The 144,179-nt window shown below is 44.1% G+C and overlaps 2 protein-coding genes across 12 annotated transcripts in view; both read right to left on the bottom strand.

The window, feature by feature from the left end:
- Nucleotides 1-2,874: 2,874 nt before the first annotated feature.
- On the bottom strand, nt 2,875-88,874 carry LOC110486590 (glutamate receptor ionotropic, NMDA 2C-like). Of its 2 annotated transcripts, none has more exons than XM_021558310.3 (13): nt 87,501-88,874; nt 58,745-59,189; nt 40,672-41,270; nt 37,527-37,641; nt 30,292-30,503; nt 14,464-14,632; nt 10,564-10,717; nt 9,988-10,113; nt 9,550-9,779; nt 7,323-7,483; nt 6,922-7,109; nt 6,265-6,497; nt 2,875-5,242 (listed from the first exon to the last, which is right to left on the bottom strand). In XM_021558310.3, exons 2-13 carry the CDS (start codon nt 59,171-59,173, stop codon nt 3,620-3,622), a joined length of 4,239 nt encoding a protein of 1,412 aa, XP_021413985.1. In that variant the 5' UTR covers nt 59,174-59,189; nt 87,501-88,874; the 3' UTR covers nt 2,875-3,619. The 2 variants fall into 2 exon arrangements, with proteins under 2 accessions (XP_021413985.1, XP_090052950.1); XM_090196824.1 differs by having other exon boundaries at nt 9,913-10,113.
- A 21,851-nt stretch (nt 88,875-110,725) lies between these two features.
- LOC110485195 (RNA binding protein fox-1 homolog 3) overlaps nt 110,726-144,179 on the bottom strand; it is a 396,106-nt gene continuing 362,652 nt past the window's right edge. For 3 of the 10 annotated variants that reach the window (XM_036941309.2, XM_090196828.1, XM_090196825.1), the window contains 9 exons: nt 141,428-141,481; nt 139,237-139,329; nt 138,370-138,430; nt 138,198-138,251; nt 132,159-132,291; nt 130,293-130,332; nt 124,568-124,626; nt 122,531-122,609; nt 110,726-110,974 (listed from right to left, as the gene is read on the bottom strand). In XM_036941309.2, coding sequence (XP_036797204.1) covers nt 110,972-110,974; nt 122,531-122,609; nt 124,568-124,626; nt 130,293-130,332; nt 132,159-132,291; nt 138,198-138,251; nt 138,370-138,430; nt 139,237-139,329; nt 141,428-141,481 — 576 coding nt within the window. In that variant the 3' untranslated portion in view covers nt 110,726-110,971. Of the gene's footprint in view, nt 110,975-119,062; nt 120,076-122,530; nt 122,610-124,567; nt 124,627-130,292; nt 130,333-132,158; nt 132,292-138,197; nt 138,252-138,369; nt 138,431-139,236; nt 139,330-141,427; nt 141,482-144,179 lie in introns of those variants that run through there. The other 7 variants (XM_036941305.2, XM_036941311.2, XM_036941308.2 and 4 more) reach the window with 3 other exon arrangements.

Below are 144,179 nucleotides of genomic sequence, written 5' to 3' on the forward strand. Positions count from 1 at the left end.
GTTCGGCGAATGTGGTTGCCGACGCTCTATCACGGGTTTAGTAACTGGGGATGTGTTGGTTTTTGTTATTGCAAACTGTATGTTTGCATTTTTTTGTGGTGGGCGTGTTATGTTCCCCAGTTTCAGTGTTGTAGTTTGTGCATTTGTGAGTGTGTGTTTCAGAAAATGGCTTCCTGAAATTCTCCCCAAGCAGCTGATTGGTTGGCCCCCATTGACGATTGGAGAGCTGACCCCGCCCCCTCAGTACACAGCTGTCTCCAATTACCAATTCCTTCTGAAGCTATATAAGTCAGTGTTCTGTTGTTCAGAAGATAGTTTGATTGTGATATAGAGAGATTGATTGTGATGTCCAGAGATGATTGCTGCAAGAGGAGGCTGATGGTTGTGGGTTATATACTATTTTGGTGGTTCTCAGAGGTATAATTTGTTGCCAGTATTTTGTAGCCGGTCCTATACTAAGGTATGTCTATGACAAAAGGACTGTGTTTTTGATTGTGAAATTGTTTGTAATATTCTGTTTAATTTGTTCTTAGGGGGGAAGGGGAAGGCACCTAGGGAGTGCTTAGGCAAGAGGCCCGCGGGCATTCATATACCCGTAGTATATTCACTGTCTAGGCACACTAGGTAAGACCTGGGTGGACCACCCCCTGTATTTTGGTTAGGGCACCAAGTGGTGCTAAATTAGGTAAGTAGGTAGGCAGGTAAGGCAGGAGAGGGGGATTTGAGATTTGAGATTTACTTTCTTTGCTTTGGTTCCGTCCAGCCCCTTTTCCCCATATTACCGTTTGACTGAATAAATTCCTAGTAAACGAAATATTCCCTGCCTTTTGTCATCCTTACTCGCACCTACAGTCCCATCCCTCTTTCACACCACAGGGAGTTGAGTTGTAGCAGGGTGTTGTGTTTCCTCTTCTTAGAAGCGTGCGTAACAAGGAGCCTGCAGGAGCCTGCAGGAAGGGTACCACATGAGGGAGGAGGATGTCTTCGCTGTGACACACAGCTTTGAGATTGCTTGCAACAACAACAAGCTCAGTCCGATGATGCTGTGACACCGCCCCAGACCATGACAGACCCTCCACCTCCAAATCCTCTGTGTAACGCTCATTCCTTCGATGATAAACGTGAATCCGACCATCACCCCTAGTGAGACAAAACCACAACTCGTCAGTGAAGAGCACTTTTTGCCAGTCCTGTCTGGTCCAGCGACAGTGGGTTTGTGCCCATAGGCGACGTTGTTGCCGGTGACGTCTGGTGAGGACCTGCCTTACAACAGGCCTACAAGCCCTCAGTCCAGCCTCTCTCAGCCTATTGCGGACAGTCTGAGCACTGATGGCGGGATTATGTGTTCCTGGTGTAACTCAGGCAGTAGTTGTTGCCATCCTGTACCTGTCCCGCAGCTGTGATGTTCAATCAGCTGTCCGTCCTGTCTCCCTGTCTCCCTGTAGCGCTGTCTTAGGCGTCTCACAGTACAGACATTGCAATTTATTGCCCTGGCCACATCTGCAGTCCTCATGCCTCCTTGCAGCATGCCTAAGGCACATTCACACAGATGAGCAGGGACCCTGGGCATCATTCTTTTGGTGTTTTTCAGAGTCAGTAGAAAGGTGTTTTTCCAAGTCAGTAGAAAGGCCTCTTTAGTGTCCTGTTTCATAACTGTGACCTTAACTTATTTTTTTTTACCTTTATTTGACTAGGCAAGTCAGTTAAGAACAAATTCTTATTTTCAATGATGGCCTAGAAACATTGGGTTAATTGCCTTGTTCAGGGGTCCCTGTCAACTCAGGGATTCGATCTTGCAACCTTTCGGCTACAAGTCCAACGCTCTAACCGCTAGGCTACCTGCCACTCCCAATTGCCTACCGTCTGTAAGCTGTTAGACCATTCCACAGGTGCATGTCCATTAATTGTTTATGGTTCATTGGACAAGCATGGGAAACAGTGTTTAAACCCTTTACAATGAAGATCTGTGAAGTTATTTGGATTTTTACAAATTATCTTTGAAAGACAGGGTCCTGAAAAAGGGACATTTCTTTTTTTGTTTATATGGGTGGAGACTCAGTTGTGGTCTCAACTTAATGTTGAGGGTTAGAATAGTAGAATACACAAGCAACATTTTTTATATATACTGAATGTACAAAACATTAATAACACCTGCTCTTCCGATGGTGTAGACTGACCAGGTGAAATGATCCCTTATTGGTGTGCTAATGTGTGCTAAAGCTCCCCTTAGTCATTGGTGAGTAACTAAAGTGAGGTGTTTATGAACACCACCCTTTGAAGCCAGTGTGTGTGTGTGTGTGAGTGTGAGTGTGTGTGTGTGTGTGTGTGTGTGTGTGTGTGTGTGCGCGTGACTTGGCAGAATCACTGATGGGCTAATGTCATTGGAATCTCATGATGAGCCCTGAGGGAAGATTTACAGTCACAGGCATCACTGCTCAGACAATAGCAAGACCATCCTGGACATATAGACAATTCAAAGCCTCTGTTTGGATTTGTTACCTAACTGAACATGTTTCTATTTCATATTTTTTAAATGTATTTATGATGTTCAGCAGAATACTCATGCAGTGATTTGATAGATTGATGACATATCACAATTTCTGAACAGATTATGTGGGGTGTTAGTTAAATACAAATGTGTTCTTGTCTTTTAAGGAGCTGTAGCTGACTTGTCTGCCCTATTGTTGGCATGTGAACTGAACACAGCGCTGTCTAGTGGATCTGATATCCAGTGACCTTTCTGGATGAGTCAACAGAGGTGGCCCACTTAATGAACTGAAGCAGACAAACATCTAGAGTCCTGGGACCTGACCTGCTATTCCATTCTGCTGGCATTACAGACCATATGTGGAGTTTTACTCAAAATATAGACAATTCCAAAAGGGCCTTGAAGTGGCCTTGTCATTTATTAAAGAGTAGAGTAACAATGGAAATACAGATGATAATTAAAACATTTTCACTTTTAAAATCCAAGTCAAATTACATCAGTGACCACCGGAGCCAAAAAGCCTTAGACAGCTTTCCCTAGAGCTCCTGGACTTACAAAAGTCGTGGAAGACATTTCTGTGGTTTGATAACAAAAGTATTCTCTTTTTATGTGTCTAAATTTAAATGGAAGGATACCGAAATGATTGAAGAGAAAAGTAAAATGTGTCTAAACTGAATGAGCGGCTACAGTGTATTGTCATCCAGGTCTCTCTCTCTCTCTCTCTCTCTCTCTCTCTCTCTCTCTCTCTCCCCCCCTCTCTCTCCCCCCCCCTCTCTCTCTCTCTCTCTCTCTCTCTCTCTCTCTCACAGCAAGACAGCATTTAAAAATGTTTTAAATAACAATCAACAGGTTAAATTTGAAGGTATTAAATACTATTCAACATTCTTTTCTTTTCTTATCGCTTAATGTTTACTTGACAATGTCCCAGCAGTAACAGCCTTTCATTGTCCTCTACTTCCTTCCGTCCGCCAAGGATATTATTGCACTGAGTAAACACTCAAGTCATCCATATTGGTAGCTAATTCATTCATTTTTGCCTAAACCAAAGGCTGAGGGGGAAGCCCCAGGTAGGCTTTCCCCTCCCCAGAGGGAGGGATAGTCCATCAGCCTGAAGATATGGAGGGGGAGGGCTCAGACCTCAGACTCCAGACTGGATACCCTGCCCCAGGTCTTTGGCACATAGGGACTGTTGACTCTTCTGGCCACCAGGACCTCCCTCCGATCCCTGCTCCCAGACCCGGGCAGGGGGGGCTCCTCTCGCGACCGCCCCACCGCGCCCTCGTAGCCCCCAAACATATTGTTCTGGTAGACTACCTGTCGGTCCCCCATACGGGGCACAAGGGCATTGTTGTTAGGGCAGTGGCTTGCACAGGGGAACAAGTGGCACATGTCCTTGTTGTAGAATGGCCCGGGCCCCTGGGGCAGTGGCCCCACGTATACAGGCAGGTCTGTGTAGGAGTTCAGGTAGGTGGAGTAGTGTCTGTGCACCACAGTGGAGGAGGAGCGCCGCAAGGCGGCTGCGTTCTGCAGGATAGCCTCCCTGTAGGATGGTAGCCGGGTGGACTGGGAGCACTTGAGCTTCTGCTGCTTGTAGGGGTAGGAACGCATATGTGCCGGGTCTAGGTAGGCAGGCTCAGCGGCCAGGGGGTAGCACAGGTTGTTCCCCTGGCTGCCATACAGCTTGTGGGGCTTGGGGTTGGCCACCACTACGCGGGGGAACAGGTCAGGCATGGTGGAGGTGGAGGGCTTCTCACCCAGCTGGCGGATCCTGTCACTGCTCCAGGTGGCCTTGAGAAAAGAGGCCCGGCGGTTGACCTTGTCCTTCCCCAGCAAGGGCACATCCTCCATTTCAGGCTCCAGGTAGGGCTTCATGCAGGAGTTGCAGCTGGCGCTGCCACTGGGGTAGTGGCCCCCCATGCAGGCCATGGTTGATGCAGAAGGGGCATGGTTGTTCAGGAGGTGGTTGGCCCTCAGCTCAGCCAGACAGGAGGTTGGCTCATCATAGTCGTTCCTCCCCCTGGTGTCTTGGGCCTCAGAAAACACGTAGCTGTGGGACCTCTTCTTCCTGCCCATGTGGTCAGGGGGGTAGCTGAACTTCCGTCCCAGGGGCCCCTTGTGGTGTTCCACATAGATGTCAGGCACCTGGAACTCTCTGTAGGGGACAAATGGGGAGGTGGGGTGCCGGGGCTGGCTCTCCACATACAACCTGCTGCTGGGGTGTGGGTTGTGACTGGAGGTGCTGGGGGGAGCAGGGTCCCTCATGGCGATGTGGGGGCTGCTGAGGCTGGAGATGGGTAGGGTTCTCTCGTAGAAGTGGTGGCTGCCACGGGCCGGAAGGGTGTAGCGTAGTGGGGTAGGCCGCGTCACCACCCTGGATTTGTCCAGCAGGGGCTGGGTGGCGCTGTCCGAGTAGTGGATGGGGAAGGTGGAAGCGAGCGCCCTCTGGGGGTAGGGCGAGTGGTTGTCCGTGATGCTGGAGATATAGGGCAGGCGGCTGTGGCCCATGTCTATAGTGGTTGCCACCCGAGGCGGCAGGCCAACCCGCACATTGTCGGCTCCTCGCCGGCTCCAGTTCTCTATGGTCTTGGTGGCATTGTCCAGGGAGTTCTCCACTCTGGTCGAGGTCACGATGTCCTTGGCTGTCTGCAGCATCTTCAGCATGTTGGCCTGGGTGTAGTTGGTGGTGACGTCAGGGTTCTGCAGGTTTCCGTTGCGGTCAGAGTCCTCCACACCGTTGAAGCAGCTGTAGATTCCCTGCAGAGATAGCGAAGGAGGAGGAGATTAGCATCCATCAAAAAGCCTTGTCAGGTTTTGGAACAGATCCACATTTCTCACCCTACACAAAGTTTGACAAGATTAAATCCCACAGGTGTTAATTATCTTTGGCCATTGTTTCTAATCATGACTTTAGAAAACATTATCGCTTGTGTTGATAACATTCACTTTGAGCAAATACAATTTCTATTAACCTGTCTGACCAATGAAGTGAAGACAATTACACAGAGAAGTGTGAAAGCCAAATTAGATTCAGGATTGTCCAAAATAGTTTATAGACAATTTGTTTTGTTTTGAAAGCTTGTATGCATTCAGGTCGGTGTTAAACACACAAACTATGCAAGACAGTAAATGAAAAAGCAGCAGCTGACCATGCACTTGCTAAATTAGTTTTCCAATTTTTATTTGGACGGCCTTATTTTACTTTGAAATTGGGTCTCAGTCTAGAATGCTTAATCTCACCTCACCACTGAGATGGATTGTTAATGGGCCTATTTAAATTCAATGTCAGACGGATCAGGACCGTAACAGTATTGCACGGTCTCCATAAAGTCATTTTATGGATTTTTACTCATTTTATTTTTGCATCATTTTTATTTTAGTGCCCTTGAAATATCCTGATCATGTACAGCTTTGACTTAGTGCATTACCAATATTTCCCAAGCGTTACTGTGAGGCAAAAATCTAAGAAAGACTGAGAACTTTATGGTCAGGAAGTAGAACATTTTCTGCTGTGTTTGTGAAAAGAGAAACAACCCATTTTATGGTTTCTTAGACTTTGCAAATGATGTCGTTATTGCTGCTTTCATTGAATTGTTGCTTACACTGTATGTAATTTCTTTATGGAACTCATTACTATAAAAAACGGTTTTGTGCCTTAGATTAAAAGATCAACTTTCCCATGGTGATTGGACCACATTCTCTGCAGAACCCAAGGCCTTCGCAATCTAAGACATGCCTCAGTGTGTACATCTCTATAGATTAGGGTCAGCTACACCTACCCTGCTGATGGCGAGCAGGAAGTCGAGGCGTTCAGACTTGCGTACTGAGTGTCTCAGCTTCCAGTAGAGCAGATGTTCCCAGCTGAACACCAGGAGACTGAGCCCCATGGCCACCAGCAGCATGTAGAAGACGCCCGCCATGTTATCTATGTCCAGCTTACTGCTCATCACCTCCTTCTTCTCGTTACGACAGATCCCTGTGAGCCACACCGTCTGCAGCTTCTGCGTGTCACCTGCAGCGAGCGGGAAGAACAGAACACAGAGAGGCTTGAAGGTGTTCATTAAAACACTCTTGCGCCGGTTGTTGTCATTGTGTGTCAATGCCAATCTCACACCCTCATCACTCCCCTCGACATACCCTGACTCAGCATTTTACACTTGTTGTTCCCTGGATCACAGTCAAAACTCTGTTACAGTACCTCTGAGTGGTCCATGGTGCAATGTATGCCAGTATTTTCATTAAAGTTGAGTTTTTTCTAATCTCGAGGCTCTTCGGGTCTATACTAGCTTACTTTTGTGAGTTACGAATTTTTATCATTAATGGGCAGTTTACCAGTTTAGCATATTTGGGAGTATTTGGGACCTAAAAGGATAAGTACGGCTAAGATTTACAATTAGCCACCCATCCCACTCCACACGGGGTTAATTGTAATTTACCATCCGCTAGGAACTGGAGCAGGGCCAGGTCTATAGGACGTTTCCATCGGGACTCCTTCTGCAAGGCGATGCCGTAGCCAGTGGTGGCAAAGACCTTCCCACTGCCGATGGTCACCAGCTTACAGCCCTCGTCTTTACCTGCCATGTAGTTCAGCACAGCAGCGTCATAGATGAAGGCATCCAGTTTCCTATAGATAATAACAATAGGGATTTATCTTGTGTGGAAATTCAATGATAGACAAATTTATTTTTAATTACTATTTAATTACCATGTGATAACTTATCTGATGAATTATAATTTCATCAAACATAAAATATTTGCTTAGACATTTTAGAATGTGTTACGCTGATGTCTGTTTTCTGTCACTGACTGTGTATAATGATTATTTACAGAGTGTTACCCTGATTTGAGGCTGTTGAGGGCGTCCTCCACACCCTTCTGGTTGTATTTGACCATGTGGGCATGCATCTCAGGGTAGTTGCTCCGGATGTTCCTCTCTGTGCTTCCATTTGGGACCGTACCAAAGCGAAACGGTGGATACTGCTCCTGTGGCTTCTGGAACTGTTTGGGAAATGTAGAAGTTTGAATTATAAATGCATGAACAAGAAACATTTTGAACAGGATACCCAACATGTCTAGGAAGAATACATGCACTATTCATTAAATCCATATTTTTTTTAATATCAAATACATTGACATACTTGCATATTAAGTAATAACATTTTTTTCCCACCCTCTCCTAAGATCTGATGTCTCAACCCTTTTAGGTTCTAGATGGCACTTTATTTCTAAGAGTGTATGATATGCCAAGCAAACCCAGAGGCGTGAATATAAACCTCAAAGAAACTAACACAATGACACTGATCACCTTGTCCTTGACTACACTAGACCACTGTCTCTTTGATATCTGCCTGTACCCTCAAGTGCTATTCACTCAATTAAGTGGTCAGCTAAGGTTACCCTCTATAATTCCTCTCTCAATTCGACAATTAGAGGGCACAATGAACAGAAATAAGTCCAGGCCATACTTTCCAGAGAATTAGAAAATGACTTCTTCCCCCTTGACTGTAATAAAAACTCCTAATTTCTCTTTATTTTGCCATGCCCCTTTGACACAGAGTGGACCATGGTCATTTAAATACCCTGACTGTGCAATATACTGGAAATAAATTGTACTTGTTCATTAACGAAAATACTCCAGTGAGCGATAATTGCTAGTAACCTTGGCTTGTCAGAATGAGAGAAATGTCCTCTGAGCCATTTCACATGAATTAATGAGACCTTTGGTGCCAGTCTTATGCATCCCACGTCTCACTGCTGTCTGGTGGAGGAGCTGGAGAGATGACAGAGTGTTGTCCTCGTTCCCATTTGTCCTGTATCCTGTACACTGGCTGCATTAGGATACTCAGCCTGTGTTCCTCATCTCACCCAACAGACCAAGGTTACTCCGCTGCTATGTGAATGAGGGAATGCTGTAGCAGTGTGATAGTGCCCCCAGACACAGGATGTCATACAATGCTCTGTGTGGTAAATGCCTGTTGGGAAGCAATGAAAACCCTGACTAAAAGCATGGATGATGGTTGACCCATAGAGCTTGAGTCTAGCTGTCCAAAGTTAAGTGTATAGGAGGATTCTTACAAAAATCTGTTAACATCTGACAGCTTGTACAGAAAGGAGAGACTAGCACAGACAGGGTCTAAAGAGGGAGGTGCCTGTCTGTACATGATGTCACTCTGAGGAAATGGCAATGTCTTGTCCATGCATGACTTCATGCCTCTGAAGTGAACAGTCCACGGAGGAGAAACAATCATCTGTCACTACATAAACACCAGTTACTGTCCTTTAACCAGTTTGTATTCCTCACAAGCCTCTTGTTTGAAAAAAACATCCATTTTTAGAGATCATACAGCTCAATTGAAATGTTCCACCTGCAGTGTCCAGTCTGTCTATTCTCTCTGAGCTTCTGTGGATTCTGCCCTGGTTGATCTGTAGACTCACTGTCAAAAGACACTTTATGGGTTATCGTCTTTTTTTCACAAAGTAGAGCTAATGGAATATGTGGGAAGAATATTAAATGAGTTCCCGGAATTCTAATGAGCAGTGGACAGCTTGGTCGTTTCCCTCAAATGCCTCTCTAATCCCTCAGTGCCTTAAAGAAGAGAGTCCACAAATCATTTCTAGCACTGAAGTTTTAACATGGATTTCCTTGTCAATACTGGTGTAGAGCACCTCCACAGGCCACACAAATATGCATAAGTTAATACTGGAATATATAATCACTGGCAGCTTGGCAAATCCACTGGTGTAATACAATCCAGGGGATTTTCACAGACATCATACCTAAAGACTTCAAGGATCTAATTTAATTTCACCACAGACGCTGGGAATCCTATTATGTTTTTAGTATGAGTGGAAAAAGTCACAGTCATGACATTGAGGCTCTGCCGTGGTTATTTGTATTCACTCAAACCGTTCGCAGCCAGGCACTGTTTGCTCATCAAAAATAGGCCACTCTATATTTTGCCTAAGCCTAACATCAAACACTACAGCATGTCCATCATCCCCCCCCCCCCCCTTTCATAGACTGAACACAGACAGAATTACCAATGACTGAAGAATCCTCCTACCTTTTTGTCACTCAGTCCAGAGACTGTGTCAGTGTATTGCTCCTGGATCATGAAGGCTGCCAGGTTGGCAGTGTAGGAGGCCAGGAAGATGACAGCGAAGAAGGCCCATACCAGGACCATGACCTTGCTGGTGGTGCCCTTGGGGTTCTCAATTGGAACAGAGTTGTTGAAGACGATGCCCCACAGCAGCCACACAGACTTCCCAATAGTGAAGGTGGGGCCTCCGGGATCTGGAGAAGGCAGGATGATGGTTGTGGTAAAGACAGAAGGGATTCAGAGAGGGCGTATATAACATACGTTTGCATTCCATTTCAATGTAATTTAATATTTTCTGTGATATAATATAGAGTTCTTTCAACCTACTTTTCCGTGACTTTCTACCTTTGCTGATACGGGAGGGTAGAGGTAGAGGGAAAGGTGGTCGGAGCTGACACTCACCCTTGGCGCTCACCAGACTCCGGTTGTACCCCACAGGGCTGCAGTACTCAAAGATAAACACTGTGACAGCTACCACCGTTAAGCACATCACAAACATCATCACCCACACCGCCGGACTGTAGGGCTCTATAGAGGAGGAGGGAGAGAGGAATCAGAACACCTATAGAAGAATCAGAACATATTTCTGGCAATCGTTGGAACCATGTGCTCTGACAGCTGCTTGCTAGATAATGGCAAGGACAACGTGGTATTGTATTACCAAAGTAGCACACTGTCAGCAGCTTCTGAAAGGGATGCTCTTTATGAAGTATTAAAGTAAGTAGCGTAGCCTTGAACGAGCCTTGTCTTTTGCGAGTCGAACCACTCATAGGAGATGAAGCCTTTCTCCTGTTTCTGTAGAGTGAGGCACCTTGTTGTACGATATATTCAGTTGTGAGTTCTAAACTCTGTCCAGAGAAAGTACTATTTGCCATCTCTGTTTTCAGATGGTAAAACAAGCTTTTTTAAGCCAAGTCATTTGTTATCTCTGTAGAGAAACGTTTTGTTTGTTTACATGAGCAGGTTAAACATGCTCACCAAGAAAGGCAGAGGGTGAGACGGTCCCATTGCTCCTGGCGACCATCACACTGATCCCCGTCTCCACAAACGGCACGGAGAAGTCGATAATTTCTGAGCGCTCTTCGTTTATGGTCAGCGAGCCAATGGCCATGTCCGCCCGCTTGTATACCACCTATGGAGAACGGAAGAGGACATTTTTATGACATAGAAAGTCTACAGTCTATATGTATAATATATATGTATAATAAATCAAACACTGTAGTAGGTCGGATTAGTGATGCCCCCTGTTGACCTGTTTGATTCATTTTATCTATCAACATTGATATGCAAGACTTAAATCCCTGTAGGTGATACACAGTGTGTACAGTATTATCCCTGATATACTACACAACCCATCCAGACAGATGCAGATAACAGCCCGTGGCATCTACCCACCCATTCATGCAATGTCATCCATCATACAATATCAATCCTAATTCCTAATCCATTAGATATTGTTGCATATAGCATAGACCTAATACCTGTTACATAAGTCCCTGGCTCCGGGTGACAAAGTACTACCAGCAGCAATTGTGCATTGTAAACACTGGCATACCAGACACCCCCCGCAAAGCAGGGGGCCCACGAGCCATGGGGGCCCCACGAGCTCTGGGGGTCCATGCGCCTGTCATTGATGTCATCATTTTGACAGTAACCCTCCAAAACGTAATTCATAAACCTTTTACATCTTTCAGGAATGTGACTGAAAAAGTGAAAACAATGTAATGAACTGATTAAAGGTATAAGGGGATTTCAGTGAACAAATGTTGTAAGGATCTGGGTGTAGCTGGTGCAGAGGAGTCAGGCGCAGGACAGCAGAGATGAGTAACAAAAGGAACTTTAGTCAAAATGTCAAAATACATGAAGTAACACCAAGCCCACAAACATCGGACCGAACTTACAATAAACAAACACGCAAAAAAAACATGGGGAAAACAGAGGGTTAAATAATGAACATGTAATTGGGGAATTGAAACCAGGTGTGTAAAACAAAAGGAAAATGAAAAGTGGATCGGCGATGGCTAGAAAGCCAGTGACGTCGACTGCCGAACGCCGCCCGAACAAGGAGAGGGACCGACTTTGGTGGAAGTCGTGACAAATGTGGTGGTCAAGGCTACGACAGCGCCATTGCAACGAGTGGCACTTACTCAGCACATATCAGACCGAGAGCCTAATGCTTATTAGGTTGTTTTTTTTTAGTTCATAAAACAATCTATCTGCAGAAGTGACAGTTACAGGGATGGTAAAAACTGCTTGATTGCCATAGCAACATCAAGAAAACTGGGCAGAAGGGAGTTGTGCCAGTTTGTAACATCTTTAATTGAGCTTCTCTTTCTCCTTAATTGCCGGCTTCTACATGGTACGGAAAGAGATGATCTGTATGGGAACCTCTGGGGACAGGTTGTCTAGATACAGGACGGTTAATAAATTGGCAGATGCAAACAGATGATCGTCTTTAGCAGACAACAGTTCTTGAGGGCTTGAACAAAAAAAATTGTTTGCAACTTTGTTCATACTGGTGAATTGGCGTTTGACTTGTGTGGCTACAATATCAAGAGTCCCTAATCTCGGGAATATCTTGGCCTGCATCGTTCAAGACTAAGTTTAAATTGTGTGCATAAATAAATAACAGCTAAAGACGGTATATAGCTATAGATAGTACACTGCATAATGAAACAATCCCTAGTAAGCTTAGTAAGTGTTTTCAGGGAGGACAGACTGTATTGTTTGGCATTATAAGTCTGGTTTCATGCACAACTTTCTATCCAATCTGGGAGAGAGCGCGAGGACGTCTCATGTCATGCAGGTTAAGGTAGCCTATACAAGATAGTTGTATATTTCAAAACAATCTATTGGTATCTGATTAGTATGCTGTTGCATCTAATATTTATTTTACAATCTGCAATGGTTGAATTTCCAACTGTAATTTCTGTAAATACATTATTGCCACGAGCCAACAGTATAAATATTACAGCATTGCGACTCCGTGTGTAGCTTTGTGAAATGTTAAGCTTAACATGAGAAAATAATGACCAAATAGGCCTACCAATAAACATTTATCCATTAGCTAATGCAAAGCTAAACCCTGGCACCACAGAAAGCCTATCATTGAATAGATAGGCATGCAGCTGCATAGACCTTGCGGAGATCCAGAGAAACTGCGTCATGCCAGTGGTTGTGAAGCTGATAACCCTATATAAAGGTTGTTGCTAGTCTAGTCAGTCCTGTTGTTTTACCCCTGGCAGATCCCCCCTCCCTTCCCTGCAGTATGATATCTCCTCTTAATAACCTCTACTGACATTTTCCCCTACACAACTGTAATGTTTAACATGCTGATGGACTCGCCAGTGGGTTTACAGTCCAGGCATTCTGCCTGGCATTGTGTCAGCTGTTACCGGTGCTACTGTGGCCAATGCCCCAGTGAGAACAATAGCTTCCCTGAAACTAATGTTGTAACCTCAAACTCTTCCAGAACACAGTCAGCAAGAAGAATGAACTTTCAACAACTTCCTTCTGGAAAACGTCCCTGGTATTCCAGAAATTATGGTAGGAGGATTCCAGATTTCCTGCTTATGCCCTCCTGAATCTGAAAATACACCAATTGGATTTCGGGAAAACCAGGGAATTTATTGAAATGTTGCAACCCTACACTATAGTCTAGTTTCCCTTTATTTGGATTTGGACCATAATAACTATTTGTTTTTATTAAGGTCAATGAATTCATTGTTATTCATTACTTTTTTTTTTTCATGTTGATCTGTTTATCTGCACCAACATTGTCACACCCTGATCTGTTTCACCTGTCTTTGTGCTTGTCTCCACCCCCTCCCATTTTCCCCATTATATGTATTTATACCTGTGTTCTGTGTTTGTATGTTGCCAGTTTGTCTCGTCAAGTCTACCACCGGTTTCCTGTACTCCTGTTTTCTCTCTAGTCCCTGTTCTCTTTTTCTCCCGGTTTTGACCATTCTGCTTGCCCTGACCCTGAGCCTGCCTGCCCTGACCCTGAGTCTGCCTGCCCTGACCCTGAGCCTGCCTGCCCTGACCCTGAGCCTGCCTGCCCTGACCATGAGCCTGCCTGCCCTGATCCTGAGCCTGCCTGCCCTGACCCCTTAGCCAGCCTGCCCTGACCCTGAGCCTGCCTGCCCTGACCCTGAGCCTGCCTGCCCTGACCCTGAGCCCGCCTGCCGTTCTGTACCTTTCGGACTCTGCTCTAGATTACTGACCTCTGCCTGCCCTTGACCTATCGTTTGCCTGCCCCCTGTTTTTGTAATAAATGTTTGTTACTTCGAACTGTCTGCATCTGGGTCATATCATGAGGTCTGATAAACATAAACCTAAATCACCAATGTCAATAATTGAAACACGACCACTTTTGAATGGTGTCTCTGAGCTCAGAGGAGGTAGAAAATGCTCTGTCATCAGTTATATGAAATGGAGCTAATTGATCATATTTATTTTACAGTTATAGGAAATGTGAAATCTTATAGTAAGTAATTTATGATTTCCTTGTTACTATATTTAGAAAGCATTTCAGTCATTTCAAGCCCTATTCTCCCACTTTTGATGAATAGGAAAAAAAAAAGATTTGTACTATATACTTGAGCTTGTCCTTAAAATCGGGTACACCTCAGCAATTTATAACACCTTTTTACCAGAAAGGTGAGTGCCAGACATTTCTAGAACTATGCAGCAGTACTAGTTATTGTTTATGGCCATCTCATGAAAAATAATTACTTTTGGGTATGTCTATATAATGGAAATAAAAGTGTTTTATTATTCTTCAATTAGATTGGCTAAATCTAATGTATTTAATATGCTAACTTTTTAGCAGGTGGCTAATTATAATGCTTGTAAGAATAACCATCATCTCCTTACCTCTCCGATCATGCCGTTCCAACTGCCTCTGACCAGCTTGCCGTGCTTCCCGTTGGTGACCAGGTAGAGGTCGTATGAGAATTTGGTGGTGCGGGACAGCTTCTTCAGGATGTCTATGCAGAAACCCTTACAGCACAGTTTGGTGTAGGGCTCAGTATGACCTACAATACTGGGGAGGACAAAAAAAGACACTAGAATGTTTGTATAAAACATTTGCCCAATGTTGCAAGAACATTCCTAGAACGCATTTAATCTCTTCTTTAAAGGTTGTCAGAATTTTTTTTAGGTTGTGGGAACAATCTGGTGAGATCATTGTGGGGCCATAAGAAAAGATCTGTTCCCAAAACACAAAAAGTGTCCAGTTGTGCAGACAATTCTACAATGTTTCTTTTAGGGTGCAAGAAACATTCACCTGAAGTTGCAAGAACGTTGCTAGAACCTATTTCGTCTGTTCTTTAAAGGTTCCCAGAATGTTTCCCTTGGTTGTGGGAACAGTCTGGTGGGAACATTGTGGGGACATATGAAAATATGTGTTCCCAAAAAACAAAATCTGTCCAGTTGTGCAGATAATTCTGTTTCTTTTAGGATCAAACAAATACAAAGTATGCTCAGTTGTGATAACATGCATACGATGTTTAAGTTAGGTTGCACAGCACATTCCTATAATGTTGTAAGAATGTTGACAGAACACCTGGAACACCTAAGTTCTTTAAAGGTTCCCAGAACATTTAATTAAGTTATGGGAGTTGTCTGGGATGTTGCAAGAATATTTTTGTGATATTCACACAGGATGCAAAAAACAACAACACAATGTTGCACAATTTCCAAATAAGTCAGTTTTTATGACGTTCGTAGCATATTTATTTTAGGTTTAACATAATATTCCATTGAGGTTCACACAGTATACATTTTACCTAGTCTTGAAGGTCCTCAGAAATTATCAAAAATGTTATATTTAAGTTTTACCTAATATTACCACAACATTCTCAGCACGAGAATTTGTAGCTCCTTATAGCATGATAAAGCAGATTGGAATACATCCCCATTATGTTTCTCTTCTGATTTAATGGCAATTTGCATTTGAAGGTGATCTAGAGACACATAGCATTTTAATTTCTTTCAAAGGACATTTGAACATTTACACATGATTTAATTAAGTCGCACACGACTCCAACACCATCATTAGGTTTGCAGATGACATGGCTGTGGTAGGGCTGATCACCGATGATGATGAGACAGCCACAGGGAGGAAGTCAGAGACCTGGCAGTGTGGTGCTAGTGTAGCCGATGTGAAATGGCTAGCTAGTTAGCGGTGGTGCGCTCTAGTGACGTTTCAATCGGTGACGTCACTTGCTCTGAGACCTTGAAGTAGTGGTTCCCCTTGCTCTGCAAGGGCCGCGGCTTTTGTGTAGCGATGGGTAACGATGCTTCGTGGGTGACTGTTGTTGATGTGTGCAGAGGGTCCCTGGTTCGCGCCCAGGTCAGGGCAAGGGGACGGACGTAAAGTCTATACTGTTACACTAGGACAACAACTTCTCCGACAACGTCAGCAAGACAAAAGAGCTGATTGTGGACGACAGGAAACGAAGAGCCGAGCACACCCCCATTCACATCGATGGGGCTGTAGTGGACTGGGTCGAGAGCTTCAAGTTCCTCGGTGTCCACATCACTAAGAACCTATCATGGTCCAAACACACCAACACAGTTGTGAAGAGGGCACGACAACACCTCTTCCCCCTCAGGAGGCTGAAAAAATGTGTCATGGGCCCTCAGATCCTCAAAAAGTTATACAGCTGCACCATTGAGAGAATTTGACTGCCTGATCACCGCTTGGTATGGCAACTGCTTGGCATCCGACCGCAAGGCGCTACAGAGGATAGTGCGTATGGCCCAGTACATCACTGGGGCCGAGCTCCCTGCCATCCAGGACCTCTATACCAGGCGGTGTCAGAGGAAGTTGTCAAAGACTCCAGCCACCCAAGTCATAGTAAGTAAGCATTTCACAGTAAAGTTGTATTCAGTGCTTGTGACAAGTACCATTTTAATTTGATCATAGGACATTTCGTATGTTGACAATCTGCATATGTGGGTTCTGAACCTGCAATGTTCAGTTCTCAAGCCAGGTCTACACGGCACAAACAAGCACAAAATAAAAATACGGGTTGAACATAACCCAGCGCAACCAGCCTAACGTGCGCATACATGAAAACAGATAAACAATACCACACAAAGACATGGGGGAAACAGAGGGTTAAATACACAACACATAATGAGGGAAATGAGTGTGTGGGAAAATGAGACAAATCAAATGGAATATTAAAAATGTATCGGCGATGGCTAGAAGACCGGCGACGTCGACCGCCGAACACCCCCCGAACAAAGGAGAGGAATCGACTTCGGCAGAAGTCGTGACAATATCTTTTAGTAGATTATATCTGAGCCTCAATTTCAACATTTTTTTAAAGGAAACGTGTTTAAAGAAAATGTGGGATTGAACCTGCAAACTTGTAGCCAAATAATTAACCATGTGCCACCAGGAGATATCTGTGGTATTGTGGGGGGTTTCAGTCTAATATAGTCAATCAGGACACAGAACACAATTTCGGAGTTGTTAAAAATGTTCCCATCCTCTTCATAGTACTTGTAAAATATGGTTGTATTTGTATGATTAAATGTTGTTCAAATGAAATAATGTGCATTTTGTCATCAAATGAAGTGTAAAAAATATGGTTGTCTTTGTATGATAAACACTCTTCAAATGCCCTATGAATTCAATTAAAATGCCATGTATTACCTTGTAGTGAGCCTACAATACTGTCACGCCCTCATCTGTTTCATCTGTCCTTGTGATTGTCTCCACCCCCTCCAGGTGTCGCTTATTGTCGCCAGTGTATTTATCCCTGTGTTTCCAGTCTCTCTGTGCCAGTTCGTCTTGTATGTTTCCAATTCAACCAGTGGTGTTCCTGTTCTCCTGCTTTTTGCATTCTCCTTTTTATAGTCCTCCCAGTTTTGACCCTTGCCTGTTTTTGGACTTTGTACCCGCCTGCCTGACCATCCTGCCTGCCTGCCTTACACCACGAGCCTGTCTGCCACTCTGCACTTCCTGGATTCTGATCTGGTTTGGACCTTTTTGCCTGGCATTCTCTTGCCTACCCCTTTGAATTAATAAAAATTGTAAGATTCCAACCATCTGGCTCCTGTGTCTGCATTTGGGTCTCGCCTTGTGCCTTGATAAATACAATCTCAAATTTGGACTCATCAGACCAAAGGACAGATTTCAACGGGTCTAATGTCCATTGCTCGTGTTTCTTGGCCCAAGCAAGTCTCTTCTTCTTATTGGTGGCCTTTAGGAGTGGTATCTTTGCAGCAATTCGACCATAAAGACCTGATTCACACAGTCTCCTCTGAACAGTTGATGTAGAAAAGTATCTGTTACTTGAACTCTGTGAACTCTGTAACTCTGGGTCTTCCTTTCCTGTGGCGGTCCTCATGAGAGCCAGTTTCATCATAGCGCTTGATGTTTTTTGCAACTGCACTTGGAGAAACTTTCAAAGTTCTTGAAATGTTCCGGATTGATTGACCTTCATGTCTTAAAGTAATGATGGATGGTCGTTTCTCTTTGCTTATTTGAGCTGTTCTTGCCATAATATGGACTTGGTCTTTTACCAAAAAGGGCTATCTTTTGAATACCACCTCTACCTTGTCACAACACAACTGATTGGCTCAAAAGGAAAGAAATTCCACAAATTAACTTTAACAAGGAAGTCCTGTTAATTGAAATGCATTCCAGGTGACTGACTACCTCATGAAGTTGGTTGAGAGAATGCCAAGAGTGTGCAAAGCTGTCATCAAGGCAAAGGTTGGCTACTTTGAAGAATCTCAAATATATTTGGATTTTTTAACACTTTTTTGTTTACTACATGATTCCATATGTGTTATTTCATAGTTTTGATGTCTTCACTATTATTCTACAATGTAGAAATAAAGATAAACCCTTGAATGATTTCGCGTGTCCAAACTTTTGACTGGTACTGTATATATATTGCATGAACATCATAAAAACTGACTTATTTGAAAATTATGCAACATTGTGGAAATGTTCTGCGCAACCTTCGTGAATATATGTCACGACTTCTGCCGAAGTCGATGCCTCTCCTTGTTCGAGCGGTCTTCTAGCCATTATTGATCTATGTTTCATTTTCGATTGGTTTTGTCTGGTCTTCTTACACACCTGGTTCCAATCCCATTCATTTAGTGTTGTGTATTTAACCCTCTGTTTCCCCTCATGTCCTTGTCAGAGATTGTTTGTTGTTATGTTCATGTCTCATGGATTGTTGAGCGACAGGTTCTTGTATCCACATTTATTTTATTATGGACTTTGGTTTTGGAGTTTATGTTTTAAGTTATTAAAATACTCCGATTGTACCAAGTTTAATTCACCTGCGCTTGACTTCCCTGCCACCTACATACACGACGTGACAATATATCACAAAAATGTTCTTGCAACATTCAGTGAATGTCCTGTGAAACCTAACTTAAGCATTGTATGAATGTCATCACAACTGAGCATATTTTGTGTTTTAGGAACCTGTTTCTTCCACACTGTTCCAACAGCCGAATGAAATGTTCCGGAAACTCAGAAAGGCTGTTCTGTCGACATTGTTGCAACATCAAAGGAATGTTTTGTGCACCCTGATACAAACATTATCTGAATGTCAGAACAACTGGACAGTTTTAGTGTTTTGGGAACCTCTCTCTTGTCTTTCCCCACAATCTTACCACCAGACTGTTCCCACAACCTAATGAAACATACTGGGAAGCTTTAAAGAAAATTCTTGCAACATCAGGTGAACATTTTATACAAACATTGTATAATCATCAGCACGACATTTACCGCAACCTAACAAATATTCTGGGAAATTTCATCGAACCAATTTTGGTTTCCTGGGAAAACATTACTGATACATTGTGTTATTACATTACCTGGAAACGTAATGAGAACTTTTGGAGAATGTTCTGTGGTGGTTGTTCCATATGCTGTTCACAACATTTTAGTGAATGTTAGGAGAACATTACAAGGATGTTTACTTTAAAACATAAAATTGTATAAATATATAAAAAACATTTATAAAACTATTTTTGATTGTAATCAACCCTAACTGGATCTTAAAGGGAATCTTCGCTAATGTTCTGGAAATGTTCCCAGTTTGCTTGGAAGTGAGTCATTTTGACTCAATATGAATTAAAAATGGAAATATCTCTGCCATTTTTGAAGTCATCCCCCACTCCGTACTTGACCTTTAAGAGTCACATGCAGGTAAAAAGTTTTAAGCGTTTGGAGACATGAGCTCTATTTAAAATGATCACTTTTTCCAAGGATAACCACTGTTCCAGGAGCTCCACACTTGAGCAAGAGGCAACAGATATCCTACAGTAACATAAACTAATGAAATGAATATACTTTGATCTTTGAAATAATACTTTTTTCATTTTCCAAGGCCTTCATTTACACAACCCAAATATTTGTTTCCCGATAGCATATATGAAATGTATGATCATATCTCCCTCAATGTGATCAAGACAAAGGAGATGATTGTGGACTACAGGAAAAGGAGGACAGAGCACGCCCCCATTCTCATCGACGGGGCTGTAGTGGAGCAGGTTGAGAGCTTCAAGGTCCTTGGTGTCCACATCACCAACAAACTGTCATGGTCCAAACACACCAAGACAGTCGTGAAGAGGGCACGACAAAGTCTATTCCCCCTCAGGAGACTGAAATTATTTGGCATGGGTCCTCAGATCCTCAAAAAGTTTAAAAATAGGTTCTACAGCTGCACCATCGAGAGCATCTGGTTGCATCAAAGCCTGGTATGGCAACTGCTCAGCCGCTGACCGCAAGAAACTACAGAGGCAAGCCGCCCTAGTCATAGACTGTTCGCTCTGCTACTGCACGGCAAGTGGTACCGGAGGTCACCAAGTCTAGGTCCAAAGGGCTTCTTAACATTTTCTACCCCCAAGCCATAAGACTCTTGAACTAATCAAATGGCTCCACAGACTATTTGCATTATCTATGCATAGCCACTTTAACTCTACCTTGATGTACATATTACCTCAATGACCTCGACTAACCTGTGCCACCGCACATTGACTCTGTGCCGGTACCCCCTGTATAAAGCCTCGCTACTGTTATTTTACTGCTGCTCTTTAGTGATTTGTTATTTACATTTTTTACTTATCTATTTTTTTTAATTAAAAACCTCTTAAGGATCCGTCCCTTTTTTAAAACATTTTTGCCTAAAATGACATAACGCAAATCTAACTGCCTGACCTCAGGCCCTGAAGCAAGGATATGCATATTCTTGGTACCATTTCAAAGGAAACACTTTGAAGTTTGTGGAATGTGAAAGGAATGTAGGAAAATGTAACACAATAGATCTGGTAAAATTGTAATAGTGTGTGTGTAGGTGGTAGGGAAGTCAGGCGCAGGAGAATCGAACTTGGTTTAAGTGGAGTCGTTTAGTAGACTTAACAAAACTCCAAAACCAAAATTACAAAATAAATAAAAGTGGGTACAAGAACCCGTCGCGCACCAATATATACACAAACATACAATCAAACAATCTCCAACAAGGACATGAGGGGAAACAGAGGGTTAAATAGGCAACATGTAATTGATGGGATTGAAACCAGGTGTGAAGAAAGACAAGACAAAACCAATGGAAAATGAAAAATGGATCAGTGATGGCTAGAAGATCGGTGATGTCGACTGCCGAACACCGCCCGAACAAGGAGAGAGACCGACTTCGGCGGAAGTCGTGACAAAAATATAATACAAGGAAAAAACAAACATTCTTTTGTATTTTTTTTTAACCATCAACTTTGAAATGCAAGAGAAAGGCCATAATGTATTATTTCAGCCCAAGTGCAATTTAGATTTTGGCCACTAGATGTGCAAAGTGTATGTGCAAAGTTTTAGACTGATCCATGGCATTTCTGTTCAAAATGATGTATCAAGACTGCCCAAATGTGCCTAATTTGTTTATTAATAAATTTTTATGTTCAAAATTTTGTACTCTCCTTAAACAATAGAATGGTATTCTTTCACTTTAATAGGTACTGTAAATTGGACAGTGCAGTTAGATTAACAAGAATTTAAGCTTTCTGCCTGGAAAATGTTCTTGTTACTTACAACTTCATGCTAATCGCATTAGCCAACGTTAGCTCAACCGTCCCGTGGACGGGACACCGATCCCAAAGAAGTTTTAACACTTTCTAAAATTGGATTTGATTTGATATTTATTGGACCGTTAGAATGTTGGAGTCAAAATGACTAGTTTTGGCTTGAAGGGGTTCCCTCCAGTCCAGGGTTTTCTAGTGTTAAGGCCAGTACAAAGGCAGTACAATTATTTCCTAGATCTGAAAGGAACAGCTATGATTGAATCAAGAATGCAGCCAATAAAAATATTGTTGTGAAATGTAATTCATCTCTTCACGGCTATCGGTTTTCTGTATATAAATATTGGTTTGTTTGTTACCATTGCAGCTTGTTATTGATTGAGATAGACAGGTGTGAGTTGATTAATATAAAGGTGGCCATTTGTCGCTCATCCAGGGTTATTAATCAGTGGAGAAATGCTATTGGCTGAGAGTTTTTGGGGATATTCACAAGTCTTCACCTGACTCATGTTCTTATTGGATGGATTGGATGTGAATGGAAGAGATGAGTGACCAATGGCATGTCGTAATGTTTCGATAATACATGGGGATGAATTAGGAACTCAGCTAATGTGGCCATTTTCAATCAAGATAGTCGATGCACCAATTCCACCCATCAGGTTACAAACAGTAATAACATTGTTGTAAACACATCTATTCTCGTTTCATAAAAGCCCATCGTTAACTTCATGCTCCTGGAGCAATAGAGCAAGAGGCTTCAGTTTATATGGCAAACATCTCATTAGCATGATTTCCTAAAGGAGATGTAGCAGGAAGAAACATACCAGAAGAAGGTGGAGGAGGGAGAGTGACAGAGAGAAACAGAATGGTATAAAAAAGACCTCCTTGATGTGTGCCCAGGAGCTGACGTCAGGAGTGGGGTTGCAGGGAGAACTGGAGGGACTGGGCGGCTCCATAGGCCTGCGCACTATGTCATGGCTGCGACAGATGGATGGACAGCTGGGGCTGACCAAAACAAATCTGACACAAATTAATCACAAACAAACAAAGGCAGGAGTGAAACACAATGCTGGATTATTTGCTGCCTGGCTAATGGCGGACTCGTCCACGGCAGATAACCAGCCTACATACTCAATCCTGTAGACCTTGCCCCATTACCAATGTCTTTGGGGCTTAAAGCAATACTTCCTCTTCAGGCATTGCTCTGTCTCTTTATCTCGACCCCCCCCCCCCTCCCCCCTTTCCCTACCCTGGGTGAAACGATTTGACCTAAACCTCAGTGCAACATACACATCCTTATGCTAAGCCATGGTAACGAAGTGTACACCAGCATGGGGCCCACTACATGTGGAGCGGCTGGAATGACCCTGACAAAGTGAGCTTTACCTGTATACACAACCACTGTACTGATCTACAGACAGACAGAGAGACAGAGAGAGACAGAGAGACAGACAGAGACAGACAGAGAGAGACAGACAGAGAGAGACAGAGAGACAGACAGAGACAGACAGAGAGAGACAGACAGAGACAGAGAGACAGACAGACAGACAGACAGACAGACAGACAGACAGACAGACAGACAGAGAGAGAGAGAGAGAGAGAGAGAGAGAGAGAGAGAGGGAATCCAAGGGAAGTAAATGGACAGCACTAGCGGTGCATATCAAGTGGAGGAAGCTGACGCTGGTATAATATTCATTCCTCTAAATTATCAACAGGATTACCAGGAACGTGATTAGGAAAATGTCCTCCAGTTTCACACTAACTGGATTATGGGAGCGTCGTTGGAATATGTGGGTGGAAAACATAGTGACGTCATTAACAGTGTGTTGGAGACTTGAACAGGGTTCAAATTAAACATTGACTCTTGGGGGTCCCCAGCGTCTCTTAGGGGCACACAATGTCTCTTGGAGGCGGACAACGTTGACATATTTGACTTTTTTCAAGGGACCACATTGATATTGCAGCAGTTCGAGGATGTTAGACACCTCCAGTATAGAGCGAAAGAGAAAACAGACAGTCAGAAATAGGAGGGGCTCATTCCATAGCTCACTGACAGTGGCACATAGGGAGTGGCGATGTGGGGGACCAAGTGAACCATGATGAGATGCAGAGAGCACTAATGACACATCACCCTTAACCTCCATCAGACCTTCAGACTAATGGAGTGTGCCCTCAGCCCTCAGACACAGGGAAGAGTAGGAGTGCGAGGGGCAATGAGACACACACAGCCGATTGAGGCGCAGAGCTGCAGCCGCAACAAAAGGAAACAAATGAAGTGTTTGGAGGAAACGAGCGGGTGGTGTGAGACATCACAGAGTAAACAGACAGGTCCCAACATCCCCTGCCTCACCAGCTGCCAGGGATCACCGCTGGGAGGTTAAGTGGGCTGCTGATTGCATCCAAACAGGTTTGGGAATATAAGAGAATATGTGTGTGTGTGTGTGTGTGTGTGTGGTGTGTGTGTTTGTGGTGTGTGTGTGTGCGCATGTGTGTTCACGTGTTTGTGTGTTTGCTACAAATGTTTGTGTGTTGTTGTCACCACAAAAACAATTATTTGTGTAAATGGGTATCTGCTTGTTGTCTGAAGGAAATCCAAAGGCACAGTTGTTTTGGGTCCCTATATCCAGCAGGAATCCCTTGAAACATTCACCTTTGAAACAAACTTAATTGGACCACGGTGCTGTGCATTGTTCCTGCCAATGTGTGGCTCGGGGGGGGCTCACCCACTGCTGAACCCAGTCTCAGTTTTAATCAAATCAACCTATTATCATCTCGCTCTCATTAGGCAAAATGGTTATATGATGACATCATCGTCTAACGTCAACACTACTGTTCACCTAGGGATCACCAGCAATGGCAAGAGGCTAATGCGCTGACGTGTGGTCACTGTAAGGGTCTGTAACAAGCTAGTGAAGTGAAAAACATTACAAAGAGCTTTACAGAAGAATAGGACTTGTCTCTCTGGACAACCTGACACATAAGGAGGAGTTATATCAGTCTGACCACAGTGGAGCAGAGTGAACATGTGACTGTTTGTTTTGTCTCTTCAAGGAGGAATAAGCGTGTCTCCATGCGAAGCAGCACAGATGGTCCGGTACGCAGGCTTCCTCGTTTCTCTCGTCTGCTGAGGGCTTGAGGGATTGGAACAGAGGGCCCAGAAATACTCCCGCCTGACGGATGGCTCGTGGCGTTGGCACCCAGCTCGGACGAGTCGTGTAGGTGTGAGTTATGGGCGATACGGGCCTCGGCGGGAGTCTTGGGGCATGGAAGCGGTTTCTGAGAGAGGCCGCTGATGGTCCTTAATAAATGAGAATGCCAGGTCCTCTAGCTCCCTGTCCTGCTGGCCAGGAATTATGACTGGCGGCCAGGATTAAAAAAAACACCACAGCCCTGGGGTCCATTATTAGCATCAGCCCCCAGGGCTGGTCTTTAGTGGCATGGATGTTGGTGTTTTACCATTATCAATCATTGGGCCTCTATCTCAACCCACTAACTGCATCATTTAGTTGCTTACTTGGTTTAGCCAATTTCTCCCATATGAACTCAAGGAAAATGTTTCCTTGTCCAACATGGCAAACTGAAATCTAAGTCAAGACAAAACACACTAGAACTATGCAGATTCTAATAATGGGGTGTTTTGGTCAGTGCAAGCTAAAAAAAGATCTGGTCTGCTTCCCAAGCAGATTTTCACTGAATTGAGCTCATCCCCTCTTCTCATTAACAACCATTGTCAGTAATGGATAATGTTTCCTTTCCCCATATCCATTCACAAATTTCAGGCTCTAACTGTCCAGGATTGATGAGGCGGCCTAATCGGCCCATCTAATTGATATCCCAGCAAGCAGCACATATATTTCGCTTATTGGGTCACACTGTGATTACTGTGATGTTGCACTCTGGCTGTCTGCTTTACCCATTGTATGATGGCTGGGCTAATGGTAGGGGAAGAGACTGTTCATCCTATTCACACCTAATGGCACTCTCCAAGTTACAATCCAAATGAATCAACCACAGCATGTTCTACATGTTGGAGCTGTCATTAATATGGTGTCTGTGGTAGTTCTTAGCTCAGTTTACGTTCAACAAGTAGTGGTAACCCGTCATTCAGGGAAGGTGGGGGAGAGCCCCACCTGTTCAGATAAATAATGTGTTGCCTGTTTTGCATGTTTTTCATGTTTGGGATTAATACAGTGCCTTGCGAAAGTATTCGGCCCCCTTGAACTTTGCGACCTTTTGCCACATTTCAGGCTTCAAACATAAAGATATAAAACTGTATTTTTTTTGTGAAGAATCAACAACAAGTGGGACACAATCATGAAGTGGAACGACATTTATTGGATATTTCAAACTTTTTGAACAAATCAATAACTGGAAAATTGGGCGTGCAAAATTATTCAGCCCACTTAAGTTAATACTTTGTAGCGCCACCTTTTGCTGCGATTACAGCTGTAAGTCGCTTGGGGTATGTCTCTATCAGTTTTGCACATCGAGAGACTGAAATTTTTTCCCATTCCTCCTTGCAAAACAGCTCGAGCTCAGTGAGGTTGGATGGAGAGCATTTGTGAACAGCAGTTTTCAGTTCTTTCCACAGATTCTCGATTGGATTCAGGTCTGGACTTTGACTTGGCCATTCTAACACCTGGATATGTTTATTTTTGAACCATTCCATTGTAGATTTTGCTTTATGTTTTGGATCATTGTCTTGTTGGAAGACAAATCTCCGTCCCAATCTCAGGTCTTTTGCAGACTCCATCAGGTTTTCTTCCAGAATGGTCCTGTATTTGGCTCCATCCATCTTCCCATCAACTTTAACCATCTTCCCTGTCCCTGCTGAAGAAAAGCAGGCCCAAACCATGATGCTGCCACCACCATGTTTGACAGTGGGGATGGTGTGTTCAGCTGTGTTGCTTTTACGCCAAACATAACGTTTTGCATTGTTGCCAAAAAGTTCAATTTTGGTTTCATCTGACCAGAGCACCTTCTTCCACATGTTTGGTGTGTCTCCCAGGTGGCTTGTGGCAAACTTTAAACGACACTTTTTATGGATATCTTTAAGAAATGGCTTTCTTCTTGCCACTCTTCCATAAAGGCCAGATTTGTGCAATATACGTCTGATTGTTGTCCTATGGACAGAGTCTCCCACCTCAGCTGTAGATCTCTGCAGTTCATCCAGAGTGATCATGGGCCTCTTGGCTGCATCTCTGATCAGTCTTCTCCTTGTATGAGCTGAAAGTTTAGAGGGACGGCCAGGTCTTGGTAGATTTGCAGTGGTCTGATACTCCTTCCATTTCAATATTATCGCTTGCACAGTGCACCTTGGGATGTTTAAAGCTTGGGAAATCTTTTTGTATCAAAATCCGGCTTTAAACTTCTTCACAACAGTATCTCGGACCTGCCTGGTGTGTTCCTTGTTCTTCATGATGCTCTCTGCGCTTTTAACGGACCTCTGAGACGATCACAGTGCAGGTGCATTTATACGGAGACTTGATTACACACAGGTGGATTGTATTTATCATCAGTAGTCATTTAGGTCAACATTGGATCATTCAGAGATCCTCACTGAACTTCTGGAGAGAGTTTGCTGCACTGAAAGTAAAGGGGCTGAATAATTTTGCACGCCCAATTTTCTAGTTTTTGATTTGTTAAAAAAGTTTGAAATATCCAATAAATGTCGTTCCACTTCATGATTGTGTCCCACTTGTTTTTGATTCTTCACAAAAAAATACAGTTTTATATCTTTATGTTTGAAGCCTGAAATGTGGCAAAAGGTCGCAAAGTTCAAGGGGGCCGAATACTTTCGCAGGGCACTGTATGTGTCAATATGTGTCTCTTTTCTTGATTTCTTGAGTAAGGCAGCTCCAAAATGCAGGTGTTTCAGCCTAGCTCAGTGATTTCTGTGGTGGTGGGGCAGCCAGCGGAAAATACGGAGAGTTGGTGATGTTCTTTAGTTGCGCCGTGATATGCTCAGTGTTCTGTCACTCATGGGGACACTACGTTACCGGAAAATCCACAGGGAGAGCTCGAAAATTCAAACCCCATTGGGTGCTGCAATAGAGTTACATTAGAAGTGCCCATCCAAGAAGGCTCAAAGTCATTGGCCACAGGTAAAATGATGTCAAATCACATTATATCTACCATAGCTTTGATTGGACTGATCATGTCAACATCATACTTTCAAAATCTTAGCTAGCAAGCTAGACAAGCAGCCATCATCATGAATTACATCAACAATCTACTGGCAAATTATTTTCAATCTGTCACGACTCCTACCGAAGGTGGCTCCCCTTCCTGTTCGGGTGGCGCTCGGGGGTCGTCGTTGCCGGCCTACTAGCTGTTACTGATTCTTTCCTCCCCCTCCTTGTCTGTTTATTGGTTACACCTGTTATGTATTGTGATGATTAGTTGGACTTTATTAGCCAGCCGGCCCGCCTGTTCTTTGCGCGGGATTGTTTGTGTGACATTTGTGCATGTTTGGGTTTTGGGTCCCCGTGTTTGGGGCATTTGTTTTTGTGAGCGCCCAGTGTTTCGTGGGGTGGCCTATGTTCGCCGTGTGTGCATTAAAGAGCACTACCTTGAACTCTCTGTTTCCTGCGCCTGATTTCGCACCCACTACACTCAGATCGTTACACAATCCTTGTAATATGAAGACAAATTATAGATAAAACGAATCGGGTCTCATCGGCCATTGGACATGAACATTACACAACAAGTTGGAAATCGCAAATTCAACAATGAGGGGTTTGGAAGAAATCAGTGGATAACTGCAAGCATTGCAAAGCAATCACTAGCATGCTATCCAGTGGAGTGGGTATGTGGTCCAAGTCTGGGTTTAAGGCTCTCTTTTCCAAGCTTAAAAGGATAAACACTCACATGTCATGAGCCAGAAACGGTTGAATACATTGGTCATGCTGGGAACTCTGAAACAACTGGGAACTGGGAGCGCCGACTGGGAAAATACGTTTTGAACGGTCAACCAACTCGGCCTCTTTCTAGAGCTCTGACCTGAAGATCACTGACTTCATGATTCAACCTTGTTTATTTCAGAGTTCCCAATTGTCTTGAAAGGACCATAAATCCAGAGAATGCCAGACTTTGATGACAAAGTTTGATTACAAAATTTGCCCACAAAGATTGCCGCTTCACCTTCCTGTTCAAGTGAGCACAGCACAAGACGTTGAGTCCAAAATTTATTGTATGCTGCTGCAAAATGATGTAATATGCCAGGGAGATATGTATACTGTAACTAAGAAAGTAATACTAAGTGTATGTTGTGGAGTAATCTGTTAGTAGCCCATGTGCCTCACCCTAATAATTTGGTAACTTTCCCCATCATAATTTAGCCTACTGTTCTGACTTGGTGATGCACATGTAGCCTATAGCCTGTTTTAGAGAAATGTAATAATTTAATATTGTAAGAGCTTTCATTGTCTGCTTATATGCCCCCTTTATTTATCCTATGGTTCTGACTTGGTATACAGTGAGAATACTGTAAGAACGACCCATGTTCTGAATTATGTCACTGTACATTTCAAAAGTGGTGAACAAATAGTTATATTGACTAAGTCCATCCTAGATCGCTCATTATTGTCTTAATCGAAATTACAGATTGCCTCTTATCCGTTGTCGTCCACTTATGCCATAGTTTGTACATCTCAATTGTCAGTAGAACCACATTTTTGTTTTAAGCAAGTCAGCCATATCAGTTATGTTTTTATTTAAAGGCAGTAAACGAGGCTGAATTAATTGTTTTGCTGCCAGACAAAGCTCTGCTGATAGCCAGGTGTAGCAGTGTTAAGGACTCACTCCATGGTGCTGAACAGATTTAAGTAGGCCCTAATACCACTCTAAATAATGTCACTTTAATAATGTCTACATATCTTACATTACTCATATCACATGTATATACTGTATTGAGACCCAATCACTGGACACTTTAATAAATGGATCACGAGTCACTTTAAATAATGCCACTAATAATGTTTACATGTCTTACCTTACTCATATCACATGTATATACTGTATTTTATACCATCTACTGCACCTCGCCTATGCCGCTCGGACATCGCTCATCCATATACTTATATGTACATATTCTCATTCCCCCCTTTAGATTTGTGTGTATTAGGTAGTTGTTGGGGAATTGTTAGATTACTTGTTAGATATTGCTGTTGGAACTAGAGGCACAAGCATTTTGCTACACTCGCATTAACATCTGCTAACCATGTGTATGTGACCAATAGAATTTGAATTGATTTGAACAGTTTGTGGGCACTGTTAGTCACCGTTATAGTGCAATTCATGTATTATTTAGTGTTGTTTTGTGTTGTGTAGTGGCTTTGCTGACATGCATCTAAAAATATTTTGGGGAGTTTGCCCCACCAAGATGTACATGCTTAAATCACCCCTGACAACAGGTAATGGTGAAACAGGATAATGGATGTACATGCTTAAATCACCCCTGACAACAGGTAATGGTGAAACAGGATAATGGATGTACATGCTTAAATCACCCCTGACAACAGGTAATGGTGAAACAGGATAATGGATGTACATCACCATAGTAATACGCTACACTTTTATGCTCTGTTCCATTCTTCTCATCAGAAAAAGTTTGTCGTCATTAATATCAGAGAGGAATACTGTTCCACTCACGTCTCTGTCTTGTTGGACTGGCGGCGGCAGGGCACGGTGTTGCTGACACAGGTCCCAGTCATGGGGTCGACAGCCTCCACTATGACAAAGGGACGTTCCTCCAGTGTGGCCACAGTCAAGTGTCTGTTATCTGATACGGGCTCCAGATAGGTGCCGTAGCGAGGCCAAACCGGGTATCTCATCTGCAGGATCCCCATCTCATAGTTCCCCACCTGGAAGAGGAGAGAGAGAAGGGAAAATAACAGGCATGAGTCATACTTTAGCTTATCGGTATTCATACCTGCAATACAATCACATCTCAAACTACTCTTCAGAGATTCGTGTCTGATTTCCATGCAGCCGTGTGGGAAATGCCAGGATAGATTAAGACGAGGAAATGTTATTTCCAGGTCTGCATTTTTTGTTATCAATTTTTCTGTGTATTTTACTACAGAAAAAAACTAAATACATTTTACTGTTGAATGCTAAGTGATGGATTCTCTCATTTCCACAAGGAAAACATACAGTCGATCAAATATATATCAGGATGCAGAAAGACAAGATCTTTGCCAATTTTAAATGGACCTCAACAATCCCGAGGCACACACTGTGTAGTTGCACCACCTGTGACGTCTCCTTGCACTAAGTTAGAAAGGTTTGTCTTGTCTCACTCTGAACATCTGTACTTAAGTTGTGAGGATCAGCCGGTCACAGAGGACCAAACTCTTTATCTGTTCTTTCCTCCATTACCAAACACAGTTGTCCATCTCAGTGGTGAGGAAGTAGTTCAGTATGCTGAACACCACTTCTCTGCGTCATTGCAGTGACTCAGAAAAAAAGTGATCACACAGTAATTAAACTGTGGCTTTCACAAGAGCCCAAAGCAGTAACACTTCTATTATTGTTCTCTATGGTTTTATGTGTTGAGAATGAGGTTGCAAACTTTTACATAGTGATGATGATTTAACCGTTCTTAATGGCACACATATTGTGCCTTTAATCAGTGAAGTTCCATAATTAAGAGTTGTTAAAGGTTAAACAAAGAGTTGAATAAGTATTCTCTCCAGAAATTGTTTGTGTTAATTGTTGTTTATGCCTCCTAATTATTACGGAGCGACATTAAAATGGATCGTGAACTGTGTTGATAATTGTATTCATTGTTACTGTGTTGATAATTGTATTCATTGTTACTGTGTTGATAATTGTATTCATTGTTACTGTGTTGATAATTGTATAAATTGTTACTGTGTTGATAATTGTATTAATTGTTATTGTGTTGATAATTGTATTCATTGTTATTGTGTTGATAATTGTATTCATTGTTATTGTGTTGATAATTGTATTAATTGTTACTGTGTTGATAATTGTATTCATTGTTACTGTGTTGATAATTGTATAAATTGTTACTGTGTTGATAATTGTATTAATTGTTATTGTGTTGATAATTGTATTCATTGTTATTGTGTTGATAATTGTATTCATTGTTATTGTGTTGATAATTGTATTAATTGTTATTGTGTTGATAATTGTATTCATTGTTATTGTGTTGATAATTGTATTCATTGTTATTGTGTTGATAATTGTATTCATTGTTACTGTGTTGATAATTGTATTCATTGTTACTGTGTTGATAATTGTATTAATTGTTATTGTGTTGATAATTGTATTCATTGTTATTGTGTTGATAATTGTATTCATTCTTATTGTGTTGATAATTGTATAAATTGTTACTGTGTTGATAATTGTATTAATTGTTATTGTGTTGATAATTGTATTCATTGTTATTGTGTTGATAATTGTATTCATTGTTATTGTGTTGATAATTGTATTCATTGTTATTGTGTTGATAATTGTATTCATTGTTATTGTGTTGATAATTGTATTCATTGTTATTGTGTTGATAATTGTATTCATTGTTATTGTGTTGATAATTGTATTCATTGTTATTGTGTTGATAATTGTATTCATTGTTATTGTGTTGATAATTGTATTCATTGTTACTGTGTTGATAATTGTATTCATTGTTACTGTGTTGATAATTGTATTAATTGTTATTGTGTTGATAATTGTATTCATTGTTATTGTGTTGATAATTGTATTCATTGTTATTGTGTTGATAATTGTATTCATTGTTATTGTGTTGATAATTGTATTCATTGTTATTGTGTTGACCATATTGAACAACTTTTATGTTTCTGTCAATATATTGGCAGATTGTCACATGTATCAGCAACAAAAGACTGCAGGGTAAAACCATTTCATTGTTCACATTAACAACATTTAACAACATGTTTGTGTTCAATCAACTACCTCTACAATGGCAGAATACTGGTCAATACCTTTTTAGAATGTATGGATTGCACTGCCATCTTTAATTCATGTCAGGGGTCACTAAAATAATGTTTGGCCAACTCTGAGGCATCTAAGATGAAATAAAGTGAGCATTGAAAGTTACAACCTTACAATAACAATAATAATATTTGACATATCCTGGCTGCCGAGTGGGGCAGCGGTCTAAGGCACTGCTCTCAGTGTTAGAGGAGTCACTACAGACACCCTGGTTCGAATCCAGGCTGTATCACAGCGATCTAAGGAACTGCATCTCAGTGTTAGAGGAGTCACTACAGACACCCTGGTTCAAATCCAGGCTGTATCACAGCGGCCTAAAGCACTGCATCTCAGTGCTAGAGGAGTCACTACAGACACCCTGGTTCGAATCCAGGCTGTATCACAGCGGCCTAAGGCACTGCATCTCAGTGCTAGAGGAGTCACTACAGACACCCTGGTTCGAATCCAGGCTGTATCACAGCGGCCTAAAGCACTGCATCTCAGTGCTAGAGGAGTCACTACAGACACCCTGGTTCGAATCCAGGCTGTATCACAGCGGCCTAAAGCACTGCATCTCAGTGCTAGAGGAGTCACTACAGACACCCTGGTTCGAATACAGGCTGTATCACAGCGGCCTAAGGCACTGCATCTCAGTGCTAGAGGAGTCACTACAGACACCCTGGTTCAAATCCAGGCTGTATCACAACCGGCTGTGCTTGGGAGTCCCATAGGGCGGCGCACAATTAGCCCAGCATTGTCCAGATTTGGCCGGTGTAGGACACCATTGAAAATAAGAAAATTTGTTCTTCACCGACTTGCCTAGTTAAATAAAGGTTACATTTAATTTTAAAAAATACATTATTTTATAGCAGTCAAAGACTGCATAATTCTGCTTACTTTGGAAAATGATTGGCTGTCCTAAACGTTTTAACAGGAGGCCAACCCGTACCACTGACCAATGCCTTTGCTTCATAATAATCTCTCCTACTAATACTGGAAGTTATCTGACTATTGCAGTCATTATTGTCAGATGTCACAAAGGACAACAAAATACAACTATTAGAATATCCTCTGTTTTACTGGTATGCTTAGTTATTCCTGTCTCTCCTGCCGGACTATTGATTAATCCTCTTGTTTTCCTTTCCCCTAGTTTATGGGCCTTGTCAATGGATCACAATGGTAAAAGAGTATAAGATTGTCCCCTCACTCTTTTTACCGGCTTTGCAGAGCCAAAACTCTTTGTGTCAAAGAACAGACTTGTTAGTTTGCCTTTGTAACATATTGGAGATGAGAGAGGAAGCCAAGATCTCAAATACCTATAGCCTGTCTGGATCCCCAGACTTCTTCTCCTTGTCTTCTTCTTCTCCTCCTCTTCTTCCCCTTCTTCTCTTCATCTTCTTCTCATTCTCTTCTTCATCTTCTTCTTCTTCTCCTCCTCTTCTTCTTCTCCTCCTCCTCTTCTTCTCCTCCTCCTCTTCTTCTCCTTCTCTTCTTCTTCTCCTCCTCTTCTTCTCCTTCTCATCTCCATCTTCTTCTCTTCTCCTCCTCCTCCTCCTCCTCCTCCTCTTCTTCTTCTTCTTCTCTTCATCTTCTTCTCTTCATCTCCTCCTCTTCTTCTTCTCCTTCTCTTCATCTCCTCCTCTTCTTCTTCTCCTTCTCTTTTTCTTCTTCTCCTCCCCTTCTCCTTCTTCTTATCTTCGTCTTCTTCTCTTCATCTCCTCCTCTTCTTCTCCTTCTCTTTTCTTCTTCTCTTCTCTTCGTCTTCTCCTTCTTCTTTTCTCCTCCTCTTCTTCTCATTCTCTTCTTCTTCTTCTCCTTCTTCTTTTCTCCTCCTCTTCTTCTCATTCTCTTCTTCTTCTTCTTCTTTTTCTCTTCTACTTTTCTTCTCATTCTCTTCTCCTTCTCTTCTTATTCTCTTCTTCTCTTCTTCTTTTCTCCTGTCTTCCCCTTCTCTTCTTCTCCTTTTCATCTTCTTCTTCTTCTCCTCCTCTTCTTCTCCTTCTCTTCTACTTCTCATGGACTCTAGAAGGTGTCGAAAGCATTCCATAGGGATTCTTGCCCATGTTGATTCCAATGCTTCTCACTGTTGTGTCAAGTTAGCTGGATGTCATTTGGGTGGTGGCTCATTCCTGATACACATGGGAAACTGTTGAGCGTGAAAAACCCATCAGCGTTGCAGTTCTTGACACACTCAAACCAGTGCGCCTGGCACCTACTACCATACCCTGTCAAAGGCACTTAATATTTTGTCTTGCCTATTCACCATCTGAATGGCACACAGACACAATCCATGTCTCAATTGTCTCAAGGGTAAAAAGTATTCTTTAACCTGTCTCCTCCCCCTCATCTACACTGATTGAAGTGGATTTAACAAGTGACATCAATAAGGGATCATAGCTTTCACCTGGATTCACCCGATTGGTCTATGTCATGCAAAGAGCAGGTGTTCCTAATGTTTTATACACTCAGTGTAAGTTTGCCTCATTGATCCTTGTTGATCTGCAATGAGCTGAGCTGTGGTGGGTTGTTTCCGAGATGGCTGAACACAATGCGATGAGCGGTTGGGACTTCTAGTAGAAATGACAAAAGCATTCAGAAGGAGAGATTGATTCTATGCTCTTGGTGAAAAGACACAAGTAGTTTATCAGCTTTAAGAGGAAAAGAGAGCGTAAGATTGTCCCCTCACTCTTTTTACTGGCTTTACAGAGCCAAACCTCTTTGTTTGTGTCAAAGAACAGACTTGTCAGTTTGCCTTTGTAACATATTGGAGATGAGAGAGGAGGCCAAGATCTGAAATACCTATAGCCTGTCTGGATAATACCTGGAGTGAGCAATGTTCCTAATGATTTGGTATTTTTGGTATTGTATTAGGATCCCCATTAGCTGTTGTCAAATCCAGAAACATACTTTAAGGCTCAGACTGGCTGAGAGAGAAAGAGAGAAATACTTTTTCTCCTTCTCTTCTTCTCTACAAGGTGTCGAAAGCGTTTCATAGGGATTCTGGCCCATGTTGACTCCAATGCTTCTCACTGTTGTGTCAAGTTAGCGGGATGTCATTTGGGTGGTGGATCATTCCTGATACACATGGGAAACTGTTGAGCGTGAAAAACCCAGCAGCGTTGCAGTTCTTGACACACTCAAACCAGTGCGCCTGGCACCTACTACCATACCCTGTTCAAAGGCACTTAAATATTTTGTCTTGCCTATTCACCATCTGAATGGCACACAGACACAATCCATGTCTCAATTGTCTCAAGGGTAAAAAAGTATTATTTTACCTGTCTCCTCCCCTTCATCTACACTGATTGAAGTGGATTTAACAAGTGACATCAATAAGGGATCATATCTTTCACCTGGATTCACCTGGTCAGTCTGACATGGAAAGAGAAGGTGTTTCTAATGTTTTGTACACTCAGTGTAAGTTTGCCTCATTGATCTGCAATGAATGAGCATGTTTTCTTGTTATTCTTTTGAAGTATCACTTCAGGTAATTTTTGGAGTAGCTCAGATATTTGCAGTAACAGAGTTTAAAGATGAGCCTTTTAGATCACGTCCAGCAGTAAGCTTGTTGACCTCTCAACCTGAAAGTGGACTCACTACACTGCAGCAGCTACAGCGCATTCATTTTCTGTTGAATTTTTAAATGCAACCTTTCCATTGGCACAAGCTGTCAATAGACTACTACTCTCTCTCTCTCTCTCTGACCAACCACACATCTGATAGCCTTCAGTACAGCGCGCTGTCAGACCCTCCAATTACAGAGGCATAGGCCTCAGTTTCAATAACATACCTGAAATGAATAGGAACCAACCTTGAGAGAACATCGATGGCACGTAGTAAGCTGGAGAAGGCCCGGAGCTGTTTACCCAGAGATGTGGTTTAAGTAATAAGCTGGAGAAGGCCCGGAGCTGTTTACCCAGAGATGTGGTTTAAGTAATAAGCTGGAGAAGGCCCGGAGCTGTTTACCCAGAGATGTGGTTTAAGTAATAAGCTGGAGAAGGCCCGGAGCTGTTTACCCAGAGATGTGGTTTAAGTAATAAGCTGGAGAAGGCCCGGAGCTGTTTACCCAGAGATGTGGTTTAAGTAATAAGCTGGAGAAGGCCCGGAGCTGTTTACCCAGAGATGTGGTTTAAGTAATAAGCTGGAGAAGGCCCGGAGCTGTTTACCCAGAGATGTGGTTTAAGTAATAAGCTGGAGAAGGCCCGGAGCTGTTTACCCAGAGATGTGGTTTAAGTAATAAGCTGGAGAAGGCCCGGAGCTGTTTACCCAGAGATGTGGTTGGGTCCAACATGCTCTGACACACATCAACCTCCATTCAACCACTGACTACACTTAAGAAGAAAACCGACCTCTACCTCCCGTCAGTGTCTACTCCCTACTGGGAACCTCCTGACAATATCAACCGTCAATAAGAAGGTTATTAAAGGTAGAGGGAAGTTGTGTTGTGAAGGTGGGATGAATATGTCAGACAAGGTCCCGTTCGCTAAGAGTCGGTGGCTCTGAGGTAGTGGAACGCTAGGCAGGCTCATTTGAATAGCTGGTGTTTATAGGGAGATCAGTCAGACGTGTAATCACACTAGGCCTGTGGTGTGGAGAGACACCGGGTGGCCGGTTAGGACACTGTGATTGGTAGGAGGCAGTTAGAGCAAAATGCTAGCCTATACGGTGGACAGTCTGTATTTTGTAACAGGTGATGCAAAGGAAATGTAACAGCCCACAATATGCCCAAGTCAAGGCCTGTCAGTGATAGTTCATGAAAATACACAGTGAATGAGGCAGTAATTCATGTGTTGTTAATAACACTTTTTGGAGTTTTTCCTTTTCGTAATGAGCAGGTTATATAGCCCTATTAACTTGTAGTCAGATAACACAAAGACTAACCCTAGTTTTACTGATTGGGAGGAATATAATGAAGTGTAATGTCTCACCTTATCCCACTGTCTCTCTCGATCTAAGGTGATGATGACCATAGCTGGGTTGATCAGATACCCTTCAGGGTTGAACGAGAAGTCGTTGTGTTCCCATGTTACGTTTAACATGTGCCTGAAAACAAGGGAAATCAATCAAAGAGTTAAATACTCATTACAACATAGTCGTTAATGTCCATTAATCCAATCTTCCGATGCTTTCATCCTATTTCTAAAGCACTACCTGCTGCTTGTTGTGCACATAGCTATCGACATGTTGGGAACTCCCTGTCATCACGCACTGCGAGGCTGCTCTCTCACCTCTCCTCCCTTTCTCTCTCAGTCCAGGAGAGGTGATGAAAGCATGCTGGGTAATGAACGGGCCCTCTGTCTAGTCCATGTGAAAGGCACGTTTAATCTGGTAATCTGTGATAATCTTATGAACAGGCGGAGTGATTTACAATCAAAAGCTCATTAAAAAGAAACCTAATTAAATGAGGTGTTGAATCTATTGACCGCAGAGGAGCGAGCGAGGCACTGCTCCCTTTGAATAGGGAGGTCTGAGAGAAAGAACAACATTGTGCCAGGGAGGGAAATAAAAGAGTGGAGAGCAGACATAGAGGGCTGTTTCCAACCCCTCATATTACCAATTTTGGTCATTGGTATTTCACTCATGATTATTTTGTCTTTAAAGTGGAAAATCGTAAGGGTTGGAAACAGCAGCATGACTCAAATCAAAGGCTGAAATATAGCTGCCCAGACGGTTCTCCTTTTTCATGCAGGATTTCGATTTACAAAAAGAGAAGTTCTCTTTCCCTCAGGCTAGCCACTTTCAGAAAATAGAAAATTACTTGTGAGGAGAAAGTGATGTTTTAATACCACTGAACTGTGTCAGATTTCATATTACGATCATGGTCCACAAAAATGCACAAAGAAATCCCCCTGTACCCTGCCTGGAAACTCTCCAATCCTCCCAGTCCAGTCTCAATGACCTTGGCTAGTGCCAAATGCTGACGCTAAATCTGTTTTCCCTACAGAAGCGAAGCCTCCCTTTGGCTGATTAAAAATGTTCTAGAACCAAATAGGATTTGCTCCATGTTCCCTGGCACGGATGGCACCAGATTGCTCTTTTGGGCTGGGCTGGGCTGGGCAGGTATGACAGGCCACATCATCTCTCTGTGATGCCAGTGTTTCCAACAGTGAGGTGATGGGACAGAGGTAGGATGGATGAGTTGGCAGGCAGGGGTTAAGGGAGTGACAGGGAGAGTGCCATGTTGCCCCCTACCACAACATTAAGCAGATGGAAAGCCACAGCTAAATGACTGTTGAGCAACTGTTGACTGATGTTGCCAACTCTCTCTCTCTGTTTCAAGTCAGTCCTTCTCAATCTGCAACAGTTACAGTTGAAGTCGGAAGTTTACATACACTTAGGTTGGAGTCATTCAAACTAGTTTTTCAACCACTACACATTTCTTGTTAACAAACTATAGTTTTGACAAGTCGGTTAGGACATCTACTTTGTGCATGACATAAGTCATTTTTCCAACAATTGTTTAAAAGACAGATTATTTCACTTATAATTCACTGTATCACAATTCCAGTGGGTCAGAAGTTTACATACACAAAGTTGACTGTGCCTTTAAACAGCTTGGAAAATTCCAGAAAATGATGTAATTGCTTTAGAAGCTTCTGGTAGGATAATTGACATCATTTGAGTCAAATTGGAGGTGTACCTGTGGATGTATATCAAGGCCTACTTTCAAACTCAGTGCCTCTTTGCTTGGCATCATGGGAAAATCAAAAGAAATCAGCCAAGACCTCAGAAAAAATTCTGGTTCATCCTAGGGAGCAATTTCCACATTCATCTTCCAAACCACATTCATCTGTACAAACAATTGCATGCAAGTATAAACACCATGGGACCATGCAGCCGTCATACGGCTCAGGAAGGAGACGCATTCTGTCTCCTAGAGATGAACATACTTTGGTGCGAAAAGTGAAAATCAACCCCAGAACAACAGCAAAGGACCTTGTGAAGATGCTGGAGGAAACAGGTAGAAAGGTATCTATATCCACAGTAAAACAAGTCCTATATTGACATATCCTGAAAGGCCGCTCAACAAGGAAAAAGCCACTGCTCCAAAACCACCATAAAAAATACAGACTACGGTTTGCAACTGCACATGGGGACAAAGGTCCCACTTTTTTGGAGAAATATCCTCTAGTCGAATGAAACAAAGAATAGAACTGATTGGCCATAATGACCATCGTCATGTTTGGAGGAAAAAGGGTGAGACTTGCAAGCCGAAGAACACCATCCCAACCGTGAAGCAGGGGGGTGGCAGCATCATGTTGTGGGGGTGCTTTTCTGCAGGAGGGACTGGTGCACTTCACAAAATAGATGGCATCATGAGGTAGGACAATTATGTGGATATATTGAAGCAACATCTCAAGACATCGGTCAGGAAGTTAAAGCTTGGTCGCAAATGGGTCTTCTAAATGGACAATGACCCAAAGCATACTTCCAAAGTTGTGGAAAAATGGCTTAAGTACAACAAAGTCAAGGTATTGGAGTGGCCATCACAAAGTCCTGACCTCAATCCTATAGAACATTTGCTGGGCAGAACTGAAAATACGTGTGTGAGCAAGGAGGCCTACAAACCTGACTCAGTTACACCAGCTCTGTCAGGAGGAATGGGCCAAAATGCACCCAACTTATTGTGGGAAGCTTGTGGAAGGCTACCCGAAACGTTTGACCCAAGTTAAACAATTTAAAGGTAATGCTACCAAATACTAATTGAGTGTATGTAAACTTCTGATCCACTGGGAATGTGATGAAAGAAAGAAATGCTGAAATAAAGGATTCTCTCTATTATTATCTTGACATTTCACATTCTTAAAATAAGAGGTGATCCTAACTGACCTAAAACAGGGGATTTTTACTCAGATTAAATGTCAGGAATTGTGAAAAACTGAGTTTAAATGTATTTGGCTAAATTGTATGTGATCTTCCGACTTCAACTGTATCACTTAATCTCTCCGTTTTGGTTGGCTTTACTTATTGCCTTCTCTTATCTTCTCATTTTTGTTGTCTTCTCTTATATGAACAATCTACAACCTACAGTATGTCAGTATGCCCCCCTTCCATCCCTCCACCTCCACTCACCTGAACAGTGTATCATTAGAAGATGCCCTAACAGGGCTGTGGCAGTCGTTGTGGCCCTCGGGGATGAAGCCCCTCTGTTTGCGGAAGCTCTGCACCCCTTTGACCACGATGGCCACCCCATCCCGCACCCTCTTCCTCAAGCTCATGCGCCAGCGGTCGGTGATGATGCTGATGAGGCCCACAGGGAAGCTGTTTGGTGGGGGCATGTCTGGGTTCCCCACGGCGAGGCTAGGGAGGATCCAGATGTAGCCAGGCCCCAGCAGGCCGGCCTCTCCGGCCATTCTGAACAGGTACTGGGCCTCCTCGTGGGAGCAGTATACCAGCAGTACCTGGGCGTCGATCTGCTGCAGCAGGCGCCGTGCCCGGATGTCGTTCATGCCGTCGGCGGACATGTCGAAGGTCAGCACGTCCTGCAGTTCCCACATGAAGTAGCTGGTGTCAGTGAAGGTCTTGACATAGTCCACGTAGACCTCGTAGCCCGGGTACAGGCTGGTGATGACCACGAAGCTGTCCCAGTTGTACTCCTCCATCACCTTGAACATGCCGTTTATCTGCTGCTCGATGGAGGAGCCCAGCTGGAGGAACGTGGAGCCGTCGCCCTGCAAAGAGACACAGACAGCAGAGTGAGCACAGATAACAGCCCTTAATGGATAGTTAATTTAAGCTCAATCAATTTGCTCAATTTATCTAACAAGCACAATTAAAACCTTCTAATGATCTAATGCAATGACTTTGTTAATAGCCTGCTTAGTGGCAATTATATGATTGTGTTTTATGTAATTCAGCCAGTCATATGTAAAAAATAAAACAATAATCAAGAAATGACAGTAGAATCCTGAGGGTAGCTTGACAGTGTGTCTGTGTGCTCCGTCCACACCATCCAGGTCCTGACCACCAGCCAGCCCACCCAGAAGCGGTGTGTAGTCTCTGGGCTGAGAGGCAGTACTCTGCAGTAAGTGATTCTGTTTGGTGTTGCTCTCCCTGTAGCCCAGGCACCATTCATCACTTTAACCCATGTGTCTCCCACTTGCCACAGCAACATTGGGCCTCATATATACTTGGCACTATCACTGAGCCCACTGTCACTGAGCCCAGCCCCTGTTTTCTCTTTTTATCTCTCACTTTTCTCAAGATGTCTTTCCTCTTTGACCTTGGAGAGAGGAGTATGAAAATGCTGTGTTGTGTTAACTAAAGTGATCCAGGAATTCTGAGGAAGATCAGAGCTGTTTCTAGTCTGTGTGTGTTTGTAAGAGCGTTTGTCTTGTTTAAGTATGTTCAGGGAACAGAATAATATATGTTTTTTTTCCATAAATCTTGTTGAAGTATTCATATCAGTAGTGGTCTTGGCGTAACATGTTTCTGCAACCTGAGAAGGCTATGGGCTGACACAGGGCAGGGTTTTATTTTTGTGTTTCTTACTAGAAAATAACATAATCATTGTTTTTAAAACTGCATATGACCCATACAGTACGTTTTCGGGTTGGATGCCATTGATATGTCTTGACTCTAAGAGAAGTTAATGATTGTTTAATGGTTTTGAATTAAGCACGCTGCTCATAGAAATCATTGCACCATAATTGCTTTGTAAAACAAATAGCATCGTAAATCATGTGCAACCCCAGTGAATTGTAATGATAAGTGTAATAAAAAGTTACATCAATTACAGAGATTTGACTGTTTCACTGGTTGCATATCTGGGTTGATCATTAAGACTTTCACCTTTTAAATTACGTTGTATAAACGGCAACTTTATAATAATAAAAAGCATATCATTTTCTTTATCACTCCAAATAAATCTATAAAGTAGATCTGATGATAATAATTTTTACTTTTTACTTTTTCACCTCCTAAATGAGAATGATTTTGGTGAGGCTCAGTTTCTTGATATTATGCCATTTACACATACAGTTCATTCAGAAAGTGTTCACACCGTTTGACTTTTTCCTCATTTTGTAGTGTTTGAGCCTGAATTTAAAATGGATTCAATTGAGTTTTTTTGGTCAGTGATCTATACACAATACCCCTGTAACGATCGTCGTTGGAATGAGACCAAAGCGCAGCGTGGAAATTGTTCATATTTAATGTTCACAAAAAAACACTGAAACAAAATGACAAAACGGAGAAAACTAAAGCGCACAGTTCTGTCAGGGAAAACAACCTAAACAGAAAACAATCACCCACAACTAAAATGGGGAAAACAGGCTACCTAAGTATGATTCTCAATCAGAGACAACGAACGACACCTGCCTCTGATTGAGAACCATACTAGGCCAAACACATAGAAAAAAAGAACATAGACTACCCACCCCAACTCACGCCCTGACCAACCTAAAACAAAGACATAACAAAGGAACTAAGGTCAGAACGTGACAACCCCATGATGTCAAAGTGGAATTATGTTGTTTTTTTTAATGTTTACAAATGAATAAATGAATGAATGTTGAAATGTCTTGAGAAAATTATTCAACCCATTTGTTATGGCAAGCCTAAATAAGTTCAGGAGTAAAAATGTTAGTAAGTAAGTTTAATGGATTCACTCTGTGTGCAATAATAGTGTTTAACATGATTTTTGAATGACTACCTCATCTCTGTACCCCACACATACAATTATCTTTAAGGTTCCTCAGTCAAGCAGTGAATTTCAAAAACAGATTCAACCACAAAGACCAGGGAGGTTTTCCAATGCCTCGCAAAGAAGGGCACCTATTGGTAAATGGGTAAAGGAGGGAGAGTAGGAAGATTATTTAAGATACTGTTCGAAGAGGTAGGGTTTCAGATGTTTTTGGAAGATGGGCAGGGACTTAGGGGGAAGCTGGTTCCTCCATTGGGGTGCCAGGACAGAGAAGAGCTTGGACTGGGCAGGGGTGGGAGGGCCAAGAGACCTGAGGTGGCAGAACGGAGTGCTCGGGTTGGGGTGTAGGGTTTGAGCAAAGCCTGAAGGTAGGGAGTTGCAGTTCCCCTTGCTGTTCTGTTTTTTAAGCACCATGGTCTTGTAGTGGATGAAAGCGTTAAACTGGAAGCCAGTGGAGTGTGCGGAGGAGCGGGGTGACATGAGAGTACTTGGGAAGGTTGAAAACCAGGCGAGCTGCAGCGTTCTGGATAAGTTGCAGGGGTTTGATGGCACAAGCAGGGAGCCAACAGCGAGTTGCCATGTGCCTGGATTAGGACCTGCAGCGCTTCCTGAGTGAGGTAGGGTCAGACTCTACTGATGTTGAAGACATGCAGGAGTGAGTCGCTGCTTTGATGTTTGCAGAGAACGACCAAGGTTTGTTGCGCTCTGGGAGGGCAACACTAGAGTTGTCCACCGTGATGGAGAGGTCTTTGAGCGGGCAGGCCTTCCCCGGAAGGAAGTGCAGCTCCGTCTTGTCGAGGTTGAGCTTGAGGTGGTGGGCTGACATCCATGTTCAGATATCTGCCAGGCACGCAGAGATGCGTGTCGCCACCTGGAAGGATGCAATCCAAGAATATGCAGAGCTTGAGATGCCCAGCCCTGAGAAGGTGGAGAGGAGGATCTGAGGGTTCACGGTGTCAAAGACAGCGTATAGATCTAGGAGGATGAGAACAGAGGGGACAGAGTCAGCTTTGGCAGTGTGGAGAGTCTCCGTGACACAGAGAAGAGCAGTCTCAGTTGAGGGACCCATCTTGAAGCTTGACTGGTTAGGGTCCAGAAGATAATTTTGATAGAGATAACGAGAAAGTTGATCAGAGACAGCACTCTTAAGTGTTTTGGAAAGAAACGAAGGAACAAAAGAAAAACTTTTACAGAGTTTAATGGCTGTGATAGGAGAAAACTTTCAGTATTAGTAATTTTAGTTACTCCACAATGCTAACCTAATTGACAGAGTAAAAAAAGTAAGCCTTTTTATAGGCTAAAAATATTCCAAAACATGCATCTTGTTTGCAACAAGGCACTAAAATAATACTTAAAGAAAATGTTGCAAAACAATTCACTTTTGTCCTGAATACAAAGTGTTATGTTTGGGGCAAATCCAATATAACACATTACTGAGTACCACTCTCCATATTTTCAAGCAGAGTGGTGGCTGCATCATGTTATGGGTATGCTTGAAATAGTTAAGGACTGGGGAGTTTTTCAGGATAAAAAAGAAGCTGAATGGAGCTAAGCACAGGCAAAATCCTAGAGGAAGACATGGTGCAGTCTGCTTTCCACCAGACACTGGGAGATTAATTCACCTTTCAGCAGGACAATAACCTTACACATAAGGCCAAAAATACACTGCAGTTGCTAACCAAGAAGGCAGTGAATGTTCCTGAGTGGCCAAGTTACAGTTTTAACTTAAATCTACTTGAACATTTATGACAAGACCTGAAAATGGTTGTCTAGCAATGATCAACCACCAACTTGACAGAGCTTGAAGAATTTTGAAAAGAATAATGGAAAATGTTGCACAATCCAGGTGTGGAACACTTTTAGAGACTTACCCAGAAAGACTCACAGCTGTAATCGCTGTCAAAGGGGATTCTAACTTACTTATCTAATCAAGATATATGTATATTTTAGTTTTGTTTTTTGTGTAGATTGTTGACGAAAAAAATTACAGTTAAATCCATTTCAATCCCTCTTTGTAACACAACAAAATATGGAAAAAAGTCAAGAGGTGTGAATACTTTCTGAAGGCACCGTGTGCCATTTTTCCTTGATGCTATCAGAGCAGTACCCAGAAGTCACTGCTTCACTCAAGCTGGACCTTACCTGTCCCTTTCCTTCTCTAGGGGGACTGTGCTCTGTCTCTGTCATGGTCATCAAGCTTGTTGAGGTTTGGAGTTACAGAAAGCCAGGTATCCAGAGACCAGGACTACTCTGTTCTCTTGTTCTGCTGTTTCATTCTGTCTCCTTGTTGTCCTTCAGAGAAGTCTAAAGTAGGTTAGAACCATCTGTGTGTCTCCTGATGTCAGACATCATACTGGTCTATTCCTCTGAGTGTCTCCACTGACCGTTCTCATTGCTCTGAATATCACATCCTCTCTGTTTCTATTTCAATTAGTAACATTGAACATTTAGCAATTTGTGTTCTACCCTTTTCCATATACAAAAAACCTCCTCCTATATTACCTTAGAAGTACTGTAGATGTGATACAGTAGAAGGGACAATAAAATATCTAGCAAAATTAGCTTAGCAAGAGCAATGGTGTTATGCAGGTTAGTAAAGGAGCAGGTTGCCAATATGACATAAAACTCCTCTCAGTGTCCCACAGCAAATCTGTTTAAGTTCCTGCCTTCTTTCTGTGCGTGCAGCCTTTTTCCACCACTTGTATGCCACGATTATTCATCTGGCAGAGTGTAAAATCAATTTGCTCCAGGCCATGTGTGTGTGTGTTTGTGTGTGTATGTGCCTGTGTGTAGTATGTGTACACGATCACACTGTGACTCTCAGCCAAAAACACCCTAAGGTTCTATCTAGAGAAGTGTGGTAGCAACCACTCAATTAGAACTGTACTGTAGTCCAAATGAGCCCTGAGCATGGACAGCGGACAGCCATAGGCTCAGCTACAGCCGTACCCGGCATGCTAAAGCTCTTTTTATTTATTTAACTAGGAAAGTCAGTTAAGAACAAATTCTTATTTACAATGACAGCCTACAAAATTTTGCCAATTGTGCACCGCCCTATGGGACTCCCAATCACAGCCAGTTGTGATACAGCCTGGAATCAAACCAGGGTCTGTAGTGACATATCTAGCACTGATATACAGTGCCTTAGACTGCTGCGCCACCCGGGAGCTCTTAACCATGATGCATCAGGACACAACCCATATCTGATGATACATTCTGTTGGACATGGACAATACTGTCTGAATCACATGGCTTGGGGGGATTTAAGAGAATCTGGTTGGAAACAGGTGTCCATTACTAATACTACGTTCTCCTATAGGTGTAGGGCCAGATGTTTGCCAGATCAAATAAAATAAAATGTTATTTGTCACATAAACATGGTTAGCAGATGTTAATGCGAGTGAAACGAAATGCTTGTGCTTCTAGTTCTGACAATGCAGTAATAACCAACGAGTAATCTAACCTAACAATTCCACAACAACTACCTTAAACATAAAAGTGTAAAGGGATGAAGAATATGTACAAAGAAATATAGGAATGAGTGATGGTACAGAACGGCATAGGCAAAATGCAGTAGATGGTATTGAGTACAGTATATACATATGAGATGAGTAATGTAGGGTATGTAAACATAAAAGTGGCATTGTTTAAAGTGGCTAGTGATACATTTTTACATCAATTTCTCCATTATTAAAGTGGCTGGATTTGAGTCAGTATGTTGGCAGCAGCCACTCAATGTTATTGATGGCTGATTAACAGTCTGATGGCCTTGAGATAGAAGCTGTTTTTCAGTCTCTCGGTCCCTGCTTTGATGCACCTGTACTGACCTCGCCTTCTGGATGATAGCGGGGTGAACAGGCAGTGGCTCGGGTGGTTGTTGTCCTTCATGATCTTTATGGCCTTCCTGTAACATCGGGTGGTGTAGGTGTCCTGGAGGGCAGGTAGTTTGCCCCCGGTGATGCGTTGTGCAGACCTCACTGCCCTCTGGAGAGCCTTATGGTTGTGGGCGGAGCAGTTGCTGTACCAGGCGGTGAAGTTTGTGAGTGCTGCGCCTTCTTCAACACGCTGTCTGTGTGGGTGGACCAATTCAGTTTGTCCGTGATGTGTACGCAGAGGAACTTTAAACTTACTACTCTCTCCACTACTGTCCCGTCGATATGGATAGGGGGTGCTCCCTCTACTGTTTCCTGAAGTCCACGAGCATCTCCTTTGTTTTGTTGACGTTGAGTGTGAGGTTATGTTCCTGACACCACACTCCGAGGGCCCTTACCTCCTCCCTGTAGGCCGTCTAGTCGTTGTTGGTAATCAAGCCTACCACTGTAGTGTCGTCTGCAAACTTGATGATTGAGTTGGAGGCGTGCATGGCCATGCAGTCATGGGTGAACAGGGAGTACACAGGAGAGGGTTCAGAACGCACCCTTGGGGGGCCCCAGTGTTGAGGATCAGCGGGGTGGAGATGTTGTTACCTACCCTCACCACCTGGGGGCGGCCCGTCAGGAAGTCCAGTACCCAGTTGCAGTCGATGAACAGCATTCTTACATAGGTATTCCTCTTGTCCAGATGGGTTAGGGCAGTGTGCGGTGTGATTACGATTGCATCTTCTTTGGACCTATTGGGGCGGTAAGCAAATTGGAGTGGGTCTAGGGTGTCAGGGAGGGTGGAGGTGATATGGTCCTTGACTAGTCTCTCAAAGCACTTCATGACTACTATGGGGCAGTAGTCATTTAGCTCAGTTACCTTAGCTTTCTTGGGAACAGGAAAAATGATGGCCCTCTTGAAGCATGTGGGAACAGCAGACTGGGATAAGGTTGGATTGAATATGTCTGTTAACACACCAGCCAGCTGGTCTGCGCATGCTCTGAGGACGCGGATCTGGATGCCGTCTTGGCCTGCTGCCTTGCAAGGGTTAACACGTTGAAATGTTTTACTCACGTTGGCTGCAGTGAAGGAGAGCCCGCAGGTTTTGGTTGCGGCCGTGTCAGTGGCACTGTATTGTCCTCAAAGCAAGCAAAGAAGTTGTTTAGTTTGTCTGGGAGCAAGACATCGTGGTCCGCGACGGGGCTGGTTTTTCTTTTGTAGTCCGTGATTGACTGTAGACCCTGCCACATACCTCTTGTGTCTGAGCCGTTGAATTGCGACTCCACTTTGTCTCTATAGTGATTCTTAGCTTGTTTGATTGCCTTGCGAAGGGAATAGCTACACTGTTTGTATTCGGTCATGTTTCCGGTCACCTTGCCATGATTAAAAGCAGTGGTTCGTGCTTTCAGTTTTGCGCGAATGCTGCCATCAATCCACGGTTTCTGGTTGGGGAATGTTTTAATAGACACTGTGGGTACAACATCACCGATGTACTTGCTAAATAACTCGCTCATCGAATCAGCGTATTCATCAATGTTGTTGTTCAACGCTATGCGGAACATATTCCAGTCCACGTGATCGAAGCAATCTTGAAGCGTGGAATCCGATTGGTCGGACCAGCGTTGAACAGACCTGAGCACGGGTGCTTTCTGTTTTAGTTTCTGTCTATAGGCTGGGAGCAACAAAATAGAGTCGTGGTCAGCTTTTCTGAAAGGAGGGTGGGGGAGGGCCTTATTTGCATTGCGAAAGTTAGAATAACAATGATCCAGGGTTTTGTCAGCCCGGGTCGCGCAATCGATATGCTGATAAAATTTAGGGAGCCTTGTTTTCAGATTAGCCTTATGTGGTTTCCAGTTTACATGTGCGATGCGCCCGTCTACGGAGCCTGACCAGAAGACCACTCCGGCGGCGCCGTTTTTTTGAGTCGCCATTTGGATCCGATCCATTGTCCTGGGTGGTGGGCCAAACAGAGGATCCGCTTCGGGAAAGTCGTATTCCTGGTCATAATGTTGGTGATTTGACGTTGCTCTTATATCCAATAGTTCCTACCGACTGTATGTAATAAAACCTAAGATTTCCCTGGGTAACAATGTAAGAAATAACACATAAAAATACTAAATACTGCGTAGTTTCCAAGGAACAAGCGAGGCAGCCATCTCTGTCAGCGCCGGATGAGAGATAAAGCCATATATATCACTGCACAGATGCTTTTATAGGACCACTGGTCAGTGGTCAAGAACCCCAATACAACAGATTTTCTTTTCAGAATACAATGCTCTCTACACACAAAGTTTAGCCTACTGATTTTGTTTTTATCTGGACCAATGGCGGGCATTTGAAGGACTCTCACAAAAACTAAGAGCTGTCGCTAATTATTGATGGAGATGGAATGGAGATGGAATGGTGTAAAAAACAAAGGAAAAGAAATGAGGCTTTTCAATAAAACACAAAGTTGCAACTGCAAGAACACCTGAAATTGTGGTCCTAGGGGCTTGAGAGATTGGAGCAGGGGGTCTGTACTGTGCTGTAAATGATTCAGAAGTTGCAAAATAAATCTGAGTGAGGGAGGCCGGCAGTGAGTAGTCGTTCCAGAAGGGCCGATGGAGAGAAAGAGGCCGACGTGCTCTCCCTTGTTTTCTCTCTTTTCTCTCTCTTTTCTCTCTTTCTCTATTCTTCCTCTCTTAGTGCAAGAGGAGCACATGGCAGCCTGCTCTCTCGCTCTCTCTCTCTCTCTTTCTCTCCCCTCCCCCTATCTCTCTCTCTCTCTTTCTCTGTCTCTCTCTCTCTCTCTCTCTCTCTCTCTCTCTGTCTCTGTCTCTCTCTCTCTCTCGCTCTCTCTCTTTCTCTGTCTCTCTCTCTCTCTCTCCCCTCCCCCTATCTCTCTCTCTCCCTCTCTCTCTCTCTCCGATGGTGAGTGACTTCTGGACATGGATCTTTGCTGCGGCATATGTCTGCCTGCAACTCCCAGCGTGATGTGCCCTGGCACTGTCGTCATGTGCTCGTCCTATGTGCTGACGTCACAGGGACCCTGCGCAGGGCCGAGGAACAGACGTACACTGCCGTAGTCATTTGTCCTTCCTCACAACGATAGAGGAGATCCAAATGCAGTAACACATAACACTGAATTACAATCATATTGTACGTTTGAGTGTTATTATATCAATGTTGAATGCATTTATACTACATTGTAACACTAAAGTGAGCACAAATTCATTAGTCTGTCTGAATTGTATTATACTCTGTAATTCTCATGCTAAATGATCTAGTATTATATGCCTTTGACTTGCAGAAAACCAGGACAAAACATATATTAGGTGATTTTCTTATGTATTCATGCATCCCTAGTGATATTGCAGATTCCCATACAGTTCCTCTGAATACCATCCCAGCCTATTTAGCCCTGTCTAGACAGTTCGTACTGTATCTGTGTCACTGGCCCCAGGATGCAGAGCAACGAGGTAGAGAGGGACACAAGTAGGTTAAGGATGTGAAGAAAGGAAGGGAGAAAAAGGTTGCTCTACTTTAGAGAAACGAGGTCTGCTGCTGCTGCTGCTCGCCCTGCTTCCCACACCTCTCTGGACCACTGAAACAAAGAGACTCTGGACCCAATCCTAACTTAAGATACATTTAAACATATGCATAAATTATGCGTTAATGTCAACGGGAGATCTAAGATGTAATAAAAAAATTTGGGTTACATCCATTAATCTCAAATTAGGATTCGGTCCCCAATGATAGAAGGTGAGTGAAGCAAGACGGCTGGACAGACACAGTCTGAAGGTTGTCTTGTCTACCTGGGACTACTCCTCATATCTCCGTCTATTGGGCTTTGCTGCAAGGGTGTTGTGGTTAAACATTTGATACATGACTGTACCATGCTATTCCCCTTGTGAATCATGTTAAAACATGGCTTAGTCAAAAATCACATGTAATATAGTACATATCAAATCACAATTTGGGTACCGTTGTTTGTATCACAGGAGGTTGTTGACACCTTCTTTGGGGAGGAAGGGCTTGTGGTAACGGCTGGAGCGTAATGGTTGGAATGGTATCAAATACATCAAACACATGGTTTCCTGTCATGCCTGCCCCCGCTTCCCCTCTGTCATGTCTTTGGCATCATTAAAACTGAAGACTATTTATCAAATAACTCTCTGTAATTATTATTACGCGATTAAACTGATTAATCATGTAACTGTAATTAACTAGGAAGTCGGGGCACCAAGGAAAATATTCAGATTATAAAGTTAGAATTTTCCTAATATAACTTTCAGATATATGAATATCTGATCACTTAGTCTTCAAATGAATTAATTATTATTTACCTCATGTTAGTCTCATTCCAAACGTCGTAAATTGTTGGTTATCTGCACGAACCCAGTCTTCACTATGAGTCATCCATTCATCAATTGTCTTAAATCGATTATTTACTAACTAAGGAATTCACAGAAATGCATAAACAAACAGTAGATAGTTACAAGGAAATGATAAAGGAGTTTCCCTAGTGGGATAAACCGGTATCGCGGCTTGGTGGACAAAAAGGGAAGTGGGGGTCTACTGAGAAGACAACACAAAGTTGATAATTATAACAATTGAAATGCGAATCCTTTGCACATGAACACTCATTCATTCGGGAATAATTGCAATCAATATATATATTTACGCTCAGTGTGTTGTCGGGATCTCTGTTGAAAAGTTTGTTTCTGTTGGAGAGTTTGTCCGCCCTCTCTCTGTCATGGTTAGAATGGATAGTTCAGAGAGACATTCATTCATGTCGTTATAGAATAAATGTTTCGGCGGTTGTCGGTCTTCGCGTTCAATGATACCGAATTCCTAGCTGCAGACAAGTAATTAATATCAAAGACTTGTTCTATTCTGTCGATATCGATAGTCTAAGAGTTTAACCACGTGGTATGGTTAAAAGATTCAGCCATCTACTCAAACCTTAAGCTTGGTCTCCTCTCAAACCTTGGCCCTCTCGTTTCTGTTGAGAAATTCTCAAGGTTTGGGTTTTATTTGGAAGAGCAGAAAGGGGCCTGTCCCAGGACGCCAGACCATAACTGTGCTCATGGGTGGTCCTCTGCTTTAGTTAAACTTAAAGGGGAATTGGCGTTTCCTTCATTAAACAGTCCAAAATCAAATTACACAATTTCACAAACAGTGTCATCCTCACTCATTCATCGTATACAACAATTTGATGTAAGCCTCATATCTGAGGCAATTGTATAAACAACGTTATGGTAATGTGGCCATATTGTCTCCCATGAGTTTCACAAAATTGTACTAAACGGACCAGTTCGTAGCTGGATTCTTTACTGATCTTTTATACCTTCTCCAGAACATAAATGTTGTCCGGACCTCAAGTTCTGTGAGGTGGAAGAAATTCCTTTGTTCTCTCTATGAAAACTCACTCTCTCTCTATACTGTGGCCATGAGGAGATCATCTCCTCCAGGAGTTTACGACCTGAGGTCGCAGCAGCCTGAGTGTAGGAGACAGAGAGAGGGGGATGGTGCTCGCTGTACCATGTCATTATGTTTTTCCCTGTCAAGACGCTGTCCTTGTTTGTTTCTTGTCTATTATCCATTACATTTTCACTCCCTGTACTTGCTTCTCGTCTCCCAGAGTCGGTCCTTACAGTTTCCATGTGTATGATGCCATTCAATTTGCTCCGTTCCAGACATTATTATGAGCCGTCCTCCCCTCAGCAACATCCACTGGTTTGCAAGTACATTTCCCCAGTATGTATGTGATTCTGTGTTTGTCCTACATATTTAGGATCTTAATTTGATCACCCTGTTGGTGCAGGAAATGTCCAGTATAGCAGGAAATGCAAACGTGTAGTGTATTCAATGTTTATAAACGCGTCTAAAGTTTGTAATTACCACTTAAAAATGTCAGACATGATTTGCCCTAACAAAAAATGTATCAACCTCTACAAAAATGTCCATTAATTATAATCCACACAATAATAATAATTTCCTGTTGCTGCAGGATTATTTTCCAGCTATGAGAAACTGGTCAAATGAAGATCCTACATATGTATTTAGTCCTGAGAAGGAAGTCTACTGTCATGTCGTACATAGCAGCCACCAGTCACCCCTAGTTGTAAATCCCCAGTGGGAATGAATGCACCAAAGCCCCCCTTGCGTTTTAACATTCCAGGCAGGCGTGTTAGCCATGATTGATTGGCAATGGTGAAGCAGATTTTATTTAAATTCCATCAGAAGGTGATATATGGCTGCATGCCTCACAGTTAGATTAGAATCCTCTGTTAAGGAAGCTCTCTCTCTGTTCGATGACTGCAGTCAGACAACAGACAGACAACAGACAAGCACATTCAGTTGGGTTTGTCTGAATTTGTCCTAAACTTCTTGATAAACCCTGTTTGTCCTCACCCACATACATTCCAGTGATTGGATTCTTTGTGTCTGCTAGGCTATTGATTATCCAATGATTGTTCTAACTTTTTCTAATTGCGAGAAAAAAAGGGAATAATAGGTTTCTAATGGGTTATTGTAATTTAGCTAATCAACATGCTAATTGAGCAAAATCTCCCCAGGATAGGAATCTGTTCTCGATTAATTTTCGCCTTCCTCTTCGAGCGAGATCAAACTCCAGGCTTTCTCAGAGACAACATTGTAAGTGATTGAGTTGGCTTGTCGACCAGCGTGGACGGCGTCCCACTAATCAATCAATGGTGAGCAATCGCTCAGCCTCATTGAAAAGCTCATTTAAAGGTATCTTAAAGGTGAATATAAATGGCTACATCTGAAGTGGTGACATTTAAGTGGCATCACATTTGAAATGAAGTGCATAAGCACACAAACACATTTTGTGAGCGTTTATTTCCATATTCTGTAAATTAACTCACTTTTCCACAGGATTGTTTCTTTGAACATTTAAATCACTCTGTTTGGTACTGGCACACATCGTGTAAGTAGCATATAGACCAGCCCAAGCCTGGATTTGAGTCCATGGTCCCACCAACAGTTAGTTAATTCTATGTAACACTAATTGTTCCAGTGCAGACAGTCAAGTTGACTTAAGCCATAGGAAGGATGACATCACTCCACAAGACTGCGTTAGCTGCAAACTACCTCTGTTTCCTGTGGAAAGGTACCATTCATGTTCAGGCTCAGGGACACGAAACAGATGTGCTGATGGACATCACATCCCGCCATACTTGTCTCCACCTGCTCTGGCAGGGGCTGTTGGTGGCCTTGGTTTTTATAAAGACAGAGCTCTTCTAATCAGTCTGAGCCTGTGAGTGCCACCATGCCGTGGGTAAGGCTCTATGCCAGCCTCTAATGAGGTCTGTGCCACTTCAGTTTCTCTCTCTGTCATCAACTCTGGATCCAACAACATTAAGTGTTCTCTGCTCTGCATTTACGCCTTGTGTTTTGTATCGTACTATTGTTATTGCATGATGTAACATTCCTATAACTGATTATAAGCCAAGTCACATGGTCCATGTGTCATTACGAACTAGCCTTCAAAGTCTTGTACATACAGTTAAGTCGCAAGTTTACCTACAACTTAGCCAAATACATTTAAACTCGGGTTTTCACAATTCCTGACATTAAATCCTAGCAAAAAATTCCTGTCTTGGGTCAGTTAGGATCACCACATTATTTTAAGAATGTGAAATGTCAGAAGAATAGCAGAGAGAATGATTTATTTCAGCTTTTACATTCTGACATCACATTCCCATTCTGACATCACATTCCCAGTGGGTTAGAAGATTAAATACACTCAATTAGTATTTGGTAGCATTTCCTTTAAATTGTTTAACTTGGGTCAAATGTTTTGGGTAGCCTTCCACAAGCTTCCCACAATGAGTTGGGTGAATTTTGGCCTATTCCTCCTGACAGAGCTGATGTTACTGAGTCAGGTTTGTAGGCCTCCTTGCTCACACATGCTTTTTCAGTTCTGCCAACAAATCTTCTACAGGATTGAGGTCAGTGCTTTTTGATGGCCACTCCAATACCTTGACTTTGTTGTACTTAAGCCATTTTGCCACAACTTTGGAAGTATGCTTTGGGTCATTGTCCATTTGGAAGGCCCATTTACGACCAAGCTTTAACTGATGTCTTGAGATGTTGCTTCAATATATCCACATCATTTTCCAATCCGTAGTCTGTCTTTTTTATGGCGGTTTTGGAGCAGTGGCTTCTTCCTTGCTGAGCGGCCTTTCAAGTTATGTTGATATAGGACTCGTTTTACTGTGGATATAGATACCTTTGTACCTGTTTCCTCCAGCATTTTCACAAGGTCCTTTGCTGTTGTTCTGGGATTGATTTGCACTTTTCGCACCAAAGTATGTTCATCGCTAGGAGACAACGTGTCTCCTTCCTGAGCGGTATGATGGCTGCATGGTCCTTGGTGTTTATACTTGCATACAATTGTTTGTACAGATGAACGTGGTACCTGCAGGCATTTGGAAATTGCTCCCAAGGATGAACCAGACTTGTGAAGGTCTTGGCTGATTTCTTTTGATTTTCCCATGATGTCAAGCAAAGAGGCACTGAGTTAGACCTTGAAATACATCCACAGGTACACCTCCAATTGACTCAAATGATGTAAATTAGCCTATCAGAAGCTTCTAAAGCCATGACATCATTTTCTGGAATTTTCCAAGCTGTTTAAAGGCACAGTCAACTTATTGTATGTCAACTTCTGACCCACTGGAATTGTGATACAGTGAATTATAAGTGAAATAATCTGTCTTGTAAACAATTGTTGGAAAAATGACTTGTGTCATGCACAAAGTAGATGTCCTAACCGACTTGACAAAACTATAGTTTGTTAACAAGAAATTTGTGGAGTGGATGAAAAACTAGTTTTAATGACTCCAACCTAAGTGTATGTAAACTTCCGACTTCAACTGTAGTACACATAGTAATTACCACATACTCTCAATTAAACTGCTGCCAACCTTTAGATAATTGCATTTTTACTATTTTATTTCTGTTGGATTTTATCATGAATGATTAGCTGTTGTGTTCCCCAACTTGGCGTAATTAAATGTGTAAATGACCTGCTGGAGGTATTAGCCAGCCAATGACACCTCTTTTATTGCCCATAAGAAGCAATGCCTATGCCCTGATTGCCTAACATGTTTCCTTGAATTCATGTGGCTATTTGACAAGGGAGCAGTCCAGTAATGTGTGGACTGGAATAAGGAAATTCCAATTACAACAACAGCTGTTGGGAGACAAGGTTGCTGGATGTAACCAAGCACAGTGTCTAATACCCCAGCCAGTCTGTTGGGCCCTATATTGATTACTGTTTTGTTGACGGACCCGGGTTACTTCTAACAAATACACTTTCCCTCTCAATCATCTCGGCCGCAAAAAAAGTAAAGATTGAATCAATGAATCAATTTTTGGTTTAGAAAAATGTATCTAAATTCAATTGAGTTGGAACGCATCCATTTTAACCAGCTCTCTATTGAACCGCAACCCCATGAGGATTTGTATGAATGGGAATGCATAATCAAGGTACTGTGAGTCCATGGCCCTGGCCGTCTCCTGTTGTGGAGGAACACGTTTCTCACGTTTATTAAGAAAATCTCACAAACACGAGGGAGAGAAAATCCTATTTGAGCTGTGGATTAACTGATGGAAATCGAGGGTGGCGGGCAGACCTCATATTTTCCGCTACTCAGTTCCCTGTGCGCTGCATACTCAAACAGCCAGCTACCGGAGCTGAAATTACTGGAATTGATTAGACATTACAATGCAGCAGTATTCTCTTCTTGCTCTGACCGGCCGAGGTCAGCCAGCCTGCTTTATCACCCTCCATTTTCCCCCGCTGAATAAACTTTGTTTATGGTCGGTGGATTGGCGAGCTATGTCCCACCAGTCCTCTGTATCCTCAGCCTACACCCATTTGCATAGAACCAATACAGATGTGATGCTCATAATGTGCATTCTCTGTCTCTGTGAGTTGTATTATGATGCTAATAATGTGCATTCTCTGTCTCTGTGAGTTGTATTATGATGCTAATAATGTGCATTCTCTGTCTCTGTGAGTTGTATTATGATGCTGAATACGTGCATTCTCTGTCTCTGTGAGTTGTATTATGATGCTGAATACGTGCATTCTCTGTCTCTGTGAGTTGTATTATGATGCTAATAATGTGCATTCTCTGTCTCTGTGAGTTGTATTATGATGCTGAATACGTGCATTCTCTGTCTCTGTGAGTTGTATTATGATGCTGAATACGTGCATTCTCTGTCTCTGTGAGTTGTATTATGATGCTGAATACGTGCATTCTCTGTCTCTGTGAGTTGTATTATGATGCTAATAATGTGCATTCTCTGTCTCTGTGAGTTGTATTATGATGCTGAATACGTGCATTCTCTGTCTCTTTGAGTTGTATTATGATGCTCATAACATGCATTCTCTATCTCTGTGAGTAGTATTGTGATGCTCATAACATGCATTCTCTATCTCTGTGAGTAGTATTGTGATGCCCATAACGTGCATTCTCTGTCTCTGTGAGTAGTATTGTGATGCTCATAACGTGCATTCTCTGTCTCTGTGAGTAGTATTGTGATGCTCATAACGTGCATTCGCTGTCTCCGTGAGTAGTATTGTGATTCTTTGCAAAACGCAGAGCTGTGTTTTGGGAAGATGGTGATTGATGGTGATATAGCTGGAGAATACAGCCATTTCAGTCTAATTAAAGTTTCTCTCTGTGGCTGAGCCCTTTGTGTAACACTCTGGGAGAGGGATCATTGCTCCTAAACCTATGAGGCTTTACTCTAAAAGCAATTTAACGGCAGTCTAATCTGTATCACAAACATCCCTCTGACAATTTACTGGTGTCAAACTCCAGTGCATGATGCCAGGTAATACAACATTTCAAATCATTGCATAACTCTATTGACATGAGGGGTCCAACTGTAAACTGTACATTTGTTACCAGCGAATACAAATAGATTTCTCTAATTTAACATCTTTGTGTCTGGTGGGACCAGAAGTTTAAAAATAGAACAAGGATGAAGTGGCAGAGGCTAACAGGTTTTGATTTTATGATTGATTAGATGCAGTATTTGGACATCCCTCTACTACCTGGTTTAACACCTTATCTTGTTGTTTCAGTCTTTCTGGCCTAAGACCGCCAGACACATAAAACCCACAGTGTCTGTATGGGCAGCATTAACATTCTGTGAGTTTATAATCATGTGCTGTAAGTCACCTGGAAATGTCAATGTGTGTCTGCTAATGTTCATTATGACTCTGATAATCACCAGACTAATGACGGTTGGCCTGTGTGTGTGTGTGGTGGAGAGCTTTCAAAATCTGAGTGCTTTGCTCACCTTGGGGGACCTGTGTTGTTGAGATTGTTGTTTTGGTTTTATTATTTGTACTGTGAGTTGTGCCAGGGGTCTTTCCCAGTTCTTTATTTCACAGTCACTAGAATATAAAGGGTTTAAAACCTCTGAGGTAATGAGACTGTGTAGTCATAAACCACACATCAGTTAAGCTGCTACTCTCTACAGCAGTTTGGGGAAACAAATAATGTGGCCTTCAAGGTTATTTCAAAAATAAAAAGAAGATGAACTTAAGCATGTTCCTCAGGCAGCCTAGACACTAGCAGCCAAGTGTCCCCCATCCCAATCCTGGTCACTCACCTTGTGTGGCAGGACCATGGCGGAGCCCCCGCTGATGCCCACGATGGGCACGGCCGTCTGCAGGGCAATGAAGTCCAGGATCTGTGCCACGGCTTCCGAGCCAATGTTGTCTTCAAACACCACACCATGTACGCGGTTGGCCGCCAGTGTGTCACAGATGCGTGTGAGCAGGGCCCGAGGGTTGGTGTTGTTTACCAGCACTGTGATGGGATTCACCTCCAAGGGCAGGTCCATGAAGTTCTCCCTGCTGAGACGCCCCTTGATCTCCTGCTGGTAGGCCGAGCCACTGAACACCACCGCCACGTTGACTGCTGGCAAGGGTGTTGCGAAAGGACGACCTTGGCACCAGGGGGCAGTGCAGAGCAGCAACAGCAGCAGCAGCGGCCACCACCACGGGGAGTCGCTCAAGTGGCCTAGACGAACGCCCATCTCAGTCACCTACTGCCTGAGAGAGGGGACGAGGATGGGGATGAGAGGAGGAGAGAAGAGAGATGGGTAAAGACATTTGTATTAGATACATGGGACCGTTTAGTGTCATTTGTGCACCGTTGTGATAATGCTTAGTAATCCCTCCAGGCAAGCCAACCAAACCAACTGTCTGTAGTTTAGAGACATTTTAGCTTCATCTGTGAGTCATGTGCTTCATGTGCAGGTCTGTCTCTATGTAAGCGGCCATGAGTGGTGGGTTGGGTCAGGTGGATGATGAGAGACCCAGGGTACTATTTTTTTGTGTGAGTGTTTGGCGTGCAACACAAGGCAGTGAGCAGGTTGCTGTGCCTGCGGATGGCAGCTGCGGCCCCACTACTGTTGTACTCTGCAGTCGAATACAGCAGATGGTGCCTACTGTTTAATGCAACAAATGGAGAACAAGGATTTACCATTTATCTCTCGTGATGTTTTTTCCCCCTCTGAAATAATGCTGCAGAGCTATTCCAATTTACTCTGCAAAACGTCTGAATGCATGGGTATTATGTGCTGTGAATAGGTGGAGACCTGGTTTTGGCCATGGAGGCTGGTTTTAACGGCAGCTACGTGCTGTATTTCTGAGGCATTGTTTACGGAAAATACTTAATGTAACTTAACTTGGATGACAGTTTTCCCTTTGAAATGAATTGATAAGATCAGTGTTTAAAAACACTGCATTGCTAATAGACATCAATGCAATTTTCCCAAAGTACAGTGACACAGTGACAGTAACAAAGTTTGTTAAGGGATTCACTTTTAGTTTGAAATCATAAATCCTACATTCATGTTCCAGGTAATGAATAAATGATCAAATCGACCAGAAACTCTTTAGCTTGTTTTGATCTTCCAGATATTTATAGCTGTAGGGCAAAGTAGAAAAAATGATGTATTTCACAATGCAGTTGAATGGAGTTAGATCCTACAGCATTACATTCACCAATCCACGTAATGTCTGGTCAGATACTGTGTCCCTCTGTCAGACAGAGTCATCCTCTATGACTTATCTGTCACACTGCCGCCTGCGGGCCTGACGCTGTGTGGTGTGTGTGAGTGTGTGTGAGTGTGTGCGTGTGTGTGTGGTATCCTGTCAAGGGGACCTGATTTAGCATGTGTTTGAATCACGGTGGGGTGATTACAACGTAATTCTCAGTATTCCTTGGCGGGTGTCATGGCCCACGGCATGATTGTGCCTCCCTATCAAGACATGTAGGATAGCTGGGGACCCACTGCAGTCCCCATTCCTCAACCCCTGCCTGACAGAGGGAATGGGACGAGGGGCTTGTGTTAGCGTAGATGGAGTGTACCTGTAAAGTGGCGGTGATGTTCCCATGGGGTAATTGGTTGGACTACGTGATAATATAGTCTCCACTCTGAAAAGCTGCCTCCCAGAGGACCGTAGGGATTTCTGCATCACATTGCTGGTCAGGGACCTTATCAGCAGCACATGGCTGAGAAAGGACCATTATAGATTGTCATTAGTAGCGGAGCAGCCTAGAATACCAATGATAGTACGGTTGCTGAGAATGGAAAGGCATTATGAAAGGTTCTAGATGTTGACTATGTCAAAACATGATGGATTTGTTGTGCTGATTGACATATATATTTTCCTTTTATGACATCATTTCTGAGTTTCCTCTGTCATAAAAATAGGGAATATTTATGTCATCCATCATGCAGGCTGATTGATAATCCCTTAAATTGTACAGAACACAGAGCAGGAATGTATTGCTTTCCTTCAATGACATTATCCACGTCTTATCCGGGCATTTTATCATGGAACACGTTAGGGTTAATGTCTTTGAGGGGGATCTCATTAAAAGAGCTTGACCTTCCACATGTTTAATCAAGGCAATGAAAGCTGAGGTGGATGTCTGAAGGTCACCTACATGGGGGATTACTGTGGTAAAATGGGGATGTGGAATTAAACACAACAGCCAATGAGTCATCATCGACTTAATCAGATGACTTATGTTTGTCGATATGCCCCCTATTACCAAGGTGTATTCCAAACAGAGACACAGCTATCGGGAGGTAATTACAGCACAGTGGAAACATTGATTTGACCATCTAGCCCAATTTGACCTTGCTGACAACAAAAGTGGAACTCACACCACTGTGATTTGCAATAACGCTGGGCAATATAGTCAAGAAACCTGTTCAAAGTTGTTGAACATTGCAGTCGTTCTGTAACTTGGTCACAACCCAAAGTCTCCAAAACACAGGAAAGAGGCTTTTATTACTGTGCTACATGGAGCTAAATCCACCCCCAAACTCGTACAATGGCTTGAGGCTTTATTCCAATGTTAGGGATCAAAACTCACTGTGGATATTTATTTTAGTCAGGGATATTGTAATAGATAATGTAGGTCTGGGTACATCATTTACACTGTTTTATATGTTGATTATAATTATTATTATTTTTTTTTTTCAGATCACAGTTTATTTGGTTCTTAAGCCTGGTTGAAACAGATGAGTGGTAAATACTGTAGTTTGGGACCATGGGAAAGAGACAGGTTGCTGTTTACGTCATGATGCAGTCATGAAAAGATCGTTTTATGACTTTTGTGTCATGTTGAGTCAGTAGAAACAAACAAAATCCCACTGTGAAACTAGTGACCATGAACATAAGCATACTCTATTACAAAATATCTATGATACTCTAAGTATGCAAACAGTCATTACTGTGAGACATGAAGGCATAGGGAGAAGATGTGCCTGAAGGAGATTTTCCCCAATCTACACAGACAAGAGATAATTTGTTTTCTACTCTATGACCTCTTTAATCTGGGGTTGGATTTTGGAATGCACTACCATGTCAAATTCTTTGCTCTCTAGAGATGTAATCCACTCTGTGAATCTGCAAGTCCCCAATTTTCAGCGCCTGGATTTGATATGTGTTAGTTGTCTGCTCGAGTTTTCACAGCTCCAGCTTCCAGCCTCCCATCAGTGGGAATGTGTTCAGCTTAGCGACCTCTCTCTCTCACTTGACTCTGCCCAAGTCACCGCTGGCTGGCGCGAGGGCACACAGACCAGATTAGATCAAAGCTTCTGCCACTGTTCCAGTCTGGCACTTAGAAGGGCTCAGACCGTTTCGTCATGCACCGTTACTACTGAGCAAATCCCTTGTGTGACCGCAAAGATTATGCCATGCCTTTTTAAAACTGTCATCTAGCTAAAAGTGTTAGGGAGAGGGAGATGACAGAGTAAAACAGACACCAGATCTAACTATGTGACAGTTGATATTCTATCTCTGTTTAATGGCAGAGAGTCCTAACAGAATCCTTCAAGATCTTCACCTTGGCTTTCAGACCAGATGGGTTTACAATGAGGAATTGCTTAGCTCCCTCTAGTGGGTGAGTTGGTAAAAGCAGTTCCCTTAGAATATCAGTTGTCCTCTGCTGTTTCCTTATCAAACCAGAGAAGCAAATTATTTCCGTCTCTGTCCCACTTCTCTTATGTAGTCTGTGGGAGAACTGTCTCTACTGTAACACACTAAATAACAGGGGTCAAGGAGTTACATGTGTTATTGTAATAACACCTGCCAGATGTGTTTTGTTTTGTCTGGACTGGCCTGAGAAATGAAATGATTTTAGTTTTACACCTTTTCAGCTATTCCTTTGTCCTAAAGGTGATTGGTTGAAAGTCAGCTGAGATGACACATTTATTTACTTACAGTGTTACTATTATCACATCTGTTCAGGAGCCTCTGCTCAGACATTTGACTGCACTCTCCTCATGCCCAATTCCCAGCCCTGCTCAATATCTTAAGACCATAGTGGTACAGTAAGTACATCTGGTTGTGCTCGTCACTGCTGACGTAATGGGTCATTTCGTATTCAGTGCATGAAACTGCTGCTAAGACTTACACCTGTCTCATCCTGGGCACAGTTTGATCAATATGCTCCAAGGCTTGGAGAGGCATGCTGGTGCCTCGTGGCTCTCTGCTGGTAACTTTACCTCTTCTCTTGCTTTTCATCAATGAAACATCAGCAGACCAGCCCAATGTTTAATACCTATCACATTTTAGACTTGATTAAAGAAACCTTATAATTTGTAGGTACTCAACAATGGGTTAACATGAAAGAGACATACTTACATTAAATCCTATTAGAATTCCTTTATAATAAACCCTTTCAAGTCTAATCAGTATAAATCTCATTTTCATTCCCATATATTATGCATGTGTTCAGTATTAAGGATTATTTTAACCCTACACAGTGTAATTGACAATTTGACCTTCGCTAACGCAAAGACTGCCAACTATTTAATTCGATCATTATGGTCACAGTTCACCTGTGATTATGGGTTTAGCTAAGCCATGAAGATAAAATACTGTCATTCTAATCTCCAAAAATCCATTACCTTTCAACTAATCTGGTAATTCATGAGCATTTTGTATACTTAAACAGGAATAATTAATTGCTTTTGTGAAAACAGTGAATCGGCTTCTTCCAGTCATGCACTGTCAAGTAAATTAGAATCAATTAGGCTTTTACTGTTAACCACTGAGTATCCTCTCAACTCCTATTCATTGGCCCTCACTGCTACCGTGGTTTCCAAACTCTGTTTAGCTCGGCTCTATCTAAAGCGCTTTGTGGACCATCTGATAAACAAAACAATACTTGTAGCCAGAACCCAGGCTTTAGCTGCGACCCAGGAGGATATAGCTGCGACCCAGGAGGATATACTGTAGCTGCGACCCAGCCTGGGTCCCGATCCACCATCTGGGGAACACTTAACTAGTCCATTGCCAATAACATGGCTCCCTCATTGTGATGTTAAGTAATGTAATATCAAGCTGGATCTATAATCCTTAGTGCCAAAAGCCTCTGCCTCTTTCTTCAATACTTTAGACAACATTCAACATACGCTATATTGCACATCATATAATATTACCTGTATTCCTGATACTACTACAGCTACACATGTCACGTTCTGACCTTAGTTATTTTGTTATGTCTTTGTTTTAGGTTGGTCAGGGCGTGAGTTGGGGTGGGTTGTCTATGTTCGTTTTTCTATGTTGTGTTTTGTGTTTGGCCTGGTATGGTTCTCAATCAGAGGCAGGTGTCGTTAGTTGTCTCTGATTGAGAATCATACTTAGGTAGCCTTTTCCCACCTGTGTGGTGTGGGTGATTGTTTCCTGTTTTGTTGTTTGTGGCGCGATTCAGGACTGTTTCGGTTTTTGTTTTCATGCACTTTGTTATTTTTGTATTTTGTCGTGTTCAGTGATTATTAAAGTATCATGGACACATACCACACTGCGTATTGGTCCGATCCTTGCTACTCCTCCTCAGACGAAGAGGAGGAAATCCGTTACAGAATCACCCACCAACCAAGGACCAAACAGCGTTGTAGCGGGCAGCAGCAGAAATCTCTGGACTCATGGACATGGGAGGAGATTCTGGACGGAGAAGGACCCTGGGCACAGGCTGGGGAATATCGCCGCCCCAAGGCAGAGCTGGAGGCAGTGAAAGCTGAGCGGCGGTGGTATGAGGAGGCGGCACGGCAGCGCGACTGGGACGAGAGGCAGACCCAAAAATTTATTGGGGGGGCACACGGGGAGTGTGGCTAATTCAGGTAGGAGACCTGAGCCAACTCCCCGGGCAGGCACCGTGTTATGCCGGGAGGCGCACGGTGTCCCCGGTGCGCAGGCATAGCCCGGTGCGTTACATTGCAGCGCCTCGTATCGGCTGGGCTAGAGTGGGCATCGAGCCTGGTGCCATGAAGCCGGCTCAGCGCATCTGGTCTCCAGTGCGTCTCCTCAGGCCGGGGTACATGGCACCAGCCCTACGCACGGTGTGGTGCCGTTCCACCTCGCCGCACTGGCCTGGCTAGGAGAAGTATCCAGCCAGGTAAGGTTGTGCTGGCTCGATGCTCAGACCTCCAGTGCGCCTCCACGGTCCGGTCTATCCAGTGCCTCCTCCACACACCAGGCCTCCGGTGGCAGCCCCACGCACCAGGCTGTCTCTCCATCTCCTTCCTCCAGGTGCTCCCGCCTGTCCAGCGCTGCCAGAGTCTCCCTCCTGTCCAGCGCTGCCAGAGTCTCCCTCCTGTCCTGAGCTGCCGGAGTCTCCCTCCTGTCCTGAGCTGCCGGAGTCTCCCTCCTGTCCTGAGCTGCCGGAGTCTCCCTCCTGTCCTGAGCTGCCGGAGTCTCCCTCCTGTCCTGAGCTGCCGGAGTCTCCCGTCTGTCCTGAGCTGCCGGAGTCTCCCGTCTGTCCGGAAATGCCGGAGTCTCCCGTCTGTCCGGCGCTGCCGGAGTCTCCCGCCTGTCCGGTGCTGAATCTCCCATCCATTCGGGACCCGTTGCTAGGGTCCCCAGTCCGAGGTCGGCGGCGAGGGTCGCTGTTCGAAAGGAGCCACGGAGGCGGGTTAAGGAGCGGGTAAAGTCTATGATGGACTGGGGTCCACGTCCCGCGCCACACCAGCCACCGCAGACAGACACCCACCCACCCAGACCCTCGCCTATAGGTTCGGAGTCCGCACCTTTGGGGCGGGGGGAGTACTGTCACGTTCTGACCTTAGTTCTTTTGTTATGTCTTTGTTTTAGGTTGGTCAGGGCGTGAGTTGCTGTGGGTTGTCTATGTTCGTTTTTCTATGTTGTTTTTTCTGTGTCGGTTTTCGTTTTCATTCACTTTGTTATTTTTGTATTATTAAAGTATCATGGACACTTACCACGCTGCGTATTGGTCCGATCCTTGCTACTCCTCCTCAGACGAAGAGGAGGAAATCCGTTACAATACAAGAATAAAACAAAGCACTCTGAGAATATTTTGACTTGGTATAGTCAATAGTTTAGTTCACAGAAGTATTACTGTTAAGTGACATTTGTTTCCTGCCTTTTCAGATGGTGACCAAAATAGAACAAGTGGGGGAAGCAGCTTTGTGACAATACTGCACACTGATAAAAACAGACTACTAGAGTAGCCACACTCACAGAGTGTTTATATTCTATTTCTACTAACAGAACAACATGGTAGCTTGAGAGTTAGTATTTTCTCTTAAAGACAACTTAGCCTTTAGACACGCTGCCTCAACTAGTAGGATGTGACTTTGACATATCTGCCATGTCTCAAATCAGACACATGCACCTGCTTGTCCCCTCCACCAAGACGTAATGGCTTGTATTGTTGTCACATTTTATCTAGGTCAATATTCAACTCAATTTTACATCCCGATGCCAGTTGTCACCACAATATTGGATGCAGTGCAAGGTGAGTCCCTCTCAGCTTTGACTCTATGTCTGGTGATTTGATCATCGTGGGCCCTAGCGGAGCGCGGACAGGGCCTGTCAACCTGTCATATCCCTGACACCTCCCTGTAGATTTACTTCTTTAGTCCTGATGAAATTATTCTTCATATCATGGCTTCATAATAAACTGGAGCTATAGGCTGTCATAGTAAAAATGTAACCTACTGTCCAATATTCAGCCCCATGCTCCCTCTACCCTAGCTGCTTCCATACACTGATCTCCCAGTCTGCATGTTTCCAATCCCAGCAGCCTCTGATTTATCTCCCACCCCATGACCCCAGGGAAGAAAATCACATTGAACTGATACACTCAATGATATTAGTTTATGTCACCATCCAAATCAAGATCTCTGCTCTGCTTTGCTCTCCTAAGCCACGAGCAAGCTGGACATAATTCATACATGCTGTTGCATTAAGTGTACATGACAAGTGATTGATCGCCGTGGAATAAAAACCCAATAAATCTGAGAGTAATGATCTCTCTGACCGTCTCTGCATGGGGGGGATTTTTGGAGATAGGATTCTCCTAACATGCCTGTGCTTTAAATCAGAAATCCACAGGTTGTGGGCGACCCCATGCCGCCTCACTTCTTGTGTAGTGTTTTCACCAATGAACTAAACAAGGGAGTCGAGCCCTGAGCCGCCATGGGCTGGCCTTCTTTGCGCTACTTGAATGCCCCTGCTGCCCCAGAGCTGGAGAGGAAGTCATTTACAACCTAACGTTACCACTGCCAGAAACAAACACAGTAGATGAAGCAAACATAATTCTATGTTCTTGGATCTGAATCAACTCGACCCCAAAAAATAAAAAGAAGCGAGAAAAGACTGCTCAAGACCAATCCATAAACCGGGAAAACATTGGAACTGCCCAATCCCATCTGGACAAGATGTTCATAATTCTGTTCATTGACTGTAGCTCAGCATTCAACACCATAGTACCCTCTAAGCTCATCATTAAGCTTGGGGCCCTAGGGTCTGAACCCCGCCTTGTGCAACTGGGTCCTGGACTTCCTGACGGGCTGCCCCCAGGTGGTGAAGGTAGGAAACAACACCTCCACTTCGCTGATCCTCAGCACAGGGGCCCCACAAGGGTGAGTGTTCAGCCCCCTCCTGTACTCCCTCTTCACCCATGACTGCGTGGCCACGCAAGCCTCCAACTCAATCATCAATTTTGCGACACAACAGTAGTAGGCCTGATTACCAACAATGACGAGACAGCCAGCAGGGAGGTGAGGGCCCTGGGAGTGTGGTGCCAGGAATATAACCTCTCACTCAACATCAACAAAACAAAGGAGTTGATTGTGGACTTCAGGAAACAGCAGATGGAGCATGCCCCTATCCACATCGACGGGACTGCAGTGGAGGTGATTCCTTGGAGTTCACATTACTGACGATCTGAAATGGTCCACCCACACAGACAGTGTGGTGAAGAAGACAGAACAGTGCATCTTCAACCTCAGGAGGCTTGGCCTCTAAAACAACATATCTATGATACTCTAAGTATGCAAACAGTCATTACTGATGAGATCATCCTGTCCAATTGAGAACATCCTGTCGGGCTGTATCGCCGATTGGTAGAGCAACTGCCCAAAACCGCAGGGCTCTCCAGATGGTGGTGAGGTTTACCCAACCCATCACCGGGGGCAAACTACCTGCTCTTCAGGACACCTAGAGCACCCGATGTCACAGGAAGGCCAAACCACCCCAGCCATGGCCTGTTCACCCCTCTATCATCCAGAAGGCGAGGTCAGTACGGGTGCATCAAAGCTGGGACCGAGAGACTGGTAAAAAACAACTTCTATCTTAAGGCCATCAGACTGTTGGATAACTATCACTAGCCGGCTTCCACCCGGTTACGCAACATTGCACCTTAGAGGGTGCTGCTCTATATACAGTGCCTTGCGAAAGTATTCGGCCCCCTTGAACTTTGCGACCTTTTGCCACATTTCAGGCTTCAAACATAAAGATATAAAACTGTATTTTTTTGTGAAGAATCAACAACAAGTGGGACACAATCATGAAGTGGAACAACATTTATTGGATATTTCAAACTTTTTTAACAAATCAAAAACTGAAAAATTGGGCGTGCAAAATTATTCAGCCCCTTTACTTTCAGTGCAGCAAACTTTCTCCAGAAGTTCAGTGAGGATCTCTGAATGATCCAATGTTGACCTAAATGACTAATGATGATAAATACAATCCACCTGTGTGTAATCAAGTCTCCGTATAAATGCACCTGCACTGTGATAGTCTCAGAGGTCCGTCAAAAGCGCAGAGAGCATCATGAAGAACAAGGAACACACCAGCCAGGTCCGAGATACTGTTGTGAAGAAGTTTAAAGCCGGATTTGGATACAAAAAGATTTCCCAAGCTTTAAACATCCCAAGGAGCACTGTGCAAGCGATAATATTGAAATGGAGGGAGTATCAGACCACTGCAAATCTACCAAGACCTGGCCGTCCCTCTAAACTTTCAGCTCATACAAGGAGGACTGATCAGAGATGCAGCCAAGAGGCCCATGATCACTCTGGATGAACTGCAGAGATCTACAGCTGAGGTGGGAGACTCTGTCCATAGGACAACAATCAGTCGTATATTGCACAAATCTGGCCTTTATGGAAGAGTGGCAAGAAGAAAGACATTTCTTAAAGATATCCATAAAAAGTGTAGTTTAAAGTTTGCCACAAGCCACCTGGGAGACACACCAAACATGTGGAAGAAGGTGCTCTGGTCAGATGAAACCAAAATGGAACTTTTTGGCAACAATGCAAAACGTTATGTTTGGCGTAAAAGCAACACAGCTCATCACCCTGAACACACCATGCCCACTGTCAAACATGGTGGTGGCAGCATCATGGTTTGGGCCTGCTTTTCTTCAGCAGGGACAGGGAAGATGGTTAAAATTGATGGGAAGATGGATGGAGCCAAATACAGGACCATTCTGGAAGAAAACCTGATGGAGTCTGCAAAAGACCTGAGACTGGGACGGAGATTTGTCTTCCAACAAGACAATGATCCAAAACATAAAGCAAAATCTACAATGGAATGGTTCAAAAATAAACATATCCAGGTGTTAGAATGGCCAAGTCAAAGTCCAGACCTGAATCCAATCGAGAATCTGTGGAAAGAACTGAAAACTGCTGTTCACAAATGCTCTCCATCCAACCTCACTGAGCTCAAGCTGTTTTGCAAGGAGGAATGGGAAAAAATTTCAGTCTCTCGATGTGCAAAACTGATAGAGACATACCCCAAGCGACTTACAGCTGTAATCGCAGCAAAAGGTGGCACTACAAAGTATTAACTTAAGGGGGCTGAATAATTTTGCACGCCCAATTTTTCAGTTTTTGATTTGTTAAAAAAGTTTGAAATATCCAATAAATGTCGTTCCACTTCATGATTGTGTCCCACTTGTTGTTGATTCTTCACAAAAAAATACAGTTTTATATCTTTATGTTTGAAGCCTGAAATGTGGCAAAAGGTCGCAAAGTTCAAAGGGGCCGAATACTTTCGCAAGGCACTGTACATAGACTTGGAATCACTACCCACTTTAATAATGGAACACTAGTCACTTTAATAATGTTTACATACTGCTTTACTCATCTCATATGTATATACCGTATTCTATTCTACTGTATTTTAGTCAATGCCACTCCGACAATGCTCAATCTAATATTTATATATTTCTTAATTCCATTATTTTACTTGTAGATTTGTGTGTATTGTTGTGAATCGTTTTTAGATATTACTGCACTGTTAGATACTACTGCACTGTTGGTAAGATCTGTTAAATATGTGTATGTGACCAATACAATTTGATTTGATTTGAATACATTTTGAAAGGTCGAACAGTGACGCTGAAATGGTCACCGTTCTCATGGACTGGTAACACAGGAGGTTGCTGGCACCTTAATTAGGGAGGACCGGCTCCTGGTAATGGCTGGAGCGGAATTGGTGGAATGGTATCAAATACATGGTGTTTGATGCCATTTCATTCGCACCGTTCCAGCCATAATTATGAGCAGTCCTCCCCTCAGCAGCCTCCACTGACTTACCAGTCAGTAAGTGTTAGGTTGCGTGTTTAGCCTGCTAGCTACGTTAGCTGCTAACCTTAGTGTGTTCAATGTTCAAGCTAGCTAACAAGGCTACTTAGCTAGCTAACATCTTCTGTATTCAGTCTTTTTTGTACTCAAAGGAATCTAACAATGACATCATAAATCTACACTGCACAAACCCCCCAATGCCTTTATTTCATCTAACTAACATTAGCTAGCAAAAGCTAGATATGCAGATTGTTGACATGATAGTGTTTCATTTGTAGATAACTAGCTAGCTAGGTGGACAACAGCATTTTCGGCCCATGTACACCCCAAAAAATGCATCTATGCATAACATTTGGTAAAGTAAAATCACACAAACATCACACAGAGAGATACTGGTAGAGACGGGAATCAAGGGAATCTGAGGCAGTTCAAATTGTGGTTGTGCAAACCCCAACACTGAAAGAGAGGTAAGAAATGCTGCTTGCATTTTCTGTTCTGCTTTGTGATTCAATAATTATTTTGTTGTTAATCAACCAAGGTAAGAAATGCTGTATGCATTTTCTGTTATGCTTTGTGATTCAATAATTATTTTTTCACAGTGCCAACAATCCCCACAGACAGACTTGTCCCTCCTGTCCCACTACCAACCAAGCAAGAGTATCTCCAGGAGCATCAGTGCTAAGGGCTTGGTAGGAACCTTTTGTTCATACAGAATGGCAGACATTACACTCGTTACAAGTATTACATAGTTAGTATATTACCTACCCTCTCTCTCAGGTGAGACCATGGCCAGTATATTATTACCTACATCATCTCTCTCAGGTGAGACCATGGCCAGTATATTATTACCTACACCCTGTCTCTCAGGTGAGACCATGGCCAGTATATTATTACCTACATCCTCTCTCTCAGGTGAGACCATGGCCAGTATATTATTACCTACACCCTCTCTCTCAGGTGAGACCATGGCCAGTATATTATTACCTACATCATCTCTCTCAGGTGAGACCATGGCCAGTATATTATTACCTACATCCTCTCTCTCAGGTGAGACCATGGCCAGTATATTATAACCTACATCCTCTCTCTCAGGTGAGACCATGGCCAGTATATTATAACCTACATACTCTCTCTCAGGTGAGACCATGGCCAGTATATTATAACCTACATCCTCTCAGGTGAGACCATGGCCAGTATATTATTACCTACACCCTGTCTCTCAGGTGAGACCATGGCCAGTATATTATTACCTACATCCTCTCTCAGGTGAGACCATGGCCAGTATATTATTACCTACATCCTCTCTCCCAGGTGAGACCATGGCCAGTATATTATAACCTACATCCTCTCTCTCAGGTGAGACCATGGCCAGTATATTATTACCTACATCCTCTCTCTCAGGTGAGACCATGGCCAGTATATTATTACCTACATCCTCTCTCTCAGGTGAGACCATGGCCAGTATATTATTACCTACATCCTCTCTCTCAGGTGAGACTATGGCCAGTATGTTATTACCTACATCCTCTCTCTCAGGTGAGACCATGGCCAGTATATTATTACCTACATCCTCTCTCTCAGGTGAGACCATGGCCAGTATATTATTACCTACACCCTCTCTCTCAGGTGAGACCATGGCCAGTATATTATAACCTACATCCTCTCTCTCAGGTGAGACTATGACCAGTATATTATTACCTACATCCTCTCTCTCAGGTGAGACTATGGCCAGTATATTATTACCTACATCCTCTCTCTCTCTCTCAGGTGAGACCATGGCCAGTATATTATTACCTACATCCTCTCTCTCAGGTGAGACCATGGCCAGTATATTATTACCTACATCCTCTCTCTCAGGTGAGACCATGGCCAGTAAATTATTACCTACATCCTCTCTCTCAGGTGAGATCATGGCCAGTATATTATTACCTACATCCTCTCTCTCAGGTGAGACTATGGCCAGTATTTATTACCTACATCCTCTCTCTCAGGTGAGACTATGGCCAGTATATTATTACCTACATCCTCTCTCTCTCTCTCAGGTGAGACCATGGCCAGTATATTATTACCTACATCCTCTCTCTCAGGTGAGACCATGGCCAGTATGTTATTACCTACATTCTCTCTCAGGTGAGACCATGGCCAATATATTATTACCTACATCCTCTCTCTCAGGTGAGACCATGGCCAGTATATTATTACCTACATCCTCTCTCTCAGGTGAGACTATGGCCAGTATGTTATTACCTACATCCTCTCTCTCAGGTGAGACTATGGCCAGTATATTATTACCTACCCTCTCTCTCAGGTGAGACCATGGCCAGTATATTATTACCTACATCCTCTCAGGTGAGACCATGGCCAGTATATTATTACCTACATCCTCTCTCTCAGGTGAGACCATGGCCAGTATATTATTACCTACATCCTCTCTCTCAGGTGAGACCATGGCCAGTATATTATTACCTACATCCTCTCTCTCAGGTGAGACCATGGCCAGTATATTATTACCTACATCCTCTCTCTCAGGTGAGACCATGGCCAGTATATTATTACCTACATCCTCTCTCTCAGGTGAGACCATGGCCAGTATATTATTACCTACATCCTCTCTCTCAGGTGAGACCATGGCCAGTATATTATTACCTACATCCTCTCTCTCAGGTGAGACCATGGCCAGTATATTATTACCTACATCCTCTCTCTCTGGTGAGACCATGGCCAGTATATTATTACCTACATCCTCTCTCAGGTGAGACTATGGCCAGTATATTATTACCTACATCCTCTCTCAGGTGAGACCATGGCCAGTATATTATTACCTACATCCTCTCTCTCAGGTGAGACCATGGCCAGTATATTATTACCTACATCCTCTCTCTCAGGTGAGACCATGGCCAGTATATTATTACCTACATCCTCTCTCTCAGGTGAGACCATGGCCAGTATATTATTACCTACATCCTCTCTCTCAGGTGAGACCATGGCCAGTATATTATTACCTACATCCTCTCTCTCTGGTGAGACCATGGCCAGTATATTATTACCTACATCCTCTCTCAGGTGAGACTATGGCCAGTATATTATTACCTACATCCTCTCTCAGGTGAGACCATGGCCAGTATATTATTACCTACATCCTCTCTCTCAGGTGAGACCATGGCCAGTATATTATTACCTACATCCTCTCTCTCAGGTGAGACCATGGCCAGTATATTATTACCTACATCCTCTCTCTCTGGTGAGACCATGGCCAGTATATTATTACCTACATCCTCTCTCAGGTGAGACTATGGCCAGTATATTATTACCTACATCCTCTCTCAGGTGAGACCATGGCCAGTATATTATTACCTACATCCTCTCTCAGGTGAGACCATGGCCAGTATATTATTACCTACATCCTCTCTCTCAGGTGAGACCATGGCCAGTATATTATTACCTACATCTCTCAGGTGAGACCATGGCCAGTATATTATTACCTACATCTCTCAGGTGAGACCATGGCCAGTATATTATTACCTACATCCTCTCTCAGGTGAGACCATGGCCAGTATATTATTACCTACATCTCTCAGGTGAGACTATGGCCAGTATATTATTACCTACATCTCTCAGGTGAGACCATGGCCAGTATATTATTACCTACATCTCTCAGGTGAGACTATGGCCAGTATATTATTACCTACATCTCTCAGGTGAGACCATGGCCAGTATATTATTACCTACATCCTCTCTCAGGTGAGACTATGGCCAGTATATTATTACCTACATCCTCTCTCTCAGGTGAGACTATGGCCAGTATATTATTACCTACATCTCTCAGGTGAGACCATGGCCAGTATATTATTACCTACATCTCTCAGGTGAGACTATGGCCAGTATATTATTACCTACATCCTCTCTCTCAGGTGAGACCATGGCCAGTATATTATTACCTACATCCTCTCTCTCAGGTGAGACTATGGCCAGTATATTATTACCTACATCTCTCAGGTGAGACCATGGCCAGTATATTATTACCTGCCTTCTCTCTCTCTGGTGAGACCATGGCCAGTATATTATAACCTACATCCTCTCTCTCAGGCGAGACCATGGCCAGTATATTATTTGTCAGGTGAGATCATTGCCAATATATTACCTAGCTTCTCTCTCTCTGGTGAGACCATTGCCAGTATTACCTACCTCCTCTCTCTCTGGTGAGACCATGGCCAATATGTTACCAAGCATCAATTCATTAATGGTTAAATTCAATAATGGTGCATACGTTCTCACCATAATTAACTCAAATTCCATTTAAAAAATGTTGTCAAATCTAAATCAGAGATTATTTGGCATATATACAGGATACAGTGAGGTGTACAGGAATATGACATTGCATTTTACCGTATACTATTGAAGTAACAATTCGTTTGATGATTTCCCAAACAGTGCCAACAACCTCCAAAGACTGACTCGTCCCTCTTGTCTCACTACTAACCAAACAAGAGTTTCGCCAGGAACATCAGTGCAAAGGACTTGGTGGGGAACTTTTGTTCAGACAGAATGGCAGACATTATGCTCGTTAGAGTATTTTCCTGCTGAAGCTTGAGAAATTAATATACAATTACATTGGGTTAGAATTAATACTATGAAAACTTGGTTCGGAAAGGCCATTGACACTTGCACTAATACAGTAAGTGATTCCAATACTTTATTTTAAGTCAGTTAAGAACAAATTTGTATTTACAATGACGGCCTATACCAGACCCGGACGACGCTGGGCCAATTGTGCGCCACCCTATGGGACTCCAAATCACGTCCGGTTGTGATACAGCCTGGAATCAAACCAGGGTAACTGTAGTGAGGCAGTGATGCAGTGCCTTAGACTGCTGCGCCACTCGGGAGCCCAATACATGTCAGTGATATGATTTTTTTTCTCCCATCAGCATCAACACTGCCGTAGTAACAGAATCATGGATGACTTGGACTGTTTGCTGCATGATAAAAGACTGACCACATAAATACATCCCTGTTATGTAAAAATCCACAGAATTCATCATTTAAAAAAGTTACTGTTTTCATACAAAGAAATGGGACAATTACAGTGACAACTGAACACTTAAAACAATAAAACACACATGCAAGGTAGGACATATACAGCTATCTCCCAGCTCCCAGGCAAAAAGCCTTTATGTTGCCGCAGCGGATCACGGGAGGCAAGTACTCGCCACACACAGCAGTTTTGAATGACGACCATGTTGTTAGGTCCCACTCCTCCAGGCCACAAACTGTTATGTGCTACTCCCGGCTCCCACCTTTCACACCCTACTAGGAGGTCATCAGAGCAAGTATGACGGCAATGCGTCTTACGGCCCTGCCACAGAGGTTCAATTCTCAAATAAGTCAGTGTCACAACAGTGTCCTTGATGTGGTGCTGTAACCAGTTTAACATGTGTTATGCTAATGTACCATTCTGTACTCTCGGTAGGAATCAAAGCTGTATATAGGCAGGCAATATGCAGAACAGGCAAATATAGCTGACTATTTTGGTTGATTACCAACAAAATAATTATTGAATCACAAAGCATAACAGAAAATGCATACAGCATTTATTTCCCTCTAAATCAGACCGTCCCCACCCATATCTCCCTGAGGAATACATGTTTGTGTGATGTTACCGTACCACATGTATAGCTAGTTCCATTTTTTGGGGTGGTCCTGGGCCAAAAATCCTGTTCACTAGCTAGCATTATCATCTACATGCGAAACAATCTGCATATCTAGCTTTAGCAAGCAAATGTTAGCTAGCTGAAATAAAGGCATTGGGCATCTTGTAGGGTTTATGCAGTGTAGCTACATGATGCCATCGTTAGATTTCTTTGAGTACAAAACAGTCTAAATACAGAAGGCGTTAGTTAGCTTGCTAAGTAGCCTTGTTAGCTAGCTTGAACATTGAACACTAGCAGCTAACATAGCTAGCAGGCTAAACATGTAACCCAACACTTACCTAACATTACCAGTCCATGACAACGGTGGCCATCTGGGAGTCACTCTTTCACCTTTCAAAATGTATTCACATTTTTCTGGAGTTTATAGATTGGTCATGAGCTTCTTTGTTTCTTTTGGGGTCGAGTTGATTCAGATCCAAGAACCGAGAATGATGCTTGTTGGCTTCACACCACCTTCACCTGGTTTGTTTCTGGCGGCTGTAATGTTAGGTTGCAAGTGACTTTCACTTTCTCTCCAGCTCTGGGGCAGCAGGGGCATTCGAGTTGGCGGGATTAACACAAAGACACTCCCAGCCTAGAAGGCCAGCCCAAGATGGCTCAGGGCTCAACCCCCTTGTTTTTGTTCAAAGTGAAAACACAACAAAAGAAGTGGGGAGCATTGGGTCGCCTACAACCTGCTGATTTCTGATTTAAGATGATGCTTTTGGATTTGAGGGTGTGTAAGGTAGAATGGGTTTGGACGTTTACAGTGTGTCCTGTCTCTGTGGTGTTAGTAGGGCAAAGGCCAGCATGTTAAGTCCTGTCTCTGTGTGTCAGTGGTACGATGACAGGCAGGTTGTTGTTAATAACTTAGCAGATGTCCTGTCTCTGTGTGTCAGTGGTACGATGACAGGCAGGTTGTTGTTAATAACTTAGCAGATGTCCTGTCTCTGTGTGTCAGTGGTACAATGACAGGCAGGTTGTTGTTAATAACTTAGCAGATGTCCTGTCTCTGTGTGTCAGTGGTACGATGACAGGCAGGTTGTTGTTAATAACTTAGCAGATGTCCTGTCTCTGTGTGTCAGTGGTACAATGACAGGCAGGTTGTTAATAACTTAACAGATGTCCTGTCTCTGTGTGTCAGTGGTACAATGACAGGCAGGTTGTTAATAACTTAACAGATGTCCTGTCTCTGTGTGTCAGTGGTACAATGACAGGCAGGTTGTTAATAACTTAACAGATGTCCTGTCTCTGTGTGTCAGTGGTACAATGACAGGCAGGTTTTTAATAACTTAGCAGATGTCCTGTCTCTGTGTGTCAGTGGTACAATGACAGGCAGGTTGTTGTTAATAATTTAACAGATGTCCTGTCTCTGTGTGTCAGTGGTTCAATGACAGGCAGGTTGTTAATAACTTAGCAGATGTCCTGTCTCTGTGTGTCAGTGGTACAATGACAGGCAGGTTGTTAATAACTTAACAGATGTCCTGTCTCTGTGTGTCAGTGGTTCAATGACAGGCAGGTTGTTAATAACTTAACAGATGTCCTGTCTCTGTATGTCAGTGGTACAAAGACAGGCAGGTTGTTAATAACTTAACAGATGTCCAGTCTCTGTGTGTCAGTGGTACAATGACAGGCAGGTTTTTAATAACTTAGCAGATGTCCTGTCTCTGTGTGTCAGTGGTACAATGACAGGCAGGTTGTTGTTAATAATTTAACAGATGTCCTGTCTCTGTGTGTCAGTGGTTCAATGACAGGCAGGTTGTTAATAACTTAGCAGATGTCCTGTCTCTGTGTGTCAGTGGTACAATGACAGGCAGGTTGTTAATAACTTAACAGATGTCCTGTCTCTGTGTGTCAGTGGTTCAATGACAGGCAGGTTGTTAATAACTTAACAGATGTCCTGTCTCTGTATGTCAGTGGTACAAAGACAGGCAGGTTGTTAATAACTTAACAGATGTCCAGTCTCTGTGTGTCAGTGGTACAATGACAGGCAGGTTGTTAATAACTTAGCAGATGGGTAATAATGTAGGACTACTACATTTCCATGTCATCTTCATGTAGCTGCAGCACAGGACAAAGGTGATAATGTCTCATACTATATTGAAAATGCACAGAACATATTTGTTGCCAACACAAACAGACAGGTCATATAGAACCAATATGTCATCATTGCCAGACCCATTAGGAATGAAACCCAATGAAAGACTATATACTGTGTCATCAGCCAACATTTGATCATTAATCACATTTTCTGTTTGATCAATTATTTTAAGGGCAATACATCAAAGGCACAAGGGTATACAACGAATTTCTCAATGCCAAGAATACAGTAACGTGTTGTCCTGTCATTTGACAAATGTTGATATCCACTGTATATCTCTACACACCCTTATCACATTTATAGCACCAAACTCCATCCTCTGCATTTGCTTTGTCAGCACTCTCTGTGGCGAGATTGAACAGATTGTATGTGGAAGGGCGTGAGGGTAATACTCTTTGAGAGGCAGTAGCAGATTACAATGGTATCCGGGGTGTAATCTATTTTACCTAACACGTGTTTACTTGAGCCTTTCGCAGCACTGGCCTGGCATGATTCATCAGTCATGTCCTTCTCACCCTGGTCATGCTAACACAGGTGGACAGAGCCTTCAGAAAGTATTCACACAGCTTGACTTTTTCCACGTGTTGTTGTGTCACAGCCTGAATTTAAAATGGATTACATTTCAATTGTGTGTCACTGATCTACACACAATACCTCATAATGTCAAAGTGGAATTATGTTTCTCATGGCTTCTGGAGGGAAATGCTGTAGGAATGCTCAACCGGTGTCACTCATTCAGCCGACAGAAACTTTCAACCTGTTCTCGCCATTAAGCAGCTAGTCCGAGTCAGAGGCCGAGCCTTCTCTGGTCTCTACTCCTCCCGTTACGGGGTCTGAGATGCCGAAGCCTCCCACCATTAGCTCTGACACATTGAAAACCATAGTCATTGGCGACTCCATTACCCGTTGTATTAGACTTAAAACAAACCATCCAGCGATCATACACTGTTTACCAGGGGGCAGGGCTACCGACGTTAAGGCTAATCTGAAGATGGTGCTGGCTAAAGCTAAAACTGGTGAGTGTAGAGAGTATAGGGATATTGTTATCCACGTCGACACCAACGATGTTAGGAGGAAACAGTCAGAGGTCACCAAGCACAACATAGCTTCAGCGTGTAAATCAGCTAGAAAGATGTGTCGGCATCGAGTAATTGTCTCTGGCCCCCTCCCAGTTAGGGGGAGTGATGAGCTCTACAGCAGAGTCTCACAACTCAATCGCTGGTTGAAAACTGTTTTCTGCCCCTCCCAAAAGATAGAATGTGTAGATAATTGGCCCTCTTTCTGGGACTCGCCCACAAACAGGACCAAGCCTGGCCTATTGAGGAGTGACGGACTCCATCCTAGCTGGAGGGGTGCTCTCATCTTATCTACGAACATAGACGGGGCTCTAACTCCCCTAGCCACACAATGAGATAGGGTGCAGGCCAGGCAGCAGGCTGTTAGCCAGCCTGTCAGCCAGCCTGTCAGCCTGTCTGCCACTAGCACAGTCAGTGTAGTCAGCTCAGCTATCCCCATTGAGACAGTGTCTGTGCCTCAACCTGGGTTGGGCAAAATTAAACATGGTGGTGTTCGCCTTAGCAATCTCACTGGAATAAAGACCTCCTCCATTCCTGCCATTATTGAACGAGATTGTGATACTTCACATCTCAAAATAGGGCTACTTAATGTTAGATCCCTCACTTCCAAGGCAGTTATAGTCAATGAACTAATCACTGATCATAATCTTGATGTGATTGGCCTGACTGAAACATGGCTTAAGCCCTTTCTGTGTTAAATGAGGCCTCACCTCCTGGTTACACTAGTGACCATAGTGTAACCAGGAAAGGCGGAGGTGTTGCTAACATTTATGATAGCAAATTTCAATTTACAAAAGAAAACGTTTTCAACTTTTGAGCTTCTAGTAATGAAATCTATGCAGCCTACACAATCACTTTTTATAGCTACTGTTTACAGGCCTCCTGGGCCATATTCAGCTTTCCTCACTGAGTTCCCTGAATTCCTATCGAACCTTGCAGTCATGGCAGATAATATTCACATTTTTGGTGACTTTAATAGTCACATGGAAAAGTCCACAGACCCACTCTAAAAGGCTTTCGGAACCATCACCGACTCAGTGGGTTTTGTCCAACATTTCTCCGGACCTACTCACTGCCACAGTCATACTCCGGACCTAGTTTTGTCCCGTGCAATAAATGTTGTGGATCTTATTGATTTTCCTCATAATCCTGGACTGTCGGACAACCATTTTATTACGTTTGCAATTGCAACAAATAATCTGCTCAGACCCCAACCAAGGAACGTGCTATAAATCCGAAGATTCCTAGATGCCCTTCCAGACTCCCTCCGCCTACCCAAGGACGTCAGAGTACAAAAATCAGTTAACCACCTAACTGAGGAACTCAATTTAACCTTGCGCAATACCCTAGATGCAGTCACACCCCCAAAAACAAAAAACATTTGTCATAAGTAACTAGCTCTCTGGTATACAGAAAATACCCGAACTCTGAAGCAAGCTTCCAGAAAACTGGAACTGAAATGGCGCCACACCAAACTGGAAGTCTTCCGACTAGCTTGGAAAGACAGTACCGTGCAGTATCGAAGAGCCTTCACTGCTGCTCGATCATCCTATTTTTCCAACTTAATTGAGGAAAATAAGAACAATCCAAAATTTATTTTTGATACTGTCACAAAGTTAACTAAAAACCAGCATTCCCCAAGAGAGGATGGCTTTCACTTCAGCAGTGATAAATTCATGAACTTCTTTGAGGAAAAGATCATGATCATTAGAAAGCAAATTACGGACTCCTCTTTAAATCTGAGTATTCCTCCAAACCTCAGTTGTCCTGAGTCTGCACAACTCTGCCAGGACCTAGGATCAAGGGAGACACTCAAGTGTTTTAGAACTATATCTCTTGACACAATGATGAAAATAATAATGGCCTCTAAACCTTCAAGCTGCATACTGGACCCTATTCCAACTAAACTACTGAAAGAGCTGATTCCTGTGCTTGGCCCTCCTATGTTGAACATAATAAGCGGCTATCGATCCACCTTATCTGTGTACCAAACTCACTAAAAGTGGCAGTAATAAAGCCTCTCTTGAAAAAGCCAAACCTTGACCCAGAAAATATAAAAAACTGTCGGCCTATATGCCTCCCATTCCTCTCAAAAATTTTAGAAAAATCTGTTGCGCAGCAACTCACTGCCTTCCTGAAGACAAACAATGTATACAAAATGCTTCAGTCTGGTTTTAGACCCCATCATAGCACTGAGACTGCACTTGTGAAGGTGGTAAATGACCTTTTAATGGCGTCAGACCGAGGCTCTGCATCTGTCCTTGTGCTCCTAGACCTTAGTGCTGCTTTTGATACCATCGATCACCACATTCTTTTGGAGAGATTGGAAACCCAAATTGGTCTACACAGAGTTCTGGCCTGGTTTAGATCTTATCTGTCGGAAGTTTGTCTCTGTGGATGGTTTGTCCTCTGACAAATCAGCTGTAAGTTTCCTCAAGGTTCCATGCATCCTGTTTGCAATAAGGTACTAAAGTAATACGGCAAAAAATGGCAAATAAATTAACTTTTTGTCCTGAACACGAAGCGTTATGTTTGGGGCAAATCCAACACAACACCTCTGAGTACCACTCTTCATATGTTCAAGCATGGTGGTGGCTGCATAATGTTAGGTGTATGCTTGTCATTGGAAAGGACTAGAGAGTTTTTTAGGATAAATAAACGGAATAAAGCTAAGCACAGGCAAAAATCTAGAGGAGAACTTGGTTCAGTCTGCTTTCCAACAGACACTGGGAGACAAATTCACCTTTCAGCATTACCTAAAACACAAGGCCAAATATACACTGGAGTTGCTTACCAAGACGGCATTGAATTTTCCTGAGTGGCCTAGTTACAGTTTTGAATTAAATTGGCTTGAAAATCTATGGCAAGACCTGAAAATGGCTGTCTAGCAAATGATCAAAAACCAACTTGACAGAGCTTGAAGAATTCCTTAAAGAATAATGGAAAATATTGTACAATCCAGGTGTCCAGAGCTGTAATCGCTGCCAAAGGTGATTCTAACCTGTATTGACTCAGGGGGTTGAATAATTTCTAATCAAGATATATTAGTGCTTTATTTTCCATTCATTAAAAAAAACATTAAAATGTTCTTCCACTTTGACATAACAGAGTATTTTGTGAAGATCTTTGTCAATAAATCACAATTAAATATATTTTAATCCCACTTTGTAACACAACAAAATGTGGAAAAGGTCAAGGGGGTGTGATGCTTTCTGAAGGCACTGTAAATCACGGTGTGAAGTGAGAAACGGTTGGGTTGACATGGTCATGGTGGTGTAAGCTTTGGGTTGTAGTAGTCCTGGCTTTTGGCCGTGCTGTCTGTGGCCCTCATGTGCGTCCGTATGGCATGTGGAGCAGAGATCAGGATAAAACCCTGGTTAAGCCGAGGTCCATGGCTGACGATGGGGATGGGAGAATCCCCTCCCGGTCCAGATGTCACCATCCTGCTCTGACAGCTGACTTGCTGGCTGCTGCCCACCCATCCGCCCTGACAGACCCCTCACACAAGCACGAACCCACGTATGAACATACCACTTTGTTTAATAATCTACCTCTGGGATACAGTATACTATACGGTTACCATCCCATCGAGTGTTTGCTGCTTTAAACATTGTGTTGCCATGTGCTGAGACCAGCGACAACACTAAGTTCCGCCTCTCTCTCTGACATCTCACTAACATGCCAAAACTGGGCCAGATACATGTCTCTTCTCATACACATGGTTACAAATGCTGTTCTACAGAGACCCATGAAAGCTATAGTCATAAAGCATCTGACTTTTATACGTTTTCAGTGGAGCTAAAGTATTGATTGAAGTGAAAGTGTTGGTGCAAAAATGAATTGAAGGTACTGATAAACTGAATGTACCCTTATTAAGTTCTTTAAATGAGCCCTGAGGGACTTCTTTGCCCAAAACTCCAACTTTGTGGTTTTATCACTTTGTCAAGGCTGCATCACAGAACCCCAAACCTGATTCATATAAATGAATCATGCCCACTCCAAGCTTTTCAAACGGAATTAGAGATGTTCTTTATATTGTGATTTGGACAGCCATGGCATCGATATCTAATTGCAGTAAACAGAACATCAATTCTCAGGAATGGGTTCTAAGGTTGTAGTCGTACTAGTGAAATACTATGTCCGACACAAACAAGCGTGAATAGATGGCAATTAGGCTACTACATTTTTTTCCCATTACAAATCACACATGCACACACACATTCTCACAGATGCACACTCGTACGATCTAAGGTGAGAGAGAGAGAGAGAGAGAGAGAGAGAGAGAGAGAGAGAGAGAGAGAGAGAGAGAGAAGGATGAGAAGACACCGCTCTGCTCCCCCAGCCAGGCAACATTGTGTCAGTTTTCCTTTTCAACAGCGACAGGACGTTAGACAAGGTGCACACAGCACTGCACCCTGAATACAAATGGGGACCGGAGTCTCTGTTGCCCGTGAAGCAGTACAGCGGCAATAAACTTCTGGAGGAGAACGACACTGACTGAAGCCAGCCTCTAAATTCCCCTTTAAAATATCACCGGAGACCTGTACCCCCTGCTACGTGAGTGCTGCAGGGGCATACTATAACATACACACCAGGCAGCAAACACACATAACTGTTACAGTTCATGTGTTTCTCAACATGTAATTATCCCCTACTTCATGAGGGCCATATATCACTGGAAAAGGATTACGTGACGACGCAGCGTCGTTGGTTCTGGGTGGAATTCACTTCTTACTTGACGTTGGCTCGATTGCTCTGGTATGAAGCCACCTTCCCCCTGCAGTAAATTGTTGACTGCTCAGTGTGTGCTTGTCTGGCTTGTCCCTGTGGCTTGATCAATTTGCATCTCATGCATGTGTGTCTTGTTTGTTTGTTCAGGTGTAAAGGCCACTTGTCATTTTACCAGCCTTCTGTCTCCACCTCCCTCCTATCCCCCTTCTCCATGCCCTTTCTCCACTCAGAGTTGAGGGATGTGTTGCTGTGTGGAGGGACAGGGGGAGACTGGGTGAGGATGGGGTGAGGACTGATAGCTCTACCATTTCATTAAGTTGATCAGCTCTGAGTGTCGTGGGGCAGGCTGGACAGCTGACGAAGCAGCAGCTAACCCTGAGACAAGAGCTCTGGAGGTCATTGGAGACACACTGGGAGGGGAGGGAACAAACAGCCAGCTAATGGGACTTGGTGTGTGGTCTCCTAGTTTAGCGCAGACCAGACAGAGTGCACATTTCACAACTGACCAATGAGGACAGTTGTTTTAGACTGGAACCACAGACTCACCTTGTTAGCATGTATGTGTAACCAATGTGAAATTGCTAGCTAGCGTTTCAATCGGTGACGTCACTCGCTCTGAGACCTTGAAGTAGTTGTTCTCCTTGCTCTACAAGGGCAGCGGCTTTTGTGGAGCGATGGGTAACGATGCTTCGAGGGTGGCTGTTGTCTATGTGTGCAGAGGGTCCCTGGTTCGAGCCCAGGTAGGGGCGAGGAGAGGGACGGAAGCTATACTGTTTCATATGCACAGATTAGGTGCACATGCATGCACCATTAAAGCAGGACAAACACCCAGTGGAGAATGCTGTGATTATCCTCATGTTTGTGCTCTATGAGTCTAAACTACACAGCTAAAGAGAAAGTTAAGTGTAAACATTGGCGAACCCTTTCTGTGTGCAGTGCTGTGTGTGTAATAGTGGTTGAGTATGACTGTGTGATGTAGTGGAGGATGGCTGGATTAAGCCCAGCATCTGTTAAAAAACATCTCGGCTTGATTGCTGATTTGATTTATTCTCTAGGTGACCTACTGTACGCCCCTCCCCCAGTCCCGTGTCCTTCAGGGTTTAACCCTATGTTGCCCTGCTCTATAGTGTCACTCAAGGTTGAGGATGTCTGGATATTTTCAACCCTAAAAGCCTCTTTTAAAAAAGCCCTCCAAAAACAATATACAAGTAGACAGGTGAGATATTGTACATTTTGGTCTCCCATGGTAGGATGGTTCGAATGAGTGTGTGTGCCTCTGTTCGTTGGTGAGTCAGAATGTGTGTGTGTGTATGTAAGTGTGCATGTGCGTGTGGGTGCTTGTGCGTTTGCAATAGTGTGTGTGTGTGTGTTTTAGCGTCAGTGTGTGACTGAGTGCTTGTGTCTGCATCTGTGTGTGTGTGTAAGCACGCATGTGTGTGTGCGTCTGTGTGTGTGTGTATTCCATGCTATGTGATGACCAGTTCTAGAAGAGGGGAGCCAGCATACCCAGGGATCAATGCATCGTTCCTCTGTCACACAGAGCCTTGCTTCCAAATATGGGACGTCTCATCTGTTAACCCTCTCCCCCCAACACACACACACACACACACACACACACACACACACACACACACACACACACACACACACACACACACACACACACACACACACACACACACACACACACACACACAAACACACACACACACACACACACACACACACACACACACACACATACACCCTTATTCACTATACATCTCATCAGGGAAACCACGATATAGAACAACTGGTACTGAACTGTCGACTGTTTATAATACATTATTTAATTCTGCTCACACATTTTTCTCTCCCAAGTGAAACTCACAGAGAAAAGGTAGACACAGTAATGCATAATGCCAATGTACTATGTTGGCATACAAATCTCCAACCTGTTAGGCAGGTAATGCATGGAACTAGACAATCTGCCTTGGTCAGAACCAGGCTCACACACACTCCAGCTGGTCTAAAAACACCACAGGTATTAGGAAATGGTCTCGGAAGCACTCAGGTGAAATGCCCCTCCCAAAATGATAAAACCGGGTGGTTGATCTTTTTTCGTAACTGTCTTTGTTCAGAGCAGTGCCACTGTCTTACAGGAAACCCTAACGGGGTTCATACAGTGTATATGGATATCCACGTTGACAAGTTCTCCCTGCTTGGGGTTCTCTCACCTGTATCTGACCTTGAACGTTGTTGTGGATACGGTCATTGTAGTTTGAATAACGTGGTCAGTTTAACAATCCCATTTCAACAATCAATTTAACAAGTTCACTTTCTCTCTCCTTCTTTCTCTTTCTCTCTCTCTCCCTCTCTTTCTTTCATAATTTCATTCTTCTATCTTTCTTCATCTTTCTCTTTCTTCCTTCAGTTGAACTGCAAACGCAGGGTGGGAGTGCCATAACAGAAGACAATTGACAGGTAGAGTTTGTCTACAGAACGTCAAGGAACTGCTCTGTATTCATGAAACTAAAGCACTGGGATGGATGCTAGCATAATTACAGAAGTCTCATTCACTCTCCTGTCCCACAGGACCAAAGTCACTCCTCAGTGGCAATTCAATTTCTCTGGCAGTTTCAGCATGCAGTGTACAACTGCAGCCCTTCTCAGCTGTTCTGTTTTTCCTGTTTATAATGATGAATCTATCAACTTTGCCAAATCCTCAGTGACACTGTGAAGTAAAGCACAGCCACAGACACACAGGCACAGTCATACTGCCACACGGTCCCACAGCCACAGACACACAGGTACAGTCATACTGCCACACGGTCCCACAGCCACAGACACACAGGCACAGTCATACTGCCACACGGTCACACAGCCACAGACACACAGGCACAGTCATACTGCCACACGGTCACACAGCCACAGACACACAGGCACAGTCATACTGCCACACGGTCCCACAGCCACAGACACACAGGTACAGTCATACTGCCACACGGTCACACAGCCAACAGCCAGTCCTTTGATGCCTTACACAGGTCCTGTGATCTAGTCCCCACAGTTCACAGTAAACTGTTTATTTAGTTCCAACTTCCAAGCATACATTACATTTCATCTGACTTGAGTGGGAGGAGGATGGGTCTGCTATCTACACCGTCTCTTTACTTTGGAAGAGCAAAACAAACACATGTAGCACCTGTGACAAAGCAGCAGCCTCCTTTACAATATTACATTGTACATTACAATATTGACAGCAGCCCATTGCAATCACATTTGTTTTTGGAATTATTTCAATCCAGCCGACCCCTCTCTGTCTGGTACAAGCAGGCAGTCTGAGACAGTAAAGTGTGGTGGGTCTGGGTACAGCTCTAGGCTAGGCAGTGGTAGGGGAAGGGAAAGGGAAGGTGATCCATTACCTGCGTTGGCAATCCGCATCCAGCCCTGGCTCCCACTGGCTCATTCCGTGTCCGTGGCTTCAGCTGTCCTGCTTCTCTTTTTTCCCTTGTCTCCCTTCCCTCACTCCCCCGCTCCCTTCCTTTCGGCACTTGTTTGAGTCTATTTCAGTAGCAACAGAGGAGCCCGCTGCGACCGTGGCATGGTTTCCAGCACTTTGGCAGAAGGTCACATTATCTCTTGCTGGTAAGGGAGGTGGGGTGGGGGGTGGAAGTATGGATAGAGTGATGGAGGGTGATTGAAGAAAGCAGGTGCAAGAGGAAAGAAGGAGCAACTCATAAACAGAATGAGGCAGTCCACGGCCGTAGTGACAGGCTAATTTCCAGTGTAAGGCGTGAGGATAGAAGTTGGAACAGCTAGCCCCAGAGAGGCTTGTTACGGTAACAAGTCCCAGAGCGTTGTGCGAGGTGGGCTGTGTCTGTATGTGTGTATGTGAGTATGTGTGTGCTCAATAGGGCAGAGAGTGTATATATGTACTATTGTAATGAAGCATACCGCATAGGTGTTTGCGTGTGTGTGTGTGTGTGTGTGTGTGTGTGTGTGTGTGTGTGTGTGTGTGTGTGTGTGTGTGTGTGTGTGTGTGTGTGTGTGTGTGTGTGTGTAATTTCTGTGTCTTGGCTGGTCTTCAGCAGCCTCTCACCTCTGATTACACATCTAATCTGTATCCACTTCCTGGCCAAGAGAAAATATCTCAGAAGTGGCCCAATAACGCAGTTAGAGCCATAAAAAAACAACCGAAAACAAGTGATCGATTCAGTGAAATTCTTCACGTCTTCCGACAGTCAAGACTGCGCCCGACGCCCTCTTCCTTCTCTCACTGCCCACTGCTGTCGCGCCCAGGTGAAAGAAACAGATGTACTCCATCTTTTTGATGACACACTCATCGACTATATGTCAATTTCTCATCGAATTCACGTCTGCAGGATAACCTGAGCCTCTGGTTGCTCCCCGTGCTCTCCAGCGGCACGCTGGCCCCTCCATTAAGTAAGACACAGTGCTGTCCAGATGCTGGGCTTGGGTCTGCTAGTTCCAACGCCCACAGACAGATGGCCCAGACAGAGGACAGCAGCAGCAGGTCAGCCGGTGAGCTTCCAAATCGCTCTTGATGCAGGTTGTTGCATGGATCCCTGAAACCTTTAGTGGCCGTGTTCAATGCACTTGTTGTTCCCGTGTGCCCCTTCCTCTTCTTGCACCTGTGTCCCTCCTTCCCCCTGTGTTGCCTGTAGCCTCTTTACTCTGTCCCGTTGTAATCCTGGCTTCTACACTCCATGTCACAGGAAGGGCTTGTGAGTCCCAATCATTATGTAGTAAGGATTTATCCTTTGATTCTCTCTCTCTCTCCCTCTCTCTCTCACTCCCTCTCTGCTTACTATTTCTCCACCCCTCCCCTCGGCCTCTCCGTTTCTACTGCTCGGCACTGCCCGCTATCTGCAACTCATTCAACGTGACTCCATATTCATTCATTCTCTCTCTCTCTCTCTCTCTCTCTCTCTCTCTCTCTCTCTCTCTCTCTCTCTCTCTCTCTCTCTCTCTCTCTCTCTCTCTCTCTCTCTCTCTCTCTCTCTCTCTCTCTCTCTCTCTCTCTCTCTCTCTCTCTCTCTCTCTCTCTCTCTCTCTCTCTCTCTCTCTCTCTCTCTCTCTCTCTCTCGGCATACATGGTATGCCTTACCTTCTCTCTACCTCTCCTCTCTCTCCCTCTCTTCTCTCTCTTATATGTTTATCTCTATCCCCCCTCTCTCTCTCCCCCTTTCTCTCTCTTTCTCTCTCTCTCAATTTCAATGTTAAATTGAAGGGCTTTATTGGCATAGGAAATGTATGTTTACATTGCCAAAGCAAGTGAAATAGATAGTAAACAAAAGTGAAATGAACAATAAAAATGAACAGTAAATATTACACTTACAAAAGTATTTCTCTCTCTTTCTCTCTCTCCCCACTCTCTTTTTTAATTCTCCATTGTGTCTCTGTCTATATTTTTTCTCTTTCCCTCTCTCTCTCTTTTTGTCTGCCCTCTGTCTGTCCGTTATCTGACACTGAAGTGCACTCCAGTACTTTTGGGAGACACTATTATAAGTGAATGCAAATACTGTAGGTTTTGAGGAGAGGAACCAATGACAACTAAATAAGTAGGGAACCATTCACAATCATCCCACAGGTATACATCAGTACAGAGTCAACGGCTTATTTACTTTAACTCTCTTTTAGAAGGGACTGATTCCCTCTCTTGTCTCATTTCTGTAACATGGTGATTGATTCAGCTCACTGGGAGTGAATAAACTACTTGGCTAAGAGCTCCGGAGCAGGAGCCAAATACCTGAATTTGGTGGATTTCCAGATGCTGCCTCGCTATTGAGTCAGCGTCACAATTCTCAGTCTGGACAAGGAGTGAGCTGTGAAGTGAACTTATGCTTACAAGTGTAAGCGTTGTTTACATCATTTGGAGAGACTGCAGTTGATCATCCATCATCTGTTCCCTCTTCCTTATACTGTAGCATAGCGACTGTGAATGTGCCAATCTGTGGTATCTAGTTATCTCAATTTTAATTGGTGTCCAGGGACTCTGATTTACATGTTCTCTCTCATCTCTTATTTATATTGCATTTCTGGCTTGATAAATAGTCCCATGTTTTGACCTGCTTGTCCCAACAAATACCATCATAAAACAGGGAAACTAGCAATTTCGAAGGAAGGAAGAGGCAATCATAAAAGGAGAGCCAAAATGATATTTTGGAGAGAAATACAGTGGTGGATAGAAGATTGAAATTGCTGTGAAAAAATGTCAGGGATACTTTAAATCATGTTTTGCACTGTGCTTCCTCTCTTCTCAGTAAAGCAGCAATGAAGTGAATCTGTACAGAAGATGTTTGTCTTGCAGTCTGGTTGGTGTTTATTATTTGACTATGCCACCACATTATTTGACTATGCCACCACATTATTTGACTATGCCACCACATTATTTGACTATGCCACCACACGCAAGCACACATGCACATGAACACATGCATGCTTACGCACACATGAATGTGTCCTACTGTCCTACCCCTCATCAGGTGGCATTTTCATACTGTCATCTCCTCCATCATAATATCCACAGAAGCAAGGCATGTGCAGTGAGTTCAAAGAGTTTTTGAAGAATGACATGGGATTTTACTTCCTATTGCAAAACAAAAGTTTTAAAACACTCTCCCACATCTGTTCGAGACAAGGGACTGTCAAACAACACATCCAACTATCTCATAAAAAATATTGCTGTAAAATCTATATATTTTTTTTATCTCAAAATGTATCTCACCAAAAATGAATCTTGTTTCCAGGCAGGGGAACATCAGTGGCATTTTATGAGCCTGAGCCTGTCTTGGCAGCGCTGAGCGATGTGTCGCTACTGTGATATGTTCCTCTTTAGCTGTTGGGAGAGGCCCGGGGGCTGTGATATGTTCCTCTTTAGCTGTTGGGAGAGGCCCTGGGGCTGTGATATGTTCCTCTTTAGCTGTTGGGAGAGGCCCAGGGGCTGTGATATGTTCCTCTTTAGCTGTTGGGAGAGGCCCGGGGGCTGTGATATGTTCCTCTTTAGCTGTTGGGAGAGGCCCAGGGGCTGTGATATGTTCCTCTTTAGCTGTTGGGAGAGGCCCGGGGGCTGTGATATGTTCCTCTTTAGCTGTTGGGAGAGGCCCAGGGGCTGTGATATGTTCCTCTTTAGCTGTTGGGAGAGGCCCGGGGGCTGTGATATGTTCCTCTTTAGCTGTTGGGAGAGGCCCGGGGGCTGTGATATGTTCCTCTTTAGCTGTTGGGAGAGGCCCGGGGGCTGTGATATGTCCCTCTTTAGCTGTTGGGAGAGGCCCGGGGGCTGTGATATGTTCCTCTTTAGCTGTTGGGAGAGGCCCAGGGGCTGTGATATGTTCCTCTTTAGCTGTTGGGAGAGGCCCGGGGGCTGTGATATGTTCCTCTTTAGCTGTTGGGAGAGGCCCGGGGGCTGTGATATGTCCCTCTTTAGCTGTTGGGAGAGGCCCGGGGGCTGTGATATGTCCCTCTTTAGCTGTTGGGAGAGGCCCAGGGGCTGTGATATGTTCCTCTTTAGCTGTTGGGAGAGGCCCGGGTGCTGTGATATGTCCCTCTTTAGCTGTTGGGAGAGGCCCGGGGGCTGTGATATGTCCCTCTTTAGCTGTTGGGAGAGGCCCGGGGGCTGTGATATGTTCCTCTTTAGCTGTTGGGAGAGGCCCGGGGGCTTTGATATGTCCCTCTTTAGCTGTTGGGAGAGGCCCGGGGGCTGTGATATGTCCCTCTTTAGCTGTTGGGAGAGGCCCGGGGGCTGTGATATGTTCCTCTTTAGCTGTTGGGAGAGGCCCGGGGGCTGTGATATGTTCCTCTTTAGCTGTTGGGAGAGGCCCAGGGGCTGTGATATGTTCCTCTTTAGCTGTTGGGAGAGGCCCGGGGGCTGTGATATGTTCCTCTTTAGCTGTTGGGAGAGGCCCGGGGGCTGTGGCTGTGATATGTTCCTCTTTAGCTGTTGGGAGAGGCCCGGGGGCTGTGATATGTTCCTCTTTAGCTGTTGGGAGAGGCCCGGGGGCTGTGATATGTTCCTCTTTAGCTGTTGGGAGAGGCCCGGGGGCTGTGATATGTTCCTCTTTAGCTGTTGGGAGAGGCCCGGGGGCTGTGATATGTTCCTCTTTAGCTGTTGGGAGAGGCCCAGGGGCTGTGATATGTTCCTCTTTAGCTGTTGGGAGAGGCCCAGGGGCTGTGATATGTTCCTCTTTAGCTGTTGGGAGAGGCCCGGGGGCTGTGGCTGTGTGACCCCATCGATTTCCCCACATAATAAATATCTATGGATTCTCTGCTCTTGATCAACAGTTTATGAAGATGGCATTCCCTGATCGATAACTAATCAATAAGGCAAACAGATGGGACCGCTCCTCAAAACAGCTACGATCCATCCCTCCCTACATAGCTCCTCAAAACTGCTACGATCCATCCCTCCCTACATAGCTCCTGAAAACAGCTACGATCCATCCCTCCCTACATAGCTCCTCAAAACAGCTACGATCCATCCCTCCCTACATAGCTCCTCAAAACAGCTACCATCCATCCCTCCCTACATAGCTCCTCAAAACAGCTACCATCCATCCCTCCCTACATAGCTCCTCAAAACACCTACGATCCATCCCTCCCTACATAGCTCCTCAAAGCAGCTACCATCCATCCCTCCCTACATAGCTCCTCAAAACAGCTACCATCCATCCTTCCCTACATAGCTCCTCAAAACAGCTACCATCCATCCCTCCATTGTTCCTCACCTTCCTATGTCATTAGAGCAGCCCTCACCCTTGGTTAAGAGGGTACTGTTTGGACACAGTGATTGTAGTTGTTAGATCATCACCAGGGGCTGAGTGGTGATGCTGAGGATTAGATGTGGAACAGGTGGGCCTGGGTGTGTCTGGGCTGGTCTGATATATGCACTCTCTCCTTGACCCGACTGTCCTGCTTCAACAGACAATATGGCGGCAGGACACCTCTGACCCAAAATAAAACTCAAACAGCATCACAGACAGCCATGCCTGAAACCCTGGCATTACTCTTTTTTTTCTACCCCCGATTTTGGGGCTATTTTGAGCCATGTTCCTGTGACAGGATCATTGAAAACTGGAGGGAAAAGGGCACACTTGGCGTCACAGAGCCCAGGGGAGAGGCCAGATATATCCTGCCGTCTCTGAGTATTGAGCAACGGCAGCTCCACTTACATCCTGAAACCTGTACACTGAGCTCTCACTGACACTCACCCTTTCTAAACCCTCTCTGTCTCTCTCTGTGTCACTGTATCTCTATCGCTCTCTTTCTCTCTCTCTCTTTCGCACCCTCCCTCCGTTTCTGTCCCCCCCCTCTCTCTCCAACACACACACACACTAAGATGAAAATGATAAGCAAATTGATAATCTTGACATCCCTGCATCACACTATATTACAGTTTTGGTATAATTGTTTCATTCTATTCACACTGTCTAATTGTTTCACTGTATTCATACTGAATGTATCCAATGATCTGTCCCCTTACACTAAACCTAGCGTCACGTCCACATTCCAGCTCAACCCTAACCCTAGCCTCAACCATAACCCTGACCCGAGCTTCATGTTTACATGCCAGTTCAACCCTAACCCTAGGGCTTGATTCAATCCGTAGTGCTGAATATCTGTTCCTGCGTTAGTGTAGACCGTATTCATAGTAAACGGAGATACTGTAAACTTCAGCGATACGGAATCGAGCCCCTAAACTTTTCCATAACCCTTTTCCCCTTGCATTAATCTTATGGTGCAATTTGGATATTCCGTCCCCTTCCGTGTCTGCACATTTGTTTGTGCTGTGAATGTTGATAGATGATAAACTCTCATTAACAAGAAACATCCCATCCAAACAGTAATTCTTGACACAGAGACACAGACTCTGCTTGGATGATGCTCCAGGCACAGCCCTCTGCTGTTTTCCATTCATCTCTCTGAATGGGAGCGCTGTAGACAGGTGATTATTCAGGGCACGGGGTATGGTGTGCCATGGCATTGAGAGGCAATAGATCCAGGGACTACAGGGCATTGTTCCACTACATCATAAGGAAGGGCCTGCAGCTGTACTGCAGCTGAGTCCAGTGCTGTAGAGGAAATGTCTGGTGGCATATCCATTGTACTGCCCAGCAGATTTCATGAGACAGGTGAGGTTGGCACTGCTGGCATCTCCCTCTACCAGCCAGGGCCGAGAGTCCTGGGGATCTGGACATAACCTGTCATGTCATTAAGCATCTGTGCACTCAGGGGCCTAAGCCAAGTCCAGGTCTGTTGAACTGATGAATGATGCAATCACTGTAAACAACAGCACAAAACCCCACCAGCCACTGTTCCCTTTTAACCTATACTGTTAACCGATACTGTGCTGGTGAATGTATGATCCTATAACAATCAAAGCAACAATGATAACAACACAACTATAAAGGGACTAATTGTAATGACGGTTACTAGAGGTGTTGTTGTTGACATTTAGACTCAAGCCAAGGCATTAGTTGCACATACCCATGAGATGCTGTACATGGCATATGCTGGGGATATTCCAGACAGACTGATCAATGCTGAGTAAAGTGCCAGATCTCATTACCCCATACCAGAATTCAGCTCACTATTCATCCAACCCACCAGTACACTTCCAGCAGAAGCTTACCACTTTGCTTTGCAGCCTCATGTGCAAATGGGTGTTAGCTCTAGATGGACTATCTACGTGTGCATCCAGAATGTGTCTCTGGGTAACAAGCACACATGGAATTCTCATGCCAGAAATCCAACTGTTCTCCCTCCATAACTCATTGCTATAGGGGCAGCAGAGGATAGCAGAGAACCAGTAGGAGAGCTAGAGAGAGTTAACCACTCTTAAACCCACATGAATGTCCAGACCCCCTATTACTAGTCTGTTCAACCTCTCTTTCATATCTTCTGAGATTCCCAAAGATTGGAAAGCGGCCGCGGTCATCCCCCTCTTCAAAGGGGGAGACACTCTAGACCCAAACTGTTACAGACCTATATCCATCCTAGCCTACCTTTCGAAGGTCTTCTAAAGCCAAGTCAACAAACAGATCACCGACAATTTCGAATCCCACCGTACCTTCTCCACTGTGCAATCTGGTTTCCGAGCTGGTCACGGGTGCACCTCAGCCACTCTCAAGGTCCTAAATGATATCATAACCGTCATCGATAAAAGACAGTACTGTGCAGCCGTCTTCATCGAACCTGGCCAAGGCTTTTGACTCTGTCAATCACCGTATTCTTATCGGCAGACTTGGTTTCGGCAGCCTTGGTTTCTCAAATGAAACACTGTGTTGTTGTTTGTGTCGCACTGCTTTGCTTTATCTTGGCCAGGTCACAGTTGTAAATGAGAACTCGTTCTCAACTGGCCTACCTGGTGAAATAAAGGTGAAATTAAAAAAAAAAAGTAAATAAATGAAGTTACTATATATTCATTGCTAGCATGCATTCCTGGGGAACAAAGATAATGATAGTGTGTTGGTGTGATCTAGATGTATGCATCCAATCTTAATACTAAAGTGTTACAATGTTGTTGCTGTAGTAAATGCAGTGAAGAACAACATAACCCCATTAGAATTCCAACCAAGCACCATGTACAGTATTATGAATGTGTCCTGTCTCATTGAGGACACTCTCTGTAGGGGATCGTCACTTGTTAGCACCTGCCTGTCACACTGACTGTGCATGGTGCTGTGGTGTCCTTATGACTTCACATACATGCCGAGACTGAGAAGTGTGTCCTCAGCACCAGTCTGAGAGCCTCGTCTCAACACCAACGTGTCAGCGCCCTCTAAAGGCCAGCAGGGAGAATGCAACACTGAACCGTTCCTCCAACAACTGAACAAATTTGTTTACACATGATATAAAATGGAGTGGACACAGTATATAAAGTAGTCTAAAAATAAAAAGCTCAAGACAAAAGGTTGGTCTATCCCTTTAGACTCCTATAAGAGTGGCCCTAGCGCTCCACCTGGCCAGTGCTTGGGCTCAGATGACATGCAGGAGGAAGTGCCAAGCCAGTGCTGTAATCCACAGTGTGAATAAAAAATGGATTTCGCTGGAACCGAGGGCCTTTAAACTGACTACAGCTCAGAGACAGAATCGTACATGTTAATCACCTCAGTCAACCTCAGTCATTACATATACTGTACATCCAGATATCAAGTAAATAGACTGGAGCGGTAACTAACAATGTCTGTACCACAAATCAGTCTATGCACAACATATTCATATTCTGATTTCAGCACAGATGTGGGTCTATGTTATAACTCTAGACTGGAAGATAATATGGAAAGATAAGCTTTGGACACAATGATTTTGAAGAGCCTTTTTCCTGGCGCCAAGCTTTCTCTCTCCGGCCGCTCTCTCTCTCTCTCCTGTCCTCCAACAGACGGTCGCAGCGAAGCCACACTCCAAATCCGGTGTGCAGATGGACACCAGTGCCAGATCTAATCCTGAGCCGCTTGGCACTGGGGGTAGAGAGAGAGAGAGAGAGAGAGATAGAGAGGGAGAGAGAGAGAGAGAGAGAGAGAGAGAGAGAGAGAGAGAGAGAGAGAGGGAGAGAGGGAGAGAGGGAGAGAGGGAGAGAGGGAGAGAGAGAGAGAGAGAGTGGGGGGTGTTGGGAAGAAGGAAACAGTACTGGACATTTGGTTAGGCGGTGCAAATTGAATCTGTTCCCTCACCCTCATTCTGTTAGCAGCATAAGCAGCTGGGCCCTATAGCTCCCTGTACTGAGCCCAGGCAGCATCCAGACTGACGCTAGCAGATTGCTTGGCTTTTATTATTTTCCGACCCTTGATTACGTGGCCAAAACACTAAACGTCTGGTAAACTCTCTTTTCCATTCGCTTCAAAGTCTGCAATTCCCTCTACTCCAGCTCTCCTTCAAGGAGTGACCTCGTCCTGTCTGCAGCCCAGGAGAGGAGGAAAGGAGGAGAGAGGACAGGGGTTATCACAGAGCCCTCCATCACTCCCAGCAACACGTTCTCCTGTTCAATCCCTCATCAGCCACTCATGAACGAGGGGCACCATGCCAGAGACATGCCACTATACTCCTTGCACTCAGTCACATTGACATTGCAGACGATTTTCTTAAACATCATTGACATTGCGGAAGATTTTCTTTAACATCAGCACACTTCCTCTTCCTCCTCTCTCTTTCTCGCTGTCTCTCTCTCTCTTTCTCTCTCTCTCTCATTCCTCCCTCCCCCTCTCGGTCCAGTGGCTGAGGGAGAAGGCCTGTCCTGTGCCAAGGCAGGCAGTGTTCTAATGCATGCCTCTCGGAGCACCTAATTTCCCACCTGACCCCGCCACTACCCATAAAGCACTGGGTCACCAGCCGCCCACTCACCTCATCACACAAATTGTGTCAGCACAGGGCACCAGGGTCCTTTATTGTCCAGCACAGCACTTTTGTTTCCGTTTGTAGCGGGAGTCTTTTCAGCAATTCTTATCATTATTTCCCCTAATAGGTAGATGGAGGGTGGGTGTATTTCAATGACACTGAATCCCGGGGCTAACGACAGCAACTTTAAAATGTTGTAATTGTTATTAAGCCCAACTCATATTAAGCCGTTCAGCTGGAGTTTGGCTCAGCCACTCTTGCCTTTGTAGTTCACGTCTGAAGGGTGCACACTTTCCTGACGTGGCTGAAACAGAGACAACACAATATACATAGTGTTTCATCCCGGTTTGCAGCCCTGTGTGTTAAAGAGTGGTGCAGGACATTCAGTCATGTCGTTTGTATGAACTCTGTGGGTCAAATTCATTCAAGCATCCCTTAAAGCCATCTTTATCTCTCACTGGCTCTACACCTGGCTCTATGCAGCCAACGGGTTTCTCCACACATCGCGCAGACAGGAAAAAACATCTTTCTGGTAAAAAGAGGGGCGGCGGCGTATGCCTTATGACTAACGTGACATGGTGTGATGAAAGAAACATACAGGAACTCAAATCCTTCTGTTCACCTGATTTAGAATTCCTCACAATCAAATGTAGACCGCATTATCTACCAAGAGAATTCTCTTCGATTATAATCACAGCCGTATACATCCCCCCCCAAGCAGACACATCGATGGCTCTGAACGAACTTTATTTAACTCTTTGCAAACTGGAAAACATTCATCCGGAGGCTGCATTCATTGTAGCTGGGGATTTTAACAAGGCTAATCTGAAAACAAGACTCCCTAAATTTTATCAGCATATCGATTGCGCAACCAGGGGGGGAAAGACCTTGGATCATTGTTACTCTAACTTCCGCGACGCATATAAGGCCCTGCCCCGCCCCCCTTTCGGAAAAGCTGACCACGACTCCATTTTGTTGATCCCTGCCTACAGACAGAAACTAAAACAAGAGGCTCCCACGCTGAGGTCTGTCCAACGCTGGTCCGACCAAGCTGACTCCACACTCCAAGACTGCTTCCACCACGTGGACTGGGACATGTTTCGTATTGCGTCAGACAACAACATTGACGAATACGCTGATTCGGTGTGTGAGTTCATTAGAACGTGCGTTGAAGATGTCGTTCCCATAGCAACGATTAAAACATTCCCTAACCAGAAACCGTGGATTGATGGCAGCATTCGCGTGAAACTGAAAGCGCGAACCTCTGCTTTTAATCAGGGGAAGGTGTCTGGTAACATGACCGAATACAAACAGTGCAGCTATTCCCTCCGCAAGGCTATCAAACAAGCTAAGCGTCAGTACAGAGACAAAGTAGAATCTCAATTCAACGGCTCAGACACAAGAGGCATGTGGCAGGGTCTACAGTCAATCACGGACTACAGGAAGAAATCCAGCCCAGTCACGGACCAGGATGTCCTGCTCCCAGGCAGACTAAACAACTTTTTTGCCCGCTTTGAGGACAATACAGTGCCACTGACACGGCCGGCAACGAAAACATGCGGTCTCTCCTTCACTGCAGCCGAGGTGAGTAAGACATTTAAACGTGTTAACCCTCGCAAGGCTGCAGGGCCAGACGGCATCCCCAGCCGCGCCCTCAGAGCATGCGCAGACCAGCTGGCCGGTGTGTTTACGGACATATTCAATCAATCCCTATACCAGTCTGCTGTTCCCACATGCTTCAAGAGGGCCACCATTGTTCCTGTTCCCAAGAAAGCTAAGGTAACTGAGCTAAACGACTACCGCCCCGTAGCACTCACTTCCGTCATCATGAAGTGCTTTGAGAGACTAGTCAAGGACCATATCACCTCCACCCTACCTGACACCCTAGACCCACTCCAATTTGCTTACCGCCCAAATAGGTCCACAGACGATGCAATCTCAACCACACTGCACACTGCCCTAACCCATCTGGACAAGAGGAATACCTATGTGAGAATGCTGTTCATTGACTACAGCTCGGCATTCAACACCATAGTACCCTCCAAGCTCGTCATCAAGCTCGAGACCCTGGGTCTCGACCCCGCCCTGTGCAACTGGGTACTGGACTTCCTGACGGGCCGCCCCCAGGTGGTGAGGGTAGGCAACAACATCTCCTCCCCGCTGATCCTCAACACTGGGGCCCCACAAGGGTGCGTTCTGAGCCCTCTCCTGTACTCCCTGTTCACCCACGACTGCGTGGCCACGCACGCCTCCAACTCAATCATCAAGTTTGCGGACGACACAACAGTGGTAGGCTTGATTACCAACAACGACGAGACGGCCTACAGGGAGGAGGTGAGGGCCCTCGGAGTGTGGTGTCAGGAAAATAACCTCACACTCAACGTCAACAAAACTAAGGAGATGATTGTGGACTTCAGGAAACAGCAGAGGGAACACCCCCCTATCCACATCGATGGAACAGTAGTGGAGAGGGTAGCAAGTTTTAAGTTCCTCGGCATACACATCACAGACAAACTGAATTGGTCCACTCACACAGACAGCATTGTGAAGAAGGCGCAGCAGCGCCTCTTCAACCTCAGGAGGCTGAAGAAATTTGGCTTGTCACCAAAAGCACTCTCAAACTTCTACAGATGCACAATCGAGAGCATCCTGGCGGGCTGTATCACCGCCTGGTACGGCAACTGCTCCGCCCTCAACCGTAAGGCTCTCCAGAGGGTGGTGAGGTCTGCACAACGCATCACCGGGGTCAAACTACCTGCCCTCCAGGACACCTACACCACCCGATGTCACAGGAAGGCCATAAAGATCATCAAAGACATCAACCACCCGAGCCACTGCCTGTTCACCCCGCTATCATCCAGAAGGCGAGGTCAGTACAGGTGCATCAAAGCTGGGACCGAGAGACTGAAAAACAGCTTCTATCTCAAGGCCATCAGACTGTTAAACAGCCACCACTAACATTGAGTGGCTGCTGCCAACACACTGACACTGACTCAACTCCAGCCACTTTAATAATGGGAATTGATGGGAAATGATGTAAATATATCACTAGCCACTTTAAACAATGCTACCTTATATAATGTTACTTACCCTACATTATTCATCTCATATGCATACGTATATACTGTACTCTATATCATCGACTGTATCCTTATGTAATACATGTATCACTAGCCACTTTAAACTATGCCACTTTGTTTACATACTCATCTCATTTGTACATACTGTACTCGATACCATCTACTGTATCTTGCCTATGCTGCTCTGTACCATCACTCATTCATATATCCTTATGTACATATTCTTTATCCCCTTACACTGTGTACAAGACAGTAGTTTTGGAATTGTTAGTTAGATTACTTGTTGGTTATTACTGCATTGTCGGAACTAGAAGCACAAGCATTTCGCTACACTCGCATTAACATCTGCTAACCATGTGTATGTGACAAATAAAATTTGATTTGATTTGATTTTACCTCACTGTTGGAGGTCACACCCAAACTTGATGTGGATACATTTGGCAAAGGGCCTGCAGATTCTCTTGGCACATGTATGTATTTCACTTACAGTACCAGTCAAAAGTTTGGACACACCTACACATTCAAGGGTTTTGCTTTATTTTGACTATTTTCTACATTGTAGAATAATAGTGAAGACATCAAAACGATGAAATAACACATATGGAATCATGTAGTTACCAGTAATGTGGTAAACAAATTAAAATATATTTCATATTTGAGATTCAAAGTAGCCACCCTTTGTCTTGATGACAGGTTTGCACACTCTTGGCATTCTCTCAACCAGCTTCACCTGGAATGCTTTTCCAACAGTCTTGAAGAAGTTCCCACATATACTGTACTGAGCACTTGTTGGCTGCTTTTCCTTCACTCTGCAGTCCAACTCATCCCAAAACATCTCAATTGGGTTGAGGTCTGGTGATTGTGGAGGCCAGGTCATCTGATGCATCTCTACATCACTCTTCATCTTGGTCAAATACAGTGCCTTGCGAAAGTATTCGGCCCCCTTGAACTTTGCGACCTTTTGCCACATTTCAGGCTTCAAACATAAAGATATAAAACTGTATTTTTTTGTGAAGAATCAACAACAAGTGGGACATAATCATGAAGTGGAACGACATTTATTGGATATTTCAAACTTTTTTAACAAATCAAAAACTGAAAAATTGTGCGTGCAAAATTATTCAGCCCCCTTAAGTTACTACTTTGTAGCGCCACCTTTTGCTGCGATTACAGCTGTAAGTCGCTTGGGGTATGTCTCTATCAGTTTTGCACATCGAGAGACTGACATTTTTTCCCATTCCTCCTTGCAAAACAGCTCGAGCTCAGTGAGGTTGGATGGAGAGCATTTGTGAACAGCAGTTTTCAGTTCTTTCCACAGATTCTCGATTGGATTCAGGTCTGGACTTTGACTTGGCCATTCTAACACCTGGATATGTTTATTTTTGAACCATTCCATTGTAGATTTTGCTTTATGTTTTGGATCATTGTCTTGTTGGAAGACAAATCTCCGTCCCAGTCTCAGGTCTTTTGCAGACTCCATCAGGTTTTCTTCCAGAATGGTCCTGTATTTGGCTCCATCCATCTTCCCATCAATTTTAACCATCTTCCCTGTCCCTGCTGAAGAAAAGCAGGCCCAAACCATGATGCTGCCACCACCATGTTTGACAGTGGGGATGGTGTGTTCAGCTGTGTTGCTTTTACGCCAAATATAACGTTTTGCATTGTTGCCAAAAAGTTCAATTTTGGTTTCATCTGACCAGAGCACCTTCTTCCACATGTTTGGTGTGTCTCCCAGGTGGCTTGTGGCAAACTTTAAACAACACTTTTTATGGATATCTTTAAGAACTGGCTTTCTTCTTGCCAGTCTTCCATAAAGGCCAGATTTGTGCAATATACGACTGATTGTTGTCCTATGGACAGAGTCTCCAACCTCAGCTGTAGATCTCTGCAGTTCATCCAGAGTGATCATGGGCCTCTTGGCTGCATCTCTGATCAGTTTTCTCCTTGTATGAGCTGAAAGTTTAGAGGGACGGCCAGGTCTTGGTAGATTTGCAGTGGTCTGATACTCCTTCCATTTCAATATTTTCACTTGCACAATGCTCCTTGGGATGTTTAAAGCTTGGGAAATCTTTTTGTATCCAAATCCGGCTTTAAACTTTTTCACAACAGTATCTCGGACCTGCCTGGTGTGTTCCTTGTTCTTCATGATGCTCTCTGCGCTTTTAACGGACCTCTGAGACTATCACAGTGCAGGTGCATTTATACGGAGACTTGATTACACACAGGTGGATTGTATTTATCATCATTAGTCATTTAGGTCAACATTGGATCATTCAGAGATCCTCACTGAACTTCTGGAGAGAGTTTGCTGCACTGAAAATAAAGGGGCTGAATAATTTTGCACGCCCAATTTTTCAGTTTTTGATTTGTTAAAAAAGTTTGAAATATCCAATAAATGTCGTTCCACTTCATGATTGTGTCCCACTTGTTGTTGATTCTTCACAAAAAAATACAGTTTTATATCTTTATGTTTGAAGCCTGAAATGTGGCAAAAGGTCGCAAAGTTCAAGGGGGCCGAATACTTTCGCAAGGCACTGTAGCTCTTACCCAGCCTGGAGGTGTGTTGGGTTATTGTCCTGTTGAAAAACAAATGGTAGTCCCACTAACCGCAAACCAGATGTGATGGCGTATCGCTGAATAATGATGTGGTAGCCATGCAGGTTAAGTGTGCCTTAAATTCTAAATAAATCACAGACAGTGTCACCAGCAAAGCACCCCCACACCATCACACCTCCTCCTCCATGCTTCACTGTGGGAACCACACATCCATTCACCTACTCTGCATCTCACAAAAACATGGCGGTTGGAACCAAAAATCTCAAATTTGAACTCATCAGACCAAAGGATAGATTTCCACAGGTCTAATGTCCATTGCTCGTGTTTCTTGGCCCAAGCAAGTCTCTTCTTCTTATTGGTGTCCTTTAGTAGTAGTCAATTTGACCATGAAGGCCTGATTCACTCTCCTCTGAACAGTTGATGTTGAACTCTGTGAAGCATTTATTTGGGCTACAATTTCTGAGGCTGGTAACTCTAATGAACTTATACTCTGCAGCAGAGGTAACTCAGTCCTCATGAGAGCCAGTTTCATCATAGCACTTGATGGTTTTTGCGACTGAATTTGAAGAAACTTTTTAAGTTCTTGACATTTTCCGAATTGACTGACTTTCATGTTTTAAAGTAATGATGGACTGTCGTTTCTCTTTGCTTATTTGAGCTGTTCTTGCCATAATATGGACTGGGTCTTTTACCAAATAGAGCTATCTTCTGTATACCACCCTAGCTTATCACAACACAACTGATTGACCTAAACGCATTGAGAAGGAAATAAATTCCACAAATTAACTTTTTAGAAGGCACACCTGTTAATTGAAATGCATTCCAGGTGACTACCTCATGAAGCTGGTTGAGAGAATGCCAAGAGTGTGCAAAGCTGTCATCAAGGCAAAGGTTGGCTACTTTGAAGAATCTCAAATATATTTGGATTTTTTTAACACTTTTTTGGCTTACTACATGATTCCATATGTGTTATTTCATAGTTTTGATGTCTTCACTATTCTACAATGTAGAAAAAGAGTAAAACTTTTGACTGGTACTGTATGTCAACATCACACAATGACAAACACGTTTCTTCATAGAAGCCTGAAGGTGCTCTTGTTGGTTTGGCTTGGTGTTTCATTGTGTATGCATGATTGGATCACATCCTCAGTAGATTAAAACCGCAAAGCATGAAATTATAGTCAGAGAGAAGCAGAGGGATTTCTTGCTACAGAGCAGCATGGACAGACCAGTGAGATAAGAGTGGGTAAAGGAGTATTGGGACTTCTGCTGACATCACAGTAAATCTGCTGACATCACAGTGGCTGCAAATGCATGCTCTTCTGTGTAAGTTACAAAAACTATTCTCCCGATACCTCTTCTTTCCTGATTGTGTGCTAATCATTCACCAAGAGCCATCAAACTCAACTCTGGACCTCGAAGCCAGTGCCATTGTGTTTTTTCATTGTTCCCTTCTAATCAGGGACTGATTTATACCTGGGACACCAGGTGGGTGCAATTAATTATCAGGTAGAACAGAAAACCAGCAGGCTCCGGACCTCGTAGGGTAAGAGTTGAATAGCTGTGACCTAGAGCAACAACTGCTGATGAGGTGAGTTTAGAGAGGGATAGGATGCCCTCTCCTAGACAGAGCCAAACATACACCATGGGTGAGGTGATGTGAGATAACACATATCAGCATTGATTACATACAAACATAACATTGATTACATAACAACATAACATTGATTACATAACAGCATTGATCAAATAGCTAGACCATTCACACCTTACATATAGTTTGAATATCCTTGTTTTTCACCACTCGTCCCTATGTGGTAGGTGTAGAAAGTTGTGTGCTATACATCATTATAGCACCAGTAGCACCAGTAGTAGCAGCAGTGTCTAGACCAGATGGCTGAGTGGTGATCTGATGGATGAAGTCTCTACTGCTCCAGACACCCAGCCTGATGGTCCCGTCCTCCTCTCTCTCTCTCTCTCTCTCTCTGAGCCCTGGACACAGGTATACAGGACCACAAGTACAGTATAGACCAATGCAACTCATCTGTCCACAAAAACACGGACTACAAGTATAGCTGTGCAAGGCTGGCTAGTATTCACACGTCAGTTAAAGCAACGAAAAGGTTGTAGCAAGGCTTGGTCTATGAAATCCTGCTGACATCAGGCACACACTGCACTCTGATATGTGGATGATCAATGAATATATTAATAGTGTTTCATCGTTGTCTCTGTTCACGCCATGTTCACATCAACTGAGTTTAAAGCAGATCAATACGTATATTCACCATCGCTCCATGGGATTGGAGAGATGGTGTATGATGGAGTGTTACGCAGGCTCTACTAAAATGTGATCTGGTCTATGGTTTACAATAAAGGGCTTTGAATAGATACACACCTGATAGTTCACGTTGAGTGTCACGGTCCAATCAAAAGTAGCATGTGGTCATTCAGTACTACAAAATGCAATAGCACACTGAAAACATGATTACCAGAGAAATATGACCGCTTTCATTTAAACTCTTAAACTCTATTAAAGTTAAAGATTTGTTGTTCATTAGATAATATTAGATAATAACATCTAATTTTTTTTTAGATCAAAGTTGATGATAACGCTTCATTAAAGTGGTACAATTTGAAGTATTTGTAGATGTTTTATATGGCTTATTATATTATATTTAAAGACTTAGAATTGTACCTCTTTAATAAAGACTTTGTTAATGCCTTTTTTAATATTACAGTAAATATAGGCATAATTAGTTACCTACTTGTTACCTACATGTTAATTAAGAAGTTAACTGTTCAAAATGTTCTAGAATCTCAAGGGTCCTAAATAAGAAGGGACAGGTTTCAATCTTTACAACAGATCTCCATATCTAATCCTACTGTGTTCCATTTGTCCAGCACGCAGCACCTCAGGCAGCCTTGCCCTTCTATCAGGCACTGGAGGCTGCTGCTCTTTGTTTTATATGCCATGGCTTGATGTATAGGGTCTTTTAGCCCCCGGTTTGGCTCAAATCCGAGGGCCCATTTGTACAGATGGGCTTTTACGTGGGCCATTTTAGCAAAGTACCCACCCCATAAAGCCAAAGTGCCTCATTGCTTCATAATTGTGTGATTATGGTCATTTCCTGTGGTCGAGGTGATAGATTATAATTTAGTCCAACAGAGGCTTTTATCATTTTTTATCTTCTCGCTTGACCTTAATCAACCACGGGATGTTTGAACAAAGCCCAAAGACAATATTTCAGATAAAAGGTGTGCATGGTGAGATCACACAACTGGTGATGGGGGAGCCTATTGTATTAAAGGGCGTATGGCCTAATTAGAAACAAGTGATAAAACATGTAATGACGTTATACACCTGAGTAATACTAACACGCAGTGGCTCGTAGGTTAAGGTAATGTAACCTGTACGAGGCTATGGTGCCACCAAGTGGGGGAACCTTGATATTACAATCTGTAAAGCGGATGGACAAACCATTACATCACATTTACCATCAAAAAACAAGGCTCTGATGCTTTCTGATCCCCATTTTACAAACCAATTAAATCTAAAAGATACTGCTAAATGAATACAATATAAATCCAATTTGATGATGTCATCCAAACTTCCCCTAATAAGCATACATGCGTTTCCTCTTCCTGTTCTTCTAAATCACTTATTCATAACTGCCAAAATAAAGGAAACACCAACATAAAGTGTCTTAATAGGGTGTTGGGCCTCCACGAGCCAGAACAGATTCAATGTGCCTTGACATAGATTCTACAAGTGTCTGGAACTCTAATGTAGAGATGCAACATTATTCTTCCACGAGGAATTCCATTATTTGGTGTTTTGTTGATGGTGGTAGAAAACACTGTTTCAGGCACCGCTCCAGAATCTCCCATACGTGTTCAACTGGGTTGAGATCTGGTGACTGAGCCACAGATACACACACACATGCACACGCATACACACATACACTTTTTCTAGCCATGGTAGCCAAAATAATGGGCAACTGGGCATTTTTATACATGACCATAAGCATAATAGGATGTTTTAATCGCTTAATTAACTGAGGAACCACACGTGTGGGGAAGCAGCTGCTTTCAATATTCGTTGAATCCTTCATTAACTCAAGTGCATTTCTTTATTTTGGCAGTTACTTGTAGATCACTTACCATAATAAATGGAAGCATATATGCAGCATTCACGTGCTAGTCAAAACTAGGAAAACTCCGAAATGTTGGACTTGCTAACTGGCACGTAACTTGGCACGTGTATAACTATACTGAACAAAGATATGAAGGCAACATGCAATCATTTCAGCGATTTTACTGAATTACAGTCCATATAAGGAAATCAGTCAATTGAAATAAATTCATTAGGGCCTAATCTATGGATTTCACATGACTGGGCAGGGGTGCTATCATGGGCATAGGCCCACCCAGGTCCATCCATTGGGGATCCAGCCCCCCCCCCCCCCCCCCCCGGTGTAAAACAAATGAGCTTAGGAGTTGTGCCCCGCCCCCCTTCCATCTGCCACATCTCCCCCAGCTCTCGGTGTCATTGTGATATCCCATCAAGGGATGTTCTGTCCTTAGGGAGTCCACACACACTACACACACTGCTACAGTATCTCATCTTCCTCTACACTGTAACACTCAGGCCAAAAATACACTACCTTTTGGTTGAAGTAGACAAGTTTATTAATGATAATAATGATGATGATGAGGATGATGATAATATTAATAATTAGTCAGAATTATAATAACGTTAATGTCATAATAAATAGAACTCTTAATCTGAAGCACATAAGAGAAGCATACAGAAAGAGAAACACAAAGTTTAGAATACAGAGCCAGAGGAGAGGGGACTTTTAGAGACTTTTACCTTTCAATATATCCATTGAATTTTTTAACATTTTTGAACTTTATTTAACTGGAACATTTACAAAAAGGAGAAAGAGATATATTTAAAAAATCCTTATAAATAAATGTGTCATTATAGAACAAAATACAAGATTTTGGGAGTCAGAGGGGAGGGGGGATATTATGTACAGTAGGTTCAGGAATACAAAAGGGACGGTAGACTCACACAGTAGAACGGGAGGGGGCGGTACAGTAGTAACTCTCTCTCAGAGGGATATCCTGCTCATGTCACAGCTCAAACCATTGTGCTCAGGGCTCAGGAAGATAAGGACTGGTACTTGCAGTCTACACAGAGATCAGGAGGGCGGCCTACTGCCTGCCTGCCTGCCTGCCTGCCTGCCTGCCGTTTCTTCACACTCACATTTCACCTGAAACTGACTGGGAGTTAGTTAGCCACATACACTATGTGACTCTCACAATCAAATCTACATCTATACACTAAACCTGCTTATGATCATTGCCTTCCTCAACAGGACCTGTTACTTAATGTGATGATGAATATACATGTTATTTCCATAAGGGTGTCTGTAATATAGCTGAGAGAAAGTAGTTGGAGCCCTGCAGGGCCGGAGTAGTTGGGGCCCTGCAGGGCCAGAGAGGTTGGGGCCCTGCAGGGTCAGAGTAGTTGGGGCCCTGCAGGGCCAGAGTAGTTGGGGCTCTGCAGGGCCAGAGTAGTTGGGGCCCTGCAGGGCCAGAGTAGTTGTGAATGACTCTCTGGAGCACAAGTTATCTGTTGGCAATCAGCAAGTTGTTAAGTAGTTCTGTAGCATATTTCTAGGCCAAAACATGTGTCTGTGATTCTCTGTATTTGAGTGTGTGTTCATGTGTGTTTGTTTAAAGATGCATTATGAAGGTTTCATATAATTTCAGCCAGAAGTTTTTCGGTCCCCGAAGACTGTGCACAATTGTGTACAACGTCATCCATTTTGTCTTGCAAAAAGAATGTGCATGATATGTTTTACGAAATCCAATTCATACAGCATGTTACGAATTCGTAAGTGCTTAAAATCCTGTCCAATCTCTTGAAGTGCAGGGGGAGGGGAAGATCAGTTCACACAATCACCATCACGCGTTCAGTCATATAACACATGATCACATGTTACAGTATATCAGGGGTATAGCTTGTAGGAGGGTGCCCCTTATCTACCCCCTCTACTCCCTGACACCACCACAGCCCATATAATAGATATGTATATATATATATATATATATTTATATACAGAAAAAGAATACATACTTGTTGGACACCCTAGACATTAAAATACATTCAAGCACTGAACCAACATTCTTGTTTAAACACATGTTTACAGTGACTCTCCTGATATAAAGTAAGGTTGCTTCAACAAATTAAAACGTTTTTTTCTTCTTTAAAAGTTTTCAGTGCTGCAAATCACACAAATAAATATTCTCAGAATACATTGACAAAACAACATTGTAATTGACATGTTTCAGCCCTCATTCCTTTATTACCATTGGATGGGCACTAGTTCTATAATGTTTATCAAGCGACATAGTCCATATGCCTTAGGCTTGTGTTTTGGTTATGCACCTGCTGATGTATTACAATTAGATTATTCGATTATAATTCAATTGTTACATGGACATTGATGAGTATTTCTCTTCTCTGGAAACGTGCGTCGTTAGTTAAATGCACCCTGGCTTGTTGGTCTGTCTGTTTGAGATACTTTGTCCACTGGTGCAGATAGAGACACAAAGGCTTGGGCTTTGACCCTGGCAGGTGAGGAAAGTCAGGGACTAACGCATCAAACTCTCTCTCTCTTTCTCTCGTCGTGAATCAGAGACCTCTGCTGGGGCTTGGAGAGGAAAGAGAGCTTACTCATTTCTCTACTGGCTTACCCACAGACAAGTAGACCAGTGACAGTACTGCCCATGGAGAGTGGACCAGTGGTGCTGCCAGGAGGAAGTGGAGTCATGACGACAGTATCCACAGGGAAGTAGACCAGTGACAGTACTGCCCATGGAGAGTGGACCAGTGGTGCTGCCAGGAGGAAGTGGAGTCATGATGACAGTATCCACAGGGAAGTAGACCAGTGACAGTCCTGCCCATGGAGAGTGGACCAGTGGTGCTGCCAGGAGGAAGTGGAGTCATGATGACAGTATCCACAGGGAAGTAGACCAGTGACAGTACTGCCCATGGAGATTGGACCAGTGGTGCTGCCAGGAGGAAGTGGAGTCATGACGACAGTATCCACAGGGAAGTAGAGAACAGCAGTGACTACCCATAGGAAGCTGGCCAGTGACACTGCAACAGGAAGTGGAACAGTGGAACAGTGGCACCAGCGCAAGGAAGGAAGCGAACCAGTGAGACCACGAAAAGACCGCACACAGAAAGTGTAACCATAGAAACCTCCAGCTGGAAGTTAACCATTGACTCCGACCCACAGAAAGTGGACCTGTAATACAATGCTTTTGCCATATATATATATATATATATATATATATATATATATATATATATATATATATATATATATCACCTCCTCTTGTCTGTCAGTGACAGGAGTGGTGTGCCAGAGAGAGAAGAGCAGGACTCTCCCTCTCCACCACAGAATCAGCATCAAGGGCCAACTGTTCGTCTTCCTTACCAAAAACATAAAAACATATTTGTACATATATACTGTTTTATACACATTTTTACTTGTAAATCACAAGCTGTAAATCACAAAAGTATAGAAAAATAAAATGTGTTATAATAACAGGATGCTTTCTCTCTTTTTTCTCTCGTTGTCTTTCTCTTCTATCCGGCAAAGGTGGTCCCTGGTGGAAACTGGCTCACTCCATCTGTAGCGCTTGTGGCTGGTTTTGACACCGCCGCGGCACCACTCCACACGCACGCCTCCCGTCGTTCCACACCAGCCTCAGTAGTGGGACTCCTTCTCTTCTTCTCCTGTTGTTTTCTTAAAGCTAGTTCTCCTCTTCTCGTTGTTTTCATCTGTGATGTCCATCAATACTGAGCACAGCGTTGCCTTTGTTATTTACTGGAGGTGAAGGGGAAGAAGAGCAGGGAGACACGGGTAAGTATGCAGAACATCTCTGATTGACACATATAGACAGACAACCTACTTGTGCATTTCACTACCTATAATCATAAAGTTTGTTGTGTTAAGTTTGCTGTGTTTCCTATTCCAATAAACCTATTCAATATGATGATTCCATACCAGAAACCAGTCAAATTCTTTGAATATAAACATTGAGAAAATGTATAGAATAAAAAGTACACTACTCTCACAAAAGTTCCCCTCCATCTTTGTTAAAGCACTGCACCCCAGGGAGGGAGAAAGGTACACAATGTCAGGTTAAGACAGGCTGACGGATTGATGTCAAACCACCCGATTGAGAAGCATGCTTAAATCAACTGAAAGGGAAGCTTTTGAGGGAAAAAAAGAGAGCATTATTATTTCATGCCAGTCTTAAAGTCATACAGCATAAAAGTGCGCTTTAAAGAGCGTAGGCCAAAGCAAATGCTACTTTGCTCCACAGAATAGAGGGCCATTATCACTCTACTGGAGTTTACAGTGTACAGTGAAGAGAGTCATACTGAGGCCTATAGCAGTAGTGGAGAGAGGGAAAGAGGGAGGAGAGAGAGGGAGGAGAGAGAGGAGAGGGATGAGAGAGAGGGAGAGAGGGAGGAGAGAGACAGGTGTCCTGGGACACTTGTCATGACAGTCTCTACCTAATTCAGCAGCGCGCCGAGCGGTAGAAGAAAACGAGGCGAGGCTTTCATTTTGACATGGCTTTGTAGTGCTTTTTCACACCTCCTCTGGAGAAGTAACAATTGAACGCGTGGCATGCTAATCTCAGCCCAGAATGACTCTTTGTCTCTCTCTACATCTCCCTCTGTCTCTCCCTCCCCCTCTGTCTCTCCTTCCATCTCCCTCTGTCTCTCCCTCCCCCTCTGTCTCTCCCTCTGTCTCTCCCTCCCCCTCTGTCTCTCCCTCTGTCTCTTCCTCCATCTCCCTCTGCATCTCCCTCCGTCTCTCCCTCCATCTCCCTCTGCATCTCCCTCTGTCTCTTCCTCCATCTCCCTCTGCATCTCCCTCCGTCTCTTCATCTATCTCCCTCTGTCTCTCCCTCCATCTCCCTCTGCATCTCCCTCCGTCTCTTCATCTATCTCCCTCTGTCTCTCCCTCCATCTCCCTCTGCATCTCCCTCCGTCTCTTCATCTATCTCCCTCTGTCTCTCCCTCCATCTCCCTCTGTCTCTCCCTCCATCTCCCTCTGTCTCTCCCTCCGTCTCCCTCTGTCTCTTCATCTATCTCAATCTGTCTCTCCCTCCGTCTCCCTCTGTCTCTCCCTCCATCTCTCTCTGTCTCTGTCAATCTCTCTCCCCCTCTGTATCCCCCTCTGTCTCTGTCTCTCCCTCCGTCTCCCTCTGTCTCTTCATCTATCTCCCTCTGTCTCTCCCTCCGTCTCTCCCTCCATCTCCCTCTGTCTCTGTCAATCTCTCTCCCCCTCTGTATCCCCTTCTGTCTCTGTCTCTCCCTCCATCTCCCTCTGTCTCTCCCTCCATCTCCCTCTGTCTCTCCCTCCCACTCTGTCTCTGTCTCTCCCTCCATCTCCTTATGTATCTTCATCCATCTCCCTCTGTCTCTCCCTCCATCTCCTTCTGTCTCTCCCTCCATCTCCCTATGTCTCTCCCTCCCCCTCTGTGTCTGTCTCTCCTTCCATCTCCCTCTGTATCTTCATCCATCTCCCTCTGTCGCTCCCTCCGTCTCCCTCTGTCTCTACCTCCATCTCCCTCTGTCTCTACCTCCATCTCCCTCTGTCTCTCCCTCCATCTCCATCTGTCTCTCCCTCCATCTCCCTCTGTCTATCCCTCCATCTCCCTCTGTCTCTCCATCCATGGAGCAGCCTGCCTCATCTTCAGTCCTACGGAGGTCTCACTGGGGACTCTCTATACTAAAATATCCCCATCACTGTATCACTATATAGCAGAGCAGAGAGGGAACACAATAGCACCTGTACTACATATAGTGCTCCTCTCTGACAGGCAGACCAGCATTGGAGGAGCTGCAGTGACAAATATATTAATCACTCATGGACAAGTCAATTCAGGGGAGGGTTGGGTCAGTGCTGTAGCAAGTGCAATGCAATGCACTGTACCTAAATTGAACATGTACTTATCTATACAATGATGGTTTAAATCTGTAGAAATATTGGGTTTCATTAAGCGTGAACAGGAATTGTAGAAGATTTCATTTTACTGTGCCTGATCAGGATTACAATCAACAAGCTGGCAACAGATGAAACATAGAGCTCCAATGACAAACAAAATGCTCTCAGAACTGCTTTATTCTGACACTCAAAACAATCAGAGGTTGCTTAGATATGTCACATATACTAACAACTAAGTCATTGATGAAAGAAGACAAAGGAAATGTAATATACTGTACCAATAAATCAAAAGCCAATTACTTACACCTTTCAGACAATATATACTTTTTTAGAAATGACATACTGTACAATTCATAGAACAAGTTCAGCTGAATTGAAAAGACACAGATAAAACCACTATAATATACCACTGTAATATATGTGTATATACATGTATATATTTTACAGGAAGTGAAACTGTTTTGCTTGTTTCCCTTTTTTTCTACAAATCTTTTGGATGGACAAAGACATTAAACAGTCGGCTTATCAAGGCTTACTGACTATAATAGTAAATACATCATGATGAACTAACAAACTGTGCATTCAATTTACACAAATAAACATGTTTAAATGTGAGCAGACTGTATATGCCTGGGCTTGTGGTTTAACACCTTCATTGAGTGTTTTTAATAATGTAGCTAGCTACGAAAAACAAATGTAGATGGGATAGAGGATATTATAAAACTGGAAAACCTTTCAGCCTCTACACTATAGATACACATTTTTTATATTTAGCAAAATATAATAAGACACAATATATATTAGCTATTTACATGTTATATGAAGCCTTGATAATTTGACATTGTAACAGTGTAACAATGAATACATTGATTATAAAGGGAGGAAGAGTTGTACCGACACATTACAACTTTAACTGACAACACTCAAACCCATCCAAGTAAAAACATGACATCACTGCAATGTCCTCATGAATAAAACGGACCCCGAGTAACCCTGAAAGTAGAGGATGTAAATGAAAAGGTGTGTTCTAGGATGACTTTCTTTTTTAACTGTGAAATGTAGCTGCTGGTAGACTGAGATCTGCACATTGCTATAGTGAAGATGTAGTGTAGGAATGGCCTGTAAGTGAAGCTAGCGATACAGTGATTGATAGTGGCTGATTAGCCTGCTCTAATTTGTGGTGGTGAGGCATGGCGGCTAACACCCCTCCTGGGCATTGATGTTCCTCTCATAGGAGCTAGCATCTTATCAGGCGGGTTCACGTGCAGACAGGAAATGAGTGGGTGCTTAAAGTGGAAGATTCTGTTTTACTGTATCAAGGTTAGGTTATCAATGAGTTGGGACTTATAAAGTGATTTATTGAGGCAAAGAGTTGTCATGGAGAGAGATTTCAGGATGTCTAGACTAGAGGAAAGAAGTTGGCACACCTCAAAAACACACAGCCAGTGAAAAACATGAATTACTATTCGTCACACTGTGGCCTCCAGTGTATTTGCTAAACGGTAGCTTCAGAAGAGCAGCATTCATTAAGATGTCTGCTCTCAGTCTCTGACACTGTGTCTTTCCTACTCAACTCATGTATGACTTATCTGCACCCAAACTGAACAGGGGGATTCAAATAGTCTATTTCCTTTCAAGCGGATCAACTGGTACTATAGTAATTACTAAGTTTCTCTCTCCAATTAAGCTCAGTGTAGAAGTAGCCGTCTGCTAAATAGGATTTTGAAACAACAGCTGTAATGACGGGCATCATTAGGAATTGGTAGGCAGTGAGAGGGAGAATTCAAAGCCATGAGGTTCTCTTAGACCAAGGCAGAGGGGAGTATTTTCCTTGCCGTTCAGGGTATGCGTGTGGAGCTGTCTCTTTTATGATATATATATTTAGTGTGGAGCTGTTTCTTTTATAATATATATATTTTGTGTGGAGCTGTCTCAAGCCTATGTGTTCAAACAGCAGACTTCTACAGCTTAGAACGTAGACGCTAATTGAGTTGAAGAAACAGTGGAACTTGGCTTCAGTGAGCCGTTGTTCTTGGGGGATTCTCTGTGTTAATTCAACTGGCGCTCAGAGCAGCACTCAGTTTTATATTGGCGCAATGAAAGTGGATGGGGAGGAAAGTCATTTAAAATGGGTTGTGTCAACCCTACTATCCACACACGCACGCACGCACACGCACACACACACACACACACACACACACACACACACACAGAGTAATTTAATCAAAAACACCTACAAATACATTAATAACAATGTCTGAAGCTTTTTTGAATCATATAAATGGTAGGACCCCATGGTAGGACCCTAAATACTGGTATATAAAAGCCCCCATGGTAGGACCCTAAATACTGGTATATAAAAGCCCCCATGGTAGGACCCTAAATACTGGTATATAAAAGCCCCCATGGTAGGACCCTAAATACTGGTATATAAAAGCCCCCATGGTAGGACCCTAAATACTGGTATATAAAAGCCCCCATGGTAGGACCCTAAATACTGGTATATAAAAGCCCCCATGGTAGGACCCTAAATACTGGTATATAAAAGCCCCCATGGTAGGACCCTAAATACTGGTATATAAAAGCCCCCATGGTGGGACCCTAAATACTGGTATATAAAAGCCCCCATGGTGGGACCCTAAATACTGGTATATAAAAGCCCCCATGGTGGGACCCTAAATACTGGTATATAAAAGCCCCCATGGTGGGACCCTAAATACTGGTATATAAAAGCCCCCATGGTAGGACCCTAAATACTGGTATATAAAAGCCCCCATGGTAGGACCCTAAATACTGGTATATAAAAGCCCCCATGGTGGGACCCTAAATACTGGTATATAAAAGCCCCCATGGTGGGACCCTAAATACTGGTATATAAAAGCCCCCATGGTAGGACCCTTAATACTGGTATATAAAAGCCCCCATGGTAGGATCCTAAATACTGGTATATAAAAGCCCCCATGGTAGGACCCTAAATACTGGTATATAAAAGCCCCCATGGTAGGACCCTAAATACTGGTATATAAAAGCCCCCATGGTAGGACCCTAAATACTGGTATATAAAAGCCCCCATGGTAGGACCCTAAATACTGGTATATAAAAGCCCCCATGGTAGGACCCTAAATACTGGTATATAAAAGGAAGAACAATGTTTTATACTTTTCTTCGATCAAGTGAAGATATATTATTTTGGTATACAACATGAATCTATATCATGTTCAACATGTTGACGAAACATAACTGCTCGTATATGATGTCTTTATAAACATGGCACATCTTCAAAATGATCAAAATCAAACAGATAACACTTGAGAGGATACATACGAATAGTTGAGTAATTATAGATTTCCATACTTGTATTCGGATCTATATATCATGTCTCTTGGCTTGATCTACTTACAAAATAGTTTCTTTGAAATGTTCCCATTTTCTCAAGAGTTCATATGGGGTAACTACTGAGTTGAAGACGTGTACTCGAGTACATTAACATGGTATGACAACACGCAGGTGTTATAATACATAAATGGAAGGAGTTTGGAACCACCGAGACTCTTCCTAGAGCTGTATGGAACAAGGTATTTTCTCCTGAAAGTGGAATATGATACAATCATGTTCACAGTCCATTTCTCTCCTCATAATGGAAAGTCTATAATCTCTCACTGTACCTGCTCTAGTAATTCAGCTCTTCCAGAGAGATTTAGGCTAAATAAACCAATAAGGCAATGCTCTGTCATTGTAAAGTGGGGGAACCCACTGGTAGTGTTTGGTGGGTATGCTTGACTTATGCTAGTCATTTTGGGTGCTGGTACTGTTTGTATTTAGGTGCAGGAGCTCAAGCAGTAGAAAATCTGAGGTGTCAGTGCTCAGCTCTGGTAAGCTCCTGCCCAAGTCAAGCACTGACTTTGTCAAGAAAATCTTCAATAAACAGACAAGCATTCTACTGATACAATTAGTTGTCAGATCAAATCACTTGTAGTGGTTTATCCTGAGGTACAGAATGCTTTGTGCAATACTGAAAAGTGAATAGTTATCAGGAATTGCACTACAGTACTTCATAGATGAGTCGATAGCGTAGCCTACTAAAAATAATGATTACCCACCTCTAAACGTCACATACAGTGCCTTTGGGAAGCATTCAGACAACTTGACTTTTTGCTACAGCTTTATGTCATGTATTGTCATGTTGTGTCTTGTTTCTGTCCTTTCTCTTCACCCTGTCTCCCTCTGCTGGTCGTTTTAGGTTACCTTTTCTCCCCCTCTTTCCCCCAGCTGTTCCTTGTCTCCTCCTAACTACCTCGTCACCCCTTTTCCCACCTGTTCCCTTTTTCCCTCTGATTAGTCCTCTATATCTCTCTCTGTTTTTGTTTCTGTCTTTGTCGGATTCTTGTTTGTGTTATTCATGCCTGAACCAGACTATCGTCATGTTTGCTGCAACCTTGTCCTGTCTTGTCGGAATCTGCCGGTCCATCTGAGCCTACCTATGTTTTGTTATTAAAGAAGCTCTGTTTACGTTAATTCGCTTTTGGGTCCTCATTCACGCACCGTAACACTTTATTCTAAAAATGATTAAATCAAAATTTTTCTTCAGCAATCTACACTATACCCCATAATGACAAAGTGAAAAGAGGGTTTTAGAAAGATTTGCAAATGTATTTAAAATTAAAAAACAGAAATACCTTATTTACAAGTATTCAGACCCTTTGCTATGAGACTCGAAATTGAGCTCAGGTGCATCCTGTTTCCATTGAACATCCTTGAGATGTTTTTACAACTTGGAGTCCACCTGTGGTAAATTCAATTAATTGGACATGATTTGGAAAGCCATACACCTGTCTATATAAGGTCCCACAGCATGTTAGAGTAAAAACCAAGCTATGAGGTCAAAATAATTGTCTGTAGAGCCAGGATTGTGTCGAGGCACAGATCTGGGGAAGGGTACCAAAACATTTCTGCAGCATTGAAGGTCCCCAAGAACACAGTGGCCTCCACCATTCTTAAATGAAAGACGTTTGGAACCACCAAGACTTCCTAGATCTGGCCGCCCGGCCAAAATGAGCAATCGGGGGAAAAGGGCTTTGGTCAGGGAGGTGACAAAGAACCCGATGGTCACTCTGACAGAGCTCTAGAGTTCCTCTGTGGAGATGGGAGAATCTCCCAGAACGACAACCATCTCTGCAGCACTCCACCAATCAGGCCTTTGTGGTAGTGACCAGACAGAAGCCACTCCTCAGTAAAAGGCACATGACAGCCCGCTTGGAGTTTGCCAATAGGCACCTGAAGACTCTCAGACCATGAGAAACAAAATTCTCTGGTCTGATGAAATCAAGATTGAATTTTGTGGCCTGAATGCCAAGCATCACATCTGGAGGAAACCTGGCACCATCACTTCGGTGAAGCATGGCAGCATCAGGCTGTGGGGATGTTTTTCAGCGGCAGGGACTGGGAGACTAGTCAGGATCGAGGCAAATATGAACAGAGCAAAGTACAGAGAGATCCTTGATGAAAACCTGCGCCAGATCGCTCAGGACCGCGGACTATGGCGAAGGTTCACCTTCCAACAGGACAACAACCCTAAGCACACAGCCAAGATAACCCAGAAGTGGCTTCGGGACAAGGCTCTGAATCTCCTTGAGTGGCCCAGCCAAAGACCGGACTTGAACCCGATCTAACATCTCTGGAGAGATCTGAAAATAGCTGAGCAGTAACGCTCCACATCTAACCTGACAGAGCTTGAGAGGATCTGCAGAGAGGAATGGGAGAAACTCCCCAAATACAGGTGTGCCAAGCTTGCAGCGTCATACCCAAGAAGACTGGAGGCTGTAATCGCTGCCAAAGGTGCTTTAACAAAGTAAAATAAATAAAATAAAAATAAATAAAGGGTCTGAATACTTATGTAAATGTGATATTTCTGTTTTATTTTACATAGATTTTCAAGAAAATAAAAAAAATCTGTTTTTGCTTTGTCATTATGGAGTACTGTGTGTTGACTGATGGGGGGGAAACAATTGAATACATTTTAGAATACGGCTGTAACGTAACAAAATGTGTAAAAAGTCAAGGGGTCTGAATATTTTCTGAATGCACTGTACACTTCAGTTAATTATACGTGAACATGCAAATCAGTGTGGAAAAAATGTGAAATAAACAAAGACATTGAATCCTTCACAATCCTAAGTCCTTTAGCCTAGAGTGCCATCACATTAGCGAGAGCTAGCCCAGTCTCAACCCCAGGTGAACTCTGACCCCTCACTGTGGTGCAATGGCGCTCACTCTGCATGCTGTCACACCACATCACTGTTAGGACTCCAATTCAAGTGCATTAGGACACTCCAACATTACAGAGCAATCATACAGTTGACAGTGGCGTCTTGTGAAATAAGAATTAGCAGGGCATGTGCATCGTCTTTGTTATTATTATAATTATGTATTTCTAATGCTAATTGGAATACAATATTTTGTTTCCTGCTTGAATTTCATCGAATTCTAATTCAAGAATAGGCTAAATAACAGTGTATCTAATGCCCCACTAGATTGTCATCCATCTGACGGTCACTGCAGAAACACACCCCTCTGATCATGCATCATGCGTACTACAGTAGGCTCACATTGGTTATGGTGACACAGCACCCATCTACAGCAGTCACATGTGCAGAACATAACTTCTCCCCGAAATCAATCCAAAGCACAAAATGAATACAAAACAAATCATAGGAGCAGACCAATGATGACATCAACAAGGTTGTAGAAATCGTCTGTAGCGGGAGGGCGGGTGTCAGGGGGAGGGGTCAGCATTGGTAACCTGGAAGCTTTTAGTTTGATCTAGCGCTCCACGAAGGATGAGGTGTTTGCTTGTTTGTTAATTGGTTTGATTTTTGTTTGTTGGGGGGTAATGTCTCTGTCTTTCTCTCTTTTTCTTTCTGTTAGTAGGGAGTGAAGCGACTGTACCCTCCTCTGTATAGGCTAGCCTGCAACATCAAAGATGAAAAAGGACCAATCAGTATTAAGGTGGTGACAGCTTGGTGGTTGAGTTCTGTTTTTTCCACAAATTTCCTTCCTTTATTGGTTTTGTTAAAACGTCTGTGTCTGAAGGGCATGGGATTAAATAACATTTAATTGAGCTGGTTTAATCAAAGTAATAATAGTTCTTGTTCATTAGAGTATGCAGAAGTTGGGTATGTGTGTGTTCTGAGGACGGGCGGTCCAGGTGTTGGAGCTGGAGGATAAAGAACCTGGTAGTGATAAAGTATGAACTTAGTCTGAAATCATTTTGATATTTGTACCAGAGAGAAAAACCCTTTCCTAGATATCAATATTCTTCTTTTGGATTGCCACATGGAGAAGTGGGCCCCGCCCTCAAATGCAGTTTCCATGCATTAATTACATTAATAAGCAACAAATTGGAAAATACTGTGCTTGTTTCATGCTTTTGACTGTAGGAAAACATTCCTCACGGAATGGCTTTCCAGGCTACAACAATGTCATAGATCCAACCAAAGCGAATTAAGTTCAAAGGAGTTTAATCATAATTCTCTTTCAAGTCCAACCATGGTGCCCACACCTTTCTGGATGTGTATTTCACCAGAGGATATTGCTCCCTAGGTCTACTGCCATGCTCTGGGTAACCAGGGCAAACACACACACACACACACACACACACACACACACACACACACACACAATATCTCATGTACTCTGAGCAAGCCCCAAACCTTCAAAGGCTAATAACCCTTAATTTAAAGGAACCCTCTTGCTTGTATAAAATTTTCATCAGTCTAAAAAAGCATTTGCAATTTCTTTGCACGCTGGAAATCAGCAAAGAGAATTTTCAGCAACCTCGGAGGAACTAATTATTGAAAGGTTTCTAAATGCAAAAATCGCTGCTCTCTCCTTTGGAACCATTAATCAAAGAGGACTAAAGAATTAGTAACCAAACCAATTTTTTCCTGAATCTATTTCATGGTGTGTCTCTGCACTGTAAGATCTGAACTCCTATTGTGTCAAGATGGTTTATTCACTACCAGGGTCTCGCACCTCACCAGCTTCCACCCCACCACAGTGATCCCCTCAACACACAACCCAAGCTCAGACATGAAGGGCCAAATTCAGCCTGGCTAAGAAAGGGTGACTAAGAGTGGCAGAGAAGGGAAGGAAATTTGGAGGAAAAGAAGCACAGTTTTTAATTAAGTAAATGAAGAGGAAAAAAATAAATGTCTTAATTAATGAAAGCTTTTAGCTAGCAGCTGCACCGGGGAACTGTACGCTGTTTTTTATGTTGTTGAAAAATCGCATGCATGCCGGAATGGTACATTTAAGCCATTTGTCTGGCAGAGAGCGCTCGTCCCATCAACCTTGTGGACTGGAGGGGTGAGTGAGAGAACTCCCTCCCCCCATCCCTCTCTTTCTCTTCCATGTCCCACGGCACACTGCTGCATGCGTTTGATGGTCGTTAATCTTTCAAATTAGTCTATGAGCCCAGTGCCATGCCCTCATTGTAAAATAAAACATTGAGAAACTCCCCATTATAGGACGGTCTTTTACTGATATTATTTTCATCTTTGATGTTAGCTGCAAAAGCTAGCTAAAAACAGACATTAACCATTCAACTTCACCCCTTTAAGTTTAGAGTTTGGCTGAAAGGAAGAATGGAACAACTCATTTGTAGTTGAATAGTGGCAGGAATATAATGATTATACTAGTGTTGAAGATGCACATGTGTTTGGATTGAATTAGTTGTAGTGACCATTCCCATTTTAGCAGTAAAAAGCCTGAATCAAATTAATATTGTATGTATGAGGTGAGCTTGTGTGACAAAACATGAAACAAATCCATTTCACTGAATTCACAATGACCACATGCTAGGGAATTCTGCTGCACTCCACTAGGTTGTGCCAAACAGCATGACAAGAGGAAATAAAGCCCACTGACTTGGCTTAGTTCAATGGTCTTTATCTCCGAGTGCTCCTGGAGTGAGAGAGTACTGCGGCTGGCGGCCTCTGCTCTGTGTTAGTGTGGCTAGCCAACAACAGGGTGCAGAGGAAAGCGAGAGCGTACTGCAGCTGGCGGCCTCTGCTCTGTGTTAGTGTGGCTAGCCAACAACAGGGTGCAGAGGAAAGCGAGAGCGTACTGCAGCTGGCGGCCTCTGCTCTGTGTTAGTGTGGCTAGCCAACAACAGGGTGCAGAGGAAAGCGAGAGCGTACTGCAGCTGGCGGCCTCTGCTCTGTGTTAGTGTGGCTAGCCAACAACAGGGTGCAGAGGAAAGCGAGAGCGTACTGCAGCTGGCGGCCTCTGCTCTGTGTTAGTGTGGCTAGCCAACAACAGGGTGCAGAGGAAAGCGAGAGCGTACTGCAGCTGGCGGCCTCTGCTCTGTGTTAGTATGGCTAGCCAACAACAGGGTGCAGAGGAAAGCGAGAGCGTACTTACCATGGTCCCCACACTGTATGTAGCGGCAGGGCCGATTGTGTGGTGGTAGGGGTCTGCTGTTGCATAGACTCTGCCATAGCTGCAATGGAAAAGGCCAGGAGATTAGGGTCATTGACATAGAGTATATTTTCAATGCTTGTTTGATACTTGGCCCTAAAGTCAACACTTTCAAGTCTCTAAAACAATTATTTCCCTCTCTCTACCCCCTGGTTTAGAAAATGATACAAGGCTGAGTAGAAAAGGAGTTCAAAGGTGGTTGGATCATTCTCTGTGAATACACATTGTCCTTTTCACTGTCACCTCGATTAGTTGGCAGTGATGGGTACTGAGGGGTGAGAGAAAGAGAAACAGAGAGAGAGAGAGAAAGAAAGAAAGAAAGAGAAAGATAGAGGTGCTGGAAGGCTTGGGCCCAGTCTGTGTACGCTCTCACCCTGCTGTTGTTTACCCAAGCTGAACAGTGGGCTCACACCACTGTCTTTTCATTGTTGCTGGTTTGGAACTAATCCTTCCAATTTCCTTCTGAGACAGGACAAGATGTGTGCCTTATTTATTTATTTACTCGACTTCACATATTCCTTTATTTACTTTTTTTCTTCAATACTCGCTTGCAAATGAGGGTCTGTACGGAGCAGATAAGGCACTCCAAGCCAAGCACTGAGGGCACCAAATCAACCAGGAATAAAAACCAAGAGGAGAGAGGGAGAAATGTCATCCAGCCTACAAGGCTAGAGCGGGGCGAGGAGGACATTGAGTTATATAAGATCTAAATATGGTGTGTCCCATTGGAGTCCAACACCCAAGGTCAGTGAGCAGGACGTGGAGGGGGAAGGAGCTGGATGAGAAGGCTCCAGGGGAGAGGATGGGCTGTACCACGACATGGTCAGGGGTGGTCTCTGTGATACTCTTATCTACTGTGAGCACCAAACCCCAGAGGCCCACTAAGGCTAATCTATCTACAAAATGGGCTCTCACCAGAGTGGCATTGCTAACCACCTCGAGGTCAAACGGCCCCTCAGAACGTACGTCACGCGGCTTCACTACGCTGATTGGCCCCTGGCAGGGCCTCGGTAATACACATCAGGCCTGTGGGCACAAGCATTTTGAAAAATGAATGTTTCATTTTTTATGGGGATTTTACAAGCCTCTTATGATCCCTGTGACCTCCTTTCATGATTGGCTGATTGCTCCGCTGGTAAGTCTGATAAGGTATTGCTGAGACAAACCCCTATTGATCCAATGGGCATGACCGCTTATTCAAAAAGAAACAAACAGACAAGGGAAGCAAAACAAAGCAAAACAAACAACTCGGGCGAATTACATTAAATCTCAGGAGGAAAATATAGGTAAGAGAAACAGGAATTAAATCACTCCCAGAGGAAAAAGCTGCTGTCCAATTTCTGCTCCCTCCGAGCACGGCTGCTCATAATTCACAGTGCGGTGAGGCCAGATAAATCTCACATTATCGATATGATCTTCAGGTTCTCAGGCAGGGTGTACGTTATCACAAGTGACATGCTCAATCCCTCCCAGATTAGATTCCCAAACCAGCCCACATCCAGCCTGACTTTGAAGGCCCGAATGAATCAGCCACACCTCCTCAAACGGAGCACACCTGAACCCGGATGACATCAGTCAGAAGTGATAGAGTCCCTGCCCATCCATCCCTCTCTCCCTCTCTCCCTTCCTCGCGCAGACCGCAGGCCATTCATAAATACAGTTGATATGCCCTCTCGCCCGTCAAAGGCAGAGAGGCATGGGATAGATCATCTTGTCGAACAAGGTTACTTTTTTGTGTGCTTTAGCCTGAGGCCATAGTGGATCTCCTAATGGACAGTTCAATCTGAGGGAGGGTCACAACTCCAGAGCGAGTTTATCTTCACCCTTCTATGTGGGAGATACTTTGAAGAGTGGGGGAAAGGTTGAAGTCACTTGTCACAACTTCTAATTGAATCCATCACAATATCAATATCAATGGTCTTTCATTTGTTCAAGTAATATTATGTGCTTTATGTTATGCAGCAGGTGGAATGTACTCACCTGTCACTGTAGGCAGCAGCGGTGGTGGGCTGGGCGTATCGGTACGCAGCGTAGCCCCCCTGTTGGAAACTCAGACAGTTACACAACCACCCACAACAGCATGTGTATTACCAGTATTCTCAAACAAGTAATAGCACGCATTTACTAAAACATCCAACATCGGGTTTGAAACATTTTCCATTGTTGGGAACATTTCAAAACTGCATATTCTATTCATTTTTTCAAGTATTCATATGAAATCGTTCAAAAAGTCTCATTTCTTTAAATGGAAGAGTATGCACTGAGGCAAGGGTTGGAACACAGCCAGAGGGACACAGCCAGAGGGACACAGCCAGAGGGACACAGCCAGAGGGACACAGACAGAGGGACACAGACAGAGGGACACAGCCAGAGGGACACAGACAGAGGGACACAGACAGAGGGACACAGCCAGAGGGACACAGCCAGAGGGACACAGACAGAGGGACACAGCCAGAGGGACACAGCCAGAGGGACACAGCCAGAGGGACACAGCCAGAGGGACACAGACAGAGGGACACAGACAGAGGGACACATACAGAGGGAGCTGTTTAATATTTGGTAGCTGAGGCAGCGGAGAATGAATGATCCCCTGTGAGACTGGGGAGGAGAGCCATGTGTTCCCTCTGTGGCACAGTGCGTGACAGTAGGTGCACAACATGGTCCACATGAGAAAGAACAGAACGGTGGTGTGTTAACGCTCCCCAAATTCATCCCTCATTCAGAATGGCGAAGCAGCAACGGCCTGCTGCATTATTGAAGAGACCCCTTTTTCTTTACACGTACTGTGTTGCACAGGAGCAAACCAAGACGTCCAGCGCCTGCAGAAACTATTCACACCCTTTGACCTTTTCCACATGCTGATGTGTTACAGCCTGAATTTAAAATGGATTGAATTGAGATGTTGTGTCACTGGCCTACAAACAATACCCCATGATGTCAAAGTGGAAGTTAGAAATGTTTACAATTGAATAAAAAATCAAAGGCTGAAATGCCTTGAGTCAATAAGAATTCAACCCCATTGTTATGGCAAGCCTAAATAAGTTCAGGAGTAAAAAGGTGCTTAACAAGTCACATAAGTTGCATGGACTCACTCTGTGTGCAATAATAGTGTTTGACTACCTCATCTCTGTACCCCACACATATAATCATCTGTAAATTCCCTCAGCCAAGTAGTGAATATCAAACACAGATTCAACCACAAAGACCAGGGAGGTTTTCCAATGCCTCGCAAAGAAGGGCACCTATTGGTAGATTGGTAAAAATATAAAAGTAGGCATTGAATAACCCTTTGAGCATGGTGAAGTTATTAATTACACTATGGATGGTGTATCAACACACCCAGTCACTACAAAGATACAGGCGTCCTTCATAACTCAGTTACCGGAGAGGAAGGTAGCCTCTCAGGGATTTCACCACGATGCCAACAGTTTTGAGTTTATTGGCTGTGACAGGAGAAAACTGCAGATAGATCAACAACATTGTAGTTAATCCATAATACTAACCTAATTGACAGAGTGAAAAGAAGGAAACCTGTACAGAATAAAAATATTCCAAAATATGTATCCTGTTTGCAACAAGGCACTAAAACAATTCAAAACAATTTAAAGTAAAGAAATTAACTTTATGTCCTGAATTCAAAGCGTTAAGTTTCGGGCAAATCCAACACAACACATCACTGAGTACCTCCCCTCATATTTTCAAGCATGGTGGTGGCTGCATCATGTTATGGGCATGCTTGTTTTAAAGATTAAAATAAACGGAATTGAGCTAAGTACAGGCAAATTTCTTGAGGAAAACCTGGTTCAGTCTGCTTTCCAACAGACACTGTCAGACAAATTCACCTTTCAGCAGGACAATAACCTAAAAGTTGCTTACCAAGATGACTTTGAATGTTCCTGAGTGGCCCAGATACAGTTTTGACTTAAATCAGCTTGAAAATCTATGGCAAGACTTGAAAATGGCTGTCTCTCAATGGTCAACAACCAACTTGACAGATCTTGAATCATGTTAAAAGTAATTATGTGCAAATATTGTACAATCCAGATGTGCAAAGCACTTAGAGACTTACCCAGAAAGACCAAAGATGATTCGAACATGTATGAATACTTATGTGAATAGATATTTCTATAATTAATTTTCAATAAATTAGCAAACATTTCTAAAAACATGTTTTCACTTTGTCATTATGGGGAAAAAAAAAATATATATATATATATCCATTTTGAATTCAGGCTGTAACACAACAAAATATGGAATAAGTCAAGGGGTTTGAATACTTTCTTTTTTAGTGTTTGGGAAGTCAGGACCTGTATTAATTTGCCAGAGTGGGAGAAGGAATTAAAAACTTCATTGGGGAGAGCAGTCATTACTCCAACTGAAAAATGAAGCTGTTCACCTACTGTTTTTCTATTAGCACCAATGGAGCATTGGCCCATCTCCATCCTACGGTGGGTATATAGGTGGTAGTGCTGAGAGTGCTTTTTGAGGTCGGTTCGGTTTCGGTTTGATTATTAAAAAATAATCACAGTTTTCCATGACAATTTTTCTTCTTTTTACATTAAATGCACTATTTATTGTGTGGGTTGAATGGTGTAACAACACAGAATAAAACAATGAATACAAGTCCCATGATGGTAGTAACTGCTTACCACTTATTCATGTTTTATTCACACGACTTTACTTTAATAATATATTTTAGTTGTTGTGTATATTACATTTGTTTTATTTTATAACTTTTCTATTTCATTCCAAGTCATCATCTCTATTGAGCTGCTGTCTGACAAAATCACTGTTTAAATAGTTCTTCAAAGTAAACAAGGCATACTTTTACGACGGCTGAATACTAAATATCAATCACTTAGATCATATATTTTCAGGTAGAGATACCTCCCGAAGCAACTCCTCTCTCTCCTCGATCGCACGTCTTCTGTCTCTTCTAGTCCCTCTCAGTGCACCCACACAAACTGGACAAGTAGGTGGTTAATTACCCACGTCTTCTGTCTCTTCTAGTCCCTCTCAGTGCACCCACACAAACCGGACAAGTAGGTGGTTAATTACCCACGTTTTCTGTCTCTTCTAGTCCCTCTCAGTGCACCCACACTTACCGGACAAGTAGGTGGTTACTTACCCACGTTTTCTGTCTCTTCTAGTCCCTCTCAGTGCACCCACACAAACCGGACAAGTAGGTGGTTAATTACCCGCGTTTTCTGTCTCTTCTAGTCCCTCTCAGTGCACCCACACAAACCGGACAAGTAGGTGGTTAATTACCCACGTCTTCTGTCTCTTCTAGTCCCTCTCAGTGCACCCACACAGACCGGACAAGTAGGTGGTTAATTACCCACGTTTTCTGTCTCTTCTAGTCCCTCTCAGTGCACCCACACAAACCAGACAAGTAGGTGGTTAATTACCCACGTTTTCTCTCTCTTCTAGTCCCTCTCAGTGCACCCACACAAACCGGACAAGTAGGTGGTTAATTACCCACGTCTTCTGTCTCTTCTAGTCCCTCTCAGTGCACCCACACAGACCGGACAAGTAGGTGGTTAATTACCCACGTTTTCTGTCTCTTCTAGTCCCTCTCAGTGCACCCACACAGACCGGACAAGTAGGTGGTTAATTACCCACGTTTTCTGTCTCTTCTAGTCCCTCTCAGTGCACCCACACAGACCGGACAAGTAGGTGGTTAATTACCCACGTTTTCTGTCTCTTCTAGTCCCTCTCAGTGCACCCACACAGACCGGACAAGTAGGTGGTTAATTACCACGTTTTCTGCTCTAAACTATGTAGAATATTGGCCTGTTGGAAACTACAACTCCCTCCTACACCGCAAAGTGTGCATTGAGCTCACAGAAGTAAAAAGGGGGAAAAATAACCAACATTCCAGTTAATCGCTCAGCACTAATAGGAGGCTGGTAATAATACATGTTTTCTATTAGTCCAAAGGCGAGCTACACAACCGTGGAGATGGAACGTCTAAGGACTGTGGCCAGGGCTCTTTGGGGAATCAGGTCAGAGGGCAGATGGGCCAGGCGCTGTATTTGAGTCATCCTCCCTGTCCATGGAGGCAGGAAGTCATGGCTAAGGCCAGGCAGAGGAGTTCCTGTGGGATGGCCATGCTCTGGGACAGTGCTGCTGATTACAGGAACAAAACCCAACAACACACAGCCACAATAAATCACTTACATGTCAAATCCTGCCCACAACAGTGCAACACATTTGTTATTGTGTCTCGCCCCAGTGTGTGTGCATGAATATGAATACATCCATTCCTAATATACTCCCTGTGAAGCAAGATCTCATGTTGTGGTATCATCCTGGATGATCTTTTTAATGGCAAGTGCTTCAGGACTGTTGAAATGAATGGAATTTGACTAGGTCATGACAGTGACAGACATGGCTACCGTCTTCTGAATGATAGTGGAGGACAGAGAGGCTTGTGGGACTTGCTGTTGTTGTCACAGGAGACCTCTGGGCGCACTCCGGCAGTCTGAAGCCGTTCAGTGTCCATGCAGTGGCCACTGCCAAAACTAATGGCAGTAAAGCACAGGGGGAAAGGCTGACGGCTTGAGCGATGGGGCGAGATACCCCAGGACTGGTCAGAGGGCACTGAGACCCAGGGCTTAGCTGGAGGTGAGGAGAGGAGGGAGGGAGGCCAAACGCCCAGGGCCGGCAGGACCACATTAAGCCACTTTTCCTCTACACTGTTCCCTCCGCTGGTGTCGCTAACAGCCCCTCACAAACAGTGCTACGACATGGGGCTTTGTTTGAGCCATATATCATTGTGGAGTCCAGCACCTTTGTTCCCAGACACCGGCCCTTTGCTTGTATGCAGACAGGGTTAAAGTAAGAGGCAATCAGTAGCACTGTTGTCTGCGCCTGCTGTCATTTCCCTATTGCAGAGGACAGAGAGGAACAAAAAAAACTACAGATTCAAATGACAAATCCCCCCCCCCCCCCCCCCCCCAAACGCTTGGACTGCTGTCAAACTGGGGCAGCCTGGTAATTTCAGCATTATCTCCACAGCATCCCGCTTTTCTCTGTGAAGGGCAGCGTGCACTGGGGCCGGCCTGACGCTGTGTGTGCTGTGGCCCCTGCCTGCATGAACAGCCCCAGAGGGAAGCTTAATCCCTTTATCTTCCTCCGCTCCTCTTATCTCTCACATCGTGATGGCTTGGAGGCACACAGGCCCACTAAGGCCCCACACAACACAGGCCCACTAACGCCCCATGCTGTCCCACTAAGGCTCCACGCAGGCCCCCTGGGCCAGACAGAGAGAGAGGTTTGTCCCCACCCAGACAAGACACACACACACACACACACACTCACACACACACACACACACACACACAGACAGAGACAGGTACAGGTACAGATAAAGGGCGGAAACAAGCCACCTCCAAAAGCCATTTAAAAGGGAGAGACGACCGACTTGACACGGGACACTGAGTTCGGATCTGTCTGTTTGCCAAAGTCTGACATCATAAGAGAGAGAGGGAGAGGAGGGAGGAGCTGAGGGGGTTTTACATTTTGTTGTCGGGTTTCTTGGCACGGCAGAGAGATGCCTAATCGACGCGGGCTTGGCAGAGAGGCAGGGGGAACGCTGGGGGCTGCAGAGATGGTGTTTTAGTCTCCAGGGCTGGCTGCTTTTGTCTGCTTTACTTCTGTTTCATCTGAGCATGCAGAGAGAGAAAGAGACAACGGTACTTACATAGATTTCTGCTCCGTAGAAGCCATCCTGGTACACCACTCTGTGAAATGAGAGAGCAATGGTGGAAAGGCCTTAGTTCATCTGGGTTCTGTGTGGTTTTATATGCAGACAGATTGGATCAGCACACTGATGTTTAGGACCTAGCCTATTTCCAATGAGAGCAAGTCAAGCAGACATCTGCATGGCGGAAAACAAGAGTGATGGAAGTGGCTCTGCACATCCACAGGGTCAGCTCTTACCGGCTGCTGCGCACCACAAATAATGAATGACATATTAAGGGGGGAAATGCAGCCATTTCACAACTCCCATGAAATGTTCTGCTCTGGAAAAAACAAATAAATTGTATTTCCAGTCACTGCAGTGTTGTCAGGAGGCTACGGTGGAGGGAGGGAGGTAAAGGAGGGAGAGAAAGGGAAGGAGGGATGAAAAGAGGGAGCTCAGCAGGGAAGGAGCACGGTCACATGATGCTAACATATAAATCACTGGGAAGTCAGGAGAGGAGGTGGGGAGAGGAGAGGAGGTGGGGAGAGGAGAGGAGATGAGGAGAGGAGGTGGGGAGAGGAGAGGAGGTGAGGAGAGGAGGTGGGGAGAGGAGAGGAGGTGAGGAGAGGAGGTGGGGAGAGGAGAGGAGGTGAGGAGAGGAGGTGGGGAGAGGAGAGGAGGTGGGGAGAGTAAAGGAGGTGGGGAGAGGAGAGGAGGTGGGGAGAAGAAAGGAGAAGCAAGGAGTTGGGGAGAGGAGAGGAGGTGGGGAGAGGAAAGGAGGTGAGGAGAGGAGGTGGGGAGAGGAGAGGAGGTGGGGAGAAGAAAGGAGGTGGGGAGAGGAGAGGAGGTGAGGAGAGGAGGTGGGGAGAGGAGGTGGGGAGAGGAGAGGAGGTTAGGAGAGGAGGTGGGGAGAGGAGAGGAGGTGGGGAGAGGAGGTGGGGAGAAGAAAGGAGAAGCAAGGAGTTGGGGAGAGGAGAGGAGGTGGGGAGAGGAGGGGAGGTGAGGAGAGGAGGTGGGGAGAGGAGAGGAGGTGAGGAGAGGAGGTGGGGAGAGGAGAGAAGGTGGGGAGTGGAGAGGAGGTGGGGAGAGGAGAGGAGGTGGGGAGAAGAAAGGAGAAGCAAGGAGTTGGGGAGAGGAGTGGAGAGGAGGGGAGGGGAACGTAGAGCCCCAGAGTGGGTGGGAGGTGTATGGGAACCAGAGTCCTAGGACCTGTCTTCATCACTGGAGCCCTCCCCTCCCCTCTCCTCTCCTCCCCTCTACTCTCCACTCATCGCCACAGACAGGCCCGGATCTAATCACAGATAGCCAGGCAGCCAGGCTAGGCCTACGGTTAGCTAGACCTCTCCTCTCCCCTACACTCCCATTGCCACCCAGACACCTAGACACCCAGGCAGGCAGCCAGCCAGGCAGGCAGGCAGTGTGCAAATATAAGAGAGGAGTGTGAGCCTGAATGCTTCACATCAACCAGGAGATCATCACGGTCCAGTGAGACCTGCCCAGTAACATGCTATCTCTGCTTTCTATAGCTCCCTATGGCTTTGATATTCATCCTTTGGAACACACATATTCATGTACACGCATGCACACACACACACACACACACACACAAACACACAAACACACACACACACACACACACACACACACACACACACACACACACACACACACACACACACACACACACAAACACAAACACACAAACACACACACACACACACAGATAGACAGACATACACATGCTGCACTCAAGCACAATTGCACACAAATGAAATAACACAATTGTTTGCAAATGCAGCACCCACACATTTGAGAGTAAAACTGTTCTAATGGTTGATTGTTGATGTTGTCAGTATAGTGTACTACAGGTCCACAGATACTCACGCTCCATAGGCTGGAATAGGTGGTGGTGGAGGTGCTGTGCGGAAGGTGTTGTACACAGCCCGCCCCCGGCCTCGCAAGTGGGCACCCCTATAGGCCACCGTAGCCCCTGTGGCCGGGTAAGGGAAACCTGTTACTGTGGAGAAACACATAGGAAGGAGGGCTTTAGAGAGATGGAATGTTGGCATTGCTTACCTTACTGACAGAACGAACACATTATATAAAGACATGTGGCAGTGATTTCTCCTATGACAGAATACATTAGGGAAAGACAAGGAAACATTAGATGTAATCTTTTCTGGGTGTGCCTCATCGAGCACTCTCCCCTTCCCCAACCCACTGCTTTGTGCCGTACTCAGCAAGGATCCACATTTGCTGTACGCATCCTTCCTGACGCCGCCTGCCACCGCCTCCCTCGCCACCCAGGGCTAGCCTTGAAACACAGCCTGGTAATCGATGCAATCCCACCAGTTCCACACTGTGGCTTCCACCTGGTTGAGGCAACAGTATGCTAGCTGAGGGGGAAGGTTATTGTAGGTAGGTAAGGGGCAGTGTTGTGTGGTGCTGTAGTCCAGACAGAGACAGGCGGGAGTTGGAGGTTGCTGTGTAGCCATGCTGGATGTGCAGGTCCTGGGGGAGCACGGAGCAGATGGGCTGGATGGCGGGACCACTGAGTCCCAAACATCCGGCTGACCCCATCCCACACCCCATCTGTGACTCCTCCCAGCCTATCACAGCCCCACGCTTGTCCTCCATCAGCGCTTAACAGCCAATGGTGATGGGTGGGGGGTGTTGGGGGGGAAGTGCCAGGGTCAGCATTATAAGTTCCATGGTTACAGATTAGAGGACAAGCCTCAGGGCTGGGCGATCCCCAGATCTCTCCTTAACCTTCAATCAGTCCAGTCACTGTCTGATTACGAACTGCAGCCCTGCATACAAACACATCTCTCTCTCTCTCTCTCTCTCTCTCTCTCTCTCTCTCTCTCTCTCTCTCTCTCTCTCTCTCGCTCAATCTGGTCCTGCGTTAAAGGCTCCTCCTGCTCTCACCCTAGTCTCCCCCTCTCCTCTCCTCCTCCTCACAACACTGCTACCCCATCACGTCTATTATTCTTCATCCTCCTCATCTCCCCTGGACTGATTCATTCATTACCGTGACATGTTTTGGGTGAATTCATCACAGGCCTCCAGTCTGCAGTGAGGCTGGGGTGTAAATGTGTAGGAAAATGAGGAGGGGTGGGGGGGTATATAGGGAGGAGCAGGAGATCAGACATACAACACATTCATAACACTATCAAATGATCTTCCAATGGACTCACAGGAGCAAAACTAGACACAGTGGAATCCCACCTAGTGATTTTACAGTAAGTCTGCAATGGAGTTATATGATACCTCGTATAGAAGCACTCCTATGCGCCGGTGTAGGATTTGGCCTGGAGGAGAATGACCATTACGGCTGGCTGTATGTAGTGTAATGTAGTGTTAACTCTGCAGGTGGATGGGATTGGGAAGCTTCCTAATGAACGGTACACACCAGCAACCCTGCTGACAGGGAGACAGATTAGTGGTGCTTTTAAAAACACGAACAGCCAGGTCTAATGTCTGACGCCACTAACATCTCCCTCCATTAGGGGCTCCACACATATTCAACGCCTGCATCTCATTTGGGCGGGAAACGCCCCTATTTCCTCCCGAGCAGCCGGGGCACTTTGTTTGCTGCCGACGCAGCAGCAATAGACTGGTAAGAATCACAAGGTGGCCCTTTTGCTTTGGTGATTTATAATGCTGACCTTGACATTTAAATGAGTCTCTTTTTTGGGAGTCTGACATATAGGCTCAGCTGCTAAAGGGCAAAAACAATCCTCTTTCATATTTTCAGGGGTGTTTTTTTTCTCCCTTGTACAAATCGCTAGCATTTTTGGGCTCCAAATTTTGTATTTCCTTCTTTTAGGTGTGTGTGGAGGGGTGGGGGTGGGGGTGGGGTGGGGGGGGGGGGGTTGTATTCAATCTGCGTGCTATGATATATGTGAATGTAAACTCATAATGAGTTGGCGATAGGCTACACTGCTTCAATAATAACCCATAAATCAAAAGCTGTTGTCACACTTTGGTAAACCCATGAAAAGCAACAACAGCTACAGCGGCGTATGGGAGCACAAACCTGGTCTAGCCACCAAAGTCAAACACCTTTCTGAGAGAGAGGATGGATGGCTGGGGAAAACCGGAGTAATGTGCTGGAGGGCGACAGGGTCACACCGCACCTCATATGTCAAATGTGTCAAGTTGAGGGGAGCTCAATACCTTTACACAGCAAGCCAGCCAGTCGGACCTAACCTCTCCTAATCCTGCTCTGTGCAAATGATGGGGTCAAAACCAGCCTTGTAAAAAAAAACAACAACAATTTTCACAATGTTGATCTCTTTAATGCGTCCTGCTCAAATAAATCTGTGGAATGAGCACTTAATCTAAGCACTGGGGACCCAAAATAGCTTAATCTAATCAAGCCACAGGAGCTTAATTATCCCCTCAACAATGAGAGGCTCTGTCCAGATATATTAAGATGACAATTAGCCTTTCTATTCTGTCATTTACTCAGCTGGTGGCTTTCAGACAGTCCACACCAAACTTCACCTTTGGAAGTGAAAACATCAAGAGCTCTACTCATCTCCTTCTATCCCCTTAGGAATTAGTAGCAGAGAGAGAAGAAGGGTCTCTCTGACTCGTACAGCGCTTGTTTGAAATGGATTCCCTGATTCGTGTAGGCTGGCAGAGCTGCTTGGTAGCTGTCCATGGTCCTGAAATTGACACACCATGCTATAGAAAAGACTAGGAAATAAACCATTGAAATACATCCTACCATCATTCATGGGTTGAGGTATTAGATAATATTCATATTTTCATAGTAATATACATTTCTCCCTGAAAATGTCTCTCTACGAAAATATCCCCCATACTAGACAATGCTATCTGTCTCTGCCCTAACATCCCCCCACCCCCAGTCCATTTGAGTGGGAACCTAATGCGCCTGCTGTTCACAGGACCTCTCCACAGCCCCCTTACTGAGGGCTCCAGGGAAGGTTTGGGTTGCAGGGGAGAGGAGGCAGGAGGCAGCAGAGGACACGGGCCCGGGGGTACACACCACAGGGCTGGCGCCGCCACTACCCCAGTCACCGCCATGCAGCCTCCCATCAGTAGGAGGAGCCAGTGTACCCTGCATGAGGTTAAGAGTGGGGAGACTGCGTGAAGCTCTCATCCCTCATTCTCCTGAATGGGTTTTGAGGACAATAAACCTGTAGCGCCAGGACGAATGGAGACGGAGTGCGCTGTCACCACGCCACGATTTATGGCTCCCAATTTCACTGATCTCCCGCACAGAAATGAGGACTGATAAACAGTGATTAATCACTATTACATCCCATTTCACTCCCACCCAAAGTATATTAAATATAGTCATGATTATTCAAGAATAACTCCATGGATGGAACCACTAAAATGTGTTTCTTCATTTGGGGTCATAACAAAATGTTCCAAAACATGGTCAGCTGTTTTTTAAAGGCTGACCTGTTGGCTACTAGTTAGGTTTTTTGTTACAGAAATGTATCTCTTATTTATGTTTCCCATCTCCCCAGCTGGCAAGCATATGTTGTCGTTTAGGCTTGGCAAACTTCAGTGCTATGTCAAGACGTCTTAAAAATTAGCAGCCAATAAATCACCATCGCCCCCCGCTTCCCCCTGCCTGGAATGGTGGTCCACATTCCCTCTGATTTATTACATGATTTGGCCTAGTGTACTTGCATGTGTGTGTATCCGTGTGTGTGAGTGTTTGTGTGTGTGTGTTTTGTGTGTGTGTGTATTCGTGTGTGTGTATGTGCTGCATAGGTCAGAATATGTCTGTATAGGAATGTGAGAATCTATGAAAAAATGTGTTGTGAATATATTTAAACATATCTTGTATTAATTTGTATGTGATCTGCATGATTTTGAATGCATCTGAGGATTTCATGAGGAGTGTGTTTGTGTGTGTGTATTGGGAAAGGGATGGTTGTGTGTGTGTGTGGGGGGGGTGATTGTCAAGGGAAGACGGCGTTGAAACCCGGGGGAGCGGTGGGAGGAGGGTGAGGGGGTTGAGGAGGAGGGTGAGGGGGTCTGGAGATGAAATAAAAATGATAGATGACTGCTTTCTGTCATGGACAGTTATTTAGAGGTTCGCCGTAAAGCTGTCCGGGGAATGAACAGATTTTAGTCTAATGAGCAGAAAGGAAAGCCGTTAAAGTGGCGCGATGTGCTCAGCACTTCTTCCAAATGAAATAGTACCATTTCCCCCTCATTAAAATGCAAAGGGTTCATATAACATACAGCAATAAATGTGGCATGTAGAGGGAGAGAGATAGGGAAAACCCCACTGAGCTTGTCTCATCCCTCCATTACCCTGACCATGAGGAATACCAGCCTTCCACAGGGAAGGTGCCAACAATATCGCTCACTCAATCTCCCTTATTCGGTTAGCTCTGTAAAAGTCAATCTGGCGCACTTGGCAAATCCATCTACGGCAGCAGCCTCCCCAATCTGATAACAGTTGCTGGGGCGGCTTGGTCTTAAAATATTTTTTCCGGCTTTACAGTGCACACCCCACAAACAATTGCTCAGGCTGCCTCCACTCTCTCTGTGAGGCTTGGATCATCCACTTCTTATCTGGCCCACAATTCTATTCCAGATCCACTTTGATCTACAGAGAATTGTGTGTTAGAAGCAGGTTGAGACTGAGCCAGATTCTAATAAAACCAGTGGGTAGATGTCAATTGAGTCTGTGTGATAGAAATACTGCTAGAGTGTAGTAGAGTTAGATTGGTGCTAGACTAGAGGAGTGTAGTAGAGTTAGAGTGGTGCTAGACTAGAGGAGTGTAGTAGAGTTAGATTTGAGCTAGACTAGAGGAGTGTAGTAGAGTTAGATTGGTGCTAGACTTGAGGAGTGTTGTAGAGTTAGATTGGTGCTAGACTAGAGGAGTGTAGTAGAGTTAGAGTGGTGCTAGAATAGAGGAGTGTAGTAGAGTTAGATTGGTGCTAGACTAGAGGAGTGTTGTAGAGTTAGATTGGTGCTAGACTAGAGAAGTGTTGTAGAGTTAGATTGGTGCTAGACTAGAGGAGTGTAGTAGAGATAGAGTGGTGCTAGACTAGAGGAGTGTAGTGGAGTTAGATTGGTGCTAGACTAGAGGAGTGTAGTATAGAGATAGATTGGTGCTAGACTAGAGGAGTGTAGTAGAGTTAGATTGGAGCTAGACTAGAGGAGTGTAGTAGAGTTAGATTGGTGCTAGACTAGAGGAGTGTAGTAGAGTTAGATTGGTGCTAGACTAGAGGAGTGTAGTAGAGTTAGAGTGGTGCTAGACTAGAGGAGTGTAGTAGAGTTAGATTGGAGCTAGACTAGAGGAGTGTAGTAGAGTTAGATTGGTGCTAGACTAGAGGAGTGTAGTAGAGTTAGATTGGTGCTAGACTAGAGGAGTGTAGTAGAGTTAGAGTGGTGCTAGACTAGAGGAGTGTAGTAGAGTTAGATTGGAGCTAGACTAGAGGAGTGTAGTAGAGTTAGATTGGTGCTAGACTAGAGGAGTGTAGTAGAGTTAGAGTGGTGCTAGACTAGAGGAGTGTAGTAGAGTTAGATTGGTGCTAGACTAGAGGAGTGTAGTAGAGTTAGATTGGTGCTAGACTAGAAGAGTGTAGTAGAGTTAGATTGGTGCTAGACTAGAGGAGTGTAGTAGAGTTAGATTGGTGCTAGACTAGAGGAGTGTAGTAGAGTTAGATTGGTGCTAGACTAGAGGAGTGTAATAGAGTTAGAGTGGTACTAGACTAGAGGAGTGTAGTAGAGTTAGAGTGGTGCTAGACTAGAGAAGTGTAGTAGAGTTAGATTGGTGTTAGACTAGAGGAGTGTAGTAGAGTTAGATTGGTGCTATACTAGAGGAGTGTAGTAGAGTTAAAGTGGTGCTAGACTAGAGGAGTGTAGTTGTGTTAGAGTGGTGCTAGACTAGAGGAGTGTAGTAGAGAAGGATCTCCTACCAGCATACAGTTCAGGACCATAGACAGCTCCCACCACAGGGTTCAGCTTCCAGCCTATGGAGGGAGAGAGAGAGGGAGAGAGAGGGAGAGAGAGAAGCCCAAACTAGTAAATATTGTCATTCATGTACAGTATCTGAACAAAGTTGTAGATTAGACAAGAGGCAGATCTTACCATTTGTGTACGGATTGGCAACTTTTTTGTTTGTCATCACTCTTGCTGTTGCATTATTCACCTGTTCCCCCCCAAAAAAAACAAAATGGTGCCACAGTTATAACATACCCTTCCAAAAGGCAGACCAAATGACTGGCAGAGAAATACCACACAAATTCAGTAAAATGTCAGAATTATGCAAAATTACCATAGAGGTTCACAAGACTGGAGAGGTTAAAATAGCCAGAGGAGACAATGGCCTTGAATCACCTTTACATGAATTTATTCCTCATTTACATTTTCTTTTGAGATGATTCAATTACTGTAGCAAGTGGGAAAGCATGCACCAATTACCTACGGATATGAAAGAGAAAAAGCCAAAAGCAACACAGGTAATTGGTTGGATAAACAAATGGATTCAAAAGAAAAACAAAAAGACAGACCCCTTAGATTTCCTCCATATTGACCTGATGGGAATGACAGAATAGGGGCCTTCATTTTCAGTAAACAAGACCAAATGAAGAAAAAAACACACACAAAATGGTCAAGATCAAATTATGTCAACAGGGTGTGTTGGTAGGTAGTAGACAGGTCTTCTTTATTCAGACGTGACAGTGAGGTCCTTATGGGATGATGAGAGCATGCATTCCCTCTCCAGTCATAATGATGAACAACTTGCACGTCCATCTTGACATGTATGGATTCCTAGTTCCACTGAGTGCTTCCGACACATACCATTATGCATTATGCATGCACGCACACACACACACAGCGGGCACATGCTTATGTGCAGGTCTCTTGTGGGACAAAGGTGAAAGCAGGGGCATGGGAGAGGTCAGCAGGCAGGAGGAAGAAGAAGAAGAAGAAACAGGAAATAAGGAAAAGCACCTCTATTTTGCGTCCCTCTACGATTGTACCGTTTAGTTTCTCCCGCGCACGGTCGGCATCTGTGCTCGTTTCAAAAGTTACAAACCCAAAGCCCTAAGAGAGAGCCACGTGTGTCACCAGGCCAGTAAGACAGACAGGGACAGGAAGGTAGACAGGGTAGGTAAAAGATAGGGTAGGAGGGGGATTAGAGAGGAGGAAGGAGGGAAGGAGAGGGAAGGAGAGGGAGAGAAGAAGGAGAGGACTAGGTGAGCAGCAGGAAGTAGAGATGTATATAAGCGGTGTAATTAATTGTGTGGTTGTTAGTGAGACGTCAGGAACAGCAAAGAGAGATCCAAGGAGAGATAAGGATGACAGCCTCACAAACACTAACAAACCTGCCTGTTTTACCCAATTAAACACCACAAACCACCTCTGGAGAATGTGTCTGAGCATCGCAGGCATTACACTCTGTTACGCAACATTATAGTCTAATCATTATTGTGAAGACTTCAACAGTAGCCTTATGAAAAACAACCCCCAACCCTCATTGGAATGAGATGAAGTTGAGCACGGAAGGAATATCCATAAATTCTTCAAGCAATTTAGTTTAATTCCATCATCAACCATTTCTAATCCATTACAATAGCCAAAGTATGCACTGTAGCAATTAAATTAAGCCATATGTTGTCTCTTTTTCTTAGACAGATCATTACATTAGTATTCATCATTGTATTAGCTGTGTCTAAAATGTGATGGGGCATTTCCCATACTATCAAGGTATTGGTTGATAATAATAATAATATCACCAACAACATATGTACATTAATAAATCACATGCTACCTCTAAGGAGGTGGAGGAAAAAAAAACCTGGCTTTACAATGGGGATGTCGCCTTTAAACTCACACCAAAATACCCTCCTCCCCATCCCCCATCTTCCACCCCCACGTGCCCCCTCCCCTGAGGGCTTTGTCACCAGCTTGAGTTATGGGGACTGGGAGACTGGGCCTGAGATCCATCACCAGCCTTCAGATATGCTGGCCCAACAAGTCCCAGTCCTTTGGTTTCTATATATACATATAGAGGGATGGGAGGGAGAGGGATCCACGGCCAGGCTGATAATTGCTTGAAGATATATAATACATGTGAGAGATGGAGAGCATTGTGATCTTGTATGCATACACAGGATCTCCGAGCTCCTATTCCTGGCATAAATAACACGGTAGCTGTCCTTGGGGAGAGGGAGATAAAGATATAAATTCAAAAGGAATTGAGGGCAAAATTAATCCTTTGGACATTTTGCCCGACTATGGTTGGCCCCTCTATCTTTTTTTATCATGCACAAATAATTAGCTTACACAGAGGGAGAGTGGAGCCACCATTTTTCAAAGGAGACAAACATATTGAATGCAAATTGCCAAAGCTTCATAGAAAATAGATTGTTTATTAATGGCCTGCTAGGTTCATTATATAGCGCGCAGGGTGCAGGAGAGAGGCATCATGGGTAATGGCTTTGTAGGGCACAAACAATAAATGCTTGTTACAGCAGAGGAGGCAGCTTTATCCGGTGCTCAATCTTGACTGGCTGTGGGGGCTGAGTTGGAGCAGAGTATAGGTTCCTAGATGGAGGCTGGCTGCATACCTTATACAGACCCCAAACTACCAGGTAAGAGTGGGAATCGATCCCATTCATGGTTGAACACCCAGCTAGAGGAGGCTGTCTAATTTATGAATGGAATGCTCTGGAGCTTGGCACAGACGATTACATAAACAGTGGATGACCAGCACTGTGCTGTTTACACCAGAGGATGTTATATAGGACATGGTATAGAGCTACTTTACATGTATAGACACTGAGTCAGTTTTGGCGGTGATGGTTCTATATTTGCTAGAGCACTTGATATTTGATCTGGGTTTACTATTAGTCTCTAAACTAGAGGTCTGTATTCCTGGTCCAGAGAGCTACAGCACTGGAAGTGCATTTTGATTGATTGATTGACAGGGGTAATGATTCCCCAACTGGAGCACAAAGCTAGAACAACAACCAAAGAGGCAGCAGAGAGAGGAGTTAATGTCTGAACGTAGTTCTCCAGCTCTCCAGGACCAGGCTTAGAGAGCAGTAGTCTGAGCCAATGTACACACAGCACTAATGCCATCATTACTAAACAGAAGAAGTACATGGTAATGAAGCAGCTGGGGTTCTAGTTCACTTACCTTGGATCCTCGCTCATTAAAGATAATCTCCACATCTAGAATCTTTCCAAATTGCTGTGGCGAGAAAGGAGACAAGAGAGGAGAGATTAAGTTATGAAAAGAGTAAGAAAACGGTTATTGTTGTCATGCCAAAATATTACAATTGTTTTGCAATGATATCAAATATGTATTGTGATCCTATCAAATTATCTTTCTTTAATGCAAAATACTGTTTTATCTGTGTTATTTCTATGTCATGAAATCAATGATGTAAAAAACTGTTTAAACAAACATTGTAAACACAGTAGAGTTAGAGTAACAGAAGATGTTTCACACAGAGAAAAGCTACATCAACATATAGCAAGGTGGTTGTTTGTAAGGTTGTGTTGTGATGTGAAGCAGATCCTGAGGAAAACTCCTTTCCTCAAATCCATGAACCGATAGAGAGAGAACAGATAGAGACAGAGATATAACCGATAGAGAGAGAGAGATAACTGATTGAGAGAGAGAGAGAGAGAGAGAGAGAGAGAGAGAGAGAGAGTTAACTAGGCTTTGACATAAAGAGAGACAGACCATCAGGCTTCTGCCTGCCCAACAAACAGGTGGCTGAGCTGTCTCTATCTACACAGGTACCTGCCATTTTCTCTCTCTTTCTCCTCCTCTCTTTTTCTTGCTCTTTGTTGATGTGAGTGTGTGTTGTTTTCCCAGTGAACAGGACTCGAGGGATGGTCCCAAGGGGTTAACGTGCTCAAGCCTTTTAACAGGCTCGACTTCGGATCATTAGAAAACAGAGGAATGAAAGCCAATCGTAAGTTCCCCCTAATGAGTGGAGTGAGAGCCACTTTTAATTGCTGTCTACAATGGCCGTATTATTTCATTAAAAGTAATTACCCTGTCAAGCGGTCCGCATCGCCTTCATTTGGGCACAACAGGGAAGAAATAGGCCTTCCATGTGGTTGGCGCTCAATGGGAATGGATGGATCGTTTGACTGAGCCACTAATAGGGGTTAGGAAGAACCGGCTATTATCTGCCTGCTCCGGCCATAGGAGAGTGATGAGCGTGATGAGGGGAGTGGGTCTGGTGGAGGAGCTGGGTTTATGGGCTGGTAAAACACATATGACATCCTTCATCCCCCAGGGTCAAGTGCTGACCCCCACAATGCCTGAGAAAAAAAGTTGGAGTTATTTATGACCTTCCCAACAGGCAACGCCAGGGGCGGCCCAGCCCAGGCCACAAACTCAAGTACATCTTGTTCATCTGGGATTTCAATTCTACATAGTTCCCCTCTCCACATCTACCTCGTATGGTGCTCAGCTCTATTGATTCCAATTGTAGCGCTTCACCGTACCCGGCTCCATCACACACAGGGGCATTTTACATCCCAGTGTGATGCCCCTCTTCGCATGAAATGACAATGCTTCCCCATGCAATGTGCAGATGCTAATTGTTTTAACCAAGAGTAATGGGCTTGTGGTGTCGATTAATTAGTTTCTGGGGAAGTCATCTTAGTGGATTCCCACATGGCACTGGGGATCTCAGCCGCTCTCACACTCTCCTCCCTCCCTACAGCCCTCTCCGCCCCAGCTCAGCCCCAGCCCAGCGCAAACAGCTGCATCAGCACCAAAGCCAATAAACAATGGCATCAATTGGAGGGGTCTCAGGAGACAGAGACAGAGCTGGGGGACTGACGACACCTCCTTCCTTCCTCACCCCCAGATCAGCCATAGTAAACAATCAACATATCAATAAGGAAATGAGAAAAAGCATCCGTTGGGGAAAAATCATAGACGCTATTTAATATTCCTACCTCGAGAACACTTTTTTATGAGGCCTCGCACATTCGCTCCACTTCCTATCTGAGATGCAAATGCATTTCTACACTGTGATCAACTGGAATGCAGAGCTACCAACCACGGATAGGGCACTGTATGTATCCCTGCTTCTGCTACGCTAAAACACCTGAATGCTGTGAGGAGGCTAGCTATCAATAGCATAATACAGCATGGTGTAGTAGTGTAGAGTGCTGCTACTGTCTGAGAGTAGCAGAGTAGTGGCTGGTGAGATAGACTGGGGATCAGTGTGAAAGCATGGGGGCCAGAGGTCTGATTGCCCAGAGATGTTTGTTCACTGAGAGCCCTCGTCAAGCAGCCGAGGAGGAGTACTGTTGAAGAACCCAGGAGCAGAATGAGGAGGACGCCCTCAAGCAGCACAGCATGGTGCGCCGTGCTACCCGAGCTAGCGCTAGCTTAGAGTGTTTTCCTTTCACTCCTCTAATCGCCCGCTCTCTCAAATATCACACTTTTCTAATCACTGATTAAGGTCTGCAGCAGTCGCCTTAATGAGTCTTTTATTCTGCGCCTCGTTAGTGACTCAGAGGGTCATCCTCCACACCCTTAAACCCTACGGAGGGATAGGGTAACTCTCAAACCCTCCCTCCTTGTTTAGGGGCTAGCTAGAGTCTCTGTTAGCAGGTGCTAGCTAGTCTCTGTTTTAGCTCTCTGCTGGTGGCTGATGGAGGGTCCCTGCTAAGTGTGCACGTCACTGGAGAACTGGAGAGAGGGGCTCTTCACAACTTGTGGGAGCAGATGGAGGTCCTGGGGGCTTGGCAGCAGCGCTGGGTTCCACTGCTCCACCATTGACACATGCACCATCTCACCGCTGCCTTTCCTTTCGCTCTCCTCTGCCTGTCTGTATGTCTGCGGGCTCTGCTCGTGTGTAACGGTAATGGTGTATTGAGCCCCTGGCGGCAGAGCAGCCATTAGAGCCAGAGGG

This window comes from Oncorhynchus mykiss, chromosome 13, assembly GCF_057628025.1.
Source record: "Oncorhynchus mykiss isolate SJ-2025 chromosome 13, ASM5762802v1, whole genome shotgun sequence".
Classification (NCBI taxonomy): domain Eukaryota; kingdom Metazoa; phylum Chordata; class Actinopteri; order Salmoniformes; family Salmonidae; genus Oncorhynchus; species Oncorhynchus mykiss.

Coding starts and splice junctions, on each gene's coding strand:
- LOC110486590 (XM_090196824.1), bottom strand. CDS start 59,173: ATGGGCGTTCGTCTAGGCCACTTGAGCGACTCCCCGTGGTGGTGGCCG. Junction 9,780..9,912: donor AGGTAGAAAGTCACGGAAAA/GTAGGTTGAAAG, acceptor TGCCTTCTCCAG/ATCCCGGAGGCCCCACCTTC. Junction 7,484..9,549: donor CTGGACTGAGTGACAAAAAG/GTAGGAGGATTC, acceptor TTTCCCAAACAG/TTCCAGAAGCCACAGGAGCA.